Below are 125,375 nucleotides of genomic sequence, written 5' to 3' on the forward strand. Positions count from 1 at the left end.
GGGGACAGGAGTCAAAGGATCCTCCCATTACTCACTGCTGTTTAGAATCAAGACTGGAAAACAGTGATCTTATCTGTCAGTTTCCTTTCTTCCATGACCAATGTAATAGGACCAGCATGGAGGCCACAACCAAAGTGGCAGGGTTTGGGAGGTTCTGTCACATGGGACAGCTTACTGCTGTAAAACAGCAATAGGCAGACACTCCTGAGTGCTGTGGACACTGTCAGTGGGCTTGAGGTCCTCCATACCCCAACAAAGGCTACAGTCAGATCTCCAGTCACTTCTAGTGGCTTCTAAGGGAAGGACCCATTCTCCAGGTCTTCACTGCTGCAGAAGTGAGTTCTAATTCTGAAACACCCTTTAATCCAAACAGACAAGGCTTTGCAAGCCCTGACTAAAATAAATAAAAGATAAAAGACCTGACTCCCCTGCAAGGCTCTATTGTACAGACCTAAGTGAGCTAACAATGCCTGAACCCACAGTATTCATAGTGCCCAAATCACACACAGGTGCAACGGATAAGGAAGGGCCAGAAGAATCTGGGAACATCATAGGAAGAGGAAAGACACAGTGAAGTTGGATCTGAAGCAACAGTGCAGCACTGGGTACATTGTTTAGTTTCTTTGAGCCTCTGTCTCTTCACCTATAAAATGGGTATTGTTCATTAAATGAGTTAGCATTGGTAAAGTGCCTCACACATGAAAGGTAATCAATAAATGTTACTCTCTTCCTTTCCTCATCCCCAACCCAGAAGCACAGATTAATTAGAAAGAAATATGGTGAAAACTATGTCAATTCACATCTCCCGCTTATTAACAATGTAAATTGGACCCTCCCTTCAACCTTCCCTTCCTCACCAGTTACATGAGAATGACGGTGCACACAGCAGACAGGAAATCAGTAGACAGGTGTGAAAGTTCGTTATCCACCAATAAGTGCCACGAAAAGGTAAGGTAAGATTCTGGTTTTTAAAGAATGGAGAAGGGCACCTCTCTGACGACCCCATGGAGTGTGCAGTCACTGTGTGACTGCATGCAGGGTGGCTTCATGGTAATTAGTGCCCAATTCCCATCATTAGATCCAGCAGGCAGCCGGCATCTCAGAAAGGAGCCTTCTAACTGCTGAAGCTAATGATGATGTTGCCGTGTTAACCTTCCCCGGGGGTGTTCTCCATTGCTGGGAAGCCAGAAGATGAGCTATTTTCTGGCTTGGCTTTGCTCTCACAGCTGGACAGCTGCCTCTGGGCTGGAACCACAGGACTCTCCTACAGTGGTTTTCCTTCACTGCAATGTTATTTTCCAAGAAAACAGGATAAGAGTATTCAGATACACTCCCTGACTTTCTGAGAAAAATTAATGTAGATGACATGTCCCTCAGGTCTCTGGGCAACAGCAGCTCTCCATGTGTGAGATACCTACTCCTGGTGTCCCTCTCCCATATGGCCCCTTGTCCCCCTTCAAGGCTCAGTGTGAACCTCCCACACCATACTGTTTACCTGTTCTCATTCCCAAGAGTGTAAGCTTCTCCAGGGCAGACTGTATCTTATTCATGTTTGTGTCTCCAGTGCCTGGCTCATAATAGGCACTCAACAAAAGACAAATTTAAATAGTCTTGAACTCCACCAAAGACCCATGTACTGAGGACCTAGAGCTGCCCAAGGGTTAACTTCAGGGGTACAGGGAGCTGTGGGCAGGAGTGGAGCTCATGGATGCTAAGACGGAGACGGACAGGCAGGAAAGTGGGTGCTTTGGAAGTGAGACATCCCCCTGACCTGGGAATACCATCCTGCAGTGGAAGCAGAGGGCCTGCTTTTTCCAGGAGACTCCTAAATTTTGAGTTCTACCCATAGTGACCATATTTTCTAAACCAAAACCTAGAAAATTAAGATAAAAATTAAATATTATATGGTGACCCATTTAAGTTGTCCATTTAATGAAATGAATACAATCATTAGAAGTCAACAGTTATAAAGCCCAGTACCCAGAACTACCAGGGGAAAACTTCCTAGGGGAGGGGTGAATTAACTTCATTATACTTTAGGTTGTATTGTGAAGAACCAATCCTAAGTAAAGCTGATAAAGTACTTGGCAGGTTAATGCACTGACAGCTGGTTCTGGCTCCCAGGCAACCCTGCCACATGTAACTCATGGAGAGTTACAGACTCACCTTCCAAACACCCAAGAAGCAATTTCCCTGCAGAAAGAAGAAATTTCCTCAGATCCCATCTCAGTTGGCCAGACATATTAGTTTGACCCCACTGAAGGACAGATAAACCTGGGTTCTATTCAGAGCTCTCAAGATATTCTGTGATCTTGAACAAATCACCTGGAGCCTCAGTTTCCAAATCTGCAAAAGGGTGCATTGGGCCAATCGATGGTTTCCAACATCTTCTCGAGCTCCCCTGAGGTACTTGGATCACCATGTGGAGGTTGTCCAAGCCCTGCACCCACCCCACCCCACCTCACTGCCCCAGCTCCCATGGCAGCACTCCCAAGAACAGAAACAGCAACTCTTTTACCTGTTTTAAATACTGGAGCATATTATACAGTTTTGTTTGGAAAAATCAAGTATGCAAACCACTGGACTGGATGATCTCTAACAATCTTTCTGGCTCTTGTTCCAGGTATGGTCTTCTCAGTGGAACTGCAGAACAGAGCAAAGCCTGACTAAAGTCAATATCCTGGGCAGCCCCATGAGGTGACATCTTTGTAGCAGGAGGTGGAACGAAAGGACCAGGATGTGAGGTAATGTTTTCCCCATCAAGCCAGATAGCTTGGGCCAGAAAGACATGGACCCCATCACCCTCCTAATATATCTGTGTGCCCTAGAGCAAATGCTTTAGCTTCTCTGATATTTGGTTTCCTCATCTGTTAAATCATAAGAAAATATCTCCCTGAACGGTCAACCTGACACATGGAAACACAGGAGAGAGCCTTTCTGGGTGCAGATCTCTTTCCTTTCCTGCTAGAAGGAAAGAACACTGACTTGCTGCTTCTAAAAAATAGCATTCCTTTTTTCAGAATTGTTTTTGGTGTCTTTCTTTATAGAGGCTTAATTGGGAAGAAAAAATATATAATCTTCTCACATTATTATTAAAAGCATCAGTTAATCCTGCTGTGAAGAGCCGCAATTTACTTGGGAGGGGCTGAGGAACAGTGAGTCCTCCGGAACAGAGCCATCACTGGTTTACAAGCCCTCCAGGCAACTGGATTCTTGCTGGACACTCCACTGTCCCTACTGATATGTGAGATATAGGGGAGGGCAGGGAGTAATATGACCCCATCCTGCTTCACCCAGCAGGACTGACAGACATCCAGGGAAGGGAAGGTGAGCTTGGTCTGACCCTCACTTGGAGTGTGTGAGGTCCTGCAGCTAAAGACACTTATACCCCATGAGCCAGCTTAGGTGGGGGTATGTTAGTACCTGTGGGCCCTGTGCCTTGTATGCTCAGTTCAAGCCTCAGTCTCCTAAGTGTGTTCCTGTCTGTTCCCTGATCAGCACTTGCTTTTCTCTAGAGCTGATACCCCAACCCTTGCACCAACTAGAAACTTCAGTATATCCAGAAAGTCCCCTTCTATAGCCACTAGACTTTTCTGCATCAGCACTTATTAGTCTGACCTTCTCCTGGGCTCCTCCTTGCCAAGCTCCCCTACCTGCCAGACTTTTAGCCTACCTCAACTTTGCATGACCTCTGTGATCCATCTGGCTGGCTTCCCTGCTGCTAAAACCTGTTATATGGGCTGCCCTAGACTGCCTTGTGCTGCACTGTCTCTTGACCTCACCATCCCCAGATGTACTTGCTGCCAAGTAAAAGCCTCAGGTCCAGGACACCTCAGTTCCAGAATCTGTCCCGTTCCTTTTGAACATTGCCAAGCCCATCACCATGCCTAATTTACCTGAGAATCAAGTTTTTTATTACTGTGATGCTAAACTGACTATGCTAGACTAATTTGCTCCAGCATTACTAAGAAGTAACTAAGTTTAGATATAGCCATACATGCAAATCAAAGACATTTAGAATTAACAAGAATCTTAGACCCAGCTCATCTGGCCCAATCACCTCATTTCAGGGTTAAAAAGACTCAAGCTCCAAAAGGGGAAGTGACTGCAGAAGTCACACAGCAAGCCAATCACTTATAAAGGTAATTCCTCTGGACACAGCAGCCTGATGGAGACAGGTTGGGTGTCTCCTGCTTGGAGACAGGAGCAAGACTAAATGGCAGGGGTGGAAGCCAGGGCTCAACAGCAGGAAAACAGAAGTGACATTTGCCTAATGGTAAGCTTCTCTGACCCCTTCAAGGTCAGTGTTGATAGAACGTGGGTCCCAATTGATAAAAGGAAGGTTTTGAAAAACATTTGGTCCAATGACACTGCCTCCAGCCCTCTCTGTGTACTCACAGGCTCTCTTGCAAGCAAATTTGTTTCCATTCTCTTTCCCTTGCACTCAACTCAGCTAACATGGGCCAACTAATTGTACCCAATGGACCCATAAACAAAGGTAAATCAGATCTGGGTTCCTGCATTCCTGAATAGTCACAGAATGTGGGCACCAGGACAAATGTGGGAGACAGAATATACTCCTCTGGGTGACCTCAGCTTTCTACCTGGTCCTTTCATCTACAGCTGCACTCCCAAGGAGGTAAGATGAGGGAGAACATCTGGCTTGACCAAAGGAACTGCTTGTTCTTCTGTGTGTGCGTGCGTGTGTGTGTGTGTGCGTGCGTGCGTGCGTGTGTGTGTGTGTGTGTGTGTGTGTGAGGGGCCTCAGAGCCTGAGTTCCTGATGGCTGTGTTAGTCTAATTGGGTTGTAGGACAGACTAGGAATTTGAAGCCCCACACGCAGAAGGATCCAGCTCACTTTGCAGCTTGCACTCAAGAGCTAAATGACACGTAATTCAGTTAAAGGAGAAGGAAGCAAACCTCATCACAACAGTTGAAAACATGAAAACAACAAATAAACAGCTGCTTTGAGCCTGCTACAAGGAGGCCAATTTGATCTTTGCAGAAAGAAAAGTGCCATCTTGCGTGTGCGTGCCTGTGTGTGCTTGTGTATGTAGGGAGGGGCAGCTCTCTTCAAGAAGCTGCAGCTGTGAGCAGTTCAGAGCACAGCATTAACCAAGTTCCTGGAACAATTTGCTAGATTAGAACTACAGCATTCACAGCACACAGAGTAGGGTCCCAGGTGGCAGTACTAGTGGGGTACACTTACATATGTGCCCCCACCACACATGCACACACATAATCCCCTGCTATAGTTGGGCTAAAAGGGGCAATATCTGGAGTCTGAGAACTGGTAGTCCTGGTCCTGAAAATGCATTCCAACACTCCTATCCCCAGCCACTGGTGAACTCAGACAAATAGCATCACTTTACCCAGTGTGTATGAGACAAACAGCCTGTCACAGAACCACAACAACCCAACTTAAAAGGCAGATTCCTGGGCCCCCTCCTAAATTAGTAAATCAGAATTTCCTAGTAAATCAGAATCCCCTAGGAGAACCTCAGTGGGGGCACAGGAACCTCAGTGATTCTTTTGTGCACAAAAGTTGAAGCCGTACTAAGTGACATATTGTCTCTAAGAGTATCAGTTAGCTATTGCTATAATAATTCTGCATAGTGAAAACAGGGGCACCTGGGTGCTCAGTCGGTTAAGCCTCTGACTTCACCTCAGGTCGTGATCTCATGGTTTGTGGATTCAAGCACTGCATCAGGCCCTGTGCTGACAGCTCAGAGCCTGGAGCCTACTTCAGATTCTGTGTCTCTCTCACTCTGTCCCTCCCCCCACTCAAAGCCTGTCTCTCTCTCTCTCTCTCAAAAATGAATAAACATTAAATAATAATAATAATAATAATTCTGCCTAGTCTAAACAAAACCACAAAACCTCAGTGGCTTAGAACAAGTCATTTGTCCTCACAGATTAGCAGGCCAACAGAGGCAATTTAGCTTCAAGCTATAGGTTTGCAAGTGCTGGGGTCTAGACATGCAGTCATTCTGGAGTGAGGCTGAGGGGGAAGCAACTCCTCTCATAGCTATGGCAAAGGTGGAAAAAAGGCAAAGATCTGTAAGACCTCTTGAGGCCTGGTCTCAGAATGGCTTGCTGCCACTTCCACCCTGTTCCAATGTCTGGATTTAGTTATATGGACAGACCCAGAGTCAAATAGGAAACTACACACTGCCAACAATAAGTCTATAACAATGGTATAGATTCAGGGATGGGTGAAGAATTGGGGCCAACTGATTCTCACAGTTTCTTATTTTCTTCATCTACAAAAGAACATTAATTCTCAATTATCCTGTCTGTAAAATGTGTACATGATAATCCCTGCTCCTACCCTGTCCCATGGAAGCATCACAAGGATATAACATAATCATGGTGAGGAGGTAACATGTCTGACAATGATTTGTACTGCGTGAGATGATATGTACATTAGCTAACATGACTGTTATGGCTAACTGTGAGTCCAGGAAGGGGGAGGAGAGTGGCACACGAGACAACCTCCATGTCCTCCAGATTCTCCAAATCCATATGCCATGAGACTGGTTGTACAGCACTACCTGTGCTCATTCATCTATTCCCCCCTGCCTGCTGTCATGCTCTCTGCATAGTAAGGAACACAACAAGAAATCATTGTTTGGGAGACTCAGGCCGCAAAGCATAGGCTTGAACACAGACACTAGTTCCTAGCCCACCTTCTTCATTGTGCATCTAGGATTTGGCTCCTTATATGTTTTTCCATGGGTTCATGACTATCACAGCAGGAATGTGGCCGAAAGCCACTCCCTTTCCCCTCATCCCTTCAATGGAATGTTGTAATGTGGGACCTGTTGAATCTCTCCCAAAGCTCCTCTCAGGGTAATCGTTAAGGGCATCAACATCCTTAGAGATACTCATCTCCCTAGAACTGAGGGAGATATAGTGAAGATGAAGACACACATTTTAGACTTTTCCCAGTAGGTACCCAGGTGGGAGATTTTTGTCAGTCACACCTAGAACTCAGTAAGTTTTCAATCTCCAGACTCAAGTGTTTTGACAAACCAAGAAAAATTTTTTGTATTATTTCTTTATTTATTGCTTCTCCATCTGTTCCTTTTTCTCCTTATGGAACTCCTGCTATTTACATGTGAAGTCTCCAGAGTCTGTCCTCCAAATATCTTCTTTATTGTCTCCTCATATTTTCCAACTCTTTATTTTTTGCTTCATATGTGAAATACTTCTTCCACTTGATCTTCTAAACCACTAATTTACCTCTCAGGAGTTTCCATCTTCTTCTTTAATTTAGCTACTGAATTTTTCAACTTGGAAAACCTGAGTTTTAGTTTTGGAAAGTGTCCATTATGCTACGGTTTAATATCACTCATTACTCTGGTTTTATAGTGTTGCTAGATTTCCTCTGTGTTCTCTAGTAGAGCCACTTACTCTGGACATTTCTGATTGTTCTGTCCCAGGCTGAAGGGTCCCACTCAGTGTGCTTCAATTTTCCATTGCTACCCCATATTTACTTTGTGGGCCCTTCCCAGCCAACTGAGCTTCCCTGAGCTGCTGCAAACCAGGATTCCTGTGAGTCCCCATGGCAAGCTGTCAGTCTTCCATCGATGATCCAGAAGGAAAGCTCTCTGCTTCTACCCCCATGGCAGCTGGAGTAGCACTCTCACACCTTCATGGCTGGGGAGGGACTCAGACCACCCCTAGACCTTCGGCAGTTTCTCTGAATCCAGGGATAATAGCGGTATCTAAAGGACTATTCAGAATCCTCCTTAAAGTATCTAATATTCATCTCATGGGGCACCTGGGTGGCTCAGTTGGTTGAGCATCTGATTTCGGCTCAGGTCATGATTTCGCAGTTCACAAGTTCAAGCCCCGGGTCGGGCTTTGTGCTGACAGCTCAGAGCCTGGAGCCTGCTTCAGATTTGGTGTCTCCCTCTCTCTCTGCCCCTTCCCTGCCCATGCTCTTTCTCTCTCTGTCTCAAAAATAAGTAAACATTAAAAAAAATCTTAAAGTATCTAATATTCATCTCAAACTTAATGGCCAAAACAGAGTTCTTGGTTTTTCCTAAGAAATCTGATTCCTGCTTTTTGATTCACAAACCTAGGAGTTATCTTTAATTTCTCCATTTCCTTCATCGTGCATTTCCAAAACCTATCAAGTCTTATTGGTTATCCTAGGTCTAATTACCACACTGACCTATCAAGATATTTTTCATGTGTCTACAGTAATCAGATTTTCTTATTAGGACATACAGTCCTAGATTTTGACCTCCTGCTTCCAGTTTGTTATTCTAGCACTATGCATTCAAAACAAAAATATATTAGGCTCACATGTGCTATCTTGCTATCTCTCAAAATAAATAAATAAACTTTTAAAAAATATATACATATTTAATACATACTGTATGCCAGGCCCTGGGTTAGGTGCTGAAAAGTGATGGTGAACCAATCATGGTTCTCACCTCCAAGATGCTTATTGTATATAGGTAGGGAAATGTATCTGTGAACAGGAAATACTGCACAAAGGGCTAAGTTCCATATAGGGGTAAGGGAGAAGTACTATAGGAATGAGAAGAATGAGTACCCATTTTCTGATATATGTTAAGGAATCCAAGCCTTTAATTCTTCCTTTGCCTTCAGTATTTCTTCCTATTCAATAGGAGTCCCTAAGAGCCATGCATTCTTTCTGTCTCTACTCTCCATGGTGTTTTCCCCCACCTCTCTTGACCATTGCCTTCTTCCTCCCCCATATCTCTCCTGCTACATCCTCTTTCCCCTGGAAGGAGCACCTAAGTCCAACTATTCTTACCCCAATAGAACGTCACTGAGAAGACCACCTCTTCTGTGCTTTTGCCTCCCACATCAGCTCAGGGAACAAAGTTTATCAACCTTTTTTATCTGTTATTCTTACTTGTACTATCTGAAGGCAGTGCAAATTAAGAGAAAAAGATGTTGGCTCAGAAAAATTTAACTCTAGTACTCTTGGCTCTCCAAGCCTTATGATTTTAGGCAAATCACTGAACCTTATGGGCCTCAGTTTCCTCATTTATAAAATGCAAAAATTAGATAAGATATTTTATGGAGGACAAGGCCTCTTCTAGACTTGGCATTCTATGAGTTTGTAAAACTTGTTTACTGTGATTTTAATGGAATGTAGGACTTTTATCTTGGTGAAAAGAAATCAAAATATGAACATTATCACTGCCTTCACACTTTTATCCTGTCTTGTATCCATGAGCCTTCAATACTCAAAGTGAGCTTAGTGGAACCATGGTAACAGTATCAGTATCTGAATCAGAATCCATATTCCAATCAGATTCCAATCAGAATCAGGAGATTCCTATGTATTTTAAAGTCTGAGAGACAGTGCCCTAAGGACATGGCCCAAAGAGTAAAAAAAAAAAAAGGGAGATTTCAGTTTGAGTAGGAATAATTTTCTAATTTAGGAAGCAGACGAAAGATGGACTGAGATGTCTTAAAAGGCAGTGGGGCCTCTGGCATTGGGTTAAAGCAGAAATAAGAAAGGCATCTATCTGGAGTGTTGTACAGGGGAATGGAGTATCCTATAGAGGTTTGGATGGATGGCCTGTGATTTCTTCTGAGGTATAAGGTTTTTAAATTCGACCTTTGCCCATTGCCTTGATTCTATCCAGAAGGCCAGTTGAGCCTGAATTCAAGCTCACTATTCTACTTAACTGGTTTTGAAATACAATTACTAAATACAGATGTAATGGTAGAAGACAGCAGAATGTGGCATAGGAAAGTGACAAGGGCCCATCATGATTGTACATCATTTCCTTCCCTCCAAGAAACCCTTTCTTGGGATGCTGCTGGGTCTATTGCAGGCCTAAAAACATTATTAGTGCCTGAACTGTGTAAGACCCTTTTCTCCCTTCCTGGTCAAGGGCTTAGATTCCCAATTTAGAAGCTAATTCTTGTTCAAATTAGTCCATCTCATAGATAGAATTAGAAGCTGGGTGATGATTTGGAAAATACAATCAATTTAGTCCAATTGTTCTTGTATGTCAGCTTCATCCAATAATGAAGAATTTGCTCCTCAGGCTCTAAGACTGATAGTGAGCCATTATCCATAGAAGTGAAGTTAGTCTGATAGAACACAGGAGACAAATGGGTTAAGGGCTGCCTTCTTTCCCCAACATAGGCTCTCAGCCAGGGCCAGAAGGGAAGCTGGCATAGGGAGGCTAGTGATCATATTCTACCCAAGGAAGAAAACTTGAGCAAAGCAGGACAATTACCTCTAAGAGGTCAGATCTCAAGATAGGGCCAGGTCAAGGCAAGGCACCCATCTGTGCCTCAGTTTCCTTATATCTAATTCGAGGGTAATGAGACCTACCCTATCTACCTCATGGTATTATATTTAGGAACAAACAACATAATTTATATGAAATCTCATTTATTCATTCATTTATTTTTAATAAACATTTATAACATCTGATATTTCTTAGGCCTCTAGCATGTACCAAACACTTTTAGGTGAAAGAGATGATTTAATGAATAAGTCACAGTTCCAACTTCTGTGGAACTCATGTGAAATTATACACTTACCTAATAAATAGTAGGGATGGTGGTGATGATAATGGTGGTGGTGATGATGGTGGTGATGATGATGATGATGACAATGATGATTAGGAATTCACTCCAGAAGATACTGCTAACCAGTGCCTGATTTTAATACACAGTAAAAGATTGTTCCTTCCATTGCTCATCTTGGCTATGAGCTAAGAGAGATTAAAATGCTTTTATACAAAGCAAACAATATACATATTTTATGAAATACATTTCTCGCCTGTTTAATTGTGGGATCTTCAAGAGAGGCAGAAAGATTCACCATTCACCACTGAGATGAATGGATTGGGTTTTAGCTTTCAGTCTTAGGAGGGCCCCTGTCCATTGTAATGTCTTAGTTCTGCAGGCCTGCTGGGACTCTGAGAACACAGAAGGATTGGTGGCCATGCAATGTGGCCTGGGCAGCTTTCTTTCATTCCTAGGCCTCAGTGTGCCCAGTTGTAAAGCCACAATGTCCACTTTCCCTTTGCTTGTGTTTTCTTAACCCTGATTGATCACAAATCAATCTGCTGAAACTCACAAAGACAATAATAGTTTACCAGAGGACAAGGAGAAAGTTCATTACAAATGGCCTGTCTTAGCATCTCTGGTAGTCTTCCCAATTCCTTTCAATGACAAGACACTACTATACTTCCCCTTAATCCTTAATAAATACATTCCAGTATCTCCCTCCCTCCTAAAATTTAGGAGCTTTAAATGTGGTTTCAAATTGGGGATATGCTGAACCTTCTTGTATAGCAACTGTGGAGTTCTACTAGGTAGTCTGTGGCTGAACGTAGCTAGGTTAGGCCTATGAGAGGACTCTCTGATTGCCCTAGCTACATCAATAGGCAAATGTCACTTAACAAGGGTGGGTCTACCGACAAACTGATGACCCAGAGTTTGGGACCTCTTTTCTCAACCTCAGAGCTAAGTAACAGGAAGCCTGCTTTCAAGTTCTGCCAGTTGGGCCACCAATGTGCTGAGAGTTGTAATTTGAATTTGGGGACCCATTGTGCTGGGACTTCATCCTACCTTCACTACACCAAAATCATGTCATCAATTCCATAGAACACTGTCTTTTCCCACTGTGCTGCATCTCCTTGGTTGTCTTTTTTCTCCGTTAGACTACAAGCTCACTGAGGGTAAGTAAAATGTTACAAGCACCTAGCAGGCCCTCAACCAAAGTTAAATGGGTGAATAAATGGGTGGGTTTTTTTTAAGGAAGAACTAAAAGAAGAGAACATATAGAAACTGATTTTTTAAAACATATAATACTATAAGTTAAAAGGATTTTAGACATTACCTAATTAGCAGAAATGGCCATCCCTATCCTACCACCCACTCAATGCAAAATTACTAATAGGTCATGGCACTCTCTCCTGCTTACCACACATGTAGCTTCAGACAACACTTCACACAACACTTCACACATCTACAATGAATTGCTGAAATTGGCATGCAAAATAAAATTGATTTGCCATCATGATCTAGGTCAGCCCCCTCATTTGGAAAATGGGCCCTCTTGACCTTTTCCAATCCTTTCCTGAATACGTTGTTTCTATTCTATGTCTTATCTAGTTGTCATTTTAAAGAAGACTCTATCTTGGGGTGCCCGGGTGGCTCAGTAGGTCAAACGGCCAACTTCAGCTCAGGTCATGATCTCACAGTTCATGATTTCAAGCCCCATGTTAGGCTCTGTGCTGACGGCTCAGATCCTGGAGCCTGCTTTGGATTCTGTGTCTCCCTCTCTCTCTGACCCTCCCCACTCACACTCTGTCTCTCTCTCTCAAAAATAAATAAACATTAAAAAAAAATTTTTTTTAAGATTCTGTCTTTTTCAAAGAAACACAGCTACAGGGCCTATAAACAGGGCTCTATGTGGATGTCAGCCTGGCTTCCACAATGTGATGCCCTCCTGCCAAGCCCAAGTTGGGCTTCCAGAGTCCTAATATTGCTTATGTCCAGATGCAAGAACATATGCTGTTCATGAGTGGTGCTGGCCTCGGTGCTGAAACATAGATATGTATATGAGACAGTAAAACCTACATTATTGAGGATTTAGGGTGTTTGCTTTGCTGAGTGAGGGATTAGAGACCAGAAAGCCCAAGATGACCATCTATTTGCAGAAAATGGAGCTGGAGAATTAGAACTATCAGATGTGTGCTCTAACCCAGAGGGCTATTAGAGCTCTCCCTAACTCCTTAGCCCCTTTATCCATCAGTAGTCTATCTGAGGACAGATCACCAGCTCCCCTACACAGACCCTGAATGCATGCAGTGAGGAAGTAGCAATCAGGTGAAGGGGAGTTTTCCCAGTTATAGGCCTGGCTGCAGTCATTTGTGTGTGGGCTACCTGGTGAGCAGCCACAGTGGCCTGAAGGCTAATTGTCTGAGCTGGAAGTTCAAGACTTCAATCTTTGGGATCTCACTGAACAGTCGACTGCTGAATAGTTTCCAGGCTTTCAACTGTCCTTGCCTCCATCATTTCTTCCCAGTCTGAGGAAAAGTTTGATTCTCGATATTCAGCACCCTTTCCATTCATATGTCCTCACTGCCCAGAAATCCTGACAGACTCTTGCTTGTTTCACAAAGCCAGAAAGAACGCGTTCCTCAGTCCCCTCAGCTTCCCATTATCAATGAGGCTGTCAGAGAGCATTTAGTGTGAGTTCTCTCTTTTTCTGTCTTCCATAACACATAGATCAGGCCACATGCAGGTTTGGCAAAGAGCATCAATGCTCACTGATTCTGAGTATCCCCTCCTCACTTCTGCGATTCTCATGTCTCCAGGAGAAAAAAAAAAGAAGAGAAAAATGGAAGGAAGGAAGGAAGGAAGGAAGGAAGGAAGGAAGGAAGGAAGGAAGGAAATTCACAGATCTAAGGAATCTTGAGAGGGAGGAGAGAGGTCTGCTTCCGATACACTGAGCACAAAAAAAAAAAAAAAATTCTCAAATTTTTTTTTTTTTTTTTATTTATTTATTATTTTTTTTTTTTCGTTTATTTATTTTTGGGACAGAGAGAGACAGAGCATGAACGGGGGAGGGGCAGAGAGAGAGGGAGACACAGAATCGGAAACAGGCTCCAGGCTCTGAGCCATCAGCCCAGAGCCCGACGCGGGGCTCGAACTCACGGACCGCGAGATCGTGACCTGGCTGAAGTCGGACGCTTAACTGACTGCGCCACCCAGGCGCCCCTCAAATTTTTTAATATCAAATTTTCTTCCAGAATATGCTTGATCAAAAATTAATACTTTAAGGGGCATCTAGGTGGCTCAGTCAGTTAAGGATCCAACTTGGGCTCAGGTCATGATCTTGCAGTTCATGAGTTCAAGCCCTGCATCTGACTCTGTGCTGATAGTTTGGAGCCTGATTCAGATTCTGTCTCTCTCTCTCTCTCTCTCTCTCTCTCTCTCTCTCTCAAAAAATGAATAAACATTAAAAAATTTTAAATAAATAAAATTTTTAAAAATCACTAATTTAAGTCTAAAATTTGCCTGCAACTGTTATAGACTCCTTGTCTTCCTTTCCTATCCAAAAGAAGTCATGACACCCAGCATCTTGGGCAATAAGGAAAAAGTTGGAGGTCATTGCCCAGTGCTTCCTCTCTCCTCCCCTCCTACATTTTGCCCTCTACAGAAGCCTCACCCCAGTCTCTACCTGCCTCCCAGATGACTCATCCCTCTTCTTGCCTTCAGAAGAATCCAGTGGTAGGGCACATGGGGAAAAGCAGATGGCAAATGGAAACACAGAAACCTCAGGCTTGAGAGCGCTGCCAGACTGAAAGCAGGAGCCATATCTTTCATTTCTCTATTTTCAGCACCTAGTATAAGTCCTGGCACAGAGCAGGCTCCCAGAAATTGGGTGGAATAAATGAATGAATGAATGAATGAGAGAAATCAAAGCACCCATAAGGAAAGACTCTTAGTCCTTCTTTATGTCTTCCAAATTCAAAAAGGAAGGTGAGAGAGGCTCAGGAGAAAGGAGTCACTTCTGCAGAAGCTCTGCTCACACTGGAGGTCTAAGATGTCTGCCCATCACCCTGGAGTCTAGGCAGGAAATTAAGCAACTACATCCATCATATTTATTGAACAGCTCTTCTCTAGAAGACACTTGTGCAGGAGGTCGGTCGTGCACATGAATCCTCAAACTCTAAAAGAGAATGTTCTTCTCACTTCACAGCACTTTGTCCTTGCTCTCCACACTCCAGCCTCACTTGCCTTGTTTTTGTTTCTCAAACACACTGAGCCTTTTCTTGCCTCCCAACTTTGTCTATTGCTGTTCTCTAGGGCTGGGACTCTTTTCTCCAGCTCTTCATGCAACTGGCCCTACCATTCTGCAGGATGAAGCTCAACTGTGAACTCTTGATGGAGACTTTCCCTGATCTTCTCATGTAAAAAGCCCCTCTCAGGATTCTCCGTAGTTCTTGATCCTGTGATTTCCTTCTTATATCTCATTCAATATTTGTATTTATTCAGCGTGTTTGCTTGTCTATTATACCCCTAGCATATAAGCTCCTGAGGTATACTGGGATGATGAACAGCATGAGTTCTAGAATTAGACTGCCTGCATGAAATGCCAACTTTCTCACTTACTAAACATGTGACCTTGATTATATTACCTAAATACTATGCCCTGGATTCCTGACCTATAAAATGGAATTTATAATAGAACCTTGTCATAAACAGTGCCTCATAAACAAACATCATGAAATTTGTTAATGCATGTGAAGACTTAGAACATTACCTGGTACATATAAAGGGACTCATGAAAATTAACTTTGCTCATTGTTGTTATTTACTGCTACATCTGTTATTACTGCTCTATCCTGATGCTTAGCACAGAGTCTGGCATAAGAGTATCTTATAATAGGCACAGAATATCAGCTAAACAAATGAAAGCATGCATGCATCAATAAGAGCCTTCAGAAAAGCCCAGAGAAGATGTGATGGCACTGAGAGGAAGGCAGTTTACTTCCTGAGGTTCCTCAGTCAGGAGAGGTTGCAGGGGGAGAGCAGCAGGGCCAGAGAAGGCTCTTGAAGGAACTGAGGGAGTCCCTAGGGCTCACACTGTGACTGACCCAGACCTGGGCCATAAGGAGTTCCAGAGGGACTTGGGAGGAATGGGTTCTGGGGAATAGTTAGGGAGTAGTTGAAGAGGTCAAGGGGCAACCTCGGGTTGTTTTCACCGCCCCAAGAGGACAGAGACTGGTCCCAAGTTTGCCTCAGAGGGATGCACCTCCAACTCACAGGGCTCTCCTCCCATAGCCTCTCACGCCTCCCTCAGCCACAGGAAAAAGAAAGCAAAACAAAAATGAGATCATTTTATGTTGGCGAGGATGTAGAGAAAAAGGAACCCTTGTGCACTGTTGTGGGAATGCAAGCTGGTGCAGCCACTCTGGAAAACAGTATGGAGGTTCCTCAAAAAGTTAAAATTTGAAGTACCCTACAATCCGGTAACTGTACTACTGGGTATTTACCCAAAGAACACGAAAACACCAATTCAAAAAGACATATGCACCTCCGTGTTTATTGCAACATTATTTACAATAGTCAAACTCCAGAGTTTGGCACACTGAGCAGCCCAAGTGTTCATCTATTGAGGAATGGATAAAGAAGATGTGGTATACATATAGTGGAATATTACTTGCCAATAAAAAGAATGAAATCTTGCCATTTGCAGCAACATGGATGGATCTACAGTCTCTAATAGTAAGTGAAATAAGTCAATCAGAGAGGGATGAATTCCATGATTTAATTCATGTGTGAAAATTAAGAAAACAAACAAAGAAAAAAAGAGACAAACCAAGTAACAGACTCTTAAGTACAGAGAACAAACTGATGCTTACCAGAGGGGAGGTGAGTGGGCAGGTGGCTGAAATAGGTGAAGGGGATTAAGAGTACATTTATCACGATAAACACTGAGTAATGTATAGAATTGTTGAATCACTGTATTGTACACCTGAAACTAATATAACACTGTATGTTAACTATACTGGAATTTTAGAAACTGAGATAATTTGGGGGGTCTAAAGCCATGCAACTGCACCCTCCCCATGGATGCAGGGATTTGAGAAGGGCAAGTTCAGCCTCCTTGCTGTAGTTCAGGAAGGATCCTGGACCTGCTAAAGAGAGAAAGAGGGAGACAGTGGGAGGTCTGAGAGTCCTGAGAACCCAAGGACCATCTCTAATTTGTTATGGGGAAGCAATAATGTCCAAAATCCAAAGCTCTGACCAGAGAACTGCTGATGAAAGAGAACAGCTAAAAGGTTTCCTCTCCATTCTCTCTCTGGGCCATGAGCTCAACCACCCAAAACAACACATGCACACACATCCAGCGAGAGCCACTGAGGAGCAGGTCATGCATGCCTGCCAGATGCTGTGAGGTGTGCCAGGGCCCTGGGGAACTCACCCTGACTGCCCTGCCCAGCCTGAGTGCAGCTGTCCTTCCTCTCAACTCCCACCACTCTGGTGAGGTAGGGGCTACAATAATGGGTGAGCACATGCAGCATGTGGGGGCCCGGGGGAGTCTTCGTGGACCAGTACATTCACATCAGCAAAATCACTGCTGTAGATTCCAGGGTGGGGGGTGGCTCCCTAGAAATGGGGGCCCCAACAGAGAGCAAAGACTAGCACTGGATCCCAGATAGGCAGAGAGCAGCTCAGCTGTTTTCTGTTATCTCTCTGGACTTTTTGGTTAGCTGAGGAGGAAGGGTGGTCAGAAAAGGAAGTTTCATTACAAATCAGGAGAAGGCCAAAGCTCCTGCTGAAAGAGAGGCCAGCAGAGTCAGAGGGAACTTACAAGGGGAAAAATAAGAGTAAACTGTTATTCATATTAAATTAGGGGACAGGTGATTTGGAGAAAACCTACAGACCCTCCCAGATGGTTTTTGGGGTTTTGCACTGCAGATGATGGTTTTATGGAACCCTTCTGGGAGTCAGATTGTAGGAGCTGTGCCAGGACCCGAGCAGGGACAGGACTCCCTTCCTATTTAACTACACAATAAACACATAATAGCTTGTCCCAGAGGACAGACCCAGGCTTTGCATACTAAACATTTTGGTGGTAGGCTTTGGGGGCCTCTGAGAAGAGGGGCTCACTCTTGGCAGGGAAGAGGGGGAATGGGAAGATCAATCATTCAAGGAGATTCAGGAACTGCTCCAGGTGTTTGGAGCAAGGGCTAAATTATAGGGGAAGCACTAAATCCAGATGTGGAAGAGAAGGGTTTCCAGAGACCTGAAGAGGCAAGCAGGAAAACAGAAAAAGGAGTAGAAGGCAATCATTATGGCCCAACCACCTTGTGGGGACTGGTGTGTATATGTGTGTGCACATATACATGTGTGGGCGGGTTCAGGTATGCATAGGTGTATGCATGCATGCATGAGCGCACTGGAGGAATACAAGAGTTGTGTGTGTTTGTATGTGTATCTGCCTCTGTGTACACATTTTGTGTCTATATAGCTGTTTGTGTATTTATATGTGTTCACACACTTGGGGTGTTGCCAAAACTTCCCACCGAAACTAATGGCAGGCTATTCTCTCTTCACTGAGGCTTATCATGCTAATTTTAATCCCACATTATTGTTTTAAGTTGGCTCTAAAAATTAATATTAAAAAATTCTATAAACAGAGCCTGGGGCTAAACTGCAAGAAAGGTCCCTAGAAAGGAGTTTTATTATCACTATTGTTCTCATAAGAATGTTGAGGGTAAAGCTTGTCACCCTTCCTGTTCCATCTGGCTAGCCTCCCATTAGTGCAAGGCAGAGCACCAGAGAACACCTGCAGAAGGTATCCAACTGGCCACAGCCTGTCAGGACCAGAGAGGACTGGTGACTGTTTAGTCAGACCCCTGGTTTTCTTACTGAAAACACTGTCTGTGAAAAGACTAACTACCTAGTCACTCAGGTAGTATCTTCAGAATCAGCCTGAAGCTCTCCATTGCCTGAGCTTACCATATGAAGGTTATGTCCTGTCCTGGGAGAATGGATGGAAAATGAGTGTAATCTCTGGCACACCCTCACACACATAGTTCACACATTGCTGATGATGACATCCTTTGTGGCTCCAGTTCCCTTGTTCATAAAATCAGGGGTTAGAACTAACAACTCTTGTAAGCCATTTCTATTCTACCATTTGGTGAGTGTGTGAACAGGACCAGCTGGTTTAGTTGGGGAGAGAGGCAGTTTGTATTCCATGCAAACTCATGGCCTGGCCCCTCCACTGTGCTCTCCTGATCTGCCCTCTCTTGTTCCAGCATCTGCCCTTCCCCTGCTCCAGTTGGTGTGGAGCAGGGAGCAGAATGTAGAGACAAGGAAAACATAGTCTCCGGAAAGATTCTCTTAGCAGAGTAAAAGGAACAAGGGTTATTCAATAGGGAAGGAAAAAGCAGAGTATAGGGATTGCTGTAATTCATGCTTCATTAAGAGAATGAGGAAATGATCCTGTGCTGCAGCAGAAGGTACTCAGGTTAGATTTGGAAGAACTTCCTTGCTGGCGAAGAGGGCTGTTAAATACAGGAAAGGAAGAGGGAATGAGAGGGAGGGACAGCTGTCACCAGAAGCAGTAATTAATTATATTTTCAAATATCTGTGAGATGGTATGGACGATGAGGCCCCTTCCACATCTCAAGATCTTGATCAAAGTAGCTGACTCTGAAGCCCCTGCCCCTGCCCCTACCCCATCCTCCACCCACCACACATATTCAGGGAAGGAGCAGGGCAGAGCCTGGCTGGGTACTGACCAGGAGAGGGAAGGTGGTGGGGAAAGAGGTCCCCTGCTTCTCACCATCAGTCCATGGTACATAGAAACACATTGACTGGTGGTACAACTTTAATTCAGCAATGCCTGACAGTGGGTCTAGAGTTGGTGGAGGTAAGAAGGCATCAGACCTTGAGCAAGAATTTGAGCTTCTAAAAAACACTGACATTCTCTGGCCCTGCTATGGCCAGAACCCCAGCAATAGGAGCTGGCCTCTCCTGGGGCTGTGAAGAGGATACAGGGTGGCCTTGACTACAGGTGTCCGGGAGGAAGACCAGCCTGTGGGTACAAACCCTTAAAACAGGTATAAGGATAGCTTCTAAGTCTCTGGCAACCTGACACAAAAGCATTTGGAAGTATCTCCATAGATAGCTACATGCCAAGGCTGTATCTACACCCCATATATATATGTACACACATATGCATACACAAGGACTCCCTGGTCATACACTCCCCTGGCCCTCCTGGCACACACAGGCAGGAAATATACTGGGGCTTCTTTGCCCAAGGAACCCTGGGAAATTACTAGATAGCCTGCTGGCCCCCTTCTCTCCATCTCTGCTCCTCCTTGTTCCTTCCCAGTCCATCTCTACCCCACGCATTGCCCCCCTGCTTTCTCTTTGGAATGTCCAGGGCACTGTGGGAGAGGGAGTTGAAGATGACACTCGGCAGCTGGACATGCCCTTCGACAAGGCAGCAGTGCCCACAGGTGGGGCCGCTCTGTTGGCCGGCGCCCAGGGACCCCCGTCTTCACCCTACATAGGTAGCTCCGTATCCCAGCAGGTACCCCTGCCCCCACCAGCTATCTCCCACTCCGGGGTGCCTGAAACCGAGGAGGGAGCCGCACCCTCCCCGCTCCCCAGCTCTGCCTCCCAGTCCCAGAGAACCGCCCCCCAACTGCCCAGCCCGGAAACAATCACCCTTTGAGAAAGGCTGCCAAGCTGGGCGCCAGGAACAGCCAGGATGGAGGCGGGGTGGGATGGGGGTGCAGGCAGCGGGTCTGGCGAGCTTTAACTCTAGAGAGCCGAGGTCGGGCTTGTCTCGGCCCCCGCCCGCAGCCCCTGCTCCAGCTCCTCAAGCTGGTGCTGTTGGGGCTGGGAAGGGCGAGTGTGTAGGGGGGCGAGGGGTGATACCAATCCCGGGAGGGGGGGTCGCCTCCTCCTCCTCGCGCCCCCCGCCTCAGCTGGCGAGGTTGGTACCGCCCATTAGCGGCGCGGGTCCCGCCAGCAGCTTGCGCGCTCTCGGGGGCGGGGGCAGGGGGAGTGGGGGTGGGGAACGAAGGGGTGGGGGCGGGGCGGCAGGCGCTGTCAGAGCCGCGGCTGCACCGGCGCATCCGCTGCCGCCGAGGGGACTCCGCGCTGGCCCTGTCGGCTCGGCTCCGGCCGCTCCGCGCCTCCCCCTCGCTGTCCCCAGGGCCTGGCTCCCTCGCCTCGCCCCCTCTCCGGTACCCCGTGCCTCCCCCTCCCCGGCTCCCCCGCCCCTGTCTCCCTGCCTGCGCCCTCCCGCGCGCTCCCAGGCTCCGGCCGCCGCCTCGTTGAGCCCAGAAGGAGCCGGGCCCGGGCGGCGGGTGGGTGCGCGGACCCCGCGGCTATGAAGTGGCCCCCGGGGGCCCGGAGCCCGAGAGCCCCCGGGGAGGGAGGTGCGCGCGGCCCAGGGCAGCAGCCAAGGGGCGCCGGAGTCGGCGCGTAGGGGCCGCCGCCCGCCATGGACCGCGCCGGGGACGATCCGGACTCGCCGCCGCAGGTCAGTGCCCCCGCGCCCGCGAAAGCCACCGCCGCGCACAGAGCCCCTTTATGCGTCCCCATCAGTATCCATGCCATGTCCTCCTTGGGTGCGAGTGTGTGTGTGTGTGTGTGTGTGTGTGCGCGCGCGCGCGAGCGCGCGCAGCGGGGGCAGCTGGAAAGCGGCCGGGAACGGGCCGGGGCTGGTAAGCACTGCTACCGAGGGGGCTGCGAAACAAAACCCGGGCGATGCCTGCCCTCCTCCGGTCGGCCTTAAGGGGAGAGTTGGTTCTCGGCAGCTTCTCACAACTGGCGCAGGCTTCTAGCTCTTGGGTCCCTTTCCACCTCAGCAGGTGGTTCCTGGTGGCCCGGAGGAGTCAGGGGCCCGACACCTGCCGCACCCCTGCTCCCCAAAGCCATCCCCAGTCGCTGCAGGCGCTGGCAAGTTAACTCTCTTCAGGGGACCCAGGCTCTGCAACTCTGCTGGGGAGACTGAAAGGTTGTAAGGTGGCAAGGATGACAAAGGGTCCTTGGGACCCTCATCGTAGCCAGGAGGAAGGAGGCATGACCAGCTTCACCACCCAGCCTCCTGCATCTGGGCTTAGGCCTGAGGTCCTGATCCCTCCAAAGGGAGGGATACAACTTCTGAAAAGGAGGCTGAGAGGTGAGGCAGGAAAGAATAGAGGAAGCCACAGGATCTAACAGTGCCAGGGAAAGGAGGTGACAGCCTGGTACCAAGCAACTAAGGTCAAGGGAGACACCCCCTCCCCCCCACACACATATAATACATCAATCAACAAACAGTCCTGACTACCTCCCCTTCCCCTGCCTCCACCCAGCCAGGCCTAGTGTCACCCATGCACTATTTTTTAAAAATTTTTTTAATGTTTATATTTATTTTTGAAACAGAGAGACAGAGCATCAGTCGGGGAGGGGCAGAGAGAGAGGGAAACACAGAATCCCAAGCAGGCTCCAGGTTCTGAGCTGTCAGCACAGAGCCTGATGCTGGGATCTAACTCATCAACCTCAAGATCATGATCTGAGTCGAAGTCGGAAGCTCAACCAGCTGAGCCACCCAGACTCCCCAGCCATGTACTATTTAGATGAATTCTAGTAGAAGCTGGAGCTAAGGGATTCCAGGGATTTCCAATTCACAGGACTCCAAAGGGGACCTCTGCTGACAGTTGCTAGCGCTATGCTGGTGGGGCAGCTCTGCCTGCATGGTTACCAGTCTGGATGGAGGACCCGTTGGGACCTGGTTGGGTTCTGTGGCATGCTCTGTAAAAGGATCAGGTGTGAGTGTCCTGTGCATAGCACTGTGAAGTTATTATGTGTTTGTGTGGAAACAGGGGGCACATAGCTTCTTAAGTTACTGGGGTTATGGGGGCAAGTGGCTTCACGAGACTGATGCTGTAGGGTTTTCTAAGATTTGTCTTTCTGTGCCTCATGTCTCCCTACCTCTGCCAATAGCCACCACAGAGATTGAGACATTTGCTCCCAGAACCTGCTTAACTGGTGACCATTATTGCCCTTACTGGACCAAATGACAAGACCCCCCTTCCTTCATATGGAATGAAGACCCTTCCCATGAGACCCTCAAGGACACTGTCTACTCTGCCAAGTCCATCCCCAGCACCCCAAAGGTTCTAGAGTTGCACGCCATTTACCGCTTCCCCTTTTGGTGCGAGCAAGATGGCTCACCAGCATTAATGGAAGAAGGAGGTTAATGAATGTGTGCCCATTCAGCACAGGAGCCAAGTGGCTTGCTGTGCTCATTTCTCTACCTGTTCCTACATACTTGGAAATTACTCTATTTTTAGGCATGTTGGAAGCTTACATGTGCTGGATTGAATATGTGCATATAGGTTTCTGGATGAGCAGGCACTAACTGGTCCACCTGAAGGATGGGGCAGGTAAATCACTGAGGTGGGACAGCTCCAGTGACAGGATTGGAGCCTGCAGTAGAGACCAGGGGTTGTAGAGGAAGATGCCAGTGGGGCTAGCCCAGTCCCCTGCCTCAGGCCTCTGGATAGACCTGGATTTTCCCATAGTAGTTTTTGAGCGGTGAGGGAAACAAGTCGGCTTTACTTCTTGTTGTGAAGCATAGGGTGAGGAGACAAGGCAGGAGCTTTGCAAGTGTGAGAAATGCAGTAGGGTGAGCTGCCTGGCAGTCAGGCTTAAAGGTAGGGGAACATGCTGGTTAAGTCTGGCTAGAAAAGAGGAATAGAAATGCCTGAGAGCTCCCATCTGCTGACACTGAAGGAGAAGCAAAGGCAGGGCTCAGGAAGAGAAGGAATCTGAGAGTCTGAGGCAGGCAGAGGAGTTAGTCTGAGACAACAGACAAAGACACAGAAGCACGCTCACAGAACAACAGGGCAGGGGGCCCAGAGGCAGAGGTCTGGCTTGCCTGGCAGTGCAGTTGGGGTTTGTCCAGTGCTCTCCCAAGCTCCAAGGTATCAGCACTCATTTGCCTGGGCAGGGGACTCCTCAGGGAATCAGGAGGACAGTCTCCTGAGGAATGCTCTTTCCATGGCTCTGATGAATGCAGGGGTGGTTCAGAGGGAGGCCCAAAAGGCAGAAAGGGGACTGGCTATTGGATCAAGAGTCTTCTGGAAGACCTTCTTGCTCAGGCCCATCCCCCAGTGCTGAGGGTTTCTCCCATCTTCTGGACCCTGCCCCTCCGCCCCTCCTGGTCCTGGGATGAAGTAGGGTAGGGAAGGGTGTCGACTCTGGGGAGACTGGCTCTGGGGAGAAGGAAAAAGTAAAACCTCTTTCATGACCCCCCAGGCTGCCAGACAAGAACTTTGGAGACCCTGCTGAAGAGCATTATGGGGAAAGGAATTAGTACAATGCAGAGCACAGGCTCTCAGCCAGGCCTGGGGGGCCCAGCTCTGTTCCCTCTATGACTAGTTGAGTGGACTTTGGGAAAAACTGAGCCCTCTAAGCCCTGGTTTCCTAAAAACCTGTAAATTGAGGAAGCCTCATCTCACCAGGCTGTCTTTAAGTGAAGTGCTAGATGGATATTAATTTATGTACTTATTTTATATAACCTCCTCCCCTATTCTTCCAGGATCTGGATGGCTCTAGGATTTGGAGTAGCAATTCTCTGGCCAGTTCTGAAACCAGTCACATTGGGATGGTTGTAGTCTCTCCACCCCCCATGCTGTTCCACCCCATCTGCTTTGCCACACCTCCAGACTCTGGGCCTTCCCCTGGCCCACCTGGGGCATGCCTGTGTTGCAAGGACATTCTAGGTGTCTCCTTGAAACAGCATCAACAATGTTTCGATGTCTCATTAGTAGTCAGTGTAATTGTTCCAATTTATCAGCCAATGCTCCCCTAAAACAATTTGTGTAACTTAGAAGAACTCTGGCTCTGTGACCTTCTATTATCCATGATGAAAGATGACAAGGTAGACAGAGATCACTCAAAATTCTGTTCACTTCCACACACATTGACTGAGCACCTACTGTGTTCCAGGCTCTGGGCCAGTGCTGAGAACATAAGGCATCAAATAATCCAAAATCAGGGGTTTTTATTTAGCTTTTGGAAGGGTTATGTGGGTTGCTTTTTTTTTTTTTTTTTTTTTTTTTTTTTTTTGCAGCTACAGCAAATTTACTTTTCTAATGAGGTTCAGCCCTAGCCAATATTAAAATGAGTCTGTGCTCCCTGTGCGTACCAGCTGACAGCAGGGCAGGCAGCCTCCCAGCAAAGTGCCTGGCAGGGATTAGGGCTTTGCCACCGATAAGCCCAAAAGTGGAGAGTCTCAGTCTGGATCACCAAGACTTGACTGGATTTAGGGATAAGCCTTGCCCACAGGGCTGCGGGTCTCACAGCTAAGTATTAGAGCCATGGGCAGGGCTTCTTTCTTCTTGTATGTGGGAAATGTGAGCTCTTATTATCTCTTTATGAAGGGAAGAAGCATGGAGGGAGCAGAGACAAGAAAGCAATATTGGGTATTAGGAGTGGAACTATAGTACCAGACCTGAGATTGGGTACCTGGTTCTGCCAGTCCTCTCTGGCTGGGCTCATGCCTTCTCCTCTCTCCTTCACTTCTGTCTTGCTTCCTTCCTTATGAGGCAGGTGAGCAATCTGGCCTCTGAGGCCACACGTCTCTTTAGGCTCAAGACTCTGTACTATTCATTTGACCGTTATTCAGAAACCTGCATAGCCCAACACTAGATGTAGGATGGGCTGCTTTCCCTCCCATAGTGGGCAATTCCTCATTCATAGCAGCCACATTTCAAGAGTTCAGTAGCCACATGTGGCTAGTGGCTACCATACTGGACAGCACAGATACAGAACATTCCCAGCATCACAGAAAGTTCTACTGAAAGTGCCATTCTAGACTTGACATAGATGGTTTAGTGAGATGGCTAAGAGCATGGACTCTGGAGTCTGACTGGCTAAATTCAAATATTGGCTCTGCTACTTAATAACTGTGTTTCCTTGGGATGTTACTTAACCTCTCTGTGCCTCAGATTTATCATCTCAAAAATGGGAATAATACTAGGAGATTTTTGAGGACAGAGCAAGTCATTACAGTTAATCATGGTGATCACCCAGAACATGCAATAGTAAGTGCTTTGCCTAGCAATTTCTATTCATTTATTTAACAATTCACTTAATAAACACTGAACAGCTTACTTTATGCCTGGCATGATGCCAGGTGCTGGGTCTGTCAGTCGTCAGCATGTGACCTTGCTTCCTAAGCCTCAGGCTCCTCACCTGTGATGGGAATGTAGCCCAATAATAGCCCCTGCACCACACCCCTGATGAGATACAATGAGATGAGGAATATGTCTTCCTTTGTCCGTGACACTTCCAGATAAACAGGAGCTAACATTTTTGGAAGTGGATGCACCTGAAATTCTCTTTTTATTGGAACCACTCTCACCAAAAAGCATTTCCTAAGCCCCCAGAGGTTCAAAATGAGCAAATGAGGCCCCAGCTGCCTCCAGCATCATGCTGAGTGAGGATGGAGCAGGAGACTTAAGGGGCTCTTGCCTGGGCTCAACCCCACCCTCGTCCTGAGGGAAAGAAAGCTAGGAGGCCACTGTCCTGAGCTCAACAGAGGGAAGCAGCAAGGAGGGAGAAGGGCCCTTGGCCTGACAGGATGAGGTGATCAGCTGGCTAACCCAGGGACACAGCTATGTCAGCAGCTAACTATGTAATAGAATCTCTTGGAACCTCATCTTCCTCATCTAAAATATGAGGAGTGGGAGCCATATGAACGTTGCCCTACCTGAATTATACCATTTACCTTGGTAGAGGAAATGGGTCTGAGAATCAAGAATTTGCCATCCATAGCCACAAAGTATCAGATAAACACTGAAAACTATCTAGCCTGCAGGGCTTTGCCCAGAATTTGGATTCTGTGATTCTTGGTTGCTTCCTTCTTTTTATAGATAAGGAAACTAATGCCCAGAGAGGTTCCTGGCTTATCTCAGGTCACACAGCATGGTAGTGCCTTATCCTAGACCATGACCTAAGTCTCCCAGCTCCCTGCTTCTCCCTCTCTGTCAGCCGCCTGCCCTCTTATCAAGACAGAGATGCACATCAGGGCAGCAGGAACAGCCTCACTCAGGCTGGGGCTAAGAGGCCAGCACTTGAGACACCAAGGCCCCTTTCACACAGGCTGGGATGAGTCTTCTCTCTCCTCCTCTGACACATGGCCCAGGAAGACTAACCAAGCTATCTCTGACAGACCCCAGGGAAGGTCAGATCTTTCAGACCACAGGCAACACATTAAAAATACATACAAAACTTTAATTAAATCACTGAACCATTATCCCGGTATTGTGTCCATGCACACTCTAACCAAAGGAATAAGGTCAGCCTGGAAATCATCAGGCTGAGTGAGCCACCAGGGGCCCTTGATATCTTGAGACTGAGGTTGTCTCAGCCCAGACCTAAAGCACTCAGGGTTCCCAGTGGTTGATTGAGGGTTTCCTCAGGGATGTCTTCTGAAGCCTGAGGAGATCTGGGCATGCTCCTCAGCCCACCTCCCCCATCACCAGCATCCTGATGCCCTTGGAAATAGGTACGTGCAGACTCCCAGAGATGTTAGTGACCTGTCCCCTGGGAGGCAAAGTTAATGGGATAATGCATCCAGGCCAAATAGGCCGCATGATGGACTTCAAGGAGGTGCCTCTTCCCTTTGGCCATCCTGGGCATATATTTGTCTCCCCCACTCAGTACCCTGTGCTCTCTTCTCTACCCTCTTAGTGCATGGAGCACAGACCAAGGACAACCCCTTGTTCCAAAAGAGTGACTGGCCAGAACTCACACCAGGATCCAGGAGCCTCATTTCTGGGCAGCAGGTTGTCCATGCCACCAGCCTGTTTAGGTTGACGTACAGCCTCTGGACATGTTATTTTCTTTTTCTGCCAGCGTTTCTGAACTTAAGCTGAAGTATTACTAGCCTAACTCATCACTTGTTGATACTAACTTCTTCTCCCACTCATAAATCTCTCTCTGGAAACAAATGCCCCAACTGCTCCATCTCTGTCCCTTCCCAAGCCCCATGACTGGGTGACACAGCAAGCTGCCATGAGTGTATGAGGATGTGTGTGTGTGTGCATGCATGTGTGAGCATGTGTGTGCATTCATGTGTGTCCGTGTATATGTGCACACACTCTTCCACTACATCTTGCTCACTCCTAGCAGCACATCTGGAACCTCTGGGGGGTGCCCTGTGTATGTGTACACACAGCAGTGCTCCCCAGTGACAGCCAGCAGGAAGGTGTACCCAGCAGCCCCACTTGGTACTACACACAGGTGCCCACTCCAGCCCTGATGCCATGAAAGCCCCCAGCCCCGCCATCCCCTCACCCTGCCTAGTGTGCAGGCCCTAAGGGACGTGTCATTGTTGACAGATCTAACCAGACCTCTGGATAACCAGTTCTTTTTTGTGTGTGTACTACACACACACACACACACACACACACACACACACCATCTACCATCTTAACCATTTCTCAGAGTTCAGTGGTATTAAGTACATTCACATTGTCATGCAACCATCTATCTCCAGAACTTTTCATCTTGAAAATTGGAAACTATACTCATTAAACAACATCTTTCCACTTCTCCTTCCCTTGGCCCAGGTAACCACTGTTCTGCCTTCTGTTTCTGAGTCCGACTACTCTAGATACCTAATGTAAGTGGTGTCATCCAGTATTTGTCCTTCTGTGCCTGGCATCTTTCACTTAGCATAATGTCCTCAAGGTTCATCCATATTGCAGCATGGGTCAGGATTTCCTTCCTTTCTTAGGCTGAATAATATTCCATTGTATATGTCAACTGCATTTTATTCAGTCATCCAGTTGACAGGTTCTTTGATGCCAGGCCATGGAGCAAAAAGTTCTCGGTAATGGTGGTTCTCCCCACTTGACCTTCTCATTTAGGGGGTGTCTCAGTATAAGGGTCCAGCAGAGACCTCTATGCTCTGAGTTAACCTACATGCCAGGTAGCATAGGAGCACAGAAAAGAAGCCCCATTTTATTTGAAGAGAATGGTATCTTTTTGGGATCTCTGGTTGCTCCCTTCACTGCCCAGTGACAACTGAGCATCCTTGATGCCTACCCCTGTGTGGCATTCCCCAGAAGTGCACCTGGCCCAGTCCTTGAAGGTTAAATAGGAGCTCAGTGCACTGAGGAATAATGAGGAGAAAAACATTCTAGGCAGAGGTACCTGCCAGTGAAGGGATGCCAAAATCCTGTCCCAAACCCCTCCCCACATGCCACCTTCTCAGGATCCTGAGAGAGAAATCTTCCCTGTACTCCCAGAGCTCTTCCCTGGGGGCAGGAGCCCTTGGTGACCTCAGAGAGCTCCTGTGTATGTGGCAGGCCTACCTTAGCACATGGCTTTGAGCTGTTAAGGCTCCATCTTTATGATCCATAGCCACCCTGCTGCTAGCTATATAATACACAGTCGGTAAAACATATAGATAATGTCAGCATAATCTACCATCTGGGGGACTGAGATTTAGGGATCCTCCATTCATCACATTCACGCCTGCCTGCTCACGGGGGGAACACACACTGTCCACTCTGGACTCCCAGGCCTTCTGAGGCTGGGCTCCCCGTACCCAACCACCTTCAACACCTTTCCTTAACTATTCCTCATCCAGTCAACAGGGTTAGCTGATACCAGGAGGGATCTAAAGGATAAGGTACAAGTAAGAGAGAAAGTTGGGCAGCCTCCGAGGTGGAAGATGAAGCTTTCCAGGCACCCGGCCTGCTTCCAGGGGAGAAAAGCCAGGGAATGAGGGGGCCCATAGGTGCATGGCCCTAGACCCCTGCTGATGGCCAACTGTCAGCCCCAATGCTGTGAGAGTCTCCATTCTCTGAGAGCTCTGGAAGCAGGAAAAGAGAAGAGGGGGCACCTGACCTTCCAACATCCCCAGTCCTTGCCTAAGTGTGTGTCTCAGGGGATTGGGCAGAAACATGGAACTGATGTTGGGAGGCAGCACCAGGAGGTGTCCCAACACCAGGACAGGCCCTGGCCATCTACCCATAGCACAGCGTCTCAGTTCTGAGCTTAGCTTCCAAATCTGTGAAAGAGGAGCAAGGAAAGAAGTGCCTTCCCAAGGGAGCTGTGCAGAAAGGCAGCCATGGGCAACTGTATGTGAAAGAGCTTATAAACTCTGTAGTGGGCTGGAGGTGACCTGGAGGTCAGCACGGGGCTAGAGGGGCCAGGGCCAGGGCGCCAGGTTTCCAGGACATGGCTTCCCTGTGTGTGTGGCAAGTCTGCCTTCTCCAGGCCACTGCACACTTGCACCTTTGTTTATCACACTGCTGCATGCCAATGTGCCTGCTTATTGTGGAGTCCAGTCTCAGCACAGCCTTGTCCATGGAGGGAGGAATCTGCTAGAAAAGCTGCCCCAGAGGCTGGTCAGTGCTCACCTCTCTCTTCCCCTTCTTTTTCAGGCTCTTGAATTCAGCTGAATCTTAAAACAAGGTGGTGGTGGTGGTTATAATTACTCTTTTACTTTACATTATCTGACATTTTTAGTGTTAATTGTATGCAGGCCCCATGCTAGAATTTTCCATGGATTCCTTCATCTGATCCCAAAAATAGCCCAGTAAGAGTTACAGATAAGAAAACTGAGTCACAGGGGTATTGGTGCAGCTTCTGCTTTGTGTCAGGGCCTGGATTCTGTGGTGGGATCCAGAGGTACTTAAGTAAGACCTGGTGCCCCCAGGAGAACCCATGGCCTAGAAGCTGGAGACAAACATGAAAAACAACAAGTGCACAGAAGGTTACAGGGCTGAACCTTCACTGCATGGACACTGAGTGCTCAGGCCTGGAGAAGAGCATGGCTGGGGAAGGCTTCAAAGAAGGAAGGGCAGCCTGAGGGCATAGAGCTCAGGATGGTCTCACCTAGTCAGCACCCTCACCCAGAACTATGTAGACATCAGCTCCAAGAGAAACTGAGACAGACAGCAGCCTGAACGACATGAGGGTGGGAAAGATGGTGCTATGGGGACAGACTAGCATTGGCTGCTTACACCCTCCCTGGAAGGTGTCTGAATGCCAGCATCACCCACAGTCTGAGAGGCTCTGCATGGCTATCCCAGTCCACCCTCACCATCGACCCTCAGGTTACCTGGCCTGCTTGGTTCCAGTCCCTAGGCCCTGGTCACATGCCCTGCCTGCTGGTCTGCAGGGATCTAATGGACGCCAAGTCAGTCACCATGTCCTGTGCCAGGCTCCATAATGTGGACCCTCATTGCAACAAGTGCTTCGCATCCACTGAGGCCAGCACTGGGCTTGTTTCATACTCCCTGGGCCACCTCTGTAATTGAGGGCCAATGAGATGAGAGCTGTGCCCTCCCAGCTCCCAAAGCCCAGGATGCTAAGGTACCATGGTCTTTCTGGGTTCCAGACTGTTCTCTAACCTCAGCCTCAGCAGGGAGCAGACCATCCCCACTGCTGCTGCTAGGCTGGCAGAAAAGGAGGGTCATACCTGTGTGGTTCTTGACCGCTGTTCCACTAGCAACTGATGATTTGCTTGTCTTGTCCCACTAGCCCCTACTGTTCATCTTGTATTGGAATCTGCTGAGCCCTCCACTCCTATTGCCCTCATCCCCACTCAAGCAGGTACCTGTGGTGGCGTGACCCCATGAGTGTGTGCCACTTGGAGGCAAGGCCCCACCACATGTCCTGAGCTTCTCTGCACCTCTCACAGAGCTCACTAAGTATTGGGCAAGCTGGGCAGGAAAGGCTCACAAGCATTTTTCTGTAACCATACATGGAATCCAAGGCCGGACAGTATCCTGGTGCAACCTCGACCTGTGCCAGGGTGATATGCATTGCCAGTTCTGCACCCCTGTCTCCAAGAGGGTGAGGTGAGGCCAGGGCAGGCAGAGGATATGGGGAGGTGTCCTAGCAACTGTGAGTGAGAACTCCAGTGCTCCCACAGCTCATGATGCAGAGGACAGAGGAGCTGTTCTGGATTTGCTCACAGAACAAACCAAGTATGTTGATTTGTGCTTCATGCAGGAGCAAAGATCCAATTCTGGGAGTTGGCAGAATCAGGAGAAGCACTGGGTCCAAACTTGGCACTCATACGCATAGCTGGGCACCACATACTGAGTGTTAGCAGGCTCCAGTTAAGGGGACCACTGCCCACTGTGCCCAGAACAGTCCCTGAGCATGTCTATTCCTGATGCATTGACTCTTGTTGTTTTATCACTTCAGCATGGTCTGGAGGGCCCTGTTTTTGGTAATAAAATACATGGTCACACCCACTCTGATGGACAGGGTCAAGGGAGGTGACTTAAGCACAGATGCCCAGTATAGGCATGCAGGCCAGGAGGAGGAGCCCTAGTTTCCACTGAGCCCAGTGAAGAGGTGGGAGCATGTCCCTGGAAGGCAGCCAGCAGTGAGCTTGGACCAGGAGAGGTGTCACAGCTGCGCTGCCTGGCCCCTGTGAGGGTCACTTCCACCTAGGGAGCAGGTCTCAGACAGACATGAGGCTGAGCCGCTGTCTCACTGGACCCAGGATGCCTGGACACTCAATGCCCTGTGCCTCAGTTTTCTTCATCTGTAAAACATAAATAAAACTTTGGAATTACAAGGATTTATTGATTAAATGAGACCACCAGTATGAAATCATTTGGGAAGTTACAGGTCCCTATCGGGATGAGTCATTTTATCAGTAGTTTTTAGGGGAGGCTGCCCCCTACCCACAGCACCACAGAGAAGGTAAATTGGCCTGTCCACCTCTATGTTCTAGGATCTGGGGCCATTGGATGCCAAGGGCACACAAGGTAATCCTTCCTTTGAACAGAGACCCAATCATGGGATTCTCCAGAAGGACTCAGAAGCAATAACCAAACCCAGCCAAGCGTGTGTGTACATGTGCCCATGAACACATGTGCATTCATTCAGATGGTGTGCTGGCCATGAGCACAGTTCTGCATTCAGGTGTGTGTGTGAAATAACTTGCTGCCCTGTTAAATCACTCTGAAGGGGTGCTGTGTAGTTAGCTGACAGCCTTGATGACTTGTCAGAATGGAAGACTCAGTCCGGCCATTCTCCTGAGTGAAATTACAAATTCAGGAGGATGGGGAGCGGGGTATCTCAGTCACCTTTACCAGGCTGACATCTTCCCCAGTCAGTTTACAGAGGGTGGTAAGAGGTGAGAGGCCACAAACACCAAATTGATACTCAGACTATCACAGGATAAGGAGCTGTGACAGCCAGCAGGGTCAGGTACACACGTACCATGCTGGATGATGGCAGAGGTCTGGCAAAGAGGGACAGCAGGGGTCAGAGGCCAAGGTGAAGAAGCAAGGTTGCAGGTGGAAGGAAATAAGGGAGATGCTAGCTTGTGAGAGCCAGGCCTTGCTTGCTCTTTGGGCATCTTGACTCTAAATTGAGACCTCTTCTCTTGGGGCTGGCTCAGACACTGGCCCTAGATGGGAATGGGCAATTACCATCTGAATGAACCAAGTAGGTCTTCTAGCTACCAGAACTTCCCCAAGTAGTGCAGGGAGAGGAGAAGGCTCTGGATGGTAGAGGCCAGAGACTGCTGTGGACAGAAAGTGGATAGGAAATAGAAGAGGGTGCAGCTAGAGCAGTGGACTGGGCCACATGGCAAAGAGCCTTGAATGCCAAGCTAAGTAAGTTACAGTCAGCAGGAGATGCAAAAGGTTTTGAGTGTGAGCAAGTCAGTATGGGGGTGAGGGTCAGGCAGTGGTCTGGAATCTGAAGAAAGATAACAATGGGTGGCTGTGAGAGCAAAGATATGACCCAGACCTGTATTGGAGGGATGCAGCTCAAGGCCTAGGGGCAGGCCAGGCCAAAGGAGCTGAGGCCCACCTTACATGAAGAGGGGGAGGGATCCAGGGCATTTCTGGGATTTTTATATTGGCAGAAGATGGATGACAGAAAGAAGGAAGGGATGGGGAGCTGCTCTAGGAAGAAAGATGATACTTGAATCTTAGTCATGTTGTATTTAAGGTCACAGTGGAATATGCCAGACAATAAAAGAGGCATAACAACTCCACACTGGAGATGGGGAAACTGAGGCTAAGAGAAATCATAGGTAGTTATCAATGTCCTCACACTGTGTAAGGCCAATGTTAGCACTTGAGGAAGGGAGGTGTCCGTTCTGACTATCCCAGCCACCCTTCCTCACTGCCTCCTCCTTCGGGGGTGATATGGGGCTTTCAGGATCTGTGGCTCCCACCCTGCCTTCCAGCAGCCAGTTCAGCTGGAGGGAGTTGGAGAGAAGCAAGGCCAAGCAGATCCATCTCATGCCCCCTTCTGGGCTGTAAGTAAGTTTGGCAGTTGCAAATAGCTGCTTTTATTGGCACCAATCATGGGTCAGATAGTTTAAACTTATTTTGCCTAATTACCCTAACAACCCTAGTGAGGGATGCACTATTTTTATTCCCATTTTACAGATGGAAAACCAAGGCCCAGAGAGATTACCTTGCCCAAGTCACACAGCAGAGGATGAAAGCCTCTAGTATTGTGCCCAGGGCTGTTGGCTCCAGGGCACAGGCTCTTCACTATTTGTCCAATTGTGTGCCACTCTTCTGGGCAGAAAAGAGCAAAGAAAGATGGGAGGGAGGCAACAGAAGGCTGTGACTATGGTTAGAACCTGCTGTTACCCTCAGGAGCTACAGGGGCCAAACAGGAGCTGAGGGTCCAGAGTGGAGACCAGGCCTCTTTGTTTTGGTGGACAGACTCTAAGGTGTCCTCCCTCCACCACATCTCCTGACTGCTGCTGTTTGTCCTTTGTGTAACTTCTTCCCCTTTGGTGTGGATGGCACCTGTGACCACCCTCTAAACAGTAGGATGTAGCAGAAGTGATGGGATGTCACTCCCATATTTTGTTATGTAGGACTCTGTCCCATTGGCAGACTTGCTCTAGATCCCACCCCCCTCCTTGCTGGCCTGATGGAGTAAGTATTTATATTGGAGAAACCTACATGGCAAGGAACTTCGGGCAGCCTCTAGGCATTGAGGGCAGTCCCAGACAACAGCCAGCAGGGAGAGTGGCCCTGAGTCCTATGCCCGAAAGGCAGAGGACTCTGCCAATAGCTTGAGCCTAGAAGCAGGTTCCTCCCCAGTGAGCCCCCCAAGGAGAGTGCAGCCCAGACAGTACACTGCAACCTTGTGAGCCCCTGAGCCATGTCTGCACTCCTGAGCCACAGAAACTGAAGAGAGTAGATGTGTGTCATTTTAAGCAGCTAAGTATATGAAGACTTGCTAGGCAGCAGTTGACCTTCCCTTCAAAATGCTGGCATGGCTGCCAGAACAGGCCTGGGGCGAGGATGGAAAGATGACATGGAAGGGAAGGTAAAGGAGGTGAGAGTGGTGGCACTTTGCAGGCCCAGAGCCCTCCCTGGGCCCCAAGGCCCCAGCCAAATGCAGAATGCTATGCTGGAAGCTGGGCCTCAGGGCTCTTTGGACTGCTCCCCAAAGTCCCACACTCCAAAGTGTGACCCTTACTGCAGGGCTCTGTGGCCATGCGCAGCAGTTTGCCTGACTTGTACTCTCCATTGTCCTGCCAGTGATTAGCACACACCTGCGGAATGCCTTGCCCACCAGCCCCCTACAGTCAGCCCTCACAACTTGCCACATGCTAGCTCTTCGGGGGGGTGCCCATGGGCCTTGCCGGCCACTACCCAACTCTCCACAACCCTCCGTCAGGCATATGTCCTCCAACTAGCTGTCTCCCTGGCCACTGCGCCCTCCCTGCTGTCCCCACTCTTGAAGGACCAAGCTGGGGTCATCTGTGTGCTTGGGCCCCAGCCTAGGCCAGCACCAACTGACAGTAGCAACTAATGTCCCCACAAAATGAAGCATTTGATTTTTTTCTCTAAGAGCCTCCTGCCTGGAGGCTCTGGGATGAGTGGATGCCTCTCTGACTGAAGCCCACAAGCTACATGATTCAGGGAACTTCAATGAAACCAGCTGGGGCCAATCTCTTGTTCTGTTTAAATTCCTGCAGTGAACCAGAATGGACTTTACCTTGCAGAATACCACACAAAACCAAACCCCAATTTTCATTTCTTACTGATTCATAATCCAAATTGAGTTGAAAGGCTGTTTCAGAAAAAACAAAAAAAGAAACAAAGGAGCTACCTAAAACAAACAAACCATGAGTTGCATTTTCTGACACTGTTGGGCTGGAAGAAAACCAAAGCATAAAAGTGTGCTTTATGCCAAGCCTGAACTGAACTAATACTTCCTCTGCCCAAGCCCTTGGCTTGGTTTTCCCAGCTAGAAAGGAACAAGATGGTGCAAGATCTGGAATCTATGCCACTCTTCCTATCGGAAGTATCCAGGAGTGAGAGCCAGCAGTGGCCAGGCCCTGAGGCAGGACACAGACCTCCCCAGAGCCTGGGTCTTCCTCTCCTCAGCACCACACCATGAAAGCAGGGTAAGGGTGCCCCTTCCTGGAACACTCAACCTGACCACGAGGAGGGCAGGCCAGGACTGGGCCCCCACAAGCTCAGGAAGCTCTGTCCCTGGGGCAGAAGTGCCAGATGGGTAAGCCAGGAGGCAGCACCAGGCCTGCAGGAAGGGAGGCAGCATGGGCATGTGGGGCACACTGATTGAGAGTCCAAAGGCTTGAGCATGAACTCTGCCAGAGACTGACTTTGGTGGCGATCTTTGGCCAATCACACAGCCTTGGTTTCCTCATATGTAAAGTGAGTTTTCCTGCCTGCTTCATAGGGCTGTTGTGAAGATCAAAGGAAAATGAATCCTGTTGGCCCAGCATAGGGCTGTTACTGGGAAGGCTTGCAGTTCCAACCAGGTGTCCCACAGTACCTTCACTTCTTCTGAGTGGAATGAGTGGTGGAACTCCCATCCCTCCCTCCAAGTCATGGGGGAAAGGGAGGAGGAAAAGGATCAGGAGGCCTGGGCAAAGACGCTACTTGGATACCTCCACCATGAGTGTTCTGGGGGATGGTGGGTGGAGAGAGGCCAGTGCCTGTGTCCTGTTCCCCAGCAGGAGCTGGTGGCTGGAAGCCAGGGCCAGGTTTGGGGATGGAACATGGGGGTGGCCAGGGGTGGCAGAAGACTGAGGCCAGGTTAATGAAGTATGGATTGACTGGCCCAGGCAATGATTAGCTCTGGCATTGGGCTTTTCCTGAGCAACGGCAGCAGAATCAATACTAATCCCTTGATCCCATTAGGGGCTCTTGCAGGTCTTTGGGACAAAGTCTCTGCCCCTCTGAGAGAGGCACTGTCTGGGGCTAGAGGGTAAAGCTGGAGCCTTGACCAGCATCCTTCCCACTATCTTCTTTTAAAACTTCCCCACTTTCTGCCTCCTATTACCACATCCCTGCTCCCATGCTCAAAGGTCTGGTGCCTTCCCTAGCCATCCTAGCTTCCCCATCCCCCTCTGACTACCCCAACCTTCTTCTGGGCCCCCAACCAGTGGAGCTGGTTATGCTTCTGCATGGGGAGGCTTCAGCATCTGTCTCGTCAGCCCCAGGGGGACTCAGGCTTCCAGATGACAGAGGATGGCTTCACACATACAGCAGAAGCTCTCCTAACCAAGACTTTCCTCAATTGGCTTAGCATACTACTGATGCTCTCCATTCCATTTGTAAAGCACACTAACAGATGCGTGTGCAAGCATAATGCTGGACCTCCCCTCTGGTGTCCCCCCTCCCTGTGCTTATACTAGCCAAGCTGCATACTTGCTGAGAGTCCATAGTTCCCGAACAGTTTACAATGGGCATGCTTGCTGTCACCATCGTGGGATATTATACAAACCATGAAACATGAACTGGAAAGAAATAAATATGCTGTTTCTATGAAAACTTAAGTTGAATGCTCTCAAAGGACTCCATAAGATGCATCTAGGGAAAATTTCTCAAAATTAGGTGAGGATTGGTTGGAAAAGTCATAAAAACTTTAAAGCATACTGCACTTGAATTGTTCACCAAGTGTCCTTCAGGTCTCAGACTACTTCAAAGAAACCCACACTGGAGGTCACAGGCAGGGCACTATGGTGTAGATGACGTCAGAAAGGCAACATGGGACTCACCTCAACTGTCCCTTGGCCCAAGAAAGAGCCTCGGCCCTGTGTCAAAAAAGCAAAAGTGCTGCAAGCTACCCAGTGCTGGGTGGTTTGGGTTTGTGAAAAATGACCACGTTATTGTGTAGTAATGGGAAAACATCATTTATTGAGCTCTTAGCTATTTAAAAGTTGCTTAAGTTGAAATGTGTATTCTATGTGTGCATTTTGAAGGACTCTTCACTTTAATGGATTCCTTTGACCAACTGACAAATGATGTCAGTCTTGGATGGTTTCTGAGTTTGTTTGTGACTAGTCTCCATCACACACACACACACACACACACACACACACACACTCTGCAACATTAGAACTCATCACACATCACCCTGAGTGATGTTGTGGGAGCCTCACAGACACCTGTGTAAAGTTCCTCCTTCCCTCTAGGCTGTGAGATGCTGGAAGGAAACCCTTGCCTCCCTCCCCCATGCTGCTGCATTGCCCATAGAACCTAACACAGTATTTGCCTACTACAGATGCTGAGTTAATATTTGTTGAATCTGATTAAATAAGCCTCCTCTTCAGCAACTAGGTGCATTGATGAGGTTTTCATCTGAACACCTGTAGGCTCAGAAGGAAACTTTCCTTGCATTTAGAATCATCCAGCCTTGAAGCCAACATGGATCTAGCTCTGCCACCCCAGGCCCAGCATCTCCTGTCCAGCCTGACTGGCTCTGCCCCCAGTCTTGGGAAGTTCCATCTGAGTTCCCATACCCAGGGAACCTAGTTCTCACACACAGCCTATGACACCCTAAAACCCATAGACAAATTCCTATGTCTTTCCAGACATGGCCAATCATCATAGCTAATTGGTCCTTAAATCATGACTACGTTCCATGAAAAGTTGCTAGGTTGACTTCCAGCCTTGAATGCCTACATGACCCCCACTGTTCTCATATAGAACACTTCTTCATCTTCATGGAGGCCTGTTTCAACCTCACATTGCTAAAATGGCAAAGCTAAAAATTCATTAGAACTCTCCCAATCCAGCCTCTGTATTTTAAGATGAAGGTGGAGGCCAAGGAGGGCAAGCAATGGAACCCAGTCCCCCAGTGAAGGGGGACACTGTCCACTACCCAGAGCACTGTCCAGGCCATTGCTGCCCCATCTCCCTACCACTGCCTCCAAGTGCTCTGCTTTTGTCACCAAATGACCATCCCCCACTCGACCTTATATTCTCCACCCACATCACAGCCTTTGTGTCCAGTGAAGGCTTCTGAGGGTGGAAGGGCCTCCACATATCTGTACTTACTGGGGGACAAATGACAATTGAGGTTGCTCACAGATATGAGTGACAAGTATCAGGTGGGGAATCATAGCCCCACCAGGTCCTTGCAGTTTCCCGTCAGCCACCCCTCGCAGCCTCCACCCAACACTTCCTCAAACATCCCATTCTCCCTGCTCTTGCCACCTCCTCTCTGCTGGCCTCTGGGGTGTGGCCAAGCCCCTGCTCCATCTTCATGTTGATTCTTCTGCCCTAGCCAGCAAGGGCCCAGAGCAATTCTGGGGTCTGAACCTGTGACCACAGTCTAGCTACTGCCTTTCCACCAAGGCACAGGCAGAAGCAGCAGGCTGTGGTGAGGAGGCCACTCTTGCAGTCCCGTCTACAGATCTGCAATAGGGGTAATTGCAGCCCCCAGCTGCCTCCCCTGCCCCCAGCCCCATTTCCCATAAACCTGCCCCCTGCTGGCTAGCTGGCTTTCTCTAAAGCTGGGGGCTCTCTCTGTGCTGCTTAACAACTGCCTGGTAATTAGCTCCACGATTTTGCTACTATGCTTATAATAGCCTCCATTAAAGTTATGGGGTTTTCAAGCCATAATGGCTTCCAGAGTAATTAATGCACAACTGGGTTTATTGCTAAGTTTATTTTTAGAGCTTTTCTCCCTCATCCCATCCTTCCTTTCCTTTCATAGATGTTTTGACCAAAAAGACTGGATGGGATCAGAACGGTCTCTCCAGAGCCCTCATGTACACTTGACTGCATCCTTCCTCACCCCAAACCTGCTGCCTGCTCCCACCTCCAGGGAGCTGCTGGGACCCCACAGAGCAGACAACTTTCATGGAGGAGTGTGGCTGTGAAGCAGTTCTTGGCCAGGGCCTGTGTGTGGACCTGTGGTTACCCTGCACCTGAGCTGGATTCTAGGCTCTTGAGCCTGGAACCTCTCTTCCCACACTCCTGCCAACAGCATAGAGCCAAAGGGCCTGGACTTATGTCTGGGCCAACCATGACCTTATTGATTGCAACTTCAGACAAGTCACTGATCCTCACTGGGCATCAATGATTTCCTTGTGAAATGGGGTTACAACAGCACCTATGGCCAGCGGACCATGAGGATCGAACATGAAGTATAAGTGCTACATAACAGCTTGTTATTACTAATGACAGCCCAAGCAGACAAGCAGGAGGTTGAGCAGGTACAAGAGGAAAGAGACTTGGGATAAAGAGGCTGCCCATTAAAAAAAAAAAAGGTACAGATGCAGGCACCTGCACCATGAGCAGGCTGGATATGCACACAACAAATTGGCATGGAGCTTGCCTCTCTGTTACTTTCTCCATCCTGGAATTAGGACCCTCCCCAAGATGAAGGACATTTGGAAAAGCTCCTTTTTGAGTCACTAAGAACCCAAAGGAAATCTCCCAGCTAGACTTCTTAGAAGCTCCCTTGTCTTCCATCAAATGTGGCCTAAGATGGCCCAGCCAAACCAAGCCCCTGACTCAGCCGTTTGCAGCCTAGTCAGTGACCTTGGAGTGGGGAAATTGGGCTGGGGCTGAGGGTGGCATGAGGTCACTCCATTTCATCATACTTAGTACATGAGATCCAGACAGGCCTCCTGGGGTGGACACTGGGCTCTGTCACCGTGGAAGAGGAGTTTGTAGGAGACACAGCACATACCCCAGAATTATTCTCCCTGGTCTGTGTCCACATCATTTGTCCCTGCCAGTAACATTTAACCTCAGTGGATCTTCCATTTCCCTGAGAAGTTGGGGTAGCCTGTTTACCTCCTGCCTACGAGGAGACAGTGGAGGCAGAGCAGGCCCCTGGTGGTAAGTGGTTGGCTGCAACATGCTGACTGACCCTGGAAACCACAGTGCTCTTTACTGGAAGACATAACTGGTTCCTCCACAAGGTGACAAAACTATTTGGAGAGAGAACTAGACAAGGACAGAGAAACACAGTTTCCAAATCTGGGATTGGGAGGTGGGGGGCAAAATTCTCCTTAGCCATGGCTCCTGATGCTGCCAGAGATGGAAAGCATGTGCTACCTGGGGCTGGATTGGGCAGCTGGCCTCTCTAAGGGATGTCACTGCACAGTGCTGGACACTAGAAGTGGTGAGCATGCCAGGACCAGCCTTGGACTTCCCAGGACTGACATTTCCCCACCCCCTTTGCAGATCCCATCTGTATCTTACACAGGGTTCAGCAGAGAAGGGACAAGGAAGGCAGAGAATAGGATCTGACAGTTTCCATGGTGGTTGTGAGGGCTCTGTGTGTGCTCTCTTTGTCACACAAGACAACAAGCCCCAGAGAAGGATGCTGCTGACGGACCCTCTGCAGAACTGAGAAGAAATTCAAGCAGGCTCACCCTACTCACCGAAGGGGTGTCTCTCCCAGGGCTCCTGTTGCTGCTATTTTGAGTTCCGTCTCCTCAGGGTATGGCAGCCCCCACAGGGACCATCTCTTCACCTTGCTGATACCCAAGCTATGCAGAATTCATGAGAATTTCCTATTGACATCGACAAAGAGAAGGCACTTGCTGCATGTACTCCCAGGGCCTGTCCCCAAAACATCTGTTGGCCCTCACCCCAACGCCTACCCCTTTATCTAGGCTATGAAGAAACCATCTGGACACAAACGTGGACACCAGAGTAGCCAATGCATCTTGAGCACTCAGTACATATATATACACCAGGCACCATTCTGTGGCTTTTGTGAGGTTAACATTTAATTCTGAGACTTGTGACATAGGTAGTGATAGTACCCTATTTCATAGATGAGAAAATAGAGGCAGAAACAGTTGCCATAACTTGGTAAAGGGCATATGGCTTGTTGGTGGCAGAGTTGGGGTTTAAACCAAGACTTGTGTGTCTGAAAGCCGTGCCCTTAACCTCTGTGCCCTGCTGACTCATGTAACTGGGCAGCACCTTGTCCCCATGCCTGTGGGGGACAGAGGCTGGCCGAAGCAGTCCTCAGGGAGAAGGCAGTGCAGGCTCCACTATGAAAACACCAATGCTGTGAGCCCTGCAGCCAGGCCCTGCCCTTCTGGGCATCTCTCCCCCCACCCCCAGGTCTCTGGCCATCCTGTTCTGCTCTCTCTTGCAGGTGTCCACTTCACAGGGTTCCTGATTGTGCCCCTGGACAGCCACCCCTTTGCAGTCTCCGGTCTGGCTGGACTCTGCAAACCTGCTTCCACAATGGGTGGGTTGTGAGTGCTGGTAAGACCTGCTAGCCAACATTCGGCTTCTCTGCTCTCCCTGTGCCTGGCCTGAGCAGCCCATTCCTGTTCTTTTCTCCCCTGTGCTTGCCACTGTCTGCTGCCGTTACCCCTGGGGCCACCCTTCTCCTGACCTTGCCGCCACTCAGGTAACGAGGAGCTGTGGGCCCAGCCAGCCTTGGAGATGCCGAAAAGACGGGACATCCTTGCGATCGTCCTCATCGTACTGCCCTGGACACTGCTTGTCACCGTGTGGCACCAGAGCACCATTGCGCCTCTGCTCACCGCACACAAGGGTGAGCCCCTCAACCTCTTGCCCTGGCCCCAGCCAGGCTTCTGTAATAAGAATGACCACAGCTGATGCTGATGGAGTTCATATTTTCATTTACTAGGCAGTTGGGAAGAGCCATAGGATGATCAAAGCCAATGACCTTACCTTTTGGGGGGTCTTGGTCCCTTTCAGAATCTGATGAGTGCCAACACACGCATGCATGCACAGATGCACATACACGTGCACAGAGACACACATGCAGAGAAACACACAAAGGCACACATGCACAACGCTGCATCCAGTCTCAGGACATGTAAGGACTAGTTGCTTTCAGCTGTGAATGGGGAGGGATGGATGGACAGGGTTTCTGGCCTGTGTTTTAAAACCATTCAGGGAGAGCATATTATTTGCTTCTCTTTTCCTGCTTGGGCAACCCTGATCCTACCTAGTGAAAATAGACCTGGAAAGAGAAAAAGTCCCACAAAGCACTCGTGGATGAACAGACTAGAACCAGTTTCTCCTGGCTCTGAGTCCAAGGCTTTCCCTCCCACCAGGTTGCCTTTCCTTCTCACAATGGGCTCCCTTTACTCTTCTCCCTTCTATCTGCCCCATATCTGGCCTGCCTCCTCATTCCTCAGTCTTTCATCTCATGCTCTTCTTTCCCACCCACCCCATGCATGTACAGACTCAATACTGTAGGGCAGCAATTCTCCTATTGAAATGCACATCATATTACATGGGGGACATGATAACATACACAAGTACCCAGGCCCATCCCAGAGAAAGAGAGTATGGCTCTGTGTTAGGGCCTATAAATCCATGTATGGCTCATAACCCTGAGTGATTTGGATGCAGGCAGTAGCCAAGAATCATAGTCTGAAGCCAGGCTGTTTCACAGTTACACAGTGGGGCCTGCTCAGCCCCAGCAGTTCTTGAAGCTTCCATGAGGAATATTTTCCAGGCTGGAGATTGCAGAATTCCCACTGCCCCATGCTGGGCACTTAGAGCCTCTCCTGACATTTATCCTCCAACATCTCTCTTTAATGCTCATCATTTGGAATTGTTATCCTACAACTACATCATTCCAGAAGGTTTAAAGCTACAATACACCAAGTGACATAATATCATGTAAATTCCATTCTTGGCAAAGCTCTAGAGTCAGAGGTGTCAGAATGTTTCGCTAAGCACTGATGCTGCTGCCTGAGGATAGGGAGCTGGCTTTCTGTGTCCTCAGAATATGTCAAGATGGGCTTAAAGAAAGCTGCAATGAAATAATGTCAGGGGCACCAGGAGGCCTTTGTGACTCAAAGGTTGCAGAAGCCCTGAAGCCAGCACTGTGGCCCAGACAGAATGCATGGAGAACTTTCCCAGGGCCAAGATCAGTCTGTTTGGGGTGATTTGAATGGAAGAAAGATGGGGAAAATGGCTCTAAATCTTCCTTCCCAGTATTCAGTTTCCAAAACTTCACTGACTGCAGGATGAATTAACCCTTATATCAATTTTGGTCAGAATCCCCATCACCTATCTCTCTTTCCTCCACCTTGGTCTGTTTTCCAAGTTTGACCTAAAACCCCTCCAAAAAGTCACCTTTGATCAACAGAGGCTGAGCTAGTCTTCTATACCTGCATTCACACACCAGGGGGCATGGTATTGCCCACTGCGTGTCTTGTGCCCTTGGCCTGTGTGAACTCCCTAAGAGCCTGGAGCTGGTCATCTTCTGGGTGCATCTGTACCTCCTCCCAGAGCCCAGTGTCAGATCTAATACATGAACTGCACACACTCCATGTGCTAATGTCAGTGATGGCAAGTAGGGGAGGTGACAGAATGGCTGATTCCCAGCATCCTCCCTGGAACCATACTTCAACCCAATCATGAAAATGCTTATTGCATCCTTTCTCTAGGTACAGGAAGCTATGCAGAAGTAGGGCTGGCAACTGTCCTCCTTTTAAACATGAGGAAATGATAACAACTGCCTGGCAGTGTTCTGAGTCCTTTACATATATTGACTCATTAATCCACATAGTAACTCAATAAAATAGATGCTATTATTAGCTCCATATTGCAGTTGCTAAAATTGAGGCACGAGAAGTAACCTGCTCAAGGGCATAGTTAGTGCCAGAACTGGACAGGGTATGAGCCCAGTGTTAGGATTCCTAGGTATGTCCTCTGACCATTCCCATCTCCTAGGTATGTCCTCTGACCATTGCCACCTCCTGCTGAGATCATGTAAGAGCAGTGAGGGCCACACAGTTTTTCACACAGAAAGACTTGGAGAGCAGGAGCTCAGTAAAATCAATACCAATGACCCTGATTTGTCCTCTTGACAGGACTGCTAGCCTTACTAATGAGAAAAATGTCCAGGATGTAAGAAAAAGCTTGGTAATAAGAGCTACCCCAACTGAAACAGGTTGCCTTCAGGAAGGAATGGGTTCCCCATGCCTGTGAGTGTTTTACCAGAGGCCAGACCTCTTCAAAATTTCACTGCCCCTGATGGTGTCCTTGGGGAGATATGTATAAACACTAGCTGGATGCTAGCACAGTTAGGTCAGTGGTACGGTTAGTCTCCCAGATGTTTGAATGAGTGTCTAGAAAGTGCAGATCAGGAGTTTGACATCAAGCAGCAGAAAAGCTAAAGCAAGTGTCCACTCTGTCTTTTTGTGTAGGTCAAAATTTAAGAACATCTAAAAGCACAAACAACAGGTTCAGGATTCAAAATTATCTTGGCAACTATAGGCATAACCCTGGAAGAAAACGTGGTAGTTAAGCATGAAATTCTGCACCAAGATTCATAAACAGGAAGGGAGAGAGAGGCCCCACTTGAGTAGAGGGTTTGTGAAAAATTGGGCTGAGCTAACCTCACACTTTGTGAGATCCACAGTGTGCTGCAGCTAGGAAAGCACTAACACTGGGGCATTGTGGCATTTACACCACTGCGGGTGGCAGTGCTGCCCTGCTATGCAATCCCAAGGAGGTGGGGTGGGGGGGAGAGCGGGGGCGGCAAGTGCAGTAAGCTCTGGCCAGATAGGGAAAGCACTAGGGTGGGAAGCGTCAGGACACTTTGTCATATAAAACCCAACACATTTAGGAAGTGAGAAAGCAGTCTTGGAATTTGGCCAGCCACACTCAAATAGCCACAGAGCTGTCAAATATGAGAAGGAGGAAGAGGTTATTTCTGTGTCATTTCGGGAGTCAGAACTGGGAAAATGCCTGAGAGAATTCCAGGGATGCAGCTTTCTCGGTTACCTGTAAAAGCTAGAGCCCAGGCAGGTTTCCAATGGCATTCCTGCAGAAGGAGCAGTGGGGAGGTGTGTCTTAGCAGGGTGGGTGACATCCTGCCCGTACCTGAGGCCAGAGCCAGGCCTGCACAGCCCAGCCACACACCGTGTGTCTCCCAACCCTACAGATGACGGTAGTGACCCCCGGCGCGACGTGCCTCAGGGCGCCGACCCCAGGGAATACTGCATGTCCGACCGCGACATCGTGGAGGTGGTGCGCACCGAGTATGTGTACACGCGGCCCCCGCCGTGGTCCGACACGCTGCCCACCATCCACGTGGTGACGCCCACCTACAGCCGCCCGGTGCAGAAGGCCGAGCTGACACGCTTGGCCAACACACTGCTGCACGTGCCCAACCTGCACTGGCTGGTGGTGGAGGACGCGCCGCGCCGGACGCCGCTGACCGCGCGCCTGCTGCGCGACACCGGCCTCAACTACACCCATCTGCACGTGGAGACGCCCCGTAACTACAAGCTGCGCGGCGACGCCCGTGACCCGCGCATCCCGCGGGGCACAATGCAGCGCAACCTGGCCCTGCGCTGGCTGCGGGAGACCTTCCCGCGCAACACCAGCCAACCGGGTGTGGTGTACTTCGCTGACGACGACAACACCTACAGTCTGGAGCTCTTTGAGGAGGTGTGGGACGGGGCAGAAGGCTGGGAAGGGGTGGGAAGGGGTGGGCAGAAGGCTGGTGTGGGGGCCCTTTGGTATGGGCACGAAGGGAAACAGTGGGGTGGGGCGAGCAATGCCTGCTGGGGTGTCAGTGTAGACTGCAAGCAACGCGAGAAGGGATGGAAAAAACTCATTGCAGACTTCTGCAGTCACCCCTGCCTCAAGGGAAGAAAGCAGAGGATGTAGGTCATAGAACAAAGTCTTGGCCTTAGAAGCATGCCCTTAAGTGGTATAATTTTATGTGCAATAATTTATCCTTGGGACTTGGGAGTCTGGGCAGGGGAAGGAGTCATTTCAGACTCTACATTTCAGACTCTACAGACAGAGGTTTTTGCAGGAGGAGAGAAAGCTAGACTCCAAGTCTTGTGGAGAAGAAGCATTTAAGCTGGGGTGAGCGTCAGGCCTTGCTTATGGCAAGGCAGGTTCCTCTGTAGATGCCTACCATGGAGGATGCATCTGGAGATGGGGCTGGGCCGGATCCCCTGGTATGGCTTCAGATGGCCTATGTGTGTAGAGTTAATTGATTTCTCCTTCTCTGGGGACAGGCACCACTCCCTATCAGCAGTCCCATGTGTCCTGACTCTGGATTCCCTCTTGTAGATGCGCAGCACCAGGAGGGTGTCTGTGTGGCCCGTTGCCTTCGTTGGTGGCCTTCGGTACGAGGCCCCACGGGTCAACGGGGCTGGGAAGGTGGTCGGCTGGAAGACAGTGTTCGACCCGCACCGACCATTTGCAATAGACATGGCTGGATTTGCAGTCAACCTGAGGCTCATTCTACAGCGTAGCCAGGCCTACTTCAAGCTGCGTGGTGTGAAGGGAGGCTACCAGGAAAGCAGCCTCCTCCGAGAACTTGTTACCCTCAATGACCTGGAGCCCAAGGCAGCCAACTGCACCAAGGTAAACCCTCAGCAGAACTGGCAGGTATAACGCAAGCTTTTCCCAGCCCATCCAAACACTCCCGACAGGTCAGACGGAAGGAAATAAAGACCTCAAAACTGCACTGCAAGGGACCAGCCTAGAGCCATGCCTTCCTAGAACACCCTCCCAAGAAGGTAGCTTATACCCAGTCAGGCCATCATGCTAAAATCAAGCACAGAAATGGAGAGGGTGGCAGTCAGTAAGGAAGACCAAGGGTCGCATCCCCTCCCAAACCTCAAAACAGCTAGGCTCCAGACATGTGTGAACACATATGCATGAACATGTTCGTGCCAAGGTGCATGCACACACATGCCTGCATGCACGTGTGCGCACACACACACACACACATACACATACACACTGCTTCTAGTTTGGACTGCTCCAGCGAGGGCCAGGACTATACACTTGGCTGAGCCGAAGTCTCTTGAAGAGACCCATCAAAAAACACAGGGGAAGATGAGAAGTAAGAGGAAATCTTGGGACTTATTTGTCTATTTTCTGTAGCTGCACACTTTGTATTTCCAACAGACATTTTGAATGCCTTATATGTACAAACAGCAAGAATCAGGAGGCAGGTAGAAATAAAGAACAAGGACAGAACAGAGGGGCAGCAGAAGTACTTGTAGAGTGTGGGAGGGACCTGGGAGGGGGTAAGGTGAGGTTAGGGGGGGGACCTGCTCCATGTTGTTTTGTGTCTCTGGACACACAGATCCTGGTCTGGCACACACGGACAGAGAAGCCGGTGCTGGTGAATGAGGGGAAAAAAGGCTTCACTGACCCCACTGTGGAGATCTGAGCCCCAGGCTACAGGTATGGCAGTGACAAGGGTAGACAACACACTGGGCAGGGGCACCCCAAGTGTGGATGTGGAACAAATCTGCCAAGGCTTTTCCTCTTGGTTTTTAATTGTGGGAGAGCAGGGCAAATACTTCAAGAGTAGAAGAGACATAGCTGAAGTCCCCTTCTCATTGTGCCGCCTAGAAGTTCACGGGAGCCAATTTCCCCTGCACACCTGGGTCCTTCTGCCACCAACTCCTTTGAAGGTCTCACCTTCTAGACACAGCCTCATGACAACCTCCTGTCATTACTGCTGTTATTGTGGCCATGACACCAGTCCCATTGCAAGGCATTACTATGTGGACTCTCTCCAGGCTTTGTCTTCCCCTGTGGGTTCCTCTTCAGCCATGCTGCTATGGCAGGCACCCCTCACTCTCCTGCTTCCACCTCATCAAGCACCTCCGTGTGTCTCTTAATAGCAACAGTGTAGCACATTGATGAAAGCATGGACCCCAGAGCCTAGTTCAGGCTCCAGGCCTACCACTTTTCATCCTTTGACCTTACTTTCTTTCTCTAGGCCCCAGTTTATTGACCTGTAAAATGGGTTGTTAGGGGCACCAAGAACAATCTTTGGTACATAATGAGTCTTATGTAAGTGTTGCTACTTTTATTTAATTCTTTAAAACTTTCTATTGAAGTAGGCCACAGGATCTATCTACATTTTAGAGGTAAAGAAAGGGTGTTCAGAAAAGCTAAATGAAGTGAATTGTGCCAGCTGTTTGTCCAAGTCAGGAAATTTATGGGCTTTTCTATAATATCATCCCAGAGGTGGGAGCTCAGACGGTGGGATACACATCTGTCCTCTGGCCTCAGAGTTAAGCTTCAACTTCTATATCATGTTGGCAGCTACCCTGCCCACAGGAGACCATGGGGTGTCAGTCTGCCTGTTTTGTGCCTTGAACCAAAATATCAGCTTGAACAGTGCCACTGAAAATGCATCTGTACAGAGCCCCATCCCCTACCTCCTCACCTGGTCACTGGAAGGACCTGCCCCCACCTGCCTCTCAATAAGGGATTCACAGAGGACCCTAGGGGTTGGGCTCTGTGGAGCTCCTGGGTGAACCCTGATGGGGGCTCATGATTGAGCAGTTTGGCCAGACTGGCTGCCCCTCACCTGCCTCCCTGCTTAAACGCCTCACCCATATTCTTCTCCCCTTCACAGGAGCCTCCTTCTCGAACCCTGTTCCTGGCCTTCCATCCTCTCCCCATGGCTGATGGTCCCTCCGAGGCAAACTCCTAAGGAATCACCATCACCCTCCTTTCTATACTGGGGGCTTCAGAGAGAGCCCAGCCTGATGCCGGGACAAAGGACGGAGAATCAAAGCACAGAAATCCCAGACCTGTTGTTACCTTCCATCCAGTATGACCAGGGGCCCAGCTGCTAGCCAAGTCATGCCAACCAGCGAGCCGGTGCCCCAGCACACCTCCCCAGAGCTTCCTGCACTGACAGGGCCTGACGGAGCAGATGCGGTGGGCACCTAAGCCCTGGAGTGATGCCAGGCTGGGAGAGAGGTGAAAAGACCCCAGCTGTCAAGTGCAGTGTGGCCTTGCCCGGCTCCCTGCTTCTGGGGCCCAGCACGACTGCACAGGCCACCTGGCCAGGGAATTCTGAAGACCAGAGAACAGCCCCCTGCCCAGGCATCAGGAACACTGCCCCGCCCTGTCCTCGGAGAGCTGCTCTCAAGTAGACATACCTCTGTGGCTTTCCTCTGGTTCCTATTTCCAGAGCATAAGGCTGTCTTTGATCCCAACAGGCAACCACCCTGCATGAGGGGAGCCTGGGCCTGCCATCAGGCTCCCCCATACCTCAGGCTTGTGGTGGGAGTGGAGTCCCCTACTCCGGGCCCACATCCCTCAAGCCTGCTCCTTCCAGCACAGGGAAGGAGGTGGGCCCTTGAGCCAGCACAGGTCATGGACTGACCTGGACTAAGATCATGCGGGCCCCTGTCTAGACACTGTCTCCCCACTGCCCACTGGGCTCCATGGCCTCTTGCTTGGGCTGGGACTGGGGAGGGCAGGAGCCCTCTTTCTGGAGCTCTTGAGAACCACAGACCTCAGGGGCTGAAGTGAGCCAGGGGTGGGCAAGGCAGAAAGAGGAGGGAGGCAGGGGCCATCCAGTACTCCTTCCTGCCCCTGTTTAAGGGAGGAAGGGGCTTTGGGTTAGCAGAGGGACTTGTGGAAAAGGGGCAGAGATCATTTGGATCCTGAGGGGAAAGGAGACCTGAGCACACATTACTTTGGAAATCATTCTATTGTAAACACAAAATGGGAACAAAACTCTCCCTTCTCCCTGAGTTGGGAGCATGAGAACAAGCCTGCTGCTTGTTCCCTCTCCCCCCACCCCCACCCCTGAGGAAGAACAGTGTGCATGTGTTACTTCCCTGTACCTGGAGGCTACTGACAGGGACAGCCCTCTGCTGGCTATCACTCATGCTCCTGAAAGTTGGAAGCACAATTTTCCTCCCAACTGGAGGAAAAGGAAAGGCCTGAGCCTACTGAAGAGGTGTTTATTTTTTAACCCTAACAGCCCCCACTCCATTTAAACTCACAGGACCGGTCTGAGGACCGCTAAGAACCCACTCCTGGGTGGGTGGGTAGGATTCAGTCCAGCAACCTAACATTCAAAAAATAGCATTGGCTGCCTATTTTGAAATGGATTTAACTTCCCACAGCATTCGTGAAACCATCCGATGGGATCATATCCCTGAGAACCCTGAGCCACCTTGCAGGATATTCCCAGCCTCTTACACTTTCTATGGTGGCTCTGGAAATCAACCCCTCAGAATCAAGTGGGGTGTCATGGGAGGGGAGGGAGGAGGTGTGCACAGGGCACCCACCAAATGAGTGAATTCATGCCCAGGCACAGCACTGCCTCACTCACTGAAACCAGCCCTGAATGCTCAGGTCAGCCTGGCTGGTCTTAGGCCACCTTCTTAGCCAAAAACCCAGGGCTTATTTTTCAGGAAATTGATAATGAACAACAAAATGGGATATTCTGTTTTTATTTTTGTTTTTTTTGGCGGATGCTATTTCTGTTGATTTCACCTAATAGCCTCTCTTAGCCGCATGTGTATTTATTTATAATTATAACCCTGGTGGACTGCAGCTTTCATCTTTGTTGGGAATGAGTTTGTTATCAATCAGAGTTGGGTCCGTGACTATAATTTGTTTCTCAAACCCAGTGTGTTCCTGCTCCCCACCACAAGAGTGAGGCCGGGGTCTAGGAGCCACCAGAACAGAGCCTGGGGTGAGGGTGGAGCCTGTGCAGCTGCACCATCTGGTCTGTTTTAATTTAACTGTATTTAATTTGTTTCCAAAATTAAAAGTCAAACATGGTTTTTAATAGCCCTAATCCTCTGCAGCCCTGCCTTATTCTCATTTACTGCTTTAACCATCCAACAAGTATTTACTTGGCAGGTGCCTACTATGAGTAGGCATTATTCTAGGAACTAGCACAGAGCACTTGTCTTCATGGAGCTTCCCTCCTTAGCGACAAGACAGATGAACACCAGGCATATACGGTATTTTAGATGTGATCTGGTCTAACGAGAAGTATGAGGCCAGATAGGGGTGTCAGAGTGTAGCTGAGGAGGAGTTGATCCCCTCTCTAGGGTGGTCAGGAAGGCCTCCCTGATGAGAGGACCCAGAAGAGCAGTAGAGTACAGACACACAGTTACCTGGATCAGACCATTCCAGAAACGGGAACTCACTTCCAGGCAGAGAGTACTTAGCATTTTTAAAGATCAGCAAAAAGGCCAGTGTGCCTACAACTGACTGGCAAGACAGGAGGGGTTGGGTGGGAGGTAAGATGGATGCAGTTGGTGGGGTGCACAGAATATACTGGCCCTGGGAACCGGGCAAAGCTTTTGGCTTCTGCAAGTAAAAAGGGAAGTGGAGCCGTTGGAGGGTTTGGAGCAAAGAGCCAAACTGGCCTATAAAGAAATCACTCCCCTTTCTGTGCTGACCATAAACAGAGGGCAGGGCAGGCTAGCGGAGGTGGCTCCTGCCATGATCCAGGCAGGAGATGATGGTGAGTCAGAAGAGCAAGCCTTGGGACAGAGAGAAGTGGTCAGGTTCTGGATATGCCTGAGATACAGCCAGGAGAATGGAGTGGTGGAGTGGTTGTGCAATATAAAATGGAGAAGCTAAAACCAATCTGAGACACAGAATAACCATTTCCTGCTACGGGACAGAGTGCAGCAGGGATCATGGGGGAGTAATCGGACTTTGTCATCACATGCAGGAGCAAAGGTGAGTGTACAGCCAGTAGATCTGGAGCTCAGATGGAGATAAACATTGGAGAGCATGAATTTCCAGGCTGTTTACAAACCCTGGTTTGTTACAAACAAACCCTGGTTAGTGATGCACCCACAGTGAGTGTGGACAGAGGGAAGAAGAGGCCCAAGAAGCAGGTCTAGAGATGTGGGGGTGATGAAGAGTCTTCTAAAGATTCTGTGATGAAGCTATCCAGTAGGGAAGGTCCGGACAAACATGAATAAACTCTGTAGGATGAGCTCTGCCAAGGGGCTTTGACAGAGAGAAGCTGCAGGGTTAGCTGGCAGATAAGAAGGTCAAGAACAGTAAGATGGGGCAAGAGGACCAATGCATCCCTAAGCAGATTTTGATAAAAGCAATTAAAGGGGATTCTTCACTTTATAAAAGGATTTGCTGTAAGATTCATTTAAATACCAGTTCCCTATCACATCTTCCAACAAAGCCAACCTTTACATACACCTTTGTAAGAACACAGTCAGGTATAAAGTAAGGTACAGTGACACCGCTCCCAGTGCTGGCCATCCCCAGATAGTAGGACCCTTGGGCCCAGCCCCTTGTTACTGTATGTCCTTGACCCAGGCTCAGCTCTTGGGCCCAGTGGCTACACACCACAAATGCCCTACTGCAGAGTCCTTTCCTTAGCCAAGCCCAAGATGTAAGCCATGGGATGGCTGGGAGCCCCATGGCCTGCTATTCCCCACAGGCCTTTATGGATTCCTGGCATAGTCATCGTCCTGGAGAGGTATTGGCTATTTACGTTTGATTATTACTGGCAACAATTAGTTTCTGGCAGTACAATCCAGATGTTATTCGTGAGGAAAACTCACCCTCTGTAGCTAACTCACATGTCGAGCTCTTGGCTATCTAGCAGATTCTTGCAACTGCCCACCAGCACCAGAGTGAATATGTACTTGACTTCTCCTCTCCAAGGGCACTAGCAATCCACAATGACATGTCAGGCAGAATGAAGGTCAGGAGGGAGGTGGTAAGGAGCCAGGAGTTAGATCATCCACTAACTAGGTAAACTCAGGGTCTAGATTCTCAGTGCCAGATAGACTAAATGGGCGCCTGACACCACAATGCCTTTGCCTGTGGTAAACAGGGGCACAGATGGGATCAGAAATATCACTAAAAAGGGTTTGATTCAACTCTTGCTTTATTGCAATTCAGGACAGTGAACCTAAGCCCAACCAGTGGACTTGATCCCTAGAACAAGCACCTCAAATTTGGACAGACAGTTGCAAAGGAAGACTGGCTCTCCTCCCTCCTGCTTAGTTACAAGGATTGAAGGAGAGACTGAGCCGGAAGCAAGGTCTGGTCTAGGCTTGCAGGCCCCGTGGTTACACCAACATAGCAGGGAGGCTCCCTGCCCAAGCCACTGGAGCTGGGCCCTCATATTGGGGTGTGGTTTCTTCTAGGGCCTGCATTCCCTCCTCAGCTGATGTTCCTTCTCATCAAGTAAAACCAGAAATATTCTCTAATTCAGGCTGAGTATTTCTGTTTCTCCTAAGCTTGGCTTGTCATCCTGTCAGATGCAGTTAAAGTGGAAAGGAAAAGAAGAAGATGTGTGTGTCTCTCAAATGGAGCTTCTTCCAGAATCCCAGAGAGAGGTGAGACATCCACCCCCTTCCCCATTCTATACAAATGGTGACAAACCTTCTATTTCAGAAATGAAAAGGGGCCATGAGGGCCATGCTGAGTGCAGGTGAGAACATCATAGAAGCAAACCTCATTACGTGGAGATATGATGAGACATTCCCACCCCCCAGAGAGACATCCCTCTGTCCTCTCCCAAAGAGCAGGAAAGTAGAAAGGTGCCATCAACAAAGCCCAGTCAAGAAGCCACTTAGGTAAGAAGAGGGTCCCTCCCTCCTATTCCACTTCTCTTCTTCAGTTCTTCCAAGTTTAGGGCCTTGAATTAAAGTAGGGGGCAGAGCTGTAGCCCCCGTGGCTGCCTGAGAATGTTACTTAAGGAAACTCTCCCACATGGGAGAGTGTCAGGGAGCAGAGCACCAGGCCTTGCTCAGCTGGGAGGACAGTGGTGCTCTCCTGCTTCCAGGGGGCGTAGGAGCGGTGCTGCTCAATCAAGGTACTGGTTCCTGCCTAGGTGGGGTGTTTCAGTGAACTGTATCACAGGGCCTGCCATCTTCTCCTCGAAAACAATGACCTGGGAGAGAGAAGGGCTGGTGTATGACAGTAGCCGAGGTTTGTCTTGGAGCCAGATGAGGGTGCCTTAGGGGAAGGGATTGAGAAGCAGGCTGGAAGGAATGGGGACCCACAACTCATCAGCACCAAGGAGGAATACAGAAGGAGCTGGCTAAACCTTCTGCCCCCCCTCTCCTGCCCTAACCAACCTTAATAGACTGTCACCCGCAGCCCCCAGGGAAACAGTGTGATACTGGGGAGGGCTGGGACAAGGGAAGGACTTGCAAGTGTTCCCACCTGGTTGATGCCTTGATCCAACCAGGCACCTGGGAGGTAGAGGGTCTCCTGGGGTCCGATGTTCCAGTAGCGTCCAAGGTTTTGGCCATTGATGAATACAACCCCCTTCTCCCAGCCCTTTAAGCAGAGTGGGAAAGTGGTTAGTTTACCATGAAAGGCACTGAATATAAAGTCACATGAGAAGACAGAGATGGACACATGTCTTGCATTCTTCTCTCAGCTTCCAAGATATCAGTATGAATGGATATTTTAACAGTCATGAGGTTAACACATGGGGTATTCTATCTCCTGTGTCCACTAGCTCTAAGCCTCCCCAGCAAGGCACCCAAGCTCAGACCTGGACCCTAAGAAGTATCACCAGGTGGTTCTTCTGCTTTGAGTCCACTCCCCCTCTCCAGGGAGGCCCCAGAGACCCTTCAGAGAGGGCAACACAAAGACAGAGACTCTCTGGGTGCAGGTGATATAGAAGGCTCCAGCAAGGGCAAGTACAGGGGCTTGGGCTCAGAGCCCTCGGAGGGAAGACTGGAGAACCCAGGCAGTAAGGGGACTACAAACCTCCAGCTTCATGAAGGTGTCAAAAGGGGAAAGGGAAATTGACAAGACACCCAAAAAGAAAGCAGGGAACGTAGGTACTGCAGGGATAGGGCTCCATTTGTCGACGCTGAACCTATGAACAGAAGACAAGAAAGAAGAAGGGCACATTCTCAGATCTGGACCCTATCCCGCACTCAATCACAAAGGCATCCCAAATTTTCACCACCTGTTAACAGCATATCATGGAAATTCCCCAGTCTTTAGCGTTGGTACTGCCCCTACCCTGAGCAAGCTGCTCTGAGCTCTGGGTCTGTTTACATGTGATTGGGAGGAGCTAGGCCAGAGCAGGGCCTTCCTGGCTCTTATTACATGCTATCCATGGGTACACACACTTCATGGGGTCAGGACTCACCTCTGAAAGAAGCTCTTTTTCATATCCAAGCTGTAGATTCTGAATTTTTTCAAGGGAGAATCATTCAGATAGATATTTCCAATTAAACCTGTTGGAAGAAGCCAAGGAAACATGAATAAGGCCAAAAGAAGGGGCACAGCTGACCCAGCTAAGGCCCAGCGCATACATGGAGAGTTTCTGGAAAGTTCAAGTGAAAATTCCTCCAGAAGTATATACTCCCTACAGTATATACTACAGAGCTCTTCACGTGGTATAAAACCTCCTCTAGAAATCCCAAAGGAGAGAAGAGTTAGTAATAGCAATATTTGCCAGGCCTTCTCTGGGACTTGCATGGAAGAGTACATCTAAGGGCAATGACAGAGCTGAGAATGTCATAGGGTGAGAACAGTCTCTGGTCTCTCTCTGAAGGGGAAACTCCCTTTTGAGTATGAGAATTCCAACACAATAAAATGAAGCCCAGTGGGCAAATGATCAAGAGGTCACAACAGTTCTAACTTAGCTTCAAGGTCAGATTCAGTGGTGTCCCAAACTAAACAGACCTAATAACTCAGCCAGAAATCTTCTATATGGCCTAGGATTAAGGATATATTGTTTAAGTATTTGAATTGTGAACAGATGGCAATATGATTTGGGCATCTGAGTCTGAGGACCCATGCACACTTTTGCATAGTGATTAACTAGTGCCTGGGGGGAGGAGCCATCGATGTTGGTCCTGGAGCAGCTTCCAAGGTCCTCATAATCATGGAGCTGCTGAGTTTCTGAAGAGGGATTGTGAATAGGCTTGGGACTGTAAACAGGTTCCATGGAGCCTGTGGACTCTTAAATTGCAGGTACAGGTGTATGTGGGGGTAGGTCTATGACTTAAAAACACTGAACTGCTCCAGGGGTAAGAACTCCACAGTGAGTCCAAGGCACATCTTAATCAGGGACCTGGGAGGCAAAGACTGGGAACAGGGTCATGCTGGCAATCCCTTCCTGTCCCCAGGAGAGCAAAGGAAGTGAAGATGGGCCTGGAGATGGAGCTCCTTGGAGGAAGAAGCTGAGATCCAGAGAGTAACACCGGGGGGATTGCTTAGGGGAAAAGGAAGGTAAGCCTGGACAATGCTAGAAGCAACTGTGAGGCCTATCCAGAGAGGGCCAATCCCCAGGACCCAAGAAGCCCCCAATGGCTGGGCCACAGTGCTTCCCTGGCAGGCAGGAAAGGGATGCACAAACTTCCTCATTACAAAGGCAAACAGCCATGAGAGTTGGGAGGTCACCAGTGTCCCTTACAGTAGTAGGATTTATTTGTCTGAATTCTTATGTCACAACTTACATGAAACCACCCACATTTTGACAGATGAAAAGGAAGAGGCACATTTAAGCATAGAAGGTTTAGAAGACCAGGAAAAATAGAGGCATCTGGGTGGCTCAGTTTGCTGAGAATCCGACTCTTGATTTCAGCTCAGGTCATGATCTGACAGTCATGAGATCAAGCCCACGTCAGGTTCCATGCCAGGCATGGAGCCTGCTTGGGATTCTCTCTCTCCTTCTGCCCCTCCCCCACCTCTCTCAGCCTCTTTCAAAAAACAAACAAACAAACAACCCAGGAAAAATAACATGAATTGGTAAAATATTCCTAGGGGAGCATACCATCAAGAGCATTTGTTTACTGTATGTACTAACTCCTCCTCCCCACCACAAATGAGATCATCAATGGATTTCCAAGGTGGATCAAGAAAAGAAATTGAGTGTGAAGATCCAAGAAGGCAAGGGTCCTATGCCATTTTTCGATTTCTGGGGATCCCCTTCCTTAAGTCTCACCACCCCCACCCCACCCCAAGCAGATTATCCCCTGATAAAGCAGACTGCAGCCCAGAGAGATGTGGAAAGGCTGGCTCAGTGTTTCCTGTGTGTTCACCATGGACATGTGGACAACATGCATAGGAAAGAGGTCAGAACCCAGGTGGGACTTTCAGGCCCACATCCACCTCCCTCCAGTGGGCCTCCATGACTCAGCTCCCTCCAATGGCCCTCTGCAACCCACCTGTCTCCAATAGGACTCTACAAACCTCTTCCTTCCAATGGGCCTCCATGACCCACCTGCCTTCAATGGGTTTCCACAATGGGCTCCCTCCAAAGGGCTACAATGGGCTACAATGACTCTACCTCATGAGAGTCAGCCTCCATGAACTTCTGGCATGCTGGTATGAAGAAAATATAGCCAGGCACTGCTAAGCACTAGAAGCTCTTCTCTTAGCACATGCTATGACCCACCTTTGCGCTGGTCATCAATATTATCCCCGTAGTTGACTCGCCCACGATTCTCCACCAAGATCCTCAGCCTGGTGTAACCCTGCCAGGAACATAGTGGTTGATGATGACTGCCTGATTACCCAGCCATAAGATTTCTTTGTGGAACCCCAATTATTCCCTGAACTCTGAGGATGGAGGTGAAAAAGTACCCACTGATCAGATACCAATGCTCTTCCCTTCTTGCCATCAGCAGCTCTGTGATTAAGAAGGCTCCCATCTTCTAGGTCTTCCTCTTTGACTCCCACCAAACCTATTCAGGAAGCAGCTGGTGCTAGCCATTACCCAGCTCCCCAGAATAACAAACCTGGATCAAGGGAATAACGATCTTCTGCTTTTCATAGTCCAAGAATCCTATAGACACTGTGTTCACAAATACCTGCCAAAGGAACAGACAGAAAGCATCCATGGGTCCACAGGAGAGTGGCATAAGAGGAATTTCTGCTAAGCAAAGAAAGGGGTAATATTATGTGTGTGTGGTGAATATGGGTGTTAGCCAGGCATAGGAGGAAAAATGGGCATTAGCCCATGATTGTAGTTGAAAAAGACAATGATGGGCCATTTCTACACACTGGTACCAGGCAGATACATGAAGACTCAGGAGAGAGAGTCAGATGTATATGGTAGGGCTGGATGACTACAAGGTCACAGGAATTAAGAGAAGACATTCCTACCTGTCCCCGGTCACGCACAAGACCACTAAGGACACCTGATGAAGCAATGGTAGTCTCATACAGAGTGTACCCAAATGACTGTCCATTTCCATTGTTTATTGGCAGGTTCTCCATATTGACTGGTTTTTCAGAATTGACTGGCTGTAGAGAGAAGAGTCGGGAAAGATGCAGACTAGGCAGAGGAGAAAAGAGGCACAAATTTCATCCTGAGGCTTCTCGGGGAGTGTGGAGTAGCAGACAGATCCTACCTGGGGCTGGCTGTGGGGCAAGGGGCCCTCTAGCCTTTTCTACTAGTTTGACTTCTCATTACACAAACATGGGGAGCCAGTCCTGCCAACTGGTTCTCCAACCTCCAAAGTTCTGATTTTGACTTATCACATTAACCCATGGCTATCCAGGGTCACGCGTGTGTGTGAAGGCAATGGAATGAAGCCCAGCAATGTATCAGACCTGTGGCCTTTCAAACCACCACCATTGCTGCATCACAGCACCCCCCTGAGTCAGCTCCAGGGTGCACCCTATTCTCAGAGAGGGATAGAGCCCACTCACAGGCCTCCTCACCTCCTCTCTGTCCACCCAGGCTGGAGAAAAAGACTTCCTACTGTGTTACCCAGTTTTTCTTCAAGTTCTTTTTGTTCCTTCCCACTTCATACCCTAGCAAAAGTCTGTTCTCTTAACTCTGAGCTCTAACGTCATAAAACAGACCTCAAAGCTATCAAGCATTTTTTACCCCTCCACAGCCCTGCTTGCCCACCTAGCAACTGCCCTGGATTCTCTACCCTGCTGCACTCACCTCCTCCATGTACTGCAGGGCATCCCACAGTGACAGGTAAAAATTCAGGCTCAAGGGCTCATATGCAATCTTGGGAAGAAGGTCAGGCTGGGGAGGGAGAGGTACACCTGCAACACAGACAAGAGGGCCATCCCAAAAAGTCATTGCCTCCTCCAGCCTCCCTAGCCACTGGCTCTTGTCCACAGCCCAGTGTGATCCTTTATTCTGGAGCCAAGATGTAAACAGTCTTAGACTGCCTGATTCCCACTGGGAAGGTAATGTGGGGGCGGGGGTGCAGGGGACTTTCTCATACCCTCAGGAGTCTTACTGCCCAGAGAACAGATGAAGCTGCAAGCACACAAACTATGATGAAAACAGTTTCTCAAACTTGCCTGTCCTTGTCTAGGGACATTCTTGCACATAGGTCAACTGGGGTTTAGGTGGGATAGTGAAGAAGTAACTCTTTAGGGGTCTCAGAGCACAAGTAAGGGCCCAAATAGGTGCTCAAGTCTGCTGACTGCCAGGTACCTGAGATGGAGCCAAAGAAACTTCGGAGCTTGAAGTATTTAGCTGTGTAATCCCCCGCCTCTGTCAGCACAGCATCGTAGTCTGCAAGACACCAGGACACTGTCACTTGTCACCTGTATCACAGGACAGTGTCCGCAGCAGAAAAAAAGAGAAAGGAGGGGCGCCTGGGTGGCGCAGTCGGTTAAGCGTCCGACTTCAGCCAGGTCACGATCTCGCGGTCCGTGAGTTCGAGCCCCGCGTCGGGCTCTGGGCTGATGGCTCAGAGCCTGGAGCCTGTTTCCGATTCTGTGTCTCCCTCTCTCTCTGCCCCTCCCCCGTTCATGCTCTGTCTCTCTCTGTCCCAAAAATAAAAATAAAAACGTTGAAAAAAAAATTAAAAAAAAAAAAAAAAAGAGAAAGGAGAAGCTGGAGTATAGAGGCAGGGTCTTTTTCTCAGTAATCTGGGAGGCAAAACACTTTTCGTGTGAGCCATCAGTCAGAATACAATAAATACTAAATACTATAAAGTGACACTAAAAGTGCCATGGCCATAGCATGACCCTCAATTTCCTGCATCTTGCCTACCTTCTGTGGACTCTCAACCTAAAGGGAATCAGAGGTCACACATCTCAAGGGCCTAAAGAGGCTGCCCTCATTGAAGAATCTGCCTTCACCCTGCCTGTGCCTCTCATTTCCAAAGGCTCACAGGCATGTCCATGGGCTTCCATCTCCTACTGCTCTAGAAATTTAAAAGTGACAATCCAGACAAAACTATCCCTTCCCCAGGCACTCTAGAGCCGAATGCATTAAAGGTGCCAGATGCTGCCCCTAAATGATTCTCCATAAAAAGCCCCAGACATGAAAATGTGGCATGTTCCAGGGAAGGCCAGTGTTGGGGACTACTTACCATAGCTGGTGACATCAGACTTATAGTCATGAAAATGCATGGCTCCATTTATGAAGCCAAAGTTGGTGCCTCCATGGAACATGTAGAGGTTGATGGAGGAGCCAGCATCGAGAATGGCAGACACTGTTTTTAAAACCTCTGCAGCAGGAGGGGAGAGAGGGGATGTGCAGAGCGAGTCAGAGATTGGGACAAGCCTCTCAGCTTTTCTGATCCCCCAACCCCATCAAATTCAACTCCATAGCTCTGCCCTTCAGCTTCCACTAGAACCGCAATCACAGAACATGAAGGGCATGAAGAGAAATGGGCCAGCACCACAGCGCCCCAGCTGCAGCCTTCCAGCTGTCGGTTCCACCATGTCCCTGATGACTACGATCAGAACAGTGTGCTGCTTGGGCTACCTCCACCCTTCTCAACCATTACTCACACTTGGAAAGATGCAAAAGACTGGACTCATAATTGGAGATGTTTAATTCTGATCACCTCCCCAATCCCACCTCTATGAGAAAATAAGCCAAAGATGTGAAAACATAACATCAAAGGAGAAATATCAAGTACTTTTATACACACACACACACACACACACACACACGTATTGGCAATCATATTGGAAAATATTAATTTTTTTTTAAAACTCAGTATTGATGAATCTGTGGGAAATAAGTATTCTTGTTTAATAATAGTAAGAATTGCTAACATCTTGCCAGAGTACATGTATACCGAAATGTATACTGAAACTTCATTCATGTAGCAATTCTATTGCTAGGAACTTAAGCTAGGAAAAATAATATGCCAGGTATGCAAAACTGGATGTTCAAGAATGTTCACTGCAATGGTGTTCAATTAACAAAAACCACTGGGGGGTGCCTGGGTGACTTAGGTGTTGAGCTCAGGAGTTGAGCATCCAACTCTTGAATTTGGCTCAGGTCATGCTCCTGGGGTCATGAGATCAAGTCCTTCATCAGGGGCCCTGCACGGAGCATTGGAACCTGCTTAAGATTCTCTCGCTCTCCCTCTCTCTCTCTCTCCCTGATCTCTAAAAAAAAAAAAAATTAATTAAAAATAAATTAAAAAAAACGAAAACCACTGGAAGCAACCTAAGTGTTCATCAATAAGAGAATGGCTAAATAAATCGTGTTTTAATCACCAACACCACAGGGTTCTTTGCATCCTTTAAAACAGTGATGGACTCTCTAATAGTGTGGAAGGCTCTCCATTTGTGTCAGTCACTGGCACAAGCAGGTAACACAGAGCAGATGTGACTGTATGTGTCCATATCTCTATCTGTGTGTGCGTACAGGGCTGCAGACAGAGATAGCAAACTGCTAGCACACTCTACAGCTGACCCTTGAACAACATGGGTTTGAGCTGTGCAGCTCCACTTATGTACACTTTTTTATAGTGCAGTGCTGTATTTTCTCTTCCATATGATTTTCTTAACAGCATTGTCTTCCCTCTAGCCTGCTTTGTTGTAATAATACAGTATATGATACATACCATGTACAAAATATGTGTTAATCAATTGTTCATGGTATCAGTAGGTTTTTGGTCAATAGCAGGCTATTAGTTATATTTGGGGTGAGTCAAAAGTTATACCCAGATTTCAACTGTGCAGGGGGTCAGCACCCTTAACCTGCACATTGTTCAACAGTCAACTGCATGTGTTTTCTCTGGGCTCTGGGATTTTTATTTCTTCTTTCTACATTTTCTGTATTTGCAGGATGTTTGCAATAGGCACACGTTATTTATCTAATACAGAAACATGATAAAGTACTGTTAAAAGTCCTACCATTCTCTTTAAATGTCAAGACAAATGACTCTGGACTATCAAGATCTGACTATTACATGCAGATAATCCCAGGAGCCTTGCACCCTACAGCTTATTTACATCAATTAGCAGGTTATTTGGAACTGATTTTTACTTTGTAGGTCAATACACATGGTGGATATAGGTACCATAAAGCACTCACCAGAAGAATCCAGGATGTTGTGTGGGCCTCCCCACGAGTCAAACCACCCGGTCCAGTACTCCATCACCATCTTGGGCTGAACCCTCTGGACACCACAAAATGAGAAGTTAGCTGGCCAAAAGAGGCAGAGGAGAGCTCTTCCTTCAGGGAAATCCTAGCCCCTCGACCCTCCCAACTCATCCCTGGCCACACACTCCTTGATTTAAGGTCTATCAAAAGCAGAGCACAGATGAGGACCAAATACACGAGCACCAGCTGAATCTCCACATGTGGCCTCCACACTTCAGGTGGAAAGTGGAACGAACTAACACAGTTGATGCAGGAGACCCTGCTGCCTTAATGTGGTTTTAATGTTGCATATGGTGCTAGTGAGAAAACACAGAAATGTGTGTTCAATGTTAGTCTGCATTAGAATTCAGCATGTGCTCCGAGAGTCTTTTCCTATATTGGTTTGCTTTCCAGGCCAAGCCAACCTTTGCCTATCCTCTCTCAGGGAAGGAGAATGTTATATCAGGATAATTCCATTTCTGAAGGGCACGCCGAGGATGCAGACCCCTCAGGTGCTGGAAGAGTCAGAGGGCTATAGAGTGGGCCCTTTCTTGAGATCTAGCTTAAACAAAAGTGTAAAACTGGACAAGAAAATCAGAGCACTATATAGCACACTTATTCACAGTTCAGGCGCTGCAGCCACAATAATTGGCTTCACACCTTGGCTAGGATGTTCAATAACAACTAAGTCTTTAATATTACCTCAGAGTACTGACTTTTCCATGGGAGTCCCCAGGAAGCAGAAATCATTCCCAGAGCCATGCTTTATTCTGCCATGTTTTCAGAAGAACCAGAGCATCTGAGGGAGGTGTAAGGACTAATTTGCTGCTGTTTCAGGTTTCCTACTAGAGATCCTTCCTCATTCATCCTCATTTATCAAGTACTTTCTCTGTTAGTGATGGCGTTACATTTAGAGGACAACACATACAGAGCAACAAAATCTGGTCCAGAATGATGGGGTAGATTTATTAACTTATGAGTAGAAGATATCAACCCCACCAGAGTAAAGGTCAAAGTAGTCACAACAATTTTTTTAGCAAGACTGGTGGTTTGGTTGTCTTTACAGCTGTCTCCCTCCCAAGAAGGGGATACACTATACCATGTTTAAGTCACTAAGGGAGAAGTAGATTCCAAGTGTCATATGTCAACAGTCTCCAGTGCCAGGAAGGGATTTCCCAACTTGAGGGTGCCAGGGCCAAGGTATGGGGGTATCTACCAGTGGCCCAGGTCACTGCCCCACACAATGTGGTGAAGAGCTAGAACTCTGCCTCAGTCAACTGTGCTATACTCCCTCACCAGTCACTTACTGGGTGCTCTATTTGTTATATAAATCTGTGCCCTTAACTGTAAAATGAGGAGACAGCTCACCTGGTTACTGGGAGAATTAAATGAGATATTACATGTACAGCCTTCAGCACATGATGCCTAGCACTTGGGAAGAGCTCAAGAAACCATCACTGGACATGGACATGAGGACCCAGCAAGGTTTTGACATCCCAAAGTAAGCAGAGCTGGAACTATCCTGTTTGAGTATTCAAAGCAGACTTTGATCTAAGTCCTCTTCCTTGAGGAAAACAGACATCCCTGAACTGTGGACAGAAAGGCCATTGGCAGTACCAGTCTGTCAGCAGGATGACCTGGCCTGGGTGCACAGGTGTGGGGCCGCTCTCTAAGGATGACTAGAAAGGAGCCAACATGAAGCCTTGCTATCCCAGGTGCTTTCCAAATATTACCTCATTTGATCCTCAACCCTATGAGAAGATACTACCATCATTCACACTTCACAGAAGAGGAAAGAGAAGCACAGAGAGATCACACTACAGAGTGGGCAGAGGGGAAGCTCACAAAATGCTATACCTGCCTTGGACAGCACTCAAGCACAATCCTACTCAGTTGCTGGGGAACTGTTTATTGGACACATATTTCCACAGGTAGGTCACAAACCCCATGAGGACACAGACCCTACTATCTTAGTTACTTCAGGGTAAGAGGGCCTAGCCACACTCTACATGCAGAGCAGACACTCAGTGAACACTGGAGGAAGGAAGGCAAGGAGAAACGGTCTGGACCCAGGCCCACCCAGACCTACTGTCTCTCCCCTGATCAGCCTAACAAAATCTCCCTGGGGTCAGTTCCCATCCTGCCCCATCTCTTCTCATTCCATTTGTCCCTCTAAACTCAAGTAGTAGCCACATCATACACATGGGCAGCCCTCATCTTCCACGGCTTCACACTTCCATGGTGACTTCAGATGGATGTGCCTTCGGATGCTACTTCTGCTCTACCAAACAAACAGGTGGGATGGAGAACAGCCCTACCATCTCTGTGGGCACCTATTCACGAGTGATATGAACACTCCAACAGCTCCACACTAGGCCTGGGATCAATGCCTACATCTAATAGGTGGTGACAATTTGGAGCATTCACACCCTTCAGTAAGACATGGTGAGAGATGGGGCCTCAGCTCTATGAATGGGCCATGGCCAGATTCCATCTGCCTCCTTAGGAAAGACAGACACATGAATTCTAGAGAAGAGAAATCAATCAGAATAGGATTTAACTGTAAATTCCCATCAACTTGAGAGATGTGGACTTATAGTTAGAAACTCTTTTCTCCTCTGACCTGGAATGGCTCAGGCCTCCCATCCTGCTGATGAAATAATCTTTCTAGGCCTAGAAACCTACAAGTTAAGGTCAGACACACAGTACAGGACAGGAAAGCATTTTTGTGGAGTCCACAGAATTCTAGTCCAGAGCTTCTATGAGCAAACTGAGCCTAGAGCTCCAAAAAGGGCCCCTTTCTCCAGAGGCAGGAAACCACATTCATGCATCAGTCTATATAGCAACAACTTAGAGAAACTTCTCCACTTCTACACTGCTATTCTGACTGGGGGTGTGGCAACATGGGGACAACAGGGGTTAGGAGCCACAGTGCAACAGGATGTCTGTGAGATGAAAGGCTGAGCGAGTCCTGAGTCCTTCTTCCCCTGTCCCAGAGCCCTGGGCATAGCTGCAGGTACCCCAAAACACCACACCTTCCTGACAGAGGTTCTACTTGACTCTAAGACTTCCTACACTCATGCCAAGCAGAGCAGGCAGCTGCTCCTGGGCCAGACTTACCTGGACACTTAAGAGAAAGTTGGTTAATAACTGCAACTCATGCTGTGACTGCAAGTTGATGGTGGCCAGCACTGTGAACGGCAAGCAGAAAAGAGAAAGGATTGTCTTAAAGCCAGGGAGACATTCTGAATTAACCATGACCTTTCCCAATTCATCAGCAAAATAAATTAACTAATCTTGACATTGTTTCCCACCTCCAATTAGAGTTAAGTTCCTGTGATGTCAGGAGATTTATCTTATTCATCTTGGAAACTCTACCACTCAGCACAGAGCTTACAGGGCAGTCACTCACGAGGCATCTGTTCTTGATTAATGTAATTTTTACAATGAGAGTGTGCATTTCTGTTAGTTATTCTTTTGGAGGAGCCGAGAGTCTGATGTTTATTTTGCACCTCAAGTATCTAGTGCAAGGTGATGATCTAAATGAAAACTCCTCTTTTATTCCTTAGATGAGGACTAATTTCGTATTCCATTCCATAATGTGTCCATTCTATAATTTAAAATTATATTTTAAATGGCACCAGTGAGGGGTGCTTGGATGACTTCGTTGGTTAAGCATCCAACTCTTGATTTTGGCTCAGGTCATGATCTCATGGTTCACGTGTTCGAGCCCTGCATCGGGCTCTGCACTGACAGCTCAGAGCCTGCTTGGCATTCTCTCTACAAACAAATAAACATTTAAAAATAATAATAAATGGCACCAGTGAAAGGTATGCTGGAGAAAGATGTGCTACATTTGGCTTGTGGCCATGGACCCTTTGGCCTACCCCAGCTGCAGAACTTGGCTCTGAGGCTCCTTGCCTGCCTGTTGTCCACCTGGACAGTAGGACTCAGAGGCACTGGGCTTGGTCTTAGCTCCAGTGGGTCTGGGAATACATGACAGAGACTGGGCCAGCCTGCCAAGCTGGCCACCCTGACACTGTCCTGTTGGACATAAGCCACTGATTACCAGTGATTAAAAATAAACAATAGCTGAGGCTCTAAGAGATTAAAACATTTGCTTCAAGGTCACACAATTGGTGAGCAGCAGACTAGGGTACAATCCCAGGCCCATCTGACACTGACCCATTGTCCTTGGATGTCACCATACTCCAGCAATCTACTGGATAAGACTCTATATCGAGACCCCTCGTCACATAAAGGAGAAACCTTGAAGACAAGAAGCCCGTCTGAAACTGAGCAGGCAAAAATCTCAGAAGTGAACAGGATTAGCATGGCTAACTGAACATAACAACTATCGCTAGCCTTCCTCACACTCCACTAAAATAAAAATGAAGGAATGCAAAAGTAGAAGTTTGTAAAAAACAAGACCTGAAGAGAAGACAAAGCAGAGAGGAAGTTTCAAGAAAATCTCAGAAGACTGCAAAGGGCAGCGGGTCAGTAAACGGCCTAGGAGAGTGAAAGAAGTTTCGACCACTCCCCACTTCCAGCCTAAGGACTTACCTGACGTCCCAGACACCATGCAGCCGGAGGACATCTCTGTCCCCTGCCTTACACACTCCTCAAGCCTCTTCCCCAGCTGCTTCCCCACTGGTGCCCAACCCCAGGGGACCACACTCTCCGGAAAAGCTGAGCCCGAGTGTCTCCAGGCTTGGAGGGATCTGTGCAGCAGAGTGTGGAGAGGTTTGCAGTGGGGCATAAGGGCCATCTCAGTCAGGGGATTCCTGCCCATTCCTCCTGCCTGACTCCAGCAACAGATCAAAGGATTCTTCTCTGGAAACACTTAAAAGCGCTAAAGAGATTATCTCCAAACACTGACATTTAAAGGCTTCCATCCTTTAAATAGCACACCCCGGCCCAACCCCTGCCCCAGCCTCTCCTGGCACTCATTGCCATGTGGCTGTTCAGTGCCTCCTCCTTCAACTGCTCAGACAAGAGCCAAACAATTGAGAAAAATCCCCTCGTGGAAGATTGAGCAGAACTGTTAAGTATTAAAAAAAAAAAAAAAAAAAATAGCACATTCTCAAAGCAAGGTAAGAAAGATACTGTCCATTTAAAAAGTATGTCCTTGGGGCATCTGAGTGGCTTGGTTGAGCAACCCACTTTGGCTCAGGTCATGATCTCACAGTTTGTGAGTTCGACCCCGCGTCGGGCTCTGTGCTCACAGCTCAGAGCCTGGAGCCTACTTCAGATTCTGTGTCTCCCCCTCTCTCTACCCCTCCCCTGCTCATGCTCTGTGTCTCTCTGTCTCTCAATAATAAATAAACGTTAAAAAAAAAAAAAAGTATGCCCTGAGAAAAGAAATATATTCAAGAAAATAAAATCCAGGAAATAAGAGAAAGATTACAGGACAGAAATTGAGGAAGTCATCCAGAATATGGAACTAAAGGGCAGAGATCAATCAAAAAGACAAGCAACTTAGATAATCGATATAAAAGCCCAATCTACAAATAACAGGAGTGACCAAAAGATCAGAAAAAAGAGGGAAAACATATCAAAAAAAAAAAAAAAAAGAAAGAAAGCACTGACTAGATGTCCCACTGACAACAACCACGACTGTTTCAATTCAAATGACTCACAAAAGTGCCACAAAAGGAAAAGAATCTCACACCAAAGAACATCATTGTGAAATACCAGAATACCAAGGATAAAGGAAAATCCTGTAATTTTGTAGAAATGGGAAGGAAAAAATATACACAGAGAACATATAAAAGAAGGATCAGGAAACAGAATGTGCCTGTACCTCATCAGTGACAGCGGGCGCTAGAAAATCAGGGAACAGTGCCTTCACAGTTCCAGAGAGAACCAGAGGTCAGCCTCAGGTAGAGCTCCATCAGGTCAGGGGCAGTGGGGTCTCAGACGCATCGGACTTGACACAGAATCTGATATATACAGATGTTTGAAACACAGTGTGACAGAAATTTGGAAGATCTTTGGTAAAGGTTTGTTTAAAAGAGAAGGGGGGGGGAACACCTAAAACTAATGTAATATTGTGTGTCAACTATGTGTGCGTCAACTTAAATTAAAAAAAAAAAAAACAATAAAAGAGAAAGGGGGAAGGGGGGAGATTTAAAAAATTGAAAGGAAAAGAGAATAAACAGGATAATTACACCGAAAGTGAAAACCAAGCAACCGAAAGTCAGCCAGTTCACAAATACTGCCCAGAATATGGCTCGCACCGTAGCGGGTGGGAAGGGCATTTCCACGTGGTAATGCAGGCACCAAGAAACCAACCAGAATTATGACGTAGCCACACCGCCAGGAACGCTGCGGACCCAGGTCTCGTACGGGGAGTGGAGGAGGAAGCCGCACTTCTGTGGCTTTATTTTTACACCTTGTGAATGTCTTACTTTAATTACATTTTTAACTAACTGAAAAAAGTCTTTCTGGGCAGCAAGCACGGCTCTGGAGGTCAGGGAGTTAGAAGACACCAGGAGGGGCTTGGCGGGGGCGGAGCCGGGGTTGGGGCGGGAAGGGCACGCCGAGGGCGGGGCCGGGGGGTGGGACCGGGAGGGGCACGGCGGGGGCGGAGCCAGGGTGAGGCAGAGAAGGGCACCGCGGGGGCGGCGCCCGAGTTGGCAGGGAGAGCAAGGAGGGGCCGAAGCGGGGCGTGGGGAGGAGCATGGAGGGGGCATAGCCTGGAGAAGGGGCCTGGCGGGCGGGCGAGGGGAGGAGCGCGCCGTAGAGAGGGTATGGTGTCCAGCAACCTGCCTGGGAGACTCCCTAATGCACCGGAGGCCTTGCTCAGCACACTGCCGACACGCTAAAAATGTACACCAGCCTTCAAAGGGCCTTGCCTTCCCAGCACTGGCCACAGCTCCTCCTAGGCCCCACCGAGTGGCACGGGCCAGCGGAGGCCTTGGAAGTAGTCACAGGAGACAGTGCCACCGCGTGGAAATGGCGGGAATCGCTGCTGGTCCTTGAGGAACTCAATAGTCTAGGGAAAGGGCCTTCTGTTCATTCATCCAGCAGTCACGCCCTGGGGGCCCCCTGCTGGCCGGCGCTGGCCTAGGGCTGCAAAGATGAAAGTCCCTATCTGTTCAGTCTAGTGGAGGGGAGGGCGACGAAGAAGGAACTGGAAAGGGACATGCACTGCAGCAGGGGCAAGCCGATTGTGGGAGCCCGCAGGAAGCACCAGGCAGCTCATAAGAGGCCCTTCAACCACCATCATCTATGCAGAGCATGAACCGAACCGTGTCCAGGCACAGAAGTACAGCCTAACAAGACGGAACTTAGCACTGCAGTGAGACAGGTAAATAAAACAAACTACCCAGAATGTTAGAAGGCCAAATAAAGCAGGCCCAAAGAGCCGGGGGAGCTCCAGGAGGAGCTTGGGTGTTTGGAGGAAACCTCACTTGGAGGTGATCTCAGAGAAAAACGGGAGGAAATGGAATAGCTATGCAGGTATCTGCATGAAGGCTGGAGGTGTCCAGTATGTTCCAAGAACAGGTAGGAGGCCAGGAGGGTGGAGCAGGAGACACCTGACCAGATCACAGAGGTCACAGGTCAAAGGATGCCCCTGGAGGTTTTTCTCATAGCTTGTGCTTCACTGTCAGCAAGGCAGAATGTACCTGAAGTTCAGGTGAGGCATGAGGTGATCCAAATGACATTTTCAAATACTATGTTCAGAAAAAGTTGTGCAGGAGTCAACAGTAAAAAGGAGCATTAGTTCAGTGCTGTGGCAATAATGCATATGAGAACAGTGGTAACAGTTCAGATGCTAAAATTTGAATCTGGATAAATTTGAAGATAAAGATAAAAAGAATTTGCTGATGGCTGTATGTCAGGCACACAGAAGGAGAGGTCTGAGAGTGCCTACAAAGTTTAGGGCCAGGGCAACTAGGGGAAATGGAGATGCAATTTACTGAGAATAAGAAGACTAAAAAGTGGGGCAGACTCTGGGAGGGAAACAGACAAGTTCAGTTCTCTGCTGGTTCCACTGAGACCTGCAGCCTTCCTGGGCACTGTGCCCAGTATGCAGATGCACACGTGAGGCAGGAGTTCAGGGAAGGTTGCTGACAGAAACAAGCATCTCACAGTTATCAACACACAGATCAGATTTAAAGTCACCTGGATGACACCACCAGGGCACTGAGTGTATGGAGAGAATTCATTCCAAAGGGTGAGAAGTAAAGAATTTAAACATCAGAATTTGGAGACAGACATGTGACCAGCAGGAGATACCAAGAAGGAGCAGCCTGTGAGTTCAGAGAAAAAAGTAGGAAATTGGGTCTCAGACACCAAGGGTGGAAAACATTTCAAAGGGAAGAGATTGATGGCTGCTGATAAGTAAAATCAGAGAAGTCAGAGGCAATGAGGATGAACGCTTAAGTTTATAACATGAGGTCACTGGCGATCTCAAAAAGAGCAGTGGCAGTGGAATGGTGAGGGTGGTAATGTGGTTCCCATGGTTTAAGAGAGAGGAGGGGAAAGGGCCTGGGGGGCCAGTGAGCATGGACATGGGGAGAGCTCTTGAAAGGGGAGCAGAGAAACACAACAGGCTTTGGATGGGGAAATGAGTCAAGAGACTTCTTTTAGAAGAGAGAAATAGGGGTGCCTAGGTGACTCTGTTGGTTAAGCATCTGACTCTTGCTTTTGGCTCAGGTCATGATCTGGGGTTCATGAGTTTGAGCCCCGCATCAGGCTCCCTGCTGAGAGCATGGAGCCTGCTTGGGATTCTCCCTCTCCTTTCTCTCTGCCTGTCCTATGGGCACAGGTGCTCTCGCTCTCTCTCTCTCTCTCTCGCTCTCTCTCTCTTCAAAATAAATACATAAACTTTAAAAAATAAAGAAGAGAGAAAGAACATGTTGATATGCAGATGGGAATAATCAAACAGAAAGAGAAAATCTGATCACTGAGGGCAGAAGCAGGGAGCTCCTGGAGCAATGCCCTTGAGTAGCTGAGGGAGAAAGGGCTTGGTGCACAAGGGTGGAGCTGGGCCGGCACATCTACAGTAACAGGAAGAGAGGTTAGAGTCAGGGAGATGGATGCTGCTGGATGGAGAGCCACCATGGTCATCTACACTTGCTGCTCAGCCAGTTGCTGTCACAGCAGGGGCTACATACCCCCTGGGCAGTGGTCAGCCATCTCCACGATTTTGGCAGGGTTTGAGTAAGCCATCCTCACAGGACACCCTCTCTGCAGACATGCAGACGCTTTCCAGTATGACCAACTCACCATTTCCAGCTTGTAGTCTGCAGAACACTGTTAGTGTCCTGCGTAAGTGCTCAGCAGAAGTGAGAGACCAGAGAGATCCATGTGACATGGATCCTCCAACCCTCTGAGGCCCAGAGCTTCGGGCCCAGTGCCATGCAAACAGGAGAAGCACAGATAGCAGAGAAACTCCACTTGTGGCTCAGGCCATTTGGGGAGGGGGGCGTGCACAGTGAGGCCAGGGTGCTGATCCCCCACCCTATCCCTGCACAGCCTCCAGGTAGGCACCTCCATCCATGACTCCCTTTTGCAGGCCGTCCTTGTTGTCTGAAGTCAAGAGCAATTCCACAATACCCCGGTCTTCCAAGGCCTATGGGGGGGAAGGAGACAAGTCAATATTCACTCCTCAGAGCTCCTGCCATGTCACACAGCTGGGAAGGTGGCAGCCAGAAAAGAAAGAGGGAAAGATTCAAAATAAAGCATTTACCTCTCCACAGAAAATGGACAGAAACCCTCCTGTCTGTGCCCACCATGTTCAACAAAGCTCCTATCAGCTGAAGTCCAGCTGAGGCAGGGGTAGGGCTATCAGACTCTGACATCTCTTGGCTGCCCCAGATCTGGCAAGGTGTCAGGTCTGGCTGGTGCCCTGTTCCCATCTAGGAACAGAGGGCAGCTCGGCAGGGCCAGATGCTATGCTGTCACCTAGCAGCTGACTACAGGGCTCTACAAGTGGGTCAGGCCTTCCTGATACCAGAAGCAAGCAGCCCATCACTTCCTCACACTGGGCCAGGGTGGGCTCTGTTCAACCGCCATGCCCCAGCCACATGCCTATGACATGCTGCACATGCCCAGTAGAATAGGAGGCACTCCTTGCAGGTTGTAAATCAAATGAAGAACTGGAAGGAACACACACTGTGTTGAGATGCAATAACCATTTTACCACTCCAAATAACTGCTAACATTTATGGACCACTTACAGTCACGCCAGGCCTTCTGCTAACTACTTTACATAGACTAGCCTATTCAATCCTCACATTTAATAACTGTACAGATGAAGAGTCTCAGAGAGGTTGGATAAAGTGTTAAGGGATACAGAGCAAGTGAGCCAGTATGGACTTGAATCTAGAGTCTGCCCACCTTGAAAGGCTCTGCTTTGGGCTCTTTTGGATTAGAAACCCCAGCAAGGGGAACTTTCCTATAATTTAACATGCAGATATTTTTATAAGATTGCTTATTTCAACCAAATTCTTTGGGAAACAGGTGAGGCAGAGAGATTATCCCTGGGGTGCATAATGTTCGTATCTAAACCTGATGCAAGTAAGGAAAGAGCAGAGTGGGCCCTAATTCTCAGGGACAACAGAAGCCACAGAAGTTCAATCCATTAGGTAAGATAAGATGTTTATTAAAAGCCCTGGACCTACCACCTCACAACTCTCTAGCCAGTCATTTGCTGATATGTAACAGGCTTTGCCTTTGTTTGTACCTTATACATATAGCATCATGTGGGTTGAGAGGGTGTAACCATCTTTTACAGCTGTACTAGTTGCACTTGACTTTTCATGGCCATTAATCTATTGACTGCACACTGTAAGGGGTAATTACTATTACTGTTTCCTGATGACCAGTGATCTGCCAAGCAGAGTTCAGGGTCTTGTGTCTATAATCTCATTTCATTCCCAGAACAGCCTTAGAGAAAGCATTCTTGTCTCCATTGAACACATGATGAGGCTAAGGCTCAGAAAGGTGAGGTGACTTACCCAAGGTCATCCTATGCTGATGGTGTCCACATGTCCATTACACCCAGAAGAAGCTGCATGGCAGCTCAGGAGGGGAGCTGGGAGCTCTTGCTTGAGAGCAAGAGCTCAGGATGACAGGGGTGTGTGCTGCAGCTTCTTTTTGTCCATCTGTCTCACATATGGTACCTTCCCCAGACACCAGGGAGGTGTTGACTGAGCAGGAGAAGCCCCTTAACAACTGCATTCTCCTCTCCACACCATCAGCAGAGCTCTTCTCTGCAGCTCAGGACTCAGTAAACACCTGCTGGAGAAGCTCCAGCATTCAAGAGATAGTCCAAGGGAAAGAGTTATAATGCAAGAAGCTCTCCTGTCCTGCACCCTCGTTGGGATCTTTCTAGCTAATTCAAAGGCAAAGAGGAAGCTGGAGGTGTGGTCTAATCAAGTCTGCAGTTGGGTTTGACTATCAGGGTGGAACTCTCCCCTTCCTGATTTTGGGAATGCCTCTTTCTGGAGACAGCCTTGCTCCCTACATGGGGCTTTCTGCAAGAGACAAAAAGGGAGCAAGAGTAGATGAAATCCTATAAGCAGGAGTGCTTGAGCTCATTCTACCTACATGCAGGGACTGAAGTAATTTCCAGACAGAAAATGAATCTGCCTATGACAGTAGAAGAGATGCTGACATCATGGGCCAAAGCTAAAGCAGCTTTAATTAGGTGGATTCCCTGAGGCCACTTAACATTTCCTCAATGTTTCCTCTATAACCACTGCCAATGATCTATCAAAGTCTTATTTATTGACTACTTACTGAGAACAGTCCTAGAACAATCCTGAGCCAAGTGATCTCACACATGCGCACAATTCAGAGAGGCAAATTCTCTCATTATCCCCACTTCAAAGAATAGAAAATGGAGGTTTAGAAAAATAAAGGACTTTTCTCAAGGTCTCAGCTACTAAGTAACAGAAACCAGATAGGCCTGTTCTTTAAAGTGTCATCTAGCCCAGCCCTTCTCTGATCTCCCATACATTAAATCAATGGTTCTCAAACTCACACACACATTGGAATCAGATGTCTGAGGACCACCCCAGAGATTCTTATTTAATTGATATGCTATATGGTTTGGGCATAGGGATTTTTAAAGTGAATGTACAGACGAAGCTGGGAACCCTTGCTTTAGATGCTGGAATGAGGGCAGCCTTTACAGGGAGACTTCACTAATCTTCACACTCAATTAAGTCCATCCCTTTATTCTCAGCCACTGCAACCCCATGTGTGTACTGCAACCCCCAATTAGACTCAATAAAAAGTAAATAAGTGATGACCTCACTGAAATAAAAGTATGGTGAAAGGATTCACTAATAAATGTGGTATTAATATGAGAAAAGTACTAGACCAACATGTCACATCACAGCCCATACTACATTCCAGAGGAAGGAATATGAAGAAATAAAGAGCTGATATTTACCTTCTTGATGTAAGGCATATAGGCGGGGTCTCTGTTATAGGAACCATATTCATTCTCCACCTGCACAGCAATGATGGGGCCTCCATGCTTGTACTGGAGAAAGAGATAAACAATCAGAAGCTGAATTTGTAGTGGAAGCTGTACTATCTAATTTCATCATACTTCTCACCCATTAGCAGCAAAATATTCCATTTGGAAGCAAAAGTCTCAAAAGATTTGATTATATAATTGAGAGTGATGTCAGTAAGACACAGACAAAGTAGGGAGTTCCAGGCCCTGGTTCCCTATGGAAACATCAAACAATTAAAGACTAAATAAAATAACTTTATTTTATTAACTGGTCTGGAAACTAGTTAAATGTTTAAGCAAATGAAGAAAAACACATGTTTAAAATGATAAGAAATATCTTGGTGTTTTTGCTCATCCTTGCCCAACCTCCTCCCTGGCACAGTGTGGCATAATCCCAAAAGATCAATCTAATTCCCAGTTCCTTCCCTCAGGACAAAAGGAGCAAAATGGAACTTGTTTGTAGCCCACTTGTCTGTGGGCTGCCCAGTAGACTAGTTTCTGTCTCATCTGATTTGGAGCTCAGACAGCAAATGTTGGCATAGTTTGGATCTCAGGCTAAAAGCAACACAAGGCAGTGGAGGTCACAGCATGTGAAAATTTCAGAGGTTCTACAGACTCATATATGCCTGTGCAAGGGATTATAGGCAGAGGAATATGACAGAACATCTAAGGCCACAAAGGAAGGTGGGGTGAGACTCTTTGGAAAATTAAGACATGTAAAAGCAGCCAGGGAAAATTGGAGGCAGGGGTTTGGGGAAAGGCACACACACACAGGCCAGACTAGACACATACCCAGGAAACATCTGAGAAGATCTGGAGCCATAACCCCATGCTTATCTTAATGTGTAGGAGCCCACCAAATAGTGAAGATGTTCCCCACAAGTCTGCAAAGACTGTGAGAGGTGACTGTTGTTTCAAATGTCCAATTTTCAACAACAACAAAAACACAAGGCAAAGAAACAGGATAATACAGCTCATTCAAAGGAATAAAGTAAATCTCTAAAGAAATGCACACACTTAATAGACAAAGATTTTAAAACAATCGCCATAAATATGCTCAATGAGCTAAAGAAAAACATGGACAAAGAGATCAGGAAAATGCTATATCAGCAAAGTGAGAATATCAATACAGATAGAGAAACTATAAAATATAAGAAACAAGATTTCTGGAGCTGAAAAATATATCTGACTAGAAAAAATTCACCATAGAAGTTCAACAGCAGATTCAAACAGGAAGAAGAAAGAATGGGCTAACTTGAAAACAAGTCATTTGAAATTATTCAGTCTACAGAACAAAAAGAGAGAATGAAGAAAAGGGAACAAAACCTGAGGGGCTTATGCAACATCAGTAAGCAGACAAAAATACTCATTGTGGAAATTCCAAAAAGAAGAAAGAAAAGGGGCAGAGAGATTATTTGAAAAATTAATGGCTGGAAACCTCTCAAATTTGAGAGGACATGGGTATACAAATCCAAGAAGCTTCGGTGAACTCCAAGTAGCATTAACCAAGAGACGACACTAAGGCACATTACAATCAAACCATCAAAGCCAAAGACAAAAAGAGATTCTTGAAAGGAGCAAGAGAAAAGCAACTTGACACATACAAAGGATCCCCAATAAGACTATCAGTGGATATCTCACCAGAAATCTGGCAGGGCAGTGACAGAAGGATGATATATTCAAAGTGCTGAAGGGGAAAAAAAACTATCAACTGAGAATTCTGTATCCAGCAAAACTGTCCTTAAACAATGAGGAAGAAGTTAAGACATACTCATACAAGTAAAAGTTGAGGGAATCTGATACCACTAGACTTGAGTTATGAGAAATGCTACACAGAGTCCCTCAAATTGAAATGAAAAGATGCCACACAGTGACTTGAAGCCCCTTGAAAACATAAGGTTCTCCTGTAAAGGTAAATATATTTTAAAAATGTAAAAACCAGTATTATTCTAATTTTAGTTTATAAATCTACTTCTTATTTTTTTAACAGGATTTAAAAGACAAATGCATGAAAATAATTATTAATCTAGATTAATGAGTACACAATATATAAATATGTGACTTGTGACATCAATAACATACAGCAAGGTTGAGCTGTAAAGGAGTAGTTGTGATTGTATGTGTGATTAAAGTTTAGTTGACATCAATATAAAATAGAACATCATATCTTTAGGACAGTATTTGTAATCTTCATGGTAACCACAATGAAAATATCTATAGAATATACACAAAAATGAATGAAAAAGGAATCAAAACTTGTCACTATGAAAAATCAACTAAATACAAAGGAAGGTAGTAATAGAGGAAATAAGGGAGAAAAAAAGCTACAAAACATACAGAAAACAAATAACAAAATGGCCAAAATAAATGCTTCCCTAATAGTAACTTCCTTAAATGTAAATGTTTAAACTCCCCAATAAAAAGACATAGATTTGGACTTGAACAACACTATAGACCAAATGTACCATATCCACATATATAAGCACTCCATCCAATGACACAATACACATTTTTCTCATGTACACATGGAACATTCTTCTCCAGGAGAGATCATATTTTAGGCCACAACAGAAGCTTTAATACTTTTAAAAGATTGAAACCATTCAAAGCATATTTTCCAATCACAGTAGAATGAAACTAGAAACCAACAGCAGAAAGAACACTGAAAAATTCAAATTTCAAATTCCACGAATATGTGGAAATTAAACAACACACTCTTAAAAAACAACCAGTAACCCAAAGAAGAAATAATGGGAAAATCAGGATATATCTTGAGTCAAATGAAAATAAAAATTCAACATAAAGTTATGGGATGAAGCAAAAGCAGTGCTAAGAGGGAAATTTATATCTATAAACATATTAAAAAGGAAGAAAGGTCTTAAGTCAACATCTAACTTTTCACCTTAATGAACTAGGAAAGAGAAGCTAAACTTAAAGGTTTAAGGAGGAAGGAAATAACAAAGGTTAGAACAGAGATAAAAAGAGATTTAAAAATAGGGAAAAATAAAAAAACCCAAGAGTTAGTTCTTTGAAAAGATTAACAAAATTGGCAAAGCTTTAGTGAGATTAACTAGCATAGCCACATTATTCACAATAGACAAAAGTAACCTAGGTGTCCACTGATGAATGAATGGATGAGCAAAATGTGGTCCAGAGATACAATAGATTATTATTAGGTCTTAAAAAGTAAGGAAATTCTGACACCTACTACAACACAAATGAATGTTGAAGACATTATGACAAATGAAAGAAGCCAGACATAACAGGACAAGTATTACAGGATTCTACTTATATGAGGTACCTACAGTGGCCAATTTCATAGAAACAGAAAGTAGAATGGTGGTTGGCAGGGGTTATGGAGAGGGGAGATAGGAAGTTAATATTTAATTGATGCAGAGTTTCAGTTTGGGAAGGTGAAAAAGTTCAGGAAATGGATGGTGGTAATGTTTGCACAACAATGTGAATGTACTTAATACCAGTGAACTTAAAACCACTTAACAATGGTTAGAATGGTAATTTTTATGTTAGGTAAAATTTATATTATGAGAAAATTACCATAATAAAAATAAAATAATTATGTTATACTCAGAAAATGCTTTTTTAAAGAAAGGTCTAGTACATCATTTCCATATTTAAGAATGCTTCTAAGCCATACTCCTGGCATGACCTTCCCTAAAACCACCTTCCCTAAAACCTCTACCTCCACCAATCTACTACAACCTGCTGAATCATCTCAGTAATTCCATCTTCCTTATAAAAATGTAGGCCAAAAACTTCCTGGCTTGTTGCTTCTTTCATTACTAGGGCTTCCAGATTTAAGAAATAAAAATACAAGGAGAAGGAAGATGGCGGCGTAGGAGGACGCTGGGCTCACCGCGTGTCCTGCTGATCACTTAGATTCCACCTACACCTGCCTAAATAACCCAGAAAACCGCCAGAGGATTAGCAGAACGGAGTCGCCGGAGCCAAGCGCAGACGAGAGGCCCACGGAAGAGGGTAGGAAGGGCGGCGAGGCGGTGCGCGCTCCACGGACCAGCGGGAGGGAGCCGAGGCGGAGGGGCGGCTCGCCGGCCAAGCAGAGCCCCCGAGTCTGGCTTGCAAAAAGCGGAGGGGCCTAACGGACTGTGTTCCGACAGCAAGCGCAACTTAGCGTCTGGGAGGTCATAAATTAACAGCTCTGCTCAGAAAGCTGGAAGGCTGGAGGACAAAGGGAAGGAGAGCTGCTGAGCCCCCTGACGACAGAGCTCAGTTTGGTGGGGAACAAAGGCGCTCGCCAGCGCCATCTCCCCCGCCCATCCCCCAGCCAAAATCCCAAAGAGAACCAGTTCCTGCCAGGGAACTTGCTCGCTCCGCGCAAACACCCAACTCTGCGCTTCTGCGGAGCCAAACCTCCGGCAGCGGATCTGACTCCCTCCTGCTGCCACAGGGCCCCTCCTGAAGTGGATCACCTAAGGAGAAGCAAGCTAAGCCTGCCCCTCCTGCCCCTGTGCACCTTGCCTACCCACCCCAGCTAAGACGCCAGATCCCCAGCATCAAAAGCCTGGCAGTGTGCAAGTAGCCCACACAGGCCACCCCACCCCACAGTGAATCCTGCCCCTAGGAGAGGGAAAGAGAAGGCACACACCAGTCTGACTGTGGCCCCAGCGGTGGGCTGGGGGCAGACATCAGGTCTGACTGCGGCTCCGCCCACCAACTCCAGTTATACACCACAGCACAGGGGAAGTGCCCTGCAGGTCCTCACCACGCCAGGGACTATCCAAAATGACCAAGCGGAAGAATTCCCCTCAGAAGAATCTCCAGGAAATAACAACAGCTAATGAGCTGATCAAAAAGGATTTAAATAATATAACAGAAAGTGAATTTAGAATAATAGTCATAAAATGAATCGCTGGGCTTGAAAACAGTATAGCTGACAGCAGAGAATCTCTTGCTACAGAGATCAAGGGACTAAGGAACAGTCACGAGGAGCTGAAAAAAGCTTTATTTTTTTTTAAATTTTTTTTTCAATGTTTATTTATTTTTTTTGGGACAGAGAGAGACAGAGCATGAACAGGGGAGGGTCAGAGAGAGAGGGAGACACAGAATCGGAAACAGGCTCCAGGCTCCGAGCCATCAGCCCAGAGCCTGACGCGGGGCTCGAACTCACGGACCGCGAGATCGTGACCTGGCTGAAGTCGGACGCTTAACCGACTGAGCCACCCAGGCGCCCCTGAAAAACGCTTTAAACGAAATGCATAACAAAATGGAAACCACCACGGCTCGGATTGAAGAGGCAGAGGAGAGAATAGGTGAACTAGAAGATAAAGTTATGGAAAAAGAGGAAGCTGAGAAAAAGAGAGATAAAAAAATCCAGGAGTATGAGGGGAAAATTAGAGAACTAAGTGATACACTAAAAAGAAATAATATACGCATCATTGGTATCCCAGAGGAGGAAGAGAGAGGGAAAGGTGCTGAAGGGGTACTTGAAGAAATAATAGCTGAGAACTTCCCTGAACTGGGGAAGGAAAAAGGCATTGAAAGCCAAGAGGCACAGAGAACTCCCTTCAGACGTAACTTGAATCGATCTTCTGCACGACATATCATAGTGAAACTGGCAAAATACAAGGATAAAGAGAAAATTCTGAAAGCAGCAAGGGGTAAACGTGCCCTCACATATAAAGGGAGACCTATAAGACTCGTGACTGATCTCTCTTTTGAAACTTGGCAGGCCAGAAAGAATTGGCACGAGATTTTCAGTGTGCTAGACAGAAAAAATATGCAGCCGAGAATCCTTTATCCAGCAAGTCTGTCATTTAGAATAGAAGGAGAGATAAAGGTCTTCCCAAACAAACAAAAACTGAAGGAATTTGTCACCACTAAACCAGCCCTACAAGAGATCCTAAGGGGGACCCTGTGAGACAAAGTACCAGAGACATCACTACAAGCATAAAACATACAGACATCACAATGACTCTAAACCCATATCTTTCTATAATAACACTGAATGTAAATGGATTAAATGCGCCAACCAAAAGACATAGGGTATCAGAAAGGATAAAAAAAAAACAAGACCCATCCATTTGCTGTCTACAAGAGACTCATTTTAGACCTGAGGACACCTTTAGATTGAGAGTGAGGGGATGGAGAACTATTTATCATGCTACTGGAAGCCAAAAGAAAGCCGGAGTAGCCATACTTCTATCAGACAAACTAGACTTTAAATTAAAGGCTGTAACAAGAGATGAAGAAGGACATTATATAATAGTGACAGGGTCTATCCATCAGGAAGAGCTAACAATTATAAATGTCTATGCGCCGAATACCGGAGCGCCCAAATATATAAAACAATTACTCATAAACATAAGCAACCTTATTGAGAAGAATGTGGTAATTGCAGGGGACTTTAACACCCCACTTACAGAAATGGATAGATCATCTAGACACACGGTCAATAAAGAAACAAGGGCCCTGAATGAGACATTGGATCAGATGGACTTGACAGATATATTTAGAACCCTGCATCCCAAAGCAACAGAATATACTTTCTTCTCGAGTGCACATGGAACATTCTCCAAGATAGATCATATACTGGGTCACAAAACAGCCCTTCATAAGTTTACAAGAATTGAAATCATACCATGCATACTTTCAGACCACAATGCTATGAAGCTTGAAATCAACCACAGAAAAAAGTCTGGAAAACCTCCAAAAGCATGGAGGTTAAAGAACACCCTACTAACGAATGAGTGGGTCAACCAGGCAATTAGAGAAGAAATTAAAAAATATATGGAAACAAACGAAAATGAAAATACAACAATCCAAACGCTTTGGGATGCAGCGAAGGCAGTCCTGAGAGGAAAATACATTGCAATCCAGGCCTACCTCAAGAAACAAGAAAAATCCCAAATACAAAATCTAACAGCACACCTAAAGGAAATAGAAGCAGAACAGCAAAGGCAGCCTAAACCCAGCAGAAGAAGAGAAATAATAAAGATCAGAGCAGAAATAAACAATATAGAATCTAAAAAAACTGTAGAGCAGATCAACGAAACCAAGAGTTGGTTTTTTGAAAAAATAAACAAAATTGACAAACCTCTAGCCAGGCTTCTCAAAAAGAAAAGGGAGATGACCCAAATAGATAAAATCATGAATGAAAATGGAATTATTACAACCAATCCCTCAGAGATACAAACAATTATCAGGGAATACTATGAAAAATTATATGCCAACAAATTGGACAACCTGGAAGAAATGGACAAATTCCTGAACACCCACACTCTTCCAAAACTCAATCAGGAGGAAATAGAAAGCTTGAACAGACCCATCACCAGCGAAGAAATTGAATCGGTTATCAAAAATCTCCCAACAAATAAGAGTCCAGGACCAGATGGCTTCCCAGGGGAGTTCTACCAGACGTTTAAAGCAGAGATAATACCTATCCTTCTCAAGCTATTCCAAGAAATAGAAAGGGAAGGAAAACTTCCAGACTCATTCTATGAAGCCAGTATTACGTTGATTCCTAAACCAGACAGAGACCCAGTAAAAAAAGAGAACTACAGGCCAATATCCCTGATGAATATGGATGCAAAAATTCTCAATAAGATACTAGCAAATCGAATTCAACGGCATATAAAAAGAATTATTCACCATGATCAAGTGGGATTCATTCCTGGGATGCAGGGCTGGTTCAACATTCGCAAATCAATCAACGTGATACATCACATTAACAAACAAAAAGAGAAGAACCATATGATCCTGTGAATCGATGCAGAAAAGGCCTTTGACAAAATCCAGCACCCTTTCTTAATAAAAACCCTTGAGAAAGTCGGGATAGAAGGAACGTACTTAAAGATCATAAAAGCCATTTATGAAAAGCCCACAGCTAACATCATCCTCAACGGGGAAAAACTGAGAGCTTTTTCCCTGAGATCAGGAACACGACAGGGATGCCCACTCTCACCGCTGTTGTTTAACATAGTGCTGGAAGTTCTAGCATCAGCAATCAGACAACAAAAGGAAATCAAAGGCGTCAAAATTGGCAAAGATGAAGTCAAGCTTTCGCTCTTTGCAGATGACATGATATTATACATGGAAAATCCGATAGACTCCACCAAAAGTCTGCTAGAACTGATCCATGAATTCAGCAAAGTTGCAGGATACAAAATCAATGTACAGAAATCAGTTGCATTCTTATACACTAACAATGAAGCAACAGAAAGACAAATAAAGAAACTGATCCCATTCACAATTGCACCAAGAAGCATAAAATACCTAGGAATAAATCTAACCAAAGATGTAAAGAATCTGTATGCTGAAAACTATAGAAAGCTTATGAAGGTAATTGAAGAAGATTTAAAGAAATGGAAAGACATTCCCTGCTCATGGATTGGAAGAATAAATATTGTCAAAATGTCAATACTACCCAAAGCTATCTACACATTCAATGCAATCCCAATCAAAATTGCACCAGCATTCTTCTCGAAACTAGAACAAGCAATCCTAAAATTCATATGGAACAAGCAATCCTAAAATTCAAAAGGCCCCGAATAGCCAAAGTAATTTTGAAGAAGAAGACCAAAGCAGGAGGCATCACAATCCCAGACTTTAGCCTCTACTACAAAGCTGTCATCATCAAGACAGCATGGTATTGGCACAAAAACAGACACATAGACCAATGGAATAGAATAGAAACCCCAGAACTAGACCCACAAACGTATGGCCAACTCATCTTTGACAAAGCAGGAAAGAACATCCAATGGAAAAAAGACAGTCTCTTTAACAAATGGTGCTGGGAGAACTGGACAGCAACATGCAGAAGGTTGAAACTAGACCACTTTCTCACACCATACACAAAAATAAACTCAAAATGGATAAAGGACCTGAATGTAAGACAGGAAACCATCAAAACCTTAGAGGAGAAAGCAGGAAAAGACCTCTCTGACCTCAGCCGTAGCAATCTCTTACTCGACACATCCCCAAAGGCAAGGGAATTAAAAGCAAAAGTGAATTACTGGGACCTTATGAAGATAAAAAGCTTCTGCACAGCAAAGGAAACAACCAACAAAACTAAAAGGCAACCAACGGAATGGGAAAAGATATTTGCACATGACATATCGGACAAAGGGCTAGTATCCAAAATCTATAAAGAGCTCACCAAACTCCACACCCAACAAACAAATAACCCAGTGAAGAAATGGGCAGAAAACATGAATAGACACTTCTCTAAAGAAGACATCCAGATGGCCAACAGGCACATGAAAAGATGTTCAGCTTCGCTCCTTATCAGGGAAATACAAATCAAAACCACACTCAGGTATCACCTCACGCCAGTCAGAGTGGCCAAAATGAACAAATCAGGAGACTATAGATGCTGGAGAGGATGTGGAGAAACGGGAACCCTCTTGCACTGTTGGTGGGAATGCAAATTGGTGCAGCCGCTCTGGAAAGCAGTGTGGAGGTTCCTCAGAAAATTAAAAATAGACCTACCCTATGACCCAGCAATAGCACTGCTAGGAATTTATCCAAGGGACACAGGAGTACTGATGCATAGGGGCACTTGTACCCCAATGTTCATAGCAGCACTCTCAACAATAGCCAAATGATGGAAAGAGCCTAAATGTCCATCAACTGATGAATGGATAAAGAAATTGTGGTTTATATACACAATGGAATACTACGTGGCAATGAGAAAAAATGAAATATGGCCTTTTGTAGCAACGTGGATGGAACTGGAGAGTGTGATGCTAAGTGAAATAAGCCATACAGAGAAAGACAGATCCCATATGGTTTCACTCTTATGTGGATCCTGAGAAACTTAACAGGAACCCATGGGGGAGGGGAAGGAAAAAAAAAAAAAAAAGAGGTTAGAGTGGGAGAGAGCCAAAGCATAAGAGACTGTTGAGAACTGAGAACAAACTAAGGGTTGATGGGGGGTGGGAGGGAGGAGAGGGTGGGTGATGGGTATTGAGGAGGGCACCTTTTGGGATGAGCACTGGGTGTTGTATGGAAACCAATTTGACAATAAATTTCATATATAAATAAAAAAAATACAAGATAGCCAGTTATACGTGAATATATAATGAATAAGTTTTTATATAAATTATGAATATTTTTAATGTAAGTATGTCCCATGTAACATTTAGGATATATTTATACTAAAACATATTCCTTGTTTATCTGAAGTTCAAATTTAACTTAGTACCCAGTGTTTTATTTGTCTACCCTACAGATGATCAAGTAGTTCCTTTGATCTATGTGTGCTGTGAACATTACAAACCATTGACTGAAGAGCAATTTTTATTGATATACTAATTTTTTATTAATGTACTAATTTCTCAGCATGAAAAGTCATCAATTGTAATTTTATAACTACAAAAAGTCCCGTGTATTACAGGTAAGGGACTATCCATTTATGCTCTTTTTCACAAAGAACTGAGCCACTATTGGGATGCCAATCAGTGGGTTTTTCAGAATAAGACATCACATCGGACATTGTGTGGAATAATGTAAGCCCTTGTGCCTATCTCTTCAGCACTGAACCACCTAAAACAATATTGAAATACATCTTTTAAAAGACAACTATTGCAAACCCCTCCAATTATAGATCTCAGGCAGTGGGGAAGAATGTGTTCTGTATTGAAAGGAACTGGGAGCCCTTTGTCTGAGAGCTAACCTAGGACTGTTTACTTCCAGTAGGAAAATAGCTGAAGTTCCAAGAAGAGTCTCCTTGCTTTTACCTGGAGTGGCACCACCCTGGACATCAGGTGATCAAAATAAAGGTCCACTGCTTCGGTGAAGCCCTTGTAAGTTGTTCTCAGCCTCATGCCAGAGTCTTGGAGTAACCAGCTTGAATAAAACGGGGGTGGGAATTAGTTGCACTGTTTGTGGGTTTCTCTTGGCAGGAGATGGTGGGGAGAAAAGCAGTGGCTTCAGAGTGCTGGGGGTAAGCAAGACAATTCCCACCCCACCACCTCCACTCAGCCAGGAAGGCAGGAGATTGTGCAAACAGATTCAGGGGCAAACACTGCCAGAACTCAAGACCTGCACTCTGCACTTGTTTCCCTACCAAAAGACACCAGCACTGCTAGGGATTTTATTTCGAGCTTTATGGCTATGGTCTGGCTGCCAGTCAGAGTGAGAAAAGCTTCTCACTGAATTCAAGGCCCAGCATGGAAGCATTTACTCTAAAATCTCATTACAAAGGGGCAAAGCCAAAAGGGTTAAAGAATCACTGGGACCAGATGCAACTTTCTGGTGTCTCCCAGAAAACTAAGCCTGACATGGAGGTCATGAGAGGCTAATCCACTTCTCATTCCTGTCCATCCATCCATCTGCTGCTCTCCACGCTGACCCTGTGACTCATTAACATCAGCCTCCACAGCTCTTCAGAGCTTAGTTCAGAGGAGGAGCTGCAGAGCAAGATTAGTTCTTCCCACAGCCTGTCCCTTGTGATCACATTTCCCAGGTGAACCCAGATCATTTGTTCCAGAGTTAGGAACTCTTCCTTCTCACTTGAAATTCTAAGTAAAACACTTATATTTTCTTAAAAAGGGTCTAATGCTTCACATCCTAAGTTGGAAGTCCTGAACAAGGTCAGAAAATTATCAATTGATGTTAGGTAAAAATGCAGGAGGAGAGAGCAGCTTCCTTTAGACTGACACCTCTACCCTCCATCTCACCTAAACCAGGTCTAGCTTCTCATCACCACTGGGTCTTTGCCTGTTTGGGCCTCCCTGGGGTGTGCCCACATGCCCATCCTCGATGCCAGGACCTGAGTGGACAATGCTGCCCAGGAGAAGGGCTGAGTGCTGAAGCTCCTGCTGTTCTGAGCTAACACTTAAATCCTGTCCTCCTGGCAGCTCTGGCTGGGCCTGAGGACATCACTGACACACAGATTTCTAATCCCTAGGTGCAGGGGGAGGGCACTCTGGCTGTGTGCATGGCCTTGTCAAGGGCACTCTTGCCAAGCTGAACAGCACAGAGACAGAGAAGTCATCCTGGAGAGCAAAGGAGATGGAGACAGAGCCTGCCTGGGATCCCTAGGGAAGGGCTGGGTGGAACTGGAGAAAAGAGAGAAAACAAAGCCTGGGCTAGTAGCTGTGTTACAGGGAGAGGCCATTCCCAAAGGAGACCACGAGGCAAACAGGACCAGCCTTCTTCCCTCTTGGGGTGGCATGGTATAGGAGAGAGTTGATCTAACCATCTGGAACACTGTGAGGATGGGAGAGATTACCCCTATTAACAAGGAAGTCTTTTTGCTGAAAATTAATCACAATGATGAGGACAAGGAATGAATGTGGTACCAGGTGATTACTGCCCAGATTTCTACTCCAGCCACAGAGCACTCTACTGACCTCAGTGGAGACTACACATTCTAACATAACTCATTAAAGCCTTAAATTTTAAGATAAAACATAAAACAAAAACAATAATTTGTTTCTCTAATACTTTATTAAGATAAAGTAACATCATTTAAAATGGCTCCCTTTAGGTCCCACTTATTCTGGAATGGTGTTTCAGTACAGAATGAAAAATATACTTCAATAGCAAAATTAAACCTACCTTTGTGATTAGCATTTTGCACAAGCACACAGGACAGCTCAAGCCACAGCCCCTCACAGCCCCGCTCACCTGGGCAAGCCCCCGAGGTCGATCTCACTGCAGATGTAGGGGCCTGGACGCAGAATCACCCACAACCCGATCTCTTCAGCCATCAGCACAAAGGCCCTAGGGAGGTCAGTGTTAGCAGCTCTCAAGACATCAGGGGGGGAGGGTGGGGATGAGCCTGGCACACATCACAAGGTGGTGGATCTACCTGGCTCCTCCCCTCCCTGCTTTCAGACGCCCTGTGAGCTGGGTTCTCCCCTGCCCCCAGCCCAGTACCTTCTGCATAGTTCTACTGGGGGCATGAGGACCAAGGACATCAGACAAGATACGGTGTGTGTGTGTGTGGGGGGGTGTTCCTAACAGTGAACCTGACCCCAACAGTCTTGCTACCCTACATGGGTAAGCCCTGTCCCAGCCCAGGTGCTGGACCACACTACAGAACAGGGCAGACACTGAAGATTGATACCTCTGAGCTGCAATGAAAAGGTCTGAGCTCAGAGGAGGCAAACTCAGACCCTGAGAGTAACAGGTTCATGTCTGGAGAGCATTTGGGTCCTGAGAACAAGGCTCCAGACCCCAGGCTGTCTCTGGTTCTCAATGCAGAATGGAGATGGCCCTTTGATTCCTGACCAACCCAAGGGGCCACCTCTTTGCCTCCCAGCCTTAGGCCATGCCACAGAAGCAGTGACAGCACTTACTCCAGGTCCAGGTTCCCAGAGAAGTCAAATTTGCCTCTTTCTGGCTCGTGGAGATTCCATGGAACATAGCTATAATAGAAGATAATTACAGGAATGAGCTTTTCATTTATTCCACTTCATCTTCCAGATTACCTTCTTTATCCCTAAAACCCATTATGATGGTCGAAGATGTATTTCTTAGGCACATTGTTTTAATGGTATCAGGACTGGAACCAAGAACTAACTGAGGAGATCTAGGGACCTTAGAGTATCCAGGGCCAGTCCCTGGGTGGCTAACAACTCATCTCCTTAGGAGAAGGGAGAGAAGGCCAGTAAGATTTGGGTGAAGCATAAGATGTGATCACAGGTCAGCTTGAGCATGCACTCCCCCACGTTCCTCCTTCCCTCCCCATGTCTCCTGTTCTCTCTTTATCAGCTGGTGGAGAAAAGGTAACTTTCTAAGAGAGTAAGTTAGAAGTAAGGTAAGAGGAAACCTCTGATCAGTCCTGTTTTTACTGAAGCAACCAGAATTTCAAATAACTCTTTCCTTATCTTCTAAAGAGAAGATAAGGATATAAAGTAAGTTCTTCAAGGGGCCCAACTCAAGGGATGTATGATAGTAACACAGCTGCTCCTCTCCTGGACTCCCACCCACCCCTGACTTCCAGTGGAGCCCCTTCCAATTGAGACTCAGGAGCTCCACATTTAAGGAAATACACATTACTCAGATTTTATAATGCAAGATGCTTAGCCTACAATATTCCCACCAGCTTCAGGAGTCCTGTGATGTGTGAATGTACCCTCAGGATCAGAACTTACATACACAAATAAATGGATCCTTTTAAGTAATCCTTCTGGAAAATTATATACATGTGTTTCAACTGTGCTGTTATAGCCCAGAACATTCCTGTAATTCTTTTTAGAAATTATCTTCAGAGCTGCTTCAACAAACCACCCAAGAAAATCCACATCCTTGATCTGTAATCACATATTTTTTCCTGAAAATAGAATAGTCCAGCCTGATATAACCCACTTTATTTCATAGACTTGGATCCAACTATCTTTTGGCAGTTTTGAAAAATAAATCCACAGAATGATAAGATTCTTCACAACTGAGCATATTTTTAACTGATTCACATATTCAACATTGTACTGAGTGCCTATCATGTGCCTGTCCTTGTGGTCAGTGCTAGACTGGAAGCCATAGTGCTCTGAAGATAATTCTAAACAGGAATGCTGAAAGGTGATGAGAACTTCCTTAGGAAGCTATTTTGAAAAAGATCACACTCATTTGCTAAATAAATTGGGGGGTGGAGTGCTTGTTTAAAATATACATACATATATATATATATATATATATATATATATATATATATGATAATTCAATCACCTCCACCCCTACACTCCCCTCCTTCACTATATTCCTTCGTGTATACACCATTGTTCTTTCTATGCCTCTAAACCTTACGTCCATCCTGTCTCCTCATCTGCACTAGTGGGGAGTGCTGTGCAGATGAGGAAAAGGAAGGTGTCATAGCTGGCAAACCTAAGCAGGAGTGTGGGTGACCTGATCCTCCTATATTTTTCCTCACAAAGCTTAGCACAAAGATTCTCTTCAGGGACTGCTCAGGTCCAGGATCTGGCAGCGCTCCCCCATCCTGACACGATGGAGACCTACAGGCTAGGCTGCCTAGAAGAAGCCCAGGACACAGATGCCACAGATGCCAAAGCTCTGGGGGGGGGGGGGGGGTGGCAGCACTCACGTGGTGAGGGTATTCAAGCCACAGGCTTTCATCTTCAGCAAGCGGTCCCTCCAGTATTCCTTGGGCACCCGGAAATAGTGCACAGAGCCCCCAAAGATCCAGAAGGTGGAGTCCTCCAGCATGAAGTGTTGGCCGTTGGCCTGCAGCCCTGATTGCCGGTGTCTCAGCCATGCAGGGACCAGATTATACCAGTCCAACCTGCAAAGAGAAAAGGCAGCTGGCAAGGCTGGCTTATCTTCAGCAATGAGCAGCACAGAGTGTTAGGAGACAGGGTTCTTCTCCACAGGCCTGCTTCTGAGGCCTTCAGAAAAGGCTCCCCACCCTCCGACTTAGCCAAACTTTGAAAGGCATCTTTCTTCAGCACACTCATATGCACCCCACTGTAGGGGAAGAGCAAGCTGAGACTATAGTCAGGAACAAGACAAACACAATGGTCAACATGGAGACTCTGCTATGGGGACAGAGGGCGAGGTGGGGGCACACGGCATGGAATGGATATTCTCAGGGGGCGTGGGGTGCCCAGGGCAGGTGTGGCACGCAGGTTCCTACAATGGCCAGCTCTTCTAGGCCATTTGACTAAACATCAAAGGAGCAGCTACTTCAAATAGTACCTCTGAGCCACATTGTGGTCACAGCTGCCCGGCTTGAGGTGCAAATACCTGGAAGGAGGTATCTGGGTTAGAAACAGCATTTATTCATTGACCAAATTTCCAAGTCTTAATTATTATCTAAAGATCAAGTTGAAGTGATGATCTAGCACAACAGAGAGCCCCACCTGGGAGGGCTGTTGGAAAGTGTTAGTCCCTGGAAAAGCAACTCGACCAAGCGGAGCCCACTCAAATTGATCCCCATGACTAGAATTCCCTCCCTCTCTTTTCTCCCCAGTCTCCAAAGGCCATGAGAGAAATCCAGCAAGAGATGCTGGAGGAGCCAGGACATTCAAGAGAGTAGGAGAGAAAGAACCTCAGCTAGGCCAAGATGGCAGAGAAGTAGGGGGACCCATACTTCCTGCCACTCTCAAACAAAGAAGTGCAGAAGCCAAAGGACTTTGAACACCAGAGCCTGGGAGGAAAAGAGACTGAATCTACTAGGAAGAAAATGGGGAAGCTGGAAAGAAGATAGGTGGGTAACTGCAAACTGGGGGAGATAAAAAACAGCCACATGGGCACGGAGCGGAGGCACTCCCTTCAACGGAGAGACAAAGGGAAAAGAAAGAGCAGCTAGGGAAGTGCAGGACCGTATCTGGACAGGAGAAAGTCCAGGGACTGAGACTGAGAGGGATCCGATCTCTAACTGCAGGGCTTTCTTTGGACTGGAGCTGGCTCCCTGTTGGTGCACCTGGAGAGGAGGGGAGCCTGGGTGTGGTGGTAGGTCAGGGGCTCAGTCCTCAGTTGGAGGAAGTGGTTCCCTCCCTGGAGGGCTATGTGATAGTACAGAACCTGCCTGTGTCTGCCACTCCTGGGCACAGTGGCTGGGCCAAGGGTGCAGTCTGCAGGAGGAAAAGGCTGCCATCTCTCTGGAGTGCTGTGGGAAAAGACAAAGCCTGCCTGTGTCTGCCACCCCGGGGGCTCGTGGCGAAGGTGGTGGCTCTTGGTCCCCAGTAGGAGAAGGCTGTCCTCCCTGAAGTGCAGGGGCACAGACAAAGCCAGCCAGGACCACATATCCGTCACACTGAGAGGCGCTTCCCCAGTGCCAGAGTGCACAGAGCGGGACTTTGAATCCTAGTCAAGCACAGGGTCACGGGAGTTGGTGGAGCGAGAAGGACCTCCCCACCTGTGCCCTCGGCACAATAAGGATGACTCAAACAGAGTCCATCGGGTCCAGCTCCGTGGAGAAGAGACTGGGGGATCACCATTCCACACACCACCACCACCAAGGTGGGGCCTCAGGGATCAGTACTGGGGCCCAGAGTGGAGGTGGGTCCAGATTATGCCAAACCATGCCCGTTTGTGCTGGGTAACTGCGTATCCACCACAGCAGCACAGACCCTGCAGACAGCTACTCCCGACAAGCGACGCAGCATTGCCTGGATTAACTCTAGGTCAATTCTGGATATATAGATATATTCTCCATCCCCCCCCCCCATTTCTCCTCCTTATCTCTTCCATGCCCTAGGCTGGTTACTCTGGTTATTGCCTGTCTAAACAGACATATTTAATCCATTGTCTTGATACATGTTCTACACCTCCTTATTTACACTCCTTTCTCTCTCTCTGGAATAATCAAGCAATATCGTTTCTCTGTCTGAGTAACTTTATCTGTTTCCTTTTCCCTGCCTCCTTCTTTATTTTCCTTTCTCTCCATCTGGATTAAGCCTTTTACCTCTCTGTCTAATCAATGTTTATCTTTTCTCCCCCCCCCCCCCGCCCCCACGCTCCCCACTCCTCCTGTCATTTCTCTCCTTGTATGTTCTCTTCCATTAGCACTGCCTCCACCCTCTTCTTTACTTTAGTCAGTGTTTTGGGTTTTTTTTTGTTTTTAGTCTTTAGGTTTTTGTTTTTGTTTGTTTGTGTTATTTGTTTGTGTGTTTGTGTGTTTTTGTCTCCTGTTTGTCTATTTGTTTTCCTTTACAGGGCTACTCCAAGGAACAAATCAAAGCACACCTGGAGGAGGATCCAAACTATCACTAAGAGTAGGGTAATAAAAAAACCAAACACAACAGAGAGCAAGTAACCATCTCTGAAAAAACACCTCCTGAAGGGCCAGGCCCTGGACACTGTATAACCCTCCTTTCATATAGCAGTGCTTGCAGGTGCAGAGCACACAACAAGCATTTAAAATGCATAAGGGGGGGCGCCTGGGTGGCGCAGTCGGTTAAGCGTCCGACTTCAGCCAGGTCACGATCTCACGGTCCGTGAGTTTGAGCCCCGCGTCGGGCTCTGGGCTGATGGCTCAGAGCCTGGAGCCTGTTTCCGATTCTGTGTCTCCCTCTCTCTCTGCCCCTCGCCCGTTCATGCTCTGTCTCTCTCTGACCCAAAAATAAATAAACGTTGAAAAAAAAAAAATAAAATAAAATGCATAAGGGACGAAAAACTAGCCAAAATGACAAAACAGAATAATTCTCCTCAAATGAAATTGCAAGACGTGGCAACAGCTAACAAATTGATCAAAACCGATTTAAGCAGTATAACTGAACAAGAATTTAGAATAATAGTCATAAAATTAATTCCTGGTCTTGAAAAAAACAAGAGGACAGCAGAGAATCTATTGCTGCAGAGATCAAGGGACTAAAAAATAGTGATGATGAATTAAAAATGCTACAAATGAGGAGGAAAATAAAATGGAGGCAGCCACAGTGCGGATTGAAGAGGCAGAGGGGAGAATAGGTGAATTAGAAGACGAAATTTTGGAAAAACAGCAACCTGAGAAAAAGAGAGACAAAAAAATCCAGGAGTATGAGGGGAGAATTAGAGACTAAGTGATGCAATCAAATAGAACAATATCCATATCATGGGAATTCCAGAAGAAGAAGAAGAGAGAAAAATGGGCTAAAGGTGTACTTGAACAAATCATACCTGAGAACTTCCCCAATCTGGGGAAGGAAACAGGCATTGAAATCCAAGAGGCACAGAGAACTCCCTTCAGACGTAACTTGAATCAATCTTCTGCATGATATATCATAGTAAAACCGGCAAAATACAAGGATAGAGAATTCTGAAAGCAGCTATGGATAAATGGGCCTCAATATACAATGGTAGACACATAAGAGTAGTAGCAGACCAATCTACTGAAACTTGGCAGGCCAGAAAGGAATGGCAGGAAAACTTCAATGTGATGAACGGAAAAAATATGCAGCCAATAATCCTTTACCCAGAAAGTCTGTGATTCAGAATACAAGGAGAGATAAAGGTTTTCGCAAACAAACAAAAACTGAAGGAATTCATCACCACTAAACCAGCCCTACAAGAGATCCTAAGGGGGATTCTGAGTGAAATGTTGCAAGGACCACAAAGTACCAGAGACACCACTACAAGCATGAAACCTACAGACATCACAATGACTCTAAACCCGTATCTTTCAGTAATAAAACTGAATGTAAATGGACTAAATGCTCCAACCAAAAGACATAGGGTATGAGAATGGATAAAAACAAAAAAAACAAAAAAAAAAAAACAAAAAACAAGACCCCTCTATTTGCTGTCTACAGGAGACTCATTTTAGACCTGAGGACACCTTCAGATTGAAAGTGAGGGGACGGAGACCTATCTATCATGCTACTGGAAGTCAAAAGAAAGCTGGAGTAAACATACTTGTATCAGACAAATTAGACATTAAATTAAAGGCTGTAACAACATATGAAGAAGGGCATTATTTAATAATTACAGGGTCTATCCATCAGGAAGAGCTAACTATTATATATGTCTATGCACAGAATACGGGAGCCCCCAAATATATAAAACAATTAATCACAAACATAAGCAACCTTATTGATAAGAATGTGGTAATTGCAAGACACTTTAATACTCCACTTGTATCAATGGATAGATCATCTAGACAGAGAATCAATAAACAAACAAGGACCCTGAATGATACATTGGATCAGATGGACTTGACAGATATATTTAGAACTCTGCATCCCAAAGCAACAGAATATACTTTCTTCTCGAGTGCACATGGAACATATCAAAGATAGATCACATACTGGGTCAGAAAACAGCCCTTAATAAGTATAAACAAATCGAAACCATACCATGCACACTTTGAGACCACAATGCTATGAAACTTGAAATCAACCACAGGAAAAAGTCTGGAAAACCTCCAAATGCATGGAGGTTAAAAAACATCCTACTGAAGAATGAATGTGTCAATCAGGTAATTAGAGAAATTAGAAAATATATGGAAACAAATGAAAATGAAAATGAAAATACAACAATCCAAATATTTTGGGATGCAGCGAAGGCAGTCCTGAGAGGAAAATACATTGTAATCCAGGCCTATCTCAAGAAATAAGAAAAATCCCCAATACAAAATCTAACAGCACACCAAAAGTAACTAGAAACAGAACAGCAAATACACCCCAAACCCAGCAGAAGAAGAGAAATAATACAGATCATAGCAGAAATAAATAATATAGAACCTGAAAAAACAGTAGGCAGATCAATGAAACCAAGAGTTGGTTTTTTGAGAAAATAAACAAAATTGACAAACCTCTAGCTAGGCTTCTCAAAAAGAAAAGGGAGAGAACCCAAATAGATAAAATCATGAATGAAAATGGAATTATTACAACCAATCCCTCAGAAATACAAGCAATTATCAGGGAATACTAAGAAAAATTATATGCCAACAAACTGGACAACATGGAAGAAATGGAAAAATTCCTAAGCACCCACACACTTCCAAAACTCAAACAGGAAGAAATAGAAAACTTGAACAGACCCATAACCAGCGAAGAAATTGAATCAGTTATCCAAAATCTCCCAACAAATAAGAGTCCAGGACCAGATGGCATCGTGGGGAATTCTACCAGACATTTAAAGCAGAGATAATACCTATCCTTCTCAAGCTGTTCCAAAAAACAGAAAGGGAAGGAAAACTTCCAGACTCATTCTCTGAAGCCAGCATTACTCTGATTCCCAAACCAGACAAAAAAAGACAACTACAGGCCAATATACCTGATGAATATGGATGCAAAATTTCTCAATAAGATACTAGCAAATCAAATTCAATGGTATATAAAAAGAATGATTCACATGATCAAGTGGGATTCATTCCTGGGCTGCAGGGCTGGTTCAATATTTGCAAATCAATCAATGTGATATATCACATTAATAAAAGAAGAGATAAGAACCATATCATCCTGTCAATCGATGCAGAAAAAGTATTTAACAAAATTCATCATCCTTTCTTAATAAAGACCCTCGAGAGAATCGGGATGGAAGGAACATACTTAAACATCATAAAAGCCATTTGTGAAAAGCCCACAGCTAGTATCATCCTCAATGGGGATACACTGAGAGCTTTCGCCCTGTGATCAAGAACACGACAGGGATGTCCACTCTCACCACTGTTATGTAACATAGTGTTGGAAGTTCCAGCATTAGCAATCAGACAACAAAAGGAAATCAAAGGCATCAAAATTGGCAAAGATGAAGTCAAGCTTTCACTTTTTTCAGATGACATGATACTGTACATGGAAAACCTGACAGACTCCACCAAAAGTCTGCTAGAACTGATACATGACTTCAACAAAGTCACAGGATACAAAATTAATGTACAGAAATCAGTTGCATTCTTATACACTAATAATGAAGCAACAGAAAGACAAATAAAGAAACTGATCCCATTCACAATTGCACCAAGAGCATAAAATACCTAGGAATAAATCTAACCAAATATGTAAATGATCTGCATGCTGAAAACTATAGAAAGCTTATGAAGGAAATTGAAGAAGATACAAAGAAATGGAAAAGCATTCCATGCTCATGGATTGGAAGAATAAATATTGTTAAAATGTCAATACTATCCAAAGCTATCTACACATTCAATGCAATCCCAATCAAAATTGCACCAGCATTCTTTTCGAAGCTAGAAAAAGCAATCCTAAAATTGTATGGAACCACAAAAGACCCCGAATAGCCAAAGTAATATTGAAGAAGAAAACCAAAGCGGGAGGCATCCCAATCCCAGACTTTATCCTCTACTACAAAGCTGTAATCATCAAGACAGCATGGTATTGGCACAAAAACAGACACACAGACCAACAGAATTGAATAGAGACTCCACAATTGGACCCACAAGTGTATGGAAAACTAATCTTTGACAAAGCAGGAAAGAATATCCAATGGAAAAAAGACAGTCTCTTTAACAAATGGTGCTGGGAGAGCTGGACAGCAACATGCAGAAGAATGAAACTAGACCACTTTCTTACACATTCACAAATGTAAACTCAAAATGGATGAAGGACCTGAATGTGAAGCAGGAAACAATCAAAAACGTAGAAAAGAAAGCAGGAAAAAACCTCTCTGACCTCAGCCGCAGAAATTTCTTACTTGACACATCTCCAAAGGCAAGGGAATTAAAAGCAACAATGAACTTTTGGGACCTCATGAAGATAAAAAGCTTCTGCACTGCAAAGGAAACAATCAACAAAACTAAAAGGCACCCAATGGAATGGGAAAAGATATTTGCAAATGACATATCGGATAAAAGCCTGGTATCCAAAATCTATAAAGAACTCACCAAACTCCACACCCGAAAAACAAATAATCCAGTGAAGAAATGGGCAGAAGACATGAATAGACACTTTTCTAAAGACATCCAGATGGCCAACAGGCACATGAAGAGATGTTCAATGTCACTCCTCATCAGGGAAAGACAAATCAAAACCACACTGAGATACCACCTCATGCCAGTCGGAGTGGCTAAAATGAACAAATCAGGGGACTATAGATGCTGGAGAGGATGTGGAGAAATGGGAACCCTCTTGCACTGTTGGTGGGAATGCAAACTGGTGCAGCCGCTCTGGAAAACAGTGTGGAGGTTCCTCAAAAAATTAAAAATAGATCTACCCTATGACCCAGCAATAGCACTGCTAGGAATTTTCCCAACAGATACAGGAGTGCTGATGCATAGGGGCATTTGCACCGAAATGTTTATAGCAGCACTTTCAACAATAGCCAAATTATGGAAAGAGCCTAAATGTCCATCAACTGACAAATGGATAAAGAAATTGTGGTTTATATACACAATGGAATACTACTTGGCAATGAGAAAGAATGAAATCTGGCCATTTGTAGCAACGTGGATGGAACTGGAGAGTATTATGCTAAGTGAAATAAGTCATACAGAGGAAGATACCATATGTTTTCACTCTTATATGGATCCTGAGAAACTTAATAGAGGACTATGGGGGAGGGGAAGGGGTAAAAAATACATTACACAGAGGGAAGGAGGCAAACCATAAGAGACTCTTGAATAATGAGAACAAACTGAGGGTCGATGGGGGGTGGAGGAGAGGGGAAATTGGAGATATATATATATATATATATATATATATATATACACACACACAAATCTATATATATATACATACATATATATACATATACATATATACACAAATTTATATATATACATATATATACATATACATATATACACATATGTGTACATATATGTACATATATATGTACACATATGTGTATATATGTATATGTATATATATATATATGAGAGTTGGAGACAGAAAACAACAGCGTGAGTGAGTGAGTGAGTGAGTGAGTGAGTGAGTCTGGGGCAAAAGCAAATTTCCATTGGTGCCTCTTCTATGCCCACTTTTCATTACAGTTCCTGCCACTAGAAGGCATATTGCCCTGCAGGGCTCTTCTGCATAAAAGAGCTCCCTAAACTGCTGCTGGTCTTTCCATTCCTTTTGTAACACTGGCTAAAACTGTGCCACTGCTTAAGGCCCAAATTGCTTCATTCAATCGATACTGATACACACTGGGGACTGTCATCACTTAGAAGAAACAGAGATGCATGAACCAAAATGGGCTGAAATCTTCAGTCTTGATTCTGGATTCAGCCATTCTCTGTGCACTTCAAATAGGCAGCTCTTTCACAGAGCTCTGGCCAGCCACAGGGACCAATGGTGCAGGTCATGGGGGCAGAGAACACATGCATGTCGCACAAACCATCATTGACTCTCCCAACGTGCTTATTGGATGAGCCATCCCTCCTGCTCTCTCTCCATTTCTTCCACAGCCCTGTATTCCTGCTGGGTCCTTTTCCTACATGCCAGCCAGCTTCTCCTCCACCTACAATGCCAAGTGCTTCAGCTCTGAATATAAAGTTACATACCCTAAACTGTAAAGCAGCTGGAGCCCTGCTATTAATGGGAAAAATTCAATTGCACACACTCCTCAGGAAGTTAGCTCCTGTCCTACCAAAGTTCCTCCAAACCAGATGCTTCTGACATGTACAATGTTCTCCACATCACTGCACACTCAGATAATTACAAATTATTGGCTGCTATAAGCCAAGCGCAAAGATAAGGCCAGGGCTGGCCCTCCAGGGCATGTAAGGCATGCAGTCCACACAGGGTCCCAAGCTGAGAAGGCTCCCTTGCAACAAGTAAAATAAGCCACAGAGATCTAATCCACAGTGCAATGAATATAGATAATATTGTACTATAATTATGTCATGTGATAAATACTGCTACAGTGGCAATCATATTACAACATATAAATGTATCAAAGCACACACTGTACACATAGTTTCAGACACACTACCTTCATCCTGAAATTCTTAATACTTTTTAAACAAGGGCCCCATATTTTCATTACGCACTGGGCCCCACACGTTAGGGTAACCTGGCTTAGCAGTGGCAGAGGGCAGTAGCTGAAATATATATATAGCTAATTGTTGAATGAAGAAATTATCTAAATCATCCAGGAGGAGTCAGAAGGCTTTGTTTAGATGATAACTATTTCACAGGTCTTGAAGGCAGAGAATATAAGAAAACAGAGGAAACCAGGGGCAAAAGTATTAAAAAGTGAACGCAGATGTACTCCAAGAATAGCAAGCAGACTGGTGAGAAGACTGTATGAGCAGTATCCCAGCCTGGAGCCCCTCAACAGTGTATGCGTGGCACTGGCACTCGCTGCTCACAACTGCTTGCTACAGTCTGGGATTGGTACAGAAATTGAGGTACCTTTACCGTAACGAAGGTAATTTTATGTCTGTTGAAGCTCATCATAAAAGCTGGGGCAGGGACTTTGTATATCTTTTCATTTCCTTTTTCTAGTAATAATTTTTGAATGTGTTTTATCAAGTAACAGACTAGAAAAAACAATTTTTACAAAAGGAAAAATGATTCTTCACCACAGACAGATTGAGAAGTATTGCTCTAGACCAGAAACAACAGTCTGTCCTTGGGCAGTTGTGATCAGAGCTGGGAGGACAAATATATTGACCAGTTCAGTTTACCAGGCTTAGCAACCAAATGGATGTAGGACGTATGAGACCAAAACAGTGTGAAACCACTTCAGCAGAAGCCTTCCTAGCACTTTGCTGAAGTCAGCTACAGCACAAAAAGAGAGGTCTGGGTTTAGCCACAGTGGCTCTCAAAGCTGGTCCCATATCTAAATCACCTGGGAAACTTAGAACAATGAATGCGCAGACCCCACTCCTGACCAGTTAATGACCTTGGAGGTGGGGCACAGGTATTGGTAGTTTTTAAAAGCTCCTCCACAGATCGGAGCAAGACTGAGCCACTGGTCTAGGGCAAGTTTTACAGGAGGGTCTGGGGCAAATCAGGGACCCTGATGGCCAGAGTAGGGAGAACAGGAGGCCAAGAAGACAGAGGTGACACAGACATCACTGACCACTTGGGAATATTGTAAATGGCCACTATGGGAAAAGTAAATTATTTTGATCTCCTCCTTCCTACTTCTCACAGCCACCAGGACCCAGAATTCATGATGCCACTGCAGGAGTGAAGTTATGCTATATTATAGTTGAAACAGTCATTTGTGGATAACCTGGGAACCTAATCACTTTTTCCTTTCTCTAAACAGAAAAGTCCCATGTTCCAAGTGACTTGTAAGTGATATTTCAGAATATAGTTCTTCCAGAGGACCACCTGTATGGGAAAGTGAAAACAAGAACAATATTTGCACAAGGAGGATCTGGACATGATCCTGGCCCTACCCTTGTAGGCCCATCACTTTGGGTCAGTGACACTAGCTCTGTGGCCATGAGTTTCTTCCTCTGTAAAATGGGTGAATGCCTAACTGTTCACAAAGACCCTTTGAAGGTCAGATATAAATGAAATACTCTGAAACGTGCTATAAAGGAGTTTTGTGGATATTTGAAATGTTTATTTTTGTATGCTTTGTATATTAGAATAGCCTCAGTGTGGGTTTTTTTTTTTATGTCCTTAATAGGGAATAATCCCAATCTTTCCATTCTTAAGCATTTAATTTTCTGTCTAACCATGTTTTATGCACAAGATTTTGTGTCAAGTCATCTTATTACAGTTTCTAAAATTTTACAACAAAAGGTCTGTCCAGTGGGATCCTGTCAAACCAACCCAGCCCCTTGACCAGCAGTCAGCAAACCCCAGGTGTGGGCCAAAGCCACTATGCCTCCTGTCTTTGTGTAGTCAGCAAGATACGAATGTCTTTCACATTATTAAGTGGTTAGAAAAATAAAATCAAAAGAGCAAGATGTGGGAACACAAAAAAATTATATTAACTTCACATTTCAATGTTAATAAATAGTTTTATTGGCACCCTGCCATGCCCATTCGTTGACATACTGTCTGCGGCTGCTTTGGGGCATAGTGATGTTGACGTGAAAGACACCATGTAGTCTGCAAAGCTGAACACATTTGCTACCTGGCCCTTTACAGGAAACTGCCAACCCTGCCCTGAAGGATGAGGCCTTATATACTAAAAGGAGGCCTCAGGCCCTCTGTGGCCACTGTCTGGGCCTCCTAGCCATCTCCTTGCTTTGGCTCTTCCCCTTAGCTCTTCCCTTTGACCATAAGCTCCTGAGTGTTCTGACTGCATCTGAAGTTTCTCATACCACATGCACAGGACAAGTTGTTTTCCTCCTATCTGCTCCAAAGAACACACTCTGCCCTCATGCCTCATCTACTCACTAGGCTTTATGTACTCTCCCCACTGGACACCTCTAGGCATCCCTTAGGTCCTCCACCCTTCAGGCTCACCCCAGGCTAGAGTGAGGAAGAACTGATGGACAGATTCTCTTCTTAAACACAGAGATACATTGACCAGTGGTAATAATACATATTTTTGCCAGTGGTAAAAATACACACACGCACGCACAAAATCTCATTACTTTTAAAGACAGTGAAAATACAATTCAGCAGTCATGCCACCAGGCAGCAATCCTTATCCACTGGCAAGAACTTCAAAAGAACAATCTCCAGCTCACCAAGCTCACATCACTGACCCCAACTTTTATTTAGGACTGTGTCTCCCAAATGATGCGAGAGCCTCCCTCTCTCCACCCACTCGGTGCAGAGGTGCTGATGGTGCTGGAAGCACTCTCTGTGACCCTCATTCCAAAATACTTCCTGCTAGTAAGAGAGTCTCCCTAATCTGTCCCCTCCTTCTGGATTTACATCTCCAGGTGTGCACTGCACCTGCAGGGTACCTTCATCTGGAGTTTGATAAAAATGCAGAAACTCAGGGTTTACCTGAGACCTGAATCAGAATGTGCATTTTGACCAGACCCCACAGTAAAGTTTGTGAATCACTAATCTATATTTTGTCCTTTGATATACGTATATGCCATCTCTTCCTGGACAGAGCTTGTATTTGCTAGTGTCTTTATGTACTATCACTTTCTAGATTTTTTAAAATAAATATTACCTCTCAGTGCTTGTTTAGAGGCATGAAACTAACACTGCAAATAAAAAAAGCTAGCTTGTAACTCCAAATTCTAGAGAATTCAACTGTTACCTTTCTGAAATCTTTCTGGTAGGTTACTAGGTGAATTTTTAATACATTAATAAAAGGGATGAATTCACTGAGAAAATGAGGATGATAAATTTGGTATTTCTCCAAGGAATCCACTGTGAAAAATGAGATGATATATATTAGAGCTTCATAAACGAGAAAACACAGTGAAAATGGTTATTAATACTGATAATGATCATTAGTACTTGTTACCATAAGTTAATAATAACCTCAGTGCTTCCTGAATAATTAACTCAGTAATAACAAAATAAGGACAATGGAAACTATATGGTTACATGAGGTCGGGAGACACTTTCCTTCTAAATTAGGCCTGTTACCACAGAGCAAACCAAACCTTTAGGAAACCCTGTTCCCTTGTTTGTGTTGTTTTTCCCAGTGAGCAACTCATTCATGTTGAAACTTTTTGTTTCAGATTGTGGAAAGCTTTTCTGTGTGTCTCTCTGTTTGTTAGATTGTGGAAAGCTTCTTTTTTTTTTTTTTTAAAGAAATCCCTGCACCCAACATGGGGCTCAGACTCAAAACCCCAAGATCAGGAGTTCCATGCTCTACAAACTGAGCCAACCAGGTGTCCCTTGTTGAAACTTTTTTTTTTTTTGATACAGGGCATCTGCCTTCTTTTTAGCTGGAGCGTATTTTACTTTCTCCTGGAATTTTTGTTTGCCTTTGTATCTTAGCTTCATAGTAGGATAAGTAAATTTTCAGCCCTTGAATAAACTGAAGAGCAGGCCTTGGTCACTGACCTGACCTGTCCTCAGGTTTGCCCTGTTCAGAGTCCTACTCTGTTCACAGTCTACAGTGAGGTTCCTGGAAAGTGGCACACATGTCAGATTTCTGACGGGGCCCCACACAATGTAACAATACCTCTACATTCTGGTTACTTCCATCCCTTTTGGCAGGTGATATATGCTGTGTGAGCCATAGATGCAACAGGTTATAGCAGAAACATTAGGCAGAGGACTTGGGGCCTGAGTTTCCCAGGTGAGGAGTTGCTGTCAGGCAGAGACTGGGAGTGTGAAGGGGTAGAGGGATGAATCCTTCTTATACTTTATCACAGTAGTGGATCATAAGGACAAGGGACACAGCACAGGCTCTACACAGGCCAGACTTCACCAGACATGGTCAAAAGTGCTGAGTTAATGTGCTTGAATTAGAAAAGGCAGATGAGCAGGTGGCAAACTTACAATTTCTTTCATGTGAAATGGGTCCCTGAATTGATTCTCAGATCTCAGAGAGAGTCTTCAGGGTGGGGTAGGAGAAGAGCCAGCTCCGGTCGCTTACTTGAATGATCTTGAATGAAGTATGCTCATTGAAGCAGGTCTGAAATGGTTCTTTCCATGCCAGAAGGCATCCCTATATCACCTGTAAATCCTGAAAATATATTGGTCAGTAACTGGGGCCATTGTAGAACTGGGAAGCTTCACCTGGGGTCACAGCCATCTCCTTCAGCTTTCTGTCATACCACACAGTCTGACCAGATTCAGACCAGTATCCATCGACCAGATGTGACAGAGACAGCATCATCATCTTCTGGAGCATCGTGGCCTCCAGCATAGACCAGGCAATGCCCATACAATTTGAGGCTTTCCAAGGGTATGGACAAGCTCAGGAGATGAAGTAGGAATCTGTAGAAATAGTCCTTCAAGTCACAGAACATAAGTCCTCGCTGGTCCTAAGGACTGGTTATTTTGGCACTATATGTAATGTATACTTGAGATATGACAACTTACAAATCCAATTTCCAGGTGCACTGTGAACCCATCAGGGCCACCTTGAGAAGAGGTTCAATCTGGGTCCAAAGCATCACATTAAAGATGATGACCAAGGAAACACTCATATCTTCATTAATCCAAGTGTTCATGCTAGAAACCATTATTTAGATGGCAGTTATGTTAAACTGCCCAAAAGACATCATCATGCATAGAAATCTCCTCACTTGGATTTAAAATACAAATTTCTAGTCGTCACTCTCAAGATCCTAATGTGGTTACAGGCTCCCATGAGGCCCTATTTCCTTGGGCATTCTGTTCCCCTCAACTGTGCACTTGGGGATATTTTGGCCTTACCAGCCTTAAGGCTATATACTCCTCCCTCAGTGGGGAATCGTGAAGGCCTAAGGAAGGAGCTGCCCACTCTTTGACCCAGGCCAGTGCCTTTAATGCCTCTAATCCAGAATAATGGCTCTCGGATCAATCCTGGAACCCCAAGAACTTCAATCCCAGGGAAATGGAACTCTATCCTTGTAACTGATCCAACTTCCTGGATGTGATCCTTGGCCTGTGCCCAAAGCTTTAGGCTCCTGCTTTGCTAGAACAGCATTAAATATTTCCAAAGGGGTTGAACCTTCCATTTCAAAAGCTAGTATAACCTCATTTTGCAGGTCATTTTGCAGCATTCTGCAGGTCGATGGCACTGCTACAATCTTAGTACCTCTGTCTTTCCCTCTGAAAAGGCTTCTTGGTGAGCCAGGAACTGGCCTAGCATGCAGACTCCAGCAAGTCAGGCCAAGTGTCTACCTACATGATCCAGGGACATGCTGTTGGTTTGGAGGGCAACATCTTCCAAATGCTGTAGGAAGTTTGTATTGAATAAACACCTACTAGACCAAAACCTTGAGACCCAAAGGTGAAGCAACAAAACAGTTCAGGAGTAATCAACCACATATTAACAATAAAAAGTGTCCTGATGTTATGTAACAGAAATTTTTCATTATGGGAAAATTTCCCACTGATAGCATCATAAATAGAAAAAAATATTATATCTCAACTTAGAGAGGGGTGAAAATTCTGTTAGATGACCCAGAGGACTCTACTGATAGCAAGACTCCCCTCTTAGAGTACTTGTGGAATCAGAATAAAATGATTTAATGACACAGGGGCAATATAAATATGCTCAACATTTTTTTTTAATCAGTTGCCACTGCATGAGACTTATCTACATAGATATACAAGAAATGTACTAGCTCTTAAAGACACAAAGAACCTGTGCACATACAAAGTAAACAGAATTTTCCCCTCGGACGTTAGAGCTCAGAATCTCCCTCACAATGATCCAACAGAAACAGAATGTGCTATTTTACTTACTTATTTTAACTTATTTTTACTTATTTTAAATGTCTATAGATATTTAAAATGAATATCTTATATGGTCAGCAATCCTAGAGACAGAAATATACCTACAGATATTCATTGTAACTTTGTGGATTTTCTTATTTGTTTTTACTTTATATTATTTTATTTTAATTCCAGTGTAGTTAACCTACGTTGCAACTTTGCTTGCAGTAGCTAAAAGATTGGAGACAATCGATGTTCATCAATAGGAGATTGTTTGAATAAATTATGTCCCTAATGGACAAATGGGGTAATAATACATAGAGCTGTCTTGTTGTATATGTAATTCCCCTGAAGAAACCATTATTAGTAATCACCTCTGCTAGAGGTGAGAGGGGTACCTTAGGACCAGAAGTGGAGGCTTTATTTTCCTCTTTATATTATTTGAATATTTTATCCTTACAGATTACCTACTCACAAAGTAAACTTTGCAGGAAGAGCAGCATGCTCTTGAAAGGAACAATGCCACTGTCTTGCTGTGCACGGATGCATGAAATCAGTGAGGATCATCACCTAAGAAGGTCTACCCAGTAGACCCAGTCAAGAGTTATTTGCTTCATTACCATTAGCCTCTAAAAATACCCCTGCCCTTCTATTGCAGGAGAATCTCACACAACATGTGTGGCCTTTAATATCCAGAGCAATAGATTTAAGCAAGAAATAAACCTGAATGGGGAAGAAGCAGAAAATATCCCTATACGAAAAGAATTCTGCTAGATTATAGGGGAGGAACCAGAGAAGGGGGGCTGGCCTCCAGAATCCTTCTCAGGTGCTAAATATTCTGAAAATACTGACCTAAACTCCAGCATATCCTGAATCTTCATTAGAAGAGCATTCAAGTCAGTATAATGGAACTCTGAGTCATTGCATCAAAGATTAAGCACTTTTATTTCACTTGCTACTTCCTTGACCTAACGCACAGAAAACTCTTTGGCTAACCTTCCAATACTTCTGCTGCTCAGGCTGTGCAGCTTTTGCCCCAAATTTAATCTCCATGTTCTTGCTCCAAGACACTCTGGTCCCTTCAGTTGGCTAGTACAGCACTGTAAGAATCCCAGTGCCAACTCTATCTTCCCAGCACAGGATGGCTCAGACATCCTACCTCTCTCTGACTGACCCACTGCCCAGGTAGCCATGTTGCCCCACTTGTGTCAGAGAAATGACTACCTGCTGAAAGAGACACTTCCCACATGCTGAAAACTTCACTACTAGAAGATGAAAGGAACAGTGTTCAAAGAGTTCAAACATTCCAGGGAATATGACTCAGGCCTCAAGCAGGGTAAAGTCCTAAAACAGGCAAAGCTCATAAAATCGGTGACCTCACATAAGGCCAGGAAGAGAGGCACAATTTGCCCACACACCCGTGGAAGACAGCACTTTCCGTAATATGTTTGAAAGAAGGTGACCAGGTCATGTTGCTAAGTTATCCACCTCCTCTAAGGAGAAGACTGATAAGGTTCTCCTCTTCTTTCCTTCAAGAACTTTGGATCTAGAATCCAGGTAATGTCAGTGAAGGAGCACTAAATGAGGCAGAGCTGGGCAAAGAGATGAACTTACCTTTACAGAGGCATGATGCAGGGTGCCTACCTGGCCACTTTCCTCTCTCCTAACTTTTGCCAGCTAAAATATCAGGTATACGAGATGCAGAGTTAATTGGATTATTGCTCACTGATGCATTTATATTAAGGAAAAAAGTCATGAGTAAGAACTATGCCTTGATCATATCAAGCAGGAATTCTTGCATTCATGGAGTGGGAGTAGGAAAGAGGAGAGGGAGCTGGTTCAGATATGGTTCACATTGATAAGCACCAAAGATCTCCAAATGATATGCTGAGTAAAAGAAACCAGATAAAAACAGAGTACATACTTTAGGACTGCATTTCTATAAAACTCTAGAAAATGCAAACAAATATATGGTGCCAGAAAACAACAGATCAGTGTGCCTGGGGCTGCGGAAGCAGAGAGGGGCAGGAGAGAGAGATGCAAAGGGGCATAAGGAAATCTCTGGGGCTGATGGATATTTTCACTGTCTTAATTGTGGTGGTATTTTCATGTTTGAAATTCTGAATTTTCATATTTGAAAATTTTATATATATATATGTTGATCTATATATACATAAATTATATATATATTTATATATATAACTATATAGATATATAAAGTTATATATACAATTATATATATATTTATGTATATATCTATAAAATTTTCAAACTGTGCAAGCTAAACATGCAAGCTTATTGCTAACAATTATACTGCAGTAAAGGTAATTTGAGACCACTGTTCAATCTAAGGAAAAAAAAAAGAGGTCATCCTCAAAAGTCATCTTTGTCCTCCTATTTCTTGGATGTGATATAATCAAACAGTTATGACTGACTATGAACCAGCATAAGGTAAAGTTCATGGGAAAAAACAAAAGCTGGATCCCAGCAGCCCCTTCCCTTCCCCCACCCACTACCTGCCTTCTGAGGTACAAGAAAAGGGCTGATCCTAACAGCTCAGCTCCACAAAGCTGCCAGCTAAGTAGCCAATTCCCTTGTGACCTATATTCCACTAGCCACATCCACATTCCCAGCTACTGCTGGGAAAGGTCCCCACCTCCAACTCAGTTAATGATCCAGTCAAAGCTAGAGCAAGGCAAGAAGAGGAAGCAACAAAAAGTGTGTTCTCCTCTGGCCTCCAGAGATAATCCTTGGTGCCCAGCCCATGCAAGACAGGACAAATTGATCAGAAAGCCTATTACCATGATGGTGATACAATCAAAAAGATGCCCAAAAGACACATATTGTGAAGGACCCTAAGAGATGGCCCTGAATTTGGGTCAGAGCTTCTCTGTCTTACCTAGTATAAAAGAATAACAAGGATAACAATGACTTTACTAAGCATTTCAAACTATTTCCTCAGGCTTGAGTTACAGCTATTCCCAGGTACCTCCATAAGCCCCTGACTGATTCCTGCTGCAGCCACCCCAACCCAGGTAGGGACATGGTTAACTCACCTGTGAGAAGCTCAGGCTTCTTCACAGCCAGTCGACTACCTGACACCTCATCTTCTTTCATGCCAGACATCAACAAATACCCAGCCTCCCTCCCACACCTTTTCCTGTGGACTATTAGGGTGCACTATCTGGCCCAACTCAAGCCCCTCAGAGCTGCTCCTCATAATGACCTGGCTGGGTCCCATGCATGGACTGCCATATCCTTGACCCGCAACAATAGACAAACAACATGCTACTTGCACACCTCTGGCCTTTCTCTCTGTGGTGTGGGCTCCTGATACCCTGCTGCATGCCAGAGGCTCCTGTTGCCTCTGCTTTGAGTAAATCCTTCTGGGGTTTGCATCAGCCTTGCATCAGGAGGAAGGCTGAGCATCCTACAAGAGCCAGAGCCAGTCTTCAAAGAGGAATGGGTTAGAGATCACTGACGAGATGGAAAAAAAGGCTTGGGAACAACTGGGGAAACAAAATGCCTCTTTAATTTTCTGAGCCCCAGAGTAAGAAGAGTGCCATGTCTTTCTCTCAAACAATGTCATGACATCCTTCCCAACACCAAAGTCAAGAACAGGTAAAACAAAGAAGACATGTAAGTCTTGAAAAGGTGGAAATAGAAAGTGTTTCTGAAGGTGTTCTTGTGGCAGCAAAATACATTCAGATATTCACTTCCATCAAAAACTTCCCTATCTCCTGGAGGAAACTCAGAGAAACTAACAAAGGGGATAGAGAAGAAGCAAAAGCTAAGTGGTGTTGTCTGCCCGGACTAAGCTTCAACATTAACTTGCACTGCCAAAGCATTTGATACTGCTGGTCTGTGTTCCCAGCAACACTGGAGGTTTTGAATATGGAAAGTGCCAGCCATCTACCTGAAAGACATGGTCAGGGTTATAGAATACTATAAATAGATACAGTTAACAAAAAATCTGGGCTAGGGCACCCATGCAGGCTGTGGGTAAGTTATTCTATCATTAAACACAACCATTTGCCACAGACAACACTTTGCAAAAGGGGACTGGGAAGGAGTGAGCTGGTGACTGACAAATGGAGAGAGAAGCTGTATCAATCCTAGAGTGGGGCAAATAAATCCAGGGCTGAGGATCTTGGAGGACCCATGGGACAGCGTTCTGCTGACTACTCTGGGAAGTCAAGATCTACCATAGCTGGGAGCCCCGGAGCTCCGGCCTCTGCGGAATAGACAAGCCTTCTAGCAGGATTGGTAGGAAACGTACGGACCCGGGAGAAAAACAGAAGCAGGTTCCCCAAGGAGGACTAGGGGCGGAGCAGTGATGGGGGACATTTGAAAGAGACCTGAAAGCTAGTTCTGTTGTCCTTCCCAGAGAGCTGGGAGTATCCACGAGGAAAGCAGAGCCCGGGCATCAGAAGCACAGAGAAAGAGTGGGGAAGCTCTAGGACACAGACGCCTGGAGACTGAGCGGGTAGCGCCTAGTGTGACCCAGGGGCCTGGATCTCGAGGCAAGGAGCACAGTGCCTAGTGATGCAGGGGGACGCCAGACCCAAAGAAGAAGAGACTGGAGAGCCCTTCCCCGTGGGGGCTCGGAATTCGCGGGATGCAGACTCTTGGGGCCGCCTCCCTCAGGTGAGAGGGGAGGCGAGAACTACGGGTGTGGAAGGCTGAGATGTCTGGAGTCAGGCAGGTGCCGGGCGGGGCTCTCTCACCTGCGGAGCACCAGGTAACTCAAGATCACCAGCAGCAGGAGTCCGAGTGTGCGGCTGGGCTTTCGCCCGACGCTCCACTTGCTCATCGCGCGGCTTGGAGGGACCGCAGCTAGCATTCCAGCCAGCACTCAGCAGCGCGCGCGGGAGGCTAGACGCGGGGGGCGGGGCCGCACTCCGGTCGCCCGGGCTACCTGACCGCGGCCCGCCCGGCCCGCAGGCGCTCATTCGCTGAAGCCCTCGGCCCCGCCCCTCGCGCCGTCGGGCTAGCGTGGGCGGGAACGGGGCCTAGAACAGGCTGCAGCCCAGCGCTACCCGGCGGTTCTCGGGGTCTGCCGCGCCGCAAGTCTCAAAGAGGCATTGGCTGTTTCTGCGGATATTTACCTGCACGTGATATGCAAACGGGTGCAAAATACCCGGCGCGTGTAGCCCAGTCCTTGCAGACTCGTAGAGTACACCCCACCCCCACGCTACATTAGCAAGCAGCGATTAAAGGCACCTGGAAAGCCAACGCACTATCTTAAAGCAATTCAGATTTTGAAGAAAGAAAAATTTGTAGTGACATATGTGAAAAGTCAAAACGTTGTAGAATTTTCTTTAGACATAATTTATGGCTTAGTGTGGTTCACGTTTGCATCGCATGGGGATGGTGGGGTGCCGAGAAAGGAACACCAAAATATTTTTTGCCTTTAGTCTCCACAAGTCTTGTTCCGGTCCTGACTCCCAGCACATTCAATTTTTTATCTTTAAAAAGTCCAGATAAAATACTCACATGAAAAGGACTAATAAAATTCTTATTCTGGTACAGAATTATATCACAAAGGATATTGTGTGAGATTTGGGCAAACTTATGCTTTCTAACAATCACACAACTAACTCATGCCAAGAACAGAATTCAGATTTTACTGAAAGAGAATCTGAAACATTTTCTAGGAAGGCTAATGTTTTTTCAGAGCACCCGAGTTTCTAGGAAATACCCCGTTTCATGTTTCAAAACTACTTCTGTCACTTGTACATAGTTTTGAAATTGTAAAGTTGATAGGAACAAAATGAGATTTTACTTTTCAGAACAAAGACATGCAGAGTTTGGTGTGAAGAGTCCTTTTTGTAGCATTGGGAAAATATTTAGTCAGGTAGCAAAAAACCAAGAAGCAAAAACAAACAAATAAGAGGGGAGGATAGCAGGGCCAGAAGCATTCCTGGAGACATTTAGAGAGAGAAGTAGCTACCCCTTAACACACTCTACAAAATCAGTACCTTTTCTCCATTTTTAAAGGCATGTAATTGTTTGATACATACTAGGAGTATGATGAAAATATTTTGGTGTAATTGCGATAAAAGATAGCCCATGAAACATGGAGAAAGTGTTAAAAGTCTAGCCCCCTTTTTACCTTTGGAGGCCCAACCCTGGCACATACCCAACACTCACCCCTTACTCCTTGTGATATCGCTGGGGAGGAGTACAATCTATTACACATCAGGGTATTCTAAAGTTACTTAAACAATACCAGCAGCTCCATACTTTTTCTGATATTAGCAAAAACTAATGAGCTATAAAACCCCTGAAATTCTTAGCCCAACTCTATTACCCTTGTTTTTATTTATGGAAGAAAACATAAATAACTCAGTGCTTTAAAAATAATCATTACCCCTTAACCCCCTGGGAAGTACAGAACTATAGACACAACTACTCACACTTTAAGAGCAATTTTACTTTATCTTGATTTAATGATACCACGGAGAGTGTTACAAATAGCTCTAATCTGGGGTGCCTGGGTGGCGCAGTCGGTTAAGCGTCCGACTTCAGCCAGGTCACGATCTCGCGGTCCGTGAGTTCGAGCCCCGCGTCGGGCTCTGGGCTGATGGCTCAGAGCCTGGAGCCTGTTTCCGATTCTGTGTCTCCCTCTCTCTCTGACCCTCCCCCGTTCATGCTCTGTCTCTCTCTGTCCCAAAAATAAATAAACATCAACCAAAAAAGCTGGATATAACTGTATTTACCATGATTAAAAAAAAAAAAAAAAAAAAAACAAATAGCTCTAATCTGAGATAACACTAATCTGAGAGGTGTTTTGCTGAGGAGCCAAGACTTTTGGGTTTTAAAATATTAGCAAGATACTCCTTCAAAATACTCTTTTCAAAATGTTTAATGAATTTAACCCAAGGAAGACAATGAAATACTCAAATCCCTGGGAATGTAAGCTACAGTTAAATGAACTGGCCTGGTGGAGATGAAAACAAAGTGTTCTGGCAAGGTGTATGAGGTGGAAACAAATCCCTGACGCTCAGGAATCATAATCTTCACAGGTCACCTTTCTGGGGTCAAGGGTTTTGCTTTAGAAAATATAAAAAAAAAAAAAAAAATTAGTGAAGTCCTGTTGATATCCTCAGCCCACAGCTCAGCTATTAGAGCTCTGACAGACTCAGAGAGCATGGTTCCTTCCTTGATAATTCACCTATCCCACATAGTCAGTGGGAAAGAAATGTACACCAAGAAGCATGGTGGGAGTAAAAGCTACAATCAGAATCAGTACAGTGTAGGCTCTCAAGAAAAATAATCTTATCAAACTAACCTCATTGGCAGTTTTATTTTTATTTATAATAGGTATAACAAACAGGTATATAGATCAATTATTCATTTATTCACATGTCTTATTTTTGAGTACCTTGTGCTAATGCCTTAGATATAGAGTATCTGAATTTTAGAAAAACATTTGACAAAATCTTTCTTAAGGTCATGGGAACAAGATGCAAAATGTGGCTTCTGTGATAATGCAGCTACTTGGGCCCCTGGAACATGATATAACAACCTCAATTCACCTTCCTCCTTAAAGACAGACACCCCAGACCAGTCCTTGACACCCACCCTCTCCAGTTCTTTTGCTTCAGGTTATATGACAAGACCAGCTATGCTGTCAAATTGACAAAGAGTCTTGAGCAAAGAAATTAAGAACATGTGGGAATTTCTGGGACTAGAGGAGGGCAATTTCAACCATAGACAAAAAGAAAATAGAAAGTCTCAGGAACGTGATTTTGGCCTTGGAAAAAGAAAAAGAAAACAGATCCAAGTTAAGATAAGTTGTCAAGGCTTCTTACCTCAAGAGAGGTGTCAGTGGGACTGGAAGAGACCTGTATACATTGGGAAGGGATGCACTGAACTTCATCCTTGGCCTTTGTAGTCTAAAAATATCACTTTTCAGCCTCAGCCTTTTGGAAGGCAGAAAAGCCGAAGACCTAATTCCACATTTCATCCACTAAGAAGTAAACAACATGTTTAATGACTACTATGTGCTGAACACTTAGATGCTTGCAGTACATCAGTGGACAATACAGATGAGGATTCTTCCATTTGAAATTTATATTCTAGCTGAGGACAAAAGACACCAAAAATTAACAAATGAATAAATAAATCATAGAGTCTGTTCAAAGGTAGTACATTTCATAGCAGAAAGAAAGTAGATAAAGGAAGGAGATTGTGAGTGTGGTGGGGAGGGGCATGCACAGAGGCCTTACTGAGACAATGATCTTGAAAGAGGTGATAGTTAACCATGCATGCAGATATCTGGAGGAAGGGCTATGCAAGCAGAAAGAACCCACAGTGCAAAGGCTTTCAGGCAGGCGCATGACAGGGTGTTCTGGGAACTGCAAGGTCCCTGTGGGAAGTGAAGTTGTGGGGGGAGGGGGCTGGGGGGTGGGGGTGAGGTGGAGAACTGCAGGCAGTGAGGCCAGAGAAGCACAGGGGCCTAACAACAGAAGGCCTTTCAGAGCAGAGTTCTGACTGAATGAAATGGGAGTCATTGCAGGCTTTGGACAGGACATCAATTATGCTTTAAAAGACTCCTCTGGCTGCTGTGCTGAGACTCACCAGCAATGGGCAAGAGCAGAAGAAAGGAGACCAGCCAGGAGGCAGCAATCCCAGTGAGAGATGATGCTGGCTCAGGATGATACGAATGGAGGTGGTGAGAAGTGTTGGATTTCTGTAAATAGTATGAAAGCAGAGACAGGAGAATTGTTGTGATTCCAGGGTCATTTGTGGGGTGTGAGAAGTAAAGGGGATTGAAGAATGACTTCAACATGTTGGGCCTAAGAAACTGGAAGAACTGGAGTTGCTCTTACCCATGATGGAGAGGGCTGTGGGAATATCAGAAGCACAGCTTGGGCTGGTTGAGTTTGAGATATCTATGAGATGTGCTAGTGGAGATATCATGTAAGCTGTTGAATGTATAGGCTGAGGTTCAGCAGAGAGGTCTAGGATGGGGTTATAAATGTAGGCATTGGCAGAGAGTTGGTATTTAAAGGCATGAACCTGGGTGAGATCACCAAAGAAGTAAGTGCAGAGAAAGAGGACCAAGGATGAACCTTGGGACACTTGACCCTGAGAAAAGAGGAGGAACAGCAAAGTTGAAGTAGAAGGAGCAGTCAGTGAGGTGGAAAGAAAACTCAGAAAAGATGGAATCCTGAACTCCAACAGAGAGACATTACCAAAGAGGAAGCAGTGATGACCTGTGTTACATGTTACAAGTCAAGTTAAGGAAAGACTGAAAATGAATCAAATCAATGTATTCAGTACATGGAGGGTTTTGGTGACTAGGATACAGGCACTTTAGGTGGGTTGGGGGTAGGATTGGGGAAGCTGACTGGATAGGTTTAGAAAGGGGGAAGAGGAATCTAAGAATTAAAGGGGAATCAATAAATGGAGCTGGCGGTTCTTGACTCTGAGTCAGAGCTAGTGTTCTATTTTCATTTCTATTTTAGTTAGAAACTACCATATGCTTGTATGTGAATAGTGATCATGATCAAAAGGGGGTGAAAATCATGAAGTAGGAGAGCCTGGGAGAAATCTCTGGAGCAATACCCTTGAGTAGGTGAAACGGATGGGGGCTGGTGACCCCATGTAGGATCATTTAGGTGTGAACATATAAGATCATTTAAGGCATCACTGCATTCTCTGCAATAAAATGATCACCTAGGTTAATTTCAAATACCGACAGTGCAACACTGTCAGAAATAAGAACTGGGCTTGTCATTTGAATTTGTTGTTAACATTTGAATATTCACTTTCAGATGCAGGGATACATTTGAGATGTGACATGAAGTGAAACCTTAATATTTTATTGATAAGTTAAATCAAAATAAAACAGTGATTAATGATTATTGTGGAAATTATTACCATTATGTACAGAAGTAGTTATTAAGAACTTACAAATCCTTAAGAACATAGAGAAATACATTGATAGCCAGTAAGAATATTAAGAGAGTACATTAGTTTTATAAGTTCTAAGGAAGAATATGATATCTTTTTTGAGCCAACAAATGAATGTAAATAGATGACCTTTAAAAATAAAAAAAGATAGACATTATATATTTATACAGTATAAAAATTTAGAAATATAAATAATAATTAAGAGATATCAATATTATTATGTCACAACTTTTATCATTTTAGAATTGTTTGATGTCTACCATTCATAGCATTAAACAACATACTTTTTATAAACTGAATTTAATTGTATAACAATTTCATTGCAGCCATGAGTCTTGGAAAAAAGTTGTCTTTGGGAATTCTTGCCACCTTGAAATTTCATAAGGAGGAAACGCTACAACATGATGTGCAGCTACATCTATGATAAATCATGTTTGATCCAGATGGAATAAAGAATGAACAACACGTGAAGAAAAGATAAAAGCATTAAATAAAAATGAGGCACACTTTGCTCTCACTACAAAACTTCAAAAGGACAGACTTATAATAATAATTTAAAAAGACAATTTCTTATGGATTTGAGTCAATGGAGGTTAAAAAAAAGTTCCTCAAAATAATTGCTCTATCTTGCCACTTTCAGTTGTTTTCAACTGACAAAGGGTTGTGTATGTGTCTCTGTATGTGTGTGTGTGCTAGCTGTTTTTGTTTTGGTTTTTTGTTTTGTTTTGTTTTTTCTCAAGTAACATACATACAGTGTAGTCTTGGCTTCCAGAGTAGAACCCAGTGATTCATCGCTTACACATAACACCCAGTGTTTATCCCAACAAGTGCCCTCCTTAATGCTCATCACCCATTTACCCCACCCACATCAACCCTCAGTTTGTTCTCTGTATTTAAGAGTCTCTTATGGTTTGCCTCCCTCTCTGTTTTTATCATTTTTTTTCCTTCCCCTCCCCTATGATCATCTTTTAAGTTTCTCAAATTCCACATGAGTGAAATCATGTGATATGTTTTTCTCTTACTTATTTTGCTTAGCATAATACCCTCTAGTTCCATCCACATTGTTGCAAATGGTAAGATTTCATTCTTTTCATCACCAGGTAGTATTCCATTGTTTATGTATAACACATATTCTTAATCCATTCATCAGTTGATGGACATTTGGGCTCTTTCCATAGTTTGGCTATCGTTGATAGCACTGCTATAAACACTAGGGTGCACGTGCCCCTTTGAATCAGCACTTTTGTATCTGGTAGGCTGCCAAAAGATTTTTAAAAATCTGTCCAACTTATGATTCCCAGGTGCAAAGTTCCTTCTACAAAATATGTTACTGAAAACATTTTCCACAAATTATATTTTGCTATGCACCAGTTAGTGATATGAAATACCCACATTTTGTATATTGGATATCTGGACATATAGAAACAAATAGAAATTTTGTTAAAACTTGACAGCATAATAAACTAACAATGAAGTTAGCTATGCTTCTCCTTTATTTTGTTACCATGATTTCTTAGTGTAGCACTGCAAACTAAGAAATATTTATAAAATGAAAAATTAGGAAATAAAAGTGTCATGTATTTGTCATTGGCAAAGGACAAACATGGGTAAGGCCATAAATGATTTAAAAATTACAAACATATGGTTTCATTCATGACCTTCAGATCCATATTTAGAAAGCAATTTCGGCATATTACAAAGTGAGCACTTTTTTCAGATATTTTTTTAGCTACTATTTTTAAAAATTTAAATCAAAGTTAACATATACTGTAACAATGATTTCAGGAATAGAATTTAGTGACTCTTCACTTACATATAACACCAGGGCTCATCCCAGCAAGTGTCCTCCTTAATGCCTCTTGCCCTTTCAGTCCTTCCCCTCACCCAACACCCCTCCAGCAACGCCTCAGTTTGTTCTCAGTATTTAAGAGTCTCTTATGGTTTGCTTCCCTCTTTTATTTTTTTTATCTTATTTTACCTTCCCTTTTCTTATGTTCATCTGTTTTGTTTCTTAAATGCCACAAATGAATGAAATCATATACTTGTCTTTCTCTGATTGACGTATTTTGCTTAGCATAATAATAACCTCTAGTTCCATCCACATTTGTTGCAGATGGCAAGATTTCATTCTTTCTGATCGCCAAGATATTCCATTTTGTGTGTGTGTGTGTGTGTGTGTGTGTGTGTGTGTGTACCACATCTTCGTTATCCATTAATCAGTTGATGGACATTTGCGCTCTTCCCATACTTTGGCTATTGTCGATAATGCAGCTTTAAACATTGGGGTGCATGTGCCCCTTTGAATCAGCATTCCTGCATTCTTTAGATAAATATCTAGTAGTACAATTGTTGGGTTGTAGGGTAGTCCTATTTTAAAATTTTTGAGGAACCTCCATACTGTTTTCCAGAGTTGCTGCACCAGTTTTCATTCCCACCAGCAGTGCAAAAGGGTTCTACTCCACATCCTCGTCAACATCTGTTGTTTCCCGAGTTGTTCATTTTAGCCACTCTGACAGGTGTGAGGTGGTATCTCATCGTGGTTTTAATTTGTATTTACCAGATAATAAGTGATGTTGAGCATCTTTTCATGTGTCTGTTAGCCATCTGGATGTCTTCTTTGGAAAAGTGTCTATTCATGTCTTCTGCCTGTTTCTTCATTGGATTATTTGTTTTTTGGGTGTTGAGTTTGATAAGTTCTTTATCGATTTTGGATACTAACCCTTTATTTTATATGTCACTTGTAAATATCTTCTCCCATTCTGTCAGTTGCGTTTTAGTTTTTCTGATTGTTTCCCTCACTGTGCAGAGGGTTTTTATCTTGATGAGGTCCCAATAGTTCATTTTTGCTTTTGTTTCCCATGTCAAGTAAGAAGTTGCTGCAGCCCAGGTCAAAGAGGTTGTTGCCTGTTTTCTCTTCTAGTATTTTGATGGTTTCCTGTCTCACATTTATGTCTTTCATCCATTTTGAGTTTGTTTTTGTGTGTGGTTTAATAAAGTGGTCCAGATTCATTCTTCTGCATGTCACTATCCAGTTTTCCCAACACTGCTGAAGAGACTTTTTTCCATTAGACATTCTTTCCTGCTTTGTCAAAGATTCATTAGCCATATGTTTGTGGGCCCATTTCTGGGTTTTCTATTCTGTTCCATTGACCTATGTGTCAGTATCATACTGTCGACGATTAAAGCTTTGTAATATAGCTTGAAGTCTCAAAGCATGGTGCCTCCAGCTTTGGTTTTCTTTTTCAGGATTGTTTTGGCTTTTCAGGGTCTTTTCTGGTTCCATACAAGTTTTAGGACTGTTTTTTCTAGCTCTGTGAAGAATGCTGATGTCATTTTGATAGTGATTGCATTGAATTTGTAGATTGCTTTGGGTAGGATTGACATTTTAACAACATTTGTTCTTCCAATCCATGAGCATGGAATGTTTTTGTTGTTGTTGTTGTTGTTGTCGTTGTTGTGCGTGTGTGTTTGGTGTCTTCTTCAATTTCTTTCATAATCTTTCTAGAGTTTTCAGGGTATATACTTTTCACTTCTTTGGTAAGATATTTTATGGGGTTTGGTTCGATTATAAATGGGATTGATTTCTTGATTTCTCTTTCTGCTGCTTCATTATTGGTATATAGAAATACAACCAATTTCTTTACATTGATTTTATACCTGTGACTTTACTGAATTAATTTATCAGTTCTAGCAGACTTTAGTGGAGTCTTTTGGGTTTTCCATATAATCATGTCATCTATGAAGAGTGAAAGTTTGACTTCCTCCTTGCCAATTTGAATACCTTTTATTTCTTTTTATTGTCTGATTGCTGAAGCTAGGACTTCCAACACTCTGTTGAACAACAGTGGTGAGAGTGTACATCCTTGTCATGTTCCTGATCTTAGGGGGAAAGCTTTCTCAGTTTTCAGGATGATATTAACTTTGGGTCTTTCACATATGGCCTTTATGACCTTGAGGTATGATCCTCCTGTTCTTATTTTCTTGAGGGTTTTTATCAAGAAAGGATGTGGTATTTTGTCAAATGCTTTTTCTGCATCTATTGAGAAGTTCATGTGGTTCTTATCCTTTCTTTTATTAATGTGATGTATCACATTGATTGGTTTGTGGATATTGAACCAGCCCTGCATCACAGGAATAAATCCCACTGGATCATGGTGAATAATTCTTTTAATGTTTTGCTGGATATGGTTGGCTAGTATTTGTTGAGAATTTTTGCATCCATGTTCATCAGGGAAATTGGTCGGTAGTTCTTTTTAGTGAGGTCTTTGGTTTTGGAATCAAGGTAATGCTGGCCTTGTAGAATGAGTTTGGAAGTTTTCCTTCCATTTCTATTTTTTTTGGAACAGCTTCAAAAGAATAGATGTTAACTCTTCTTTAAATGTTTGGTAGAATTCCCCTGGAAAGCCATCCAGCCCTGGACTCTTGTTTTTTGAGAGATTTTTGATTACTGATTCAATTCTTTATTGGTTAAGGTATGTTCAAATTTTCTATTTCTTCCTGTTTCAGTTTTGTTAGTTTATATGTTGTTAGGAATTTGTCCATGTCTTCCAGATTGCCCATTTTTTGGCATATAATTGCTCATAATATCCTCTTATTATTGTTTGTATTTCTGTGGTGTTGATTTTGGTCTCTCCTCTTTCATTCATGATTTTATTTATTTGTGTCCTTTCCTTTTGCTTTTTGATCAATATGGCTAGGGGGTTATCAATTTTGTTAATTCTTTAAAAGAACGAGCTCCTGGTTTCATAGATCTGTTCTGCTTTTTATTATTATTATTATTGATTTCTGTTCTAATCTTTATTATTTCCCTTCTTCTGCTGGCTTTGGGCTTTATTTGCTATTCTTTTTCCAGCGCTTTTGGGTGTAAGTTTAGGTTGTATATTTGAGACCTTTCTTCCTTCTTTAGGAAGGCCTGGATTGCTATATATGTCCCTCTTATGACCACCTTTGCTGCATCCCAGAGGTTTGGGGCTGTCATATTTTAATTTTCATTGGCCTCCGTGTACTTTTTCATTTCTTCTTCAATTTCTTGGTTAACCCATTTATTCGTTAGTAGAATTCTCTTTAATCTCCAAGTATTCATGGTCTTTCCAAATTTTTTCTTGTGGTTGATTTTGAGTGTCATAGCATTGTGGTCTGAAAATATGCAAGGTATACTCTCAATCTTTTTGTACTTGTTGAAGTCTGACTTGTGACCCAGTATGTGATCTATTCTGGAGAATGCTCCTGTGCACTCGAGAAGAATATGTATTCTGATGCTTTAGGATAAAATATTCTGAATATATCTGTCTGGTCCAGTGTGTCATTCATTGTTTCTTTGTTGATTTTCTGCTTAGATGATCTGTCCATCACTGTAAGTAGGGTGTTGAAGTCTTTTACTATTATGGTATTGTTATCAGTGAGTTTCTTTACGTTTCTGATTAATTGATTTTTGTATTTGTGTGTTCCACATTGGGGGCATAAATATTTACAATTGTTAGATCTTCTTGGTGGATAGACCTCTTAATTATAATATAATGCCCTTCTTCATCTCTTGTTACAGTCTTTATTTTAAACTCTAGTTTGTCTGATATAAGTATGGCTAGTCCAGCTTTCTTCTGATGACCATTAGCATGATAGATGATTCTCCATCTTGTTACTTTCAATCTTCAGATATCTTTAGGTCTAAAATGAGTTTCTTGTAAGCAGCATATAGATGGGTCTTGTTTTCTTATCCATTCTGATATCCTATTTCTTTTGGGTGCATTTAGTCCATAAACATTTAGAATGAGTACTGAAAGATATGAATTTAGTGCCATTGTATTGCCTGTAGAGTTGGTGTGTCTGGTGATGTTGTCTGGTCTTTTCTAGTCTTTGTTGCCTTTTTTTTTTTTTTTTTTTTTTGCTTTGTTTTGTCATTTATCCACTCAAAGAGTCCCCCTTAAAATTTCTTGCAGAGTTGGTTTAGTGGTCATGAACTCCTTTAAGTTTTATTTGTATGGGAAACTTTTTTATGTTTATTATTTATTTTTGAGAAAGATAGACAGACTACGAGCAGGAGAGAGGCAGAGAGAGAGAGAGGGAGGCAGAGAATCTCATACAGGCTCCAGGCTCTGAGCTGTCAGCACAGAACCTGATGTGAGGCTCAAACCCACAAACCATGAGATCATGGCTGAGCCGAGGTCCAATGCTTAGATGTTTAACCAACTGAGCCATCCAGGTGCCCCTGTCTGGCAAACTCTTTGTCCTTCTATTTCGAATGAGCCTTGCTGGATAAAGAATTCTTGGCTGCATATTTTTATAATTCAGCACGTTTAATATATTCTGCCACTCCTTTTTTTGTCCTGCCAAGTTTCTGTAGATAGTTCTGCTGCGAACCTGATCTATCTTCCCATATAGGCTAAGGACTTTTTTCTCCTTGCTGCTTTCATAATTGTTTCCTTGTTTGTGCATATTGTGAATCTGACTATGATATGCTTTGGTTATGGTTGGTTTTTGTTGAATCTAATGGGAGTTGTTTTGTATTTCTTACATTTTGATGTCCGTGTCATTCTCCAGATTAGGAAAATTTTCCACTATAATTCACGCACACAAACCTTCTGCCCTTTTTCTCTCCCTTCATCTTCTGGGACTCCTATGATTTGGATGTTATTCCATTTTAATAAGTCATGGAATTCTCTAATTCTTGTCTCATGCCTTTTGCCTTTGTCTCACTCCTTTTTTCTGCTTCATTATTCTCCATAATTTTATCTTTTATATCGTTGATTCTCTATTCTGCTTCTTCCATTTTTGCTGTAGTGGCATCCATTCAATATTGCATCTTGGTTATAGCATTTTTAATTTCTTCCTGAGCAGATTTTGTTTCTTTTATCTCCACAGAAAGGGATTCTATGCTTTTTTTCAACCCCAGCTAGTATTCTTATTATCATGGTTCTAAATTCTAGTTCAAATATCTTGCTTATGTCTGTGTTGATTAAGTCCCTGGCTGTAATTTCTTCCTGTTCTTTCTTTTTTGGGGTGAATTCCATTGTTTAGTCATTGTGGAGGAAGAAAAAACTTAATTAAATAAAAAATTAAAAATTAAAAACAAAACAAAAAATGAAATAAAGGAACCTATATCTTAGGTGTGCTTTGATCTGTTTGTTGAAAGACGCTTGCAAGGGGTGCCAGTCAGTTAAGTGTCTGACTCTTGATTTCAGCTCATGTCATGATCTCACAGTTCATGAGTTTGAGCCTTGCACCAGGCCTTGCACTGACAGTGCAGAGCTTGCTTGGGATTCTCTCTCTCCCTCTCTGTCACCCCCTCTCCTGCTTGCACTCTCTATCAAAAATAAATAACCATTAAAAACAATCTTTAAAAGAAAGAAGCTTGCTAGAATAGAGAAAAAAAGAGAAAGAAAAGAAAAAAGATAAGAAAAAAATAAATTATAAAAATTTATACAATAAAATAAAATAATAAAGTAGAATTACATTTTTTTAATAAAAATAAAGTAAAAAATGTAAAATAAAAATAAATTTTCCTCTTTCTGTATCCAAAGAGGAAGAAAAGAAAGGAAGGAAGAAGTACACAATTTAAGTGAAAAACAGAAGCAAAACAAACAAACAAATAAATGAACCTAACAGAATGAATCTAACAGAAGCTAACAGAATGAAGCCCAAATGAATCCCAGATGAATCCCAAATGATGTTACATCCAGGTTCCCCTAGAACTGGTAATATGAAGCCCTGGATAATATGTACACTAAGCAGCTGGAGTAACTTGTGCTGGTCTTCTGTGGGACATGCTTGGAGGGTCGGGTTGTGCAGGGCTTCGTGTAATGGCTCCATTCTCCAGTATGTGGCACTGCTTAGCTTACTAGGGTGGTTCAGTGTGGTGTGCATGTGCACACATGCACATGTGCAGTAGAAGTGGAAATGGCTTCACCCAGCTCCCTAGTCTCTGGCACAGGAACTTCATGCTCTCCCTGACCCATGATCAAGCACCCCTCCTTTGTCTCAGACCTCCATCCACTCCTCACTTCTACCCTATTGGTGTCCAAGCTGACTGCCAGGTGGCACCTCCCTCCAGAGTTTTATCTCAGATGGGGCTGTGTTTTAAAACCCCATGCTTCAGAGACTCTTGCAGCTTGGACCCACACTAGCTCTCTGGGGGAGGGTCCTGCTGAGCAATGGCCAGGTGCCAGCTTGCCACAGAAAATGTTTGTGTGATCCCACAGCAGCAGTTTCAGAGAAATTGCTGTGTTCACAAAACACAGCTGGTTCCAGCTTTCACCACACTCTGGCATCTTTGTCCCAATACCAGCAAACATGGCTGCTCTCTGAGGTCCCCTGGGACTTTTTGCCTGTGGGGAGGCCATATTGCCTCTACCAAATGCACTCCAAGCAGGGGAACTGCTTCTCCCCATGTGACACATGTACCCCTCAGACCTCTCTGTCTGTTTCTGGGGATTCATGCTGCTTCCTTACCAGAGAACCACTAGGCACTGAGCTCAGAAACTTCAGACTCTGCACTCTACTGTTTATAGGATCTTGGTGGTAGTGAAGCCCCCTCCTTTCTTCCTGTCAGTGGTTTTAGGGAACAGATTTGTTGTTCAGCCCCCTCCCAGTGTTTTCACTTCCTCTCTATCTTTTTCTCTAGCTACTTTCGGGGGAGTGCTTTTCTTGAATGATCCCCATGTGCTGCACTCTCCTCCTTTCTCTTTCTCTGTTGTCTCTCTGCAAAAACAGCTGCCCATTCTCCATGGTTTTTATCTCCCCCAGTTCATCTCTCCACACCATGTACCTGTCGAGCTCTGTGGTTCAGGTTATGCAGATTGTTGTGTTAATCCTCAGATCAATTTCCTACATGTTCAAAATGACTTGGTGCTGATCTAGCTGCATTTCAGGGACATGGCAAGCTCAGAGTATCCATGCTGCTCCACCATCTTAATTCCTCTCTCAGATGTTCTAAAGTGAGCATTTTTCAACCAGAAACAAATTCCATGACATACAAGATATTTTGAAACTCTTGTCTCTTTACTTTATGCAAGATGTTCAGAAAGCTTGAATAGCAGCTAATACATGTTTTTAAATATCTTTTAAGCTTTAGCAAAAGAAAGCCTTATTACCATACTTTATAGACAATAATAGCAACATAGGAGGGCATACAAACAGTGAATGCTTTTTTTATTGCATGAACCTACTGAAGAAGTAACATGTTGATTACCTTGCGACAGAGTTACCCTACCATAACACTTGCTGAAGAATACTGATGTCCTGTGGGAACGAAAGATGACATGCCCAAGAAATTTCAGATTCTTTTTTGTTTTCCTAAAGTACAATTGCATTACTCCTTTGCTACATTGTTACATTCAGCATTTAAGAGGATACATTTTTAAGGAGCTGAAAATCAAAGCCTCAATGAGATCCCATTTTGCACCTACTAGTATGGCTATAGTAATAAGAGAAAAAAAGATTAAAACAAGTGTTAGTGAGGATGTGGACAAATTAGAACCCTCATACATTGTTGGTGGGAATGTAAAGTGGTATAGCCACTTAGGAAAACAGTTTGGTGTTCCCTTAAAAAATTAAACATAGAGTTACCATGTGTTCCAGCAATTCCACCCCTAAGGGTATACCCAAGAGAACTGAAAAGATATGTTCACACA

General features: G+C 45.5%; 2 protein-coding genes and 1 long non-coding RNA gene across 6 annotated transcripts; 2 read left to right on the forward strand and 1 right to left on the reverse strand.

Annotated features, from left to right (window-relative positions):
- The first annotated feature begins 20,902 nt into the window (after positions 1-20,902).
- Positions 20,903-51,342, forward strand: B3GAT1 (beta-1,3-glucuronyltransferase 1). Of its 2 annotated transcripts, none has more exons than XM_086678630.1 (7): positions 20,903-21,046; positions 41,905-42,017; positions 42,166-42,312; positions 45,691-46,199; positions 46,836-47,132; positions 47,863-47,963; positions 49,153-51,342. In XM_086678630.1, exons 3-6 carry the CDS (start codon positions 42,201-42,203, stop codon positions 47,947-47,949), a joined length of 1,005 nt encoding a protein of 334 aa, XP_086534756.1. In that variant the 5' UTR covers positions 20,903-21,046; positions 41,905-42,017; positions 42,166-42,200; the 3' UTR covers positions 47,950-47,963; positions 49,153-51,342. The 2 variants fall into 2 exon arrangements, with proteins under 2 accessions (XP_086534756.1, XP_086534755.1); XM_086678629.1 differs by having other exon boundaries at positions 21,035-21,046; positions 41,905-42,000.
- Positions 51,343-53,403: 2,061 nt separating this feature from the next.
- LOC112865290 (beta-galactosidase-1-like protein 2) lies at positions 53,404-110,709 on the reverse strand. Of its 3 annotated transcripts, XM_086678628.1 has the most exons (21): positions 110,553-110,698; positions 103,957-104,143; positions 90,938-90,985; positions 90,327-90,524; positions 88,585-88,653; positions 87,911-88,006; positions 86,017-86,125; positions 75,233-75,325; positions 72,322-72,403; positions 65,941-66,011; positions 62,773-62,857; positions 60,806-60,943; positions 59,920-60,000; positions 59,413-59,519; positions 58,620-58,760; positions 58,253-58,324; positions 57,910-57,988; positions 55,654-55,741; positions 55,263-55,374; positions 54,708-54,824; positions 53,404-54,432 (listed from the first exon to the last, which is right to left on the reverse strand). In XM_086678628.1, exons 4-21 carry the CDS (start codon positions 90,446-90,448, stop codon positions 54,346-54,348), a joined length of 1,749 nt encoding a protein of 582 aa, XP_086534754.1. In that variant the 5' UTR covers positions 90,449-90,524; positions 90,938-90,985; positions 103,957-104,143; positions 110,553-110,698; the 3' UTR covers positions 53,404-54,345. The 3 variants fall into 3 exon arrangements, with proteins under 3 accessions (XP_086534754.1, XP_025784125.1, XP_086534753.1); XM_025928340.2 differs by lacking the exon at positions 103,957-104,143 and having other exon boundaries at positions 110,553-110,700; XM_086678627.1 differs by lacking the exons at positions 90,938-90,985; positions 103,957-104,143 and having other exon boundaries at positions 110,553-110,709.
- LOC147576846 (uncharacterized) lies at positions 69,500-92,700 on the forward strand. The gene is made up of 3 exons (XR_015241199.1): positions 69,500-70,132; positions 85,973-86,082; positions 91,212-92,700. It is a non-coding gene; the product is annotated as an uncharacterized LOC147576846 (long non-coding RNA).
- Positions 110,710-125,375: the final 14,666 nt, after the last annotated feature.

The sequence above is a fragment of the Puma concolor genome, chromosome D1 (assembly GCF_028749965.1).
Source record: "Puma concolor isolate L17-30 chromosome D1, mPumCon1.1.hap2, whole genome shotgun sequence".
Classification (NCBI taxonomy): Eukaryota; Metazoa; Chordata; class Mammalia; order Carnivora; family Felidae; genus Puma; species Puma concolor.

What these genes read in the sequence shown, in the direction of transcription:
- B3GAT1 (XM_086678629.1), top strand. An exon ending in GTCTGGAGCTCTTTGAGGAG is followed by an intron (nt 46,200 to 46,835) that starts GTGTGGGACGGG and finishes TCCCTCTTGTAG; the next exon opens with ATGCGCAGCACCAGGAGGGT. An exon ending in AGGCAGCCAACTGCACCAAG is followed by an intron (nt 47,133 to 47,862) that starts GTAAACCCTCAG and finishes CTGGACACACAG; the next exon opens with ATCCTGGTCTGGCACACACG.
- LOC112865290 (XM_025928340.2), bottom strand. Translation starts at nt 110,668, where the DNA reads ATGCTAGCTGCGGTCCCTCCAAGCCGCGCGATGAGCAAGTGGAGCGTC. An exon ending in CCAGGGTGGTGCCACTCCAG is followed by an intron (nt 75,326 to 86,016) that starts GTAAAAGCAAGG and finishes CTCTTTCTCCAG; the next exon opens with TACAAGCATGGAGGCCCCAT. An exon ending in ACTTTCTCTTAAGTGTCCAG is followed by an intron (nt 62,858 to 65,940) that starts GTAAGTCTGGCC and finishes TGTGGTGTCCAG; the next exon opens with AGGGTTCAGCCCAAGATGGT.